The sequence below is a fragment of the Pogoniulus pusillus genome, chromosome 6 (genome assembly GCF_015220805.1).
Source record: "Pogoniulus pusillus isolate bPogPus1 chromosome 6, bPogPus1.pri, whole genome shotgun sequence".
Taxonomy (NCBI): domain Eukaryota; kingdom Metazoa; phylum Chordata; class Aves; order Piciformes; family Lybiidae; genus Pogoniulus; species Pogoniulus pusillus.
Genome location: NC_087269.1, coordinates 8,306,361 through 8,450,539, shown reverse-complemented (window position 1 = coordinate 8,450,539; position 144,179 = coordinate 8,306,361). Strand labels below are relative to the sequence as shown.

Below are 144,179 nucleotides of genomic sequence, written 5' to 3'. Positions count from 1 at the left end.
GATGTCTGACAGATTTGATCATTGGATGATTCAGCTGTGAGTAAACCTCTGTCTCCTCCCTATTGTAACTCTCAATTGCCTTCACTTCTCTCTGCCTTCCTGTGTTGCTCATTTGGATGGAGGTTAGGCGACCTGGCATCCTTTATTCATGAAAGAAGCCCAGTAATACATGTATGTTTGTTCTGTGTTCATGGGGTTAATTTACTTTCCACAAAATGTGTGGAGAAGCAGCCCTGAAGATAGTAATCCTCCATTTTTCTTCCCAGCAACAGACTGTGTCACCCATGCTGCAAAATCCTTGTGCTGCATGCTTGCCTTCTGCCTTGCCTTGGAACAGTAGGGAGTGTTCCAGATGCTGGTACAGTCCTTGGCCTTGCTGAGACCATCCTAACAGCGCCAGCTCAGCGGTACACTTCACAAATTCCTTTACCTCCTCCTAGCTATAAATTTGGTTGGGAAAATCAAATTTATGTCTGGGGATCCATAGAGAACCACATATGAGTGGCTCCCGTCCTCTTCTTCTGCCTACCCAGCTGTAACTCACAGGCAGAGGACTTCCAGGCTTCGGTACCAAATAAAAAGGTTGTTTAAAAAACAGTTATCTATCCTTCTTAAGAGTGGGAACTGTGTCCTGTTTAACTGTGAAACTTAACACCATCAGAAAATGCTTGTTTATCCTACTTGAGCTATTATGCAACTTCTCCAAGAGAAACACCATTTGCCACTGGGGAATAATAAGTCTCATTTATAGAGCAGCCCATGCATGAAGTCCTCTGGGCAACTAACAAAATATAGGCTGGCTTAAAAAAGAAAAGAAAAAGAAGGAGGAAAAAAAGGGTCTGAAAAAACCATCTCCATATAGTCCAATAAATGCCAAAAGGGGTGAAATAATTATTTAATGTTTTTAGACCAAACTTGGGCAGTGGCAAATGAGAGTCAAAGGGATTTTTACCAGATGTTTTCTGGAGTTACATTGCTATCTCCTCTGAACAGCTGGTAGCTGTGTGGGATGCTCAGAAAAAGAAGAGAGAATACAGATGAAGAGGTGAGTGTATCTTCACCCTCTGCTCCCCATATCACCCCTTCTGTTTCTGTGCAGCTTTCATCTAAAACTACCTGAAGGGAGGTTATAGCCAGTGGGGGTTGGTCTCTTCTCCCAGGCAACCAGCAATAGAACAAGGGGACACAGTCTCAAGTTGTGCCAGGGGAAGTATAGGCTGGATGTTAGGAGGAAGTTCTTCCCAGAGAGAGTGATTGGCATTGGAATGGGCTGCCCAGGGAGGTGGTGGAGGCACCGTCCCTGGAGGTGTTCAAGAAAAGCCTGGATGAGGCACTTAGTGCCATGGTCTAGTTGACTGGCTAGGGCTGGGTGCTAGGCTGGACTGGGTGATCTTGGAGGTCTCTTCCAACCTGGTTGATTCTATGATTCTATGATTCTAAAACTACTGAAAAAAGCTAATATAGAGGTAGCTGTACTGAACACCAAGTGACAATGCATTTTATACTCAAATGTGGTGAATTAGGACAAAAAGCCTTCTGTTTAAAATATTTCTTGGTCAAGTCTGAAGGTCCCAAACCAAGGGAGGAAATTTTGGGTTGTCCTTTCAGCCCACATCAGTGGCCAGTCTTCCTCCTCTGGGGAGGCTGAAGCCACGAAGGGAACTGAGGGCAGCTGTGTCCCCCTTGAAGATGTGTTGATCCCCTGTGTCAAGGGCAGAATGTTAATCAGACACAGCACTAGGGAGAAGAAGGACTACAATATCCAGCCCCTTTTTCCACCTGACTGCCATATGTGTGAAGCCCAGAGAGGAGACTGAGGGCCAGACCCATGACTGGTCTCCATGCCAAGGCTTTCGCTCCCCTTTGCTTTTTAAGGCTAATAAGGGCAAACTCAGGATGCTATTGAAAACCAGATGATAATTCATGCAGGTCCAATATATCTCTCAGTATTTTCCTTCCAAGTACATTTCCAGTATGTTGCAGCTTTTATTTTAATTATTGCATTCCAAATGACTGGCTTTTCAGTCAGCAAGACTGAAAGATCTTGAAAGACCCCAGAAGTAATTTATGAGCAATTATCTGATTTTCATTTTTTAGCAGTCTGTACTGTTCTGATTTCTGTCACCTTGGAATATTCTTTGCCACAGTCTAGATAATTTAACTAATAGGAGGGACACCCGTTTTAAAAGGGGGCTTTCTAATGACAGGCCCTGCTGAGCCTGCTGACACTGGTGCAGATAGTTGGAATTATTATGGTGCTTCTCAGCATTTTCATTAATCTCTTCTGCATTCTCTGGGGTTTCTGAGCTGAAACTTGCCAGGCAAGGTCTTAGCAAAGTAACATTTTTTTCTTCTCTTTCCTGCAGGTCTTTTTCCCTATTGTGAGAGTCTGTTAAATAAAGTAAAAGTAGTTCACAAAATTACAAATGGAAATGGTGCCAGCAGGCTTAAGGTGTATATAGGGAGTGCAATGAACATCTGCTGGAGCTGCAAATTCCCTCTTTCCTATACTCTCTACTGGAAATTCTGGGCCCAGCAGAGAAAGACAGGGTAATTTTTGGAGGCTGAGCCACTCTTGTCTCAGGGTGCTGGGCTTGCTGAGGATTGCTCTACTGGCTGAAGCAGAAGGTAATATCCAACAGCAGGTCACTGCAAAGTGGACCCATAGCTGCGTGCCCGTGTGTGGCCTTTAACATGGTCTAACAACAACCACCCTTGCTCCTGGGGTCCCCAGAGGCAGAGGAAACTGATGGAGTGGCATCATGTGGGAAGAGAGGAATGGAATAGAATGCATTCAAAGGGCCATGTGAAGGCTCATCAGCTGTAGTTCCTCCACCTGGCAGGACATGATGTAGAGCACACTTCTTCCCTCTGTGCTTTTCCTGGCATGGCTGAAGTGTCCTGCAATATGTGTAGGAGAGCAGGACACAACAGACAATGGGATATGGGTTTACATAGACAAGTGACCATTCCACCAACCTCCTTCAACAACATTGAGAAGTCTTTTACTATGAGGGTGATGGAGCACTGGGACAGGTTGCCCAGGAAGGTGACGGAGGCCCCATCCCTGGAGATATTCAAGGTCAGGCATAATGAGACTCTGAGAAACCTCATCTAGTTGGGGATGTCCATGCTTACTGCAGGTGGCGTGGACTAGATGATCTCTGGAGGTCCTTTCCAACCCAGTGCATTCAATGATAATTCTATGAAGTGAAGGAAGTTGTTTAACTCAACTGTATTTGACCAGCCCTGAGAGCACAAACTGTTTATGCAAGAGCTAATGCAACCAAAATTCTTACACTCCTGAAGCATAAGGTCTCTGAAGAGTTCCCTTGTAGATGCACAGCCACACAGAGGCAACAGGACACAAATATCTTCTATCGCTGCATCACCAGCTGAAGAAAGGGCGCCCACAGCTCTTGCAAGCCAAATTAGCCACAGAAACAGAGACATCCTGGCAAAATGAGCATTTCTGAATTCTGGGCAGTAGCAGAAATCATCTGTTTTCATCTTACTTCAGTCTAATTTGCCTGTTGAGACTGCTGGCACTTCAGACGACAAGCAAATCCCACTATTTGCCAGTATCAGCTGCAGGACCAGCTGCAGGAGGCCTCATTTTTGTGTGGAGTGCTTGGGTGCTACCACAATCTGAATCACAAATGTCATTTTTGTGTTTATCTTCTCTTCCCTTTGATCTCTGCCACACTCTGATTTCTGATTGATTCAGCTAGCTTGGAAACAAATACTTATTGCAGCTATGCTCTTCCACCAAATGCAGCTGGATACTTTTAATCAGAACAACTTCATTTTGCTTTACTTTGTTTTTTAAAGCACATATCTGGAAGCTAAAAAGAAGGAAATCAAAACAATTTAGAAAGGCAAAGGATATGGCCATGTGTCCCAGTCCTCTGCCTACAGTATGAAGAGCTAAGCACAGACATGATTGCTGCTCTTGGCAAACATCAGTCTTTAGACATTCAAACATTCAGCACACAGAGAAAGAAAAGGCATGGCAGCTACCAGTTACCTGGAAGGTTTTGTTTTATATCCTCTCTCCCTGTTCATCTTGAAGGTGTTTACAGGAGATGGCTTAGAGGATTCACGTGGGGGGAAGAGGAACTCACCCCTCCTTTGGGAATCCAACTTCTCTATCCAACTGGGAAGTCACAGGTACAGCACGCCAGTGGGTAAGAGAAACGCTTGCCTTGCCCCCACCCTGAAACATCAGAACTCAAACCTAGGTCAAGCCTTTTCATTTGTGGCTCACAATTTATTGAAGCCTGTGTTTCCACTGATGCACATCAACGTGATGAACATTTTTCATGTATTATTAATACATTTCTTTGTACCATGTTCCAAAAAAAAAAAAAAAAAAGAAAGAAAGAAAGAAAGAAAGAAAATTTGATTTATTCCACACCTTAAACCCAATGTGACAAACTAGTGAGAAGGCAGCAGGCTGCCTCTTTCTTTCTTTCTCCAAGATTTGAAAACTGAACTTAAAAGTCTAGAATTATACTCAGATGCATTCCACTCTTGTAATATTAACATTTTTTTTTATTACCTGAACTATTTTCCCTGTCTCCCTTGACTCCCACAGCAGGGACTCTCATATTATTTCCTGCAGTGTTCCACCCCCACTTTCAGAGACCTGGATTTGAGGAGCTGCCCTACCGTTTATCAAAGCTTTTCCCTTGGTCATCAGAGAGAGTCTTGTCTGGTTTGGGCTCTATGAAATTGTCTGCTTCTACTTTTTTCCTTGCTTTTTCTTCCTCTTCTTTGTATCGAGTTATCTGTTCACAGCTGAGTAATCTCAGTAGAACTGCGGGGATGGAGATCTTCTTGCCTCACGTCAAAGGTACAGAACCTTTTTCAGCTGAGCCAGGGATTGGCAATACAGACAGTTATTTATAAGTGCACACACAAAGCAGGTGTGAGGTGTCCTCTGTGGCAATTCCTGTGCAATATTGTATTGATCATATATACCTCTGACCTCTTTTTTCTGCCCTCTAACCGTACAGTTCACCTCCACCAAGACTAACTGCTTCCAGCTTTCTTTGCTGCTCAGTGCCTCTTAAGCACCAACCAACTTTCTGGGAAAAACAAAACATAACAAAACCAGAAAAAGAAAAGAAAAGAAAAGAAAAGAAAAGAAAAGAAAAGAAAAGAAAAGAAAAGAAAAGAAAAGAAAAGAAAAGAAAAGAAAAGAAAAGAAAAGAAAAGAAAAGAAAAGAAAAGAAAAGAAAAGAAAAGAAAAGAAAAGAAAAGAAAAGAAAAGAAAAGGAAAGAAAAGAAAAGAAAAGAAAAGAAAAGAAAAGAAAAGGAAAGGAAAGGAAAGGAAAGAACCACCAAAAAATAATAAAATCAAAACTCAAGACCAAACAGAAAGGGAAAAGTCTTTCTTTCTTTTCTTCAAGATGTATCAGAAAGGGAAAAGTCTTTGTTTCTTCTCCTCAAGATGTATGATTTTCTCCCACTCCAGAACTGTAGAATATGCAACACCCGTTCTTAGCTGAGATCACATGTTTTAAGCTCAGTAGATTGTAAAATGATGTAGATCATCACTGTATTTAACCCACAGAGATTTGGGAATCATCTGTTTGAGAAAAGAGGAAAAAAAATATATTTTTTAAGGTAGAGGTAGCTTGTGAGATATTAGACTTTAAATTGTCAGTGTTGTTGTGCAGAGAGAAATCACAAATCGTTTCCCACTGAAACCACTGATGCCAGATTTGCAGACAAACCCTGTCATCAGCAGATATTTTAAGTTCACAGTAGTGATATAGGTGATCCAACTGCAGAAGGGTGGGAGACTCTGAGCAAAATTTTTTTGTTGTTGGACTTACTCAGGGGTTAAATTCTTTATGTGTTTTCAACTGTTCTGTTCATGCCTTTTTTTTCCCCCTCACAGTGTAAAGTCTCCATCCTGCTTGCATTTTGCTTCTTAAGCTCTTTAAAAATCATTCCTCCCCAGAACCCTTTTCGTAGTGCAGTGAGTTCACATATGCAGTAATTGTCAAGTTGCCAGTTGTGCCTAATCTCTGTCCATTTGCATGATGGTCCTCCAAGCAGGAGCCTCTCGGAATAAAAATGAGTCTCCCTTTCCTAAGAGTTTGGAAATCATCTAACCCAAATCAACATCCATGACAAAGATGCTGACACCAGTGTTGCAGATGGCTATTATTTATTTATGTTCTCATGACTGGGTAATGGAGTTCTCTCACCTGACATTAATAGAAATACCTTCTTGCAGCAACATTATATATATCACTACAGATGATGGGGGCAGTTTAAACTTCACCAATCCATTCCATGAATATTTACTTGAACAGAAATTTAAATCTACCTTCTCTACATTTGGTTTTCAGTTATCTGGGAGGAAAAAAAGGAACAACCCTAAATTTTCTTCTGCTGAGTTTCTATGCTGCAGCTCTTTCTGCGAGTGTGCACTTGCAGGGGAGGTAATCATGTTCTGTGGCTACTCTAGCTGACAACTGTAATCATGAAAACCTTGATGATTGCATGAGACCCTGAGCTCTGCACAGAAAGCAAATTTTAAATGCTAAACTGAATGTAGGGAAACAGAATCTCAAACCTATCTAGTGTGAGATGTCCCTGCCCATGGCAGGGGGTTGGAGCTAGAAGATCCTTAAGGTCCCTTCCAGCCTTAACAATTCTATGATTGTAGACATAATCTGGTAGTCAGGCAGTGAAAAAGAAAGTCACAGGAACTCCATACAGCAAGATTTATCAGCCTGGCTTCATCCATCTTTACCAGCTGGTTGTAGGGGGCTGCTTAGCTAATAGTCGTAGAACACAAAATCTGTGAGCTATTAATGCACATTTTGTAAACAGAAAAACTAGGCAAATCTATAGAATAAATTACACATTCCCCCACCACCCTCCTTTGCCTGCCAGCATAGCTATGCCCATACTGTGATGAAAAAAGGGTTTTCAAGGATTTGTGATGTTAACTGTTGAGTCTGTATTTATGAGTTTCCATGATGGTCCTGCAATAATAAGATTACTAACATCTTTTTTACTTAGTGTAAGGCAATCAATGCATGAAACTCGCCCTTCTGTACGAGCAGCTGGTTCATTAGCAGGGACTGTGGTGAACGTTAAGGAATATGCACTTGTTTTTAGCAGGCACTCAACATTCTCTGCAAATCCAGTTTGGAAAAGAGGCAAAGAATTTGTAAACTTCTCATTTACAAAGAATCCTTCACAGAATGGCACCGTTCAAGCATTTTATACTGTTTCTTTCTACTCCTGAACCCTAAGGTGACAGTGAACAAACATGAATGGCACAATTCTTTCTAGTGGGGACTACTCTGTGTAGTAAAATACCATGTCTGTTGGGTCTAATTGTCTTCCTAATGCCTTAAAGCTCACAGGGGGGATTTAGGTTCAAAATTCTACCCTGTACCTGCTGCTGTGAGGGATTTTTTTTTTTTTGTTGGATTCGTGTGCAAATATCTGAGGGGTGGGTGTCAAGTGGCTGGGACCAATCTCTTTTCGATGGTCAGCAGCAGTAAGATAAGGAGCAACAGCTACAAACATGAACATAGAAGGTTTCACCTCAACATGAGAAGAAACTTCTTTACAGTGAGGGTGACAGCACAAGAACAGGCTGCCCAGAGAGGTTGTGGAGTCTCCTCCTCTGGAGACTTTCCAAACCCACCTGGATGCATTCCTGTGTGAACTACTCTAGGGGTTCCTGCCTTGGCAGAGGGTTTGGACTCGATAATCTCTGTGGGTCCCTTCCAACCTCTAAAGTTCTGTGGTTCTTTGACTATTCTTTCTAGACCAGAGACCATAGCCTTGGACCATCTCTAGTAGCTCACAGAATCTTAGAGGTTGGAAGGGACCTCCAGATTAAACAGCCCCAGGTCTCTGAGCCTCTCTTCCTTGGAGGCATCAGCAGGCAGATATACTGAAGTGGTGCACACAGTATTTCCCCATTAATATGAAAGGTTTATCAGTGGCCTTTGTAAGTTCGCTGTCTATTGAGAAAGCTCAAACTGAGGATCTGACCTGAATTTGGAATTGGGTGGTCCCTTCAGTTAAGAGCTCATTTTTTCCTGATAAGAATCCATTTATTAGATGAACCAAAAAATCCCATAAGCAGACAGTTTTAGGATTTCAAAGGGCCCTCATACAGGTTCTAGGAAACAACTTGCAAAACATGCAGGAATTTATACAGAGATGTTTAATAAATCAAAGAGACACTTACAACAATGAACATCACTCAGTTTAGGTGATTAGTTCTTTACAGTCATTAGGATTGGAGACCAGAGTGTGTGGACTAGTCTCTTTTTATAGATGATTGATGGAATGAGAGAGATCAGAAACAATATTGTAGACAACAGATGAACAGAGAATATTAAAAAAGCAATGGGGGGAGGATTGAAGCCCTGCTGAAAGATTAAAGAATAGAAAGAAGTACAAATGAGCAAATCAATTATTGTGTGAAGATTTCTAGGATGTTGTTTAATTCATATTGGCCTGTTCTATATTTAGTTTCCTCACACAGTTTCTTCTTCCCTTTTTTTTTTTTTTTTATTGATGTTTCTTTTAGTTCCCTCTCTGGAATCTGATTCTAAGATGCATCATTGAATGATTCTTTGAGGGGAAATGTTACAAAATGAGATCCAATCTAGCAAACATTTTCTGACATGAGCCGTCTTGCCTTAACTAAGTAAAATCCAATGGTGCTGTTTCTGAGGATGAAAATCTCACAGAAGGAAAAGTTTTGCAAGTGTGGGCTGTGGAGTGGGTACATCTCCTCGGGGAGGGAAGGACAAAGAAAGGAAAAGGCAACTGACAACCACAGAATCATAGAATGTTAGGTCTTGGAAGGGACCTTGAAAGATCATCCAGTCCAACACTCCTGAAGAGCAGGATCACCTAGAGCAGGTCACACAGCAACCCATCCAGGCCTTCAAGACACACTTTCTCCTCCCTGCCCCAGGAATTTATTTTAACACCAAGCATATGGGAAGGGTAGTTAGAAGGAGGGTCCTAAAAATGTGCAGACTGAAGGGGCTTCATGGGCAGTGCTTGCCTGCAAGAGCCCTTGCTAGACATAACATCAGGAGTTGGTCAGCTCTCCCATGGGATCTCAGCTTCAGAGGCCAGGTCAGCTGGATTTTCCAGCTTGTGCTCCTGCCTGAAGGCTCCTCTCCCACAGCATCCTGTGCACGTTGTGAAAGTTCCCTCCTACATGGGAATCATTCCCTTTAAAGTTTTGGTTCCAAATCAGTTAGGTGAACAGAGACATCACTAAAATAGGCAAGGACAATATGTAAGAGATTCCCTCTTGGACCTGCTGCGTCCACTTAGCCATTTGATGGACTTGATTATCTCAGACTCAATAATTCTGTGATTCTGTGATTTCTTGGGCCAGGCAAATGTGTGGGGCGTAGCAAGAATAGGAGCCCAGAGATGCAGGTACTGTGTGCTGAAGGCTGTCTAGGAATGGGTGCCAGAGTGGACAAACCTTTGTGCTTAGGGGAAGTACCATGGGAAAGGGAAAAGAGGACACAAATACACTTTTTAAAAGCAGTGCAACTCTAAGCACAGCTCAACCACAGACATGGGGGTTTTGCCGGTTTCAGGTTGTCATCACAGAGCTGAGCACCGGCAGTTCAGGAACGAGTTCCACTTTGGAGAACATTTGAATAAGATTTAACAATAAATGATTCAGTTTGGCAATGCTGAGGGATGGTTCTAACGTTGCTGTGATTACTTTTAATGTAAACACTGACACAGCTTGCCACCTACACCAGCACCTCAATGGTCAAAATTTACAGTGGAAGTTAGGTGCCTATGATGCATACTGTGTCAAATGTGATTCTTTGCACACAAAAGAGCAAATTCTTCTCAGAAAATCCCTTTGAACAGCAGCCAAAAGGATTCACCAATATCCTTATTGTGAAGCATTTCACAGAAATATGGTGAATCCTACTCTTCTCTCTTTTCTGAGAGACTATGATGCATCACAGGAAGGTTCACAGTATCACAGTATCATACTATCATCAGGGTTGGAAGAGACCTCACAGATCATCAAGTCCAACCCTTTACCACAGAGCTCAAGGCTAGACCATGGCACCAAGTGCCACGTCCAACCTTGCCTTGAACAGCCCCAGGGACGGCGACTCCACCACCTCCCCGGGCAGCCCATTCCAGTGCCCAATGACTCTCTCAGTGAAGAACTTTCTCCTCACCTCCAGCCTAAATCTCCCCTGGCGCAGCCTGAGGCTGTGTCCTTTCGTTCTGGTGCTGGCCACCTGAGAGAAGAGAGCAACCTCCTCCTGGCCACAACCACCCCTCAGGTAGTTGTAGACAGCAATAAGGTCACCCCTGAGCCTCCTCTTCTCCAGGCTAAACAATCCCAGCTCCCTCAGCCTCTCCTCGTAGGGCTGTGCTCAAGGCCTCTCCCCAGCCTCGTCGCCCTTCTCTGGACACGCTCAAGCATCTCAATGTCCCTCCTAAACTGGGGGGCCCAGAACTGAACACAATACTCAAGGTGTGGTCTAACCGGTGCAGAGTACAGGGGCAGAATGACCTCCCTGCTCCTGCTGACCACACCATTCCTGATGCAGGCCAGGATGCCACTGGCTCTCTTGGCCACCTGGGCACACTGCTGGCTCATGTTCAGGCGGGTATCAATCAGCACCCCCAGATCCCTCTCTGTCTGGCTGCTCTCCAGCCACTCCGATCCTAGCCTGTATCTCTCCATGGGGTTGTTGTAGCCAAAGTGCAGCACCCGGCACTTGGAGGTTGCCAAACAAGAGATCCATGTTACTACCAAGAGTTAGAGGAGGAGGGAATTGACTACTGCTGCCATAAAATGTTGTGATGGTAGGCTCATGCCAAAGTTTTCCAGCGTTAAAAATATTCAGGTTTTGATTTAGGACTCCAAAGCAGGAAAACCACATTGACTTTCCATTGAGCTGATGCAGTTGTTGGCTGATAATGAGGGAAACCTCCCTGGACAGAATCTACATTTCCCTTTATGAACTCTGGACTCTGAATTTATTGATTTTTTCTTTCTTTATGGTGCTGGATCTGCCCATTCCAAGCATGGGTCTTCAGAGCTTATGCTGGTGGTGTGGACATCTCCGGGCCTTAAGCACCTTGATTCCATCCCTTTGCCTGGGTCTGGCTCCAGGTATCTGCCATCGGTGTAACTGCAAAACCTGTAAGGTGACTTGTTGGGCTGCAATGGGAAGAATAGAAATTGGAGAGTGGAAAAGGGAACAAAGGATTTGGGAGCAGCCTCATCAAAAAAAAGGCTGGTTAAAGTGGACCAAATCGAATCAGGTAAATAGCTCTGAGCGCCATGAACAAAGAGGAGAAATGGTGGTTAGGGTTTTCAAAGGAAGGTAAGGAGGAATTCAGTGGGAGAGGAACACAAAACCCCTTAGGATCAGCTCACAAGTCTGGTGACTAATTTACAAGCCCTTAGCCCTGCGGTTACCAACCCCCATCTCCCATTCAGCATTGCTGCTCAAGAGACAGCTTTCTTATCCCAGACAGTCACATAAAACCCATAATCAATTTTGCTTGTGGTTGCCACTGCTACTTGAAGGAAACTGCAAACAGTGTCGTGCTGCTTCTGTTATAAGTTTCAGAGTCTTAAATTATAAAACCCCAAAAACTTGTTTGACTTCAACTATGTGAAAAATGAGTTTGAATACTGGATCAGTGTCCATAGAAAACTTGGTTTTCAGAAAGGAAATCCAGGGTATAAAAGGTATAGATCTAAGATGATGAATCAAAAAAGAGGAATTGTAACCTGGGGAAGCTTGGCTTCATATGAAATCAGTGCTTTTATGCTCAACCATATTGGCCCTGCTCATCAGGCTAGGCCAGCCAAGTTAAACACCAAGCCAAGATAAACAGGACATAAGTACTGAAGCCATTACACATTTCATCACCTCCACATCTGAGACCCAAGGAGGTGAGAGGGGCTGCAAATGTATGCTGGTTTAATTGTGCATCTTCTTAGCTGGCCATTCAGATGGCTGATTCTGTCAGTGTCTAGGACTGAACATTAGTAAATTAACTAAAATCTTTTATGTACTCTAGTCAGAGTGCTGCATAAGGAAAAGTAAACACCCAAAGATAGTGAAATAGTTGCATAATTCTTAAGCAAGAATTGCTGCTTCTGTTGGAACTGTACTCACAGAATATGTTCATCATTGCACCTGAAGTTGCCTTTGTTATTTCAGTCGTTAAGACATTTAATTGAACAACATACTAAAGCATTCTGCCAAAGAATTCCCAGACATTTAGTCTATGTATTACTGTGCTACTTCTGGATTCCTCTCCTGGGAACAGATGATATCTCATTGTCCCACTGAGCCATTTGTGACTGTTGTTTAAAGTAAGAACCGCTTGGTGAAGGAGAGAGGGGGAAAAATCATCCCAAAATTACACTAATGCATTTTAAAGGCACATCATCTTTTAAAATGCAAGTGTTTTCTACTTCATCCTGACCTCTACATGCAAAATAGCAAGGGGATCAGGCTTCATTATGGCTTTCCTTCTTCAAAAGGAAAAACGTCATTGCCATAATAATGCTCATTACATTTAGCTTGTTCGGGGATTGTAAGACTAAACTAATAATGAAAGTGGTGTAGTTTACAGTGCTATTTGAAAGCCAAAAAGACAGGGATGCTGGCTACAATGGTACCAAGGTCTGTGAGAACTTCTACAGTTGGGCAGTGCTCCTGACTGCAGAAGCAACATCCTGGGGTTGCTTCAGGACTAAAACCATGCCAGCTTTGCAACCTTGGGTGTCTGCATGTCTGTGCCTTTCTCAGAGAACAGAGAGGAGATGGAGTCTCCCTGAAAGCCTATTCACCTCTGTCTGACCTAATTTTTTCTCCTCTCAAACCCATGCAGCTTTTGAGTTGGTGGGCTAAGGACAGCCTCAGACTGGGCCATGGAGCACAGCCCAGAGCAGCTCCATAGCTCCATGGTCTGTGCTACTGTACTACAAGAGCCAGCTTTCAGCAGAGTAGCAGAGGCTCCTACTTTTAGTTGACTTGCCAGCTGCTATTTGAGATGTTTTAGAAGTGCCCGGCTCTTACCAGCTCAAGGCAGGTCCTCATGTCTCCCTGCAAGCTGCTGCTTTGTCCCTTGCTGAGCAGAGTCATCCCTCTGTGCTGCTGCTTCTCACCCCCCAGTGAAGAAAATTCTCATGGAGGTAGCGGCAGGACCTATTGTCAGGCTTCTTCAGGTCCAGCAGCAGCATCTGTTCTTTGCTTTTACAGATTCTTTCTTTTCTGTACTTTTACTGCTGCTGTCAGGTTAAAAGTCAAGTGCTGCACCTTTCAGAAATCCTCAAAGCAGCAAGATGGCACTGCCAGCTGTCCCTTGGCTCTAACTAATCTCTAACTCCCTCATCTAAGACTATATTACAAGGACATGGCTTGTATGTGTTCCTTCAGACTGATGTTCTCTGATCTGCACTTTACTAGGAGCAGGACCAACAGAGCATGTGGAGGAGGCATTTTGCAACCAGAGCAGAGAGACTGTTTCTTTGCAGTGTAAAAAATCTTTGTTTTAGGTTGGTTGGACAGAATTTAGCCCTTGGGATTTATAGCCTAGGCAGGTTAAATGAGAGATGTGCACATTAACTGTAGACTTTGAGGTAGGCCATCTCATCTTTCATAAAATTATGTTACCCTGTGGTCAGATTTTGTTTGTTTTTAATGCACTGTAAGTTTACTACAGGGGCTTTGATGCATGTTTTTTGGCTTGAAAGCAAAACTGTCTTCCCTTGTCCACCACACTGCAATTTTAATGCTTTTAACAGGCAGCTCCAAGACACAAAAACGGGCTCTGAAATCTGCAGAGCCAACAAGAATATCTGCAGCTGTCATAGGAAAGAATTAAAAGAACACCTAAAGAGCCATAAGGGGACAGAAAATCTTTTGCCCAGGGTGCATGCAAGTCATTGACTGAGGACAGGAACAGAGCTCCACCACAGCAGGTTGTTCTTCTAGGACTCAGAAGTGTTTATGCACCTTTAGAGGAAGAGTCTGGAATGAAATCAGCATCAGAGAGAGGTTGCTGATCTTGGTGTGCACCAATGGAGCAGGATTGCCTCCCACAGTAACTAGCTGAGCCTTTTCTTGCACTAACTTTGAGCTTGCATAAAGCCTTTGAAGAGTCACTTCTGGCAGGGATGAGGGAACAGCCCTTTTGCTTGTCCAACAGAACTTTCTGCTGCCTGCACTTACTGTGGTTTTTGTTTGTTTGCTTGTCTTTAAATTTTTACCCTGCTTTTGATCTGAGCCCAAGAATTGAAACCATCACTGGGAATGTGCTGCTAGAGAGAATTAAGAGACAAAATGCAACCGCAACACTTTAAATGTTGATTTAAGTGGTGTCTAGACTTCATGCTGGCTTTCTGCACCAGCATGGATTTCACAAAGGGAATACCCCTCCTCCCCTTCCCAGTTTTTATATTAAAAGTCAATTCCCTATACTCTCACTCAACTCAGGTCCTTCTGTATAAAGGCAACTAATAGGGCTTCTACTTTCTTTTTTTCATTTGTTGTTTGATAAAAGCTTATATTTAATGGCTGTGGAGGGAACACTAAAAAGGGAGGACAAATATCTGTAAGGATTTTGAGTTATCAGATTAATCAAAGAAACCCACAAAATGGTATCAGTGAAAAAGACCAAAGTCAAAGCATCAACCTTTGCATGTTCCATGGCACTGATGTTGATCAAGACAGATGTCCTGACCCTCAGAGAGTTTGGTTTATGCTTGTGTGGGCATAGTGCTGATGGCCAGTAGGGGCAAGCACTTCTACAACTGCTATTTTTATTAAGGGTGCATAGTAGATGCTGTTATTTTTCTATTGCCTCAGGATTTTGCCTCTCTCACAGCTGTGGTGATTTGTTTCTTCTGTAACTAGATCCACAGTTAGTGTATAGAATAATCTATAATAATCCACACACTCCAGACACATGTAGGTAGATCCAGCACAGAATATTGACTCGCACTGGAGAATGGAGAAGAGTTCTCAGCCAGTAAGGGCTTGAAATACTTTTGAAGGATCAGAATTCAAGTGTTGCATAGAGTAGCATGAGAATGCTGAAGGAAAAGGGGGGTGGGGGTGTTTCAATGCGCCCTTTTAAGGTAAAAAAAAAAAGGGGAGAGAAAGGGAAAGGGAGAGGGAAAGAAAAAGAAAAAGTGAGAGGGAAGAGAAAAAAAATAAAAGGAAAAGAAAAAGGAAAAGGAAAAGGAAGAGAAAAAGGAAAGGAAAAGGAAAAGGAAAAGGAAAAGGAAAAGGAAAAGGAAAAGGAAAAGGAAAAGTTTCATCTGTTTATTTTGGCCACAAAAACTACTCCAGTGTTATGAAGTACAATACTTAGTAGTTATTAAAAAAACACCCATCGAGACTATAAACTTTTAGGTTATTATTTTCCAATTTTTCTATAGTAAATATCATGGTCAGGGCAGGGCACCTCTTGTGCCTAGAGCTGCTCATTAATACAGGGGAAAGTACTAGCCAGAAGAGTTTGTTACCTAATGAGGCAACACATAGTGAAAGAAGAGAAGCTGCTACCAACATTCTTTAGGTAGGAATTCTGAGAGCAAATGATTTGTTCAAGGCAGTATAGACAGCTGTGCAGGAAACTCTCAGTCTACTAGGTTCTAGTACTTGAAGCAGTTGTTTACATCTGTTTATTGTAAGTTTAAAAGGATTTTATAGTTATTATCTGTATTTTCTCCATATTTATTGTTTGAAAACACCTAGGCTGTCACAGAGAAGTGCTTCATGTCTGATGGTCAAGCAGTCGAGACCAAGATAATTTGGGAATGTAGGGAATAAGTTCATTCCCCCCCCCAAAAAAGAACATCTGCACCCAAATCCACCTTTGAAGCCTTTTACAGTGCTCAGCAACACACTTTATGAACTTCCACACCCTGAGAGGGCTGGCCATATCCTGACAGACAAGGAAGTTTTCAGTTGGACTAAGAGAAGGCTGATGGGAGACTTCACTGCCGTGTATAACTACCTGAAGAGACATTGTGGAAAATATGGTGCTGGTCTCTTCTCACAGGCAATTAGAGACAGAACAAGGGGGAATGGCCTCAAGCTGAGGCTGGGGAGGTTTAGATTGGACGTTAGGAAAAAGCTTTTCATGGAGAGAGTGGTCAGGGACTGGAATGAGCTGCCCAGGGAGGTGGTGGAGTCACCAACCCTGGATGTGTTTAAGGGTTATTTGGATGTGGTGCTTAGGGGTATGGTTTAAGGCTAATCTTGTAGAGTAGGGTTCTAGCTTGGACTTGGTTATCCTGAGGGCCTTTTCCAACCTGGAGGTTTCTGTGATTCTGTGAAAGCAAGATGGTATGTGTGGGCTTACAGCTTTTAAGAATCAAAAGTATTCCAAATTTTCTTCTCAGTTTCTTAAAGCTCCCTATTGACAAGGCATTTCTGCATGTAAGAAAGAAGATGGAGCAGTTTTACAATTCAGCCCACCTTCTAAAATCAACAGAAATTGCTGGCAGGTTTCCCTTTCCATAGCATCCGATGTGAAGATCCCTTTGTCACAGGTGTTGAGGCAGAATGAAATAGTTCCATAGACCATTCTCACCAGCCAAAATTTTCCTGGGAACAAAGAGAGACCTTGTTGCTTGCGTCCTATTTTATAGATTTATGTAGGGCAAAAGGCTATGAACATCGTGCTGGCCCTCTGCACATAGAGAGATTTTACTCAGCAGCTTGAGATGGTCACTAAAGTGTTAATTAGCACCCTAGGTAACAGAATGTGATGACTTTGTGCCATGTAACACTTTTTACATATCATGAGTTGTGCACAAGGGCACAGCTAAATAAAATGCATAGAAAATAGCATCACGCAAATGTGATCTACATTTTTTTTCCTGATCAAAGAGGCTGAAAGGAAAAAAATAATTAAAAAGTAAAAGCCTTATGCAATGAGATTTAAAAGAAAACTTTGGAGGCTGACAAGATGCATCTGGCACAACTTCAAAGTCCATCAAAGTGCATATAATCAATGTTTGTCAATAGCAGTTTTGCATCCTTTAATTTATCTTTCATGGATATAAAGCATGATGTTATTAGGATCCAGTCCATACCTTAATTCTGTTTGAGATTTGATGAATCAGGGCTCCATTAAAATTCAGTGCAAATCAGCTTACTCAAGGACACATTACATAAAGTCATGTGTTATCTAACTCCTTTTATCTTGCTGTCTTTCTAACTAGTTAAAGAATCTGGAATCTCTTAAACTTGTACATGTGGCCACCAACACACCATATCTCAAACACGTTTTGCTTGTAGGCACCTGCTTAAATTATGCATGTGTGGCATAATTAGCATGTCTAAATTTCTATCACCCTCTCCTTTCCTTCTTCCTCCTCCAGCTGTAAGATCTCTGGGGGGAAGAAGATGTCTTTTCACTCATTTTCATTACAAGGAGCACAAACAAGATCTGCTCAGTAAAAGTTTGTCAGCATTTCTGCAACATAGGGTTGTTTATTCTCACAATAATATTGTGATTTCCTCTGCTGCTCCTGCTGTTGGCACAAATGCTTCAGCTTCTGGGGACTGGGGATTACTCAAGAATTTCAGGTTTTATTAACAAAAAATATATATTTTCAATTGTGTGGACAAATACTTGAGACCCTTGGTGCTTAAAATATAGAAAATAAACACAGGTTCATTTTTTTAAAACTAGATCTTGTTTTTCAAGTGGAGGAGGGAGAAGTGAGTCTGATTCAAGGTCTTTAAAAATAGACAATAATGATAGAAAAATAATTCTAATGCAGGGAAAATACTTTGTTTCATTGTTAATTTATACTATTCCCATCTTTGAGAGATTGAGAAACCTGGGACTGTTTAGTCTGGAGAAGACTGAGAGGAGACCTCATCAATGTGTACAAATATCTGAGGAGTGGGTGTCAAATGGTTATGGCAAGTCTCTTTTTGGTGGTTAGCAGCAATAAGACAGGGAATAATGGCTAGAGATTGGAACATAGAATGTTTCACTTCATCATGAGGAGAAATTTCTTTACAGTGAGGGTGATGGATCACTGGAACAGGCTGCCCAGAGAGGTTGTGGAGTCTTCTTCTCTGGAGACTTTCAAAACCCACCTGGATGCATTCCTGTGTGAACTACCCTAGGGGATCCCTGCCTTGGCAGTGGGGTTGGACTCGATGATCTCTGGAGGTCCCTTCCAACCTCTAAAGTTCTGTGGTTCTGTGATATTTACTGGGAACATTTGTCATCAGTCAAGGCTGGACAGGATATGCTGATTTGATCTCAGCGATCTGTTGAACATTAAACAATATTTGAAGCACGGTTAATTATTTGCACTGAATTAGCTCACTCTTGAATGGTTGAGACTTGTCTGAAAAAAACAACAACCAAAAACCAACAACAAACATCACAGGCAAGCAGGAAAAAAAAAAAAAAAAAAAAAAAAAAGCTAATTTCGAGAAAAAAACAAGTGTAAGGATGGTTAACAGTGCTTTGACCCTTCGAGTTCTTCCTCTGGCAGTTGTCCTTGGGAACATACATTTGTGCGTGAGTATGGTTTTATCTTTTTCTTGCCACATGCCAGCTCTGCTCCTTGCTGACCCCCTCCTGGGCAGCTGGAGCATTTACCCGATTATCTGCATGTCGGGGCACTGAGGTGCTCAAGTAAAGGCTGCATGTGAGGGTAGAGCCACGGGTTTTTAAGCATATAGCTACAATGACAAGGAACTGCCCGTCTGAGTGCTTTAAGGAGCCACTCCACCCCCTGGGGTATGCGCGGTAGTGAGTGCAGCCACTCTCTCAGCCCTGAGCGGTACTGCAGACCGTTGAGCTTGCAGCACAGACTGCTCATCTTCATGCTGAAGGGACTTAAACAGGTCAGGGGGACGTGCTGATTTGGCAGTTTTGCAAGCTCTTTCATCAAAGGTAAAACTTACCTCTGCCATACGTTTTGGATGGCTGAATTTTCATTGCTGTTAGTGTGGATGGAAAAGCTGATAACAGAATATTCAACACAGTTTAGAGGTGACCAGAGTCCTGCACTAGCAGATCTGGATTTCCTAAAACTACCAATTGTCTCTTTAAAGAAGACAAAAAGAATGACTTGTAACCAAAGCAAATTGAAAAGTTAGTTTAAAAAGCATTTGTGTCTAAAAGCATTTGTGTTGTTTCTCCAAGCACTGTAAATGAAGCAGATTTTTCTCATGATGGAATCTGAGGTTCTTTCAATCCTCTGCTTTGCTAATGATGGTTCCTCTATCTGCAGGCTCCTACTGACTGAAATGCCTTGCAAAAGTTCAGATGTTGATAAGTTTGAATTGAGTCCTTTGGGGGAAATATATCATGAGGGGTTTTAACAGGCTATGGATCTTGTTGATAACCTTGGTTAATTTACAATCAGTGATTTTTGTAGCACAATAGGATATGTATTAACTGGTGTAGGGTATGTATTAACTAGTGTGTCATCAGGGCTATCACTGACAGCAACAGATATGGCACACTTGTACATATGGCAGCTTAGTTGGGGGGGGGAAGCAGTTCTAGGGTGGTTCAAAGCCAGTTTTACAGAGCCCCATCTAATATAAATAAGCTCTTCATAAAATGGTTGTGTTACTTCTCACTGAGTGAAGTATATGTAGGCACAGTTTTAGACAACATGAAGTCTTGCACAGATTTTTCCTACTTCTAAGTGTTAAGACTGATTCATTAGCTTTGGCAATCCTAACCTGACTTTGCTCTAAATATTGCTGTGGAAAACACGGTGCCTCTCTACCCCACACCCCTGAAGAGTCATTAACATTGCTAAAATGTGAAAGCAATTCTGCTGTCACTGAAAAGCAGCACGACAGAATATTCAGCAGGCTAGTTTTTAATAAAACATGGTTTTTCTTCATAATTAATATAACAAGGTTTTCTGGCTTAGCACTTGGCATGGATCCCAGGGACAAAAAAAGAGGGGAATGAGTCGCCATGATGTGACCACTGCATGGCAAACATGTTACAAGAGGACTTTTTTACCTTTAATGATTTGTTCCAAAGGAAAAGCTGCACTGAAATAGCTTGAATGGGAAAAATAAAAGAGTAGACTTTGCACTTCCCTGAAACCATGGAAAACACCCTTAAATTACTACTCCAAACCTTCCCCTACCTTCATCCTTTGCCCTTTCATTCAAATCTGGTTTTAGCAGTTTGCCTAAGTAACACTTTGGTTAATAGTTGTTATTGGTCAAACATAGAAGAAACTAAATGCAGATTTAAGCAGTAGCTCATATTGAGTCAGTAAAGGCAGAACAGGAAAGCATTCGGTCATTTATGGATCCAGTGGGTTTGGAACAGGACCCTAAGGCAAAACTTTGCCTTTGGTTCCTTCATATTACATGAAGAAAAACTGTTTGCACCTGGATAAATTCAAACTCTTTGATGAAGAAGTGTAATGTGTTTAAACTGGAAGAGGAGAGATTTAAACTAGATGTTAGGAAGAAGTTCTTTACAGTGAGGGTGGTGAAACACTGGAACAGGTGGATGCTCCCTCCCTGGAGGTGTTCAAGGCCAGGTTGATGTGACCTTGAGCCACCTGTTCTAGTGGGAGACATCCCTGCCCATGGCCAGGGGTTGGAATTAGATGATCTTTGAGGTGCCTTCCAACCTAAACCATTCTTTGACTCTATTATTCTATTTCCATAAAAGGCATAAAACTACATGACGGGTGCAAGTGAGAACAAAATGTTGTCCTTTACTTTCACATAGATGAAGCAACCATGCCAAATATTGTCTTCAGATCATGGTCTTCTCAAGCTTTATTTTTTCACTTTTAGTTAAGCTTGTGCTTAGCAAGATACTATAATAGAAATGTGCCTGACATGAGGCATTGTGTTGTTGCCTATACCTTACTTAACCAAAGAGCAATCCAAAGACCTCTGCTGCAGTAGGTTGTACAATTCAACTGTGCAACCTTCCTTACTCAGCTTTGCATTGAGGCAACTTTTCTGAAATACATATGGTATGAAGTGTGAAATCATGAAATCATAGAATGGTTTAGGTTGGAAGGGACCTCAAAGATCATCTAGTCGCAACTCACAGCCATAGGCAGGGACACCTCCCACTAGGTCAGGTCAATCAAGACCTCATCAATCCTAGACTTGAACACCTCCCTGGGCAACCTGTGCCAGCATTTCTCCACCCTCACTGTAAAGAACGTCTTCCTAACATTTAATTTAAATCTCCCCTCGTGCAGTATAAACCCATTACCCCTTGTCCTGTCATTACAAGACCTTGTTAATAGTCCCTCCCCAGCACACTTAAAAGTTTTGCTGATTTGGGTTAGAGAAATCTATCAGGACAAGACCGAGGTGGATCTCACAACACTCGTCTGACACAGCTGCCTGTATACCAGGTGGCAGTTCACATTTAATGATGCTCTGAACTGCTTCAGCACATACCCACAGGGAAAAAGATTATTTGTAAATCAACCAATTGTCAGCTCAAATTTTCCCCCTCGTATCAGAGCTCCCTGCAAACTCAGCACCCCAGCAGCAGAAAGGGAGACATACAGAGGTAGAGCAGCAGAGGAAGCTCCTCACTGGGTATTTTGGAACTTACAAAGTGTTGGTGCCTTCTTGGTTGTGATAAAGGGTGTTCTGAAGTCACTAGCCATGCTGAGTTCAATAAACAAGTAGCAGAAAGAGAAGAATTAAAGTATTACATTAAGATCAAACACTTGTAAAGAAAGCTTAGCATTGGTGCCTGTCTCCATGCTGGAGCGTGTCCAGAGAAGGGGCATGAGGATGGTCAGAGGGCTGGAGCACCTCTGCTATGAGGACAGACTGAAAGAGTTGGGGCTGTGCAGGCTGGAGAAGAGGAGGCTCCCAGGTGACCTTCTTGTGGCCTGCCAGGATCTGAAGAGGGCCTACAAAAAAGCTGGGGAGGGACTTTTCAGGATATCAGGGAGTGACAGGACTAAGGGGAATGGAGCAAAGCTGGAGATGGGTAGGTTCAGACTGGACATGAGGAGGAAGTTGTTCATCATGCATGTGGTGAGAGGCTGGGATGGGTTGCCCAAGGAGGTGGTTGAGGCCCCATCCCTGAAGGTGTTTAAGGCCAGGCTGGATGAGGCTGTGGGCAGCCTGCTCTAGGGTAGGGTGTCCCTGCCCATGACAGGGGGCCTGGAACTAGATGATCCTTGTGGTCCCTTCCAACCTTGACTGATTCTATGATTCCTTGCTGCTCTACAGAAGGTAGCAAATCAGTCAGCAGCACAGGTCTTTCTTTGCCTGAAGTGCTTGGAGACCAACATTTCTGCATGTCCCAAAGTCACCTCTAACATCTCTTTCTACACACTGTTGGATCTATTCCTGTAGTAAACTCTCACTCTGCTCCTTTTGCACTCGCTCAGATGCTACACCGCCCACACAAGGTGGGTTCTGCACTTTGGCCACATCAACCCCAAGCAGCACTACAGGCTGGGGACTGAGTGGCTGGAAAGTAGCCAGGAGGAAAGGGACCTGGGGGTACTGGTAGATAGTAGGCTGAAGATGAGCCAGCAGTGTGCTCAGGTGGCCAAGAGAGCCAATGGCATCCTGGCCTGCATCAGGAACAGTGTGGCCAGTAGGACAAGGGAGGTTATTCTTCCCCTGTACTCAGCACTGCTCAGACCACACCTTGAGTACTGTGTCCAGTTCTGGGCCCCTCAATTCAAGAGAGATGTTGAGGTGCTGGAACGTGTCCAGAGAAGGGCAACAAAGCTGGTGAAAGGCCTGGAACACAAACCCTATGAGGAGAGGCTGAGGGAGCTGGGGGTGTTTAGCCTGGAGAAGAGGAGGCTCAGGGCTGACCTCATTGCTGTCTGCAACTACCTGAAGGGACATTGTAGCCAGGTGGGGGTTGGTCTCTTCTGCCAGGCAACCAGCAACAGAACAAGGGGACACAGTCTCAAGTTGTGCTGGGGGAAGTATAGGCTGGGTGTTAGGAGGAAGTTCTTCCCAGAGGGAGTGATTGGCATTGGAATGGGCTGCCCAGGGAGGTGGTGGAGGCACTGTCTCTGGGGGTGTTCTGGAAAAAAATGGATGAGGCACTTAGTGCCATGGTCTGGCTGACTGGCTAGGGCTGGGTGCTAGGTTGGACTGGATGATCTTGGAGGTCTCTTCCAACCTGCTTGATTCTATGATTCTATGATTCTATGATTCTAAGGGCCTTACTGTGTTGCGAACCGATCGCCGCAAAGCGAAGCAGATGCTGTCAAGGGCACCTTGATTTGTGGCCCATCAGGCGTGAGGCCCTTCCGCAGCGCTCCCTCAATTTGCCTGACGCAGCAGGAAAGCAACAAAGCCTTGGGAGTGCCCCCAGCTAATTGTGCGGGAAGCCGGCGGAGAGGGAAGCCTTTCTCGCTGCCCCCCGAAGGCAATCGCTCATGCCCTGAAGCGTGCAGGTTGATATCCCGTGTAACTAAAGGGACAAAACGGCTCTGCATAAGCTTTAAGTCTAGCGCTATAACCTGCCTTCCCAGCACCGGCTGCAAAAGCCTTTGATAGCTCGGCGCGCCTGTGTTAGTGTGACAAGGTTGGCTCTTGCAGCCTTCATGAAACAGGTTTTGTAGCTTCCACTTACTGTGGCATCCACGGCTGACCCCATTTTCCACCTGGGAGCACAAGCACACCTCACTCACCAGTGAGCAACTTGAAAAACAGCCAGCTGCTGCCAGGCCATCTCTCACGGCGCAAAGACTAATTTGGGAACTTTGATCTCTCAGAGAACAGGAGCAGGTAACTCCTGTGTGGAGAACCAAGCTGATTTCAGCAGTACCTCCGGGGGATCTTGTTCTTTCCCTGGATCCCTGAGTTTTTCTTCTCTGGTGCTACCATGGGAAAGGTTCACAACGAAATGATCAGCAAAATAAAGTCTTAACAAGTAAGCTTCTCTGGGCACCCTGGGACAGTATCACAGTATCACAGTATTATTAGGATTGGAAGAGACCTCACAGATCATCAAGTCCAACCCTTTACCACAGAGCTCAAGGCTAGACCATGGCACCAAGTGCCACGTCCAATCCTGCCTTGAACAGCCCCAGGGACGGCGACTCCACCACCTCCCTGGGCAGCCCATTCCAGTGTCCAATGACTCTCTCAGTGAAGAACTTTCTCCTCACCTCAAGCCTAAATCTCCCCTGGTGTAGCCTGAGGCTGTGTCCTCTTGTTCTGGTGCTGGCCGCCTGAGAGAAGAGAGCAACCTCCTCCTGGCCACAACCACCCCTCAGGTAGCTGTAGACAGCAATAAGGTCACCCCTGAGCCTCCTCTTCTCCAGACTAAACAATCCCAGCTCCCTCAGCCTCTCCTCATAGGACAAGTCGGTGAGGAGCACGTCCTTTGCTCTGAGGTGCACGCTGTATGTAGTTCACTGCAGAGGCAAGAGACGTCTTGCTAGAAAAGAGGTGAAGAACTCAGAAGGTTTGGTGGAATCTTTTCAGAGAATGGTTTCCCAGGCTAAAAATATAACATGTGTTGCATGTGTGCTCCAGATGATAATGTGCCTTGCTTTCATTGTACTGCAACCGTGGCCTTGGCTGAGAAATACAATGTCATTGATGGAAAAGCCACTTTCTCTTGAAGTTCAAAGACTGTCACTACCCAAGATGGTTGCAGGCAAAAATCTGGCCGATTGTAAGAGCATCAGAACTGTTGATTCCCTCCTTCTTTGGCGAGGAGCCCAGACAAAGGTTCCCACTGAGAGCTGTCAGCGGGATCAAGGGGTTCGCTACGAAAAGGCAGTAGTTGTGTCTGCCATCATGGCTCCTTCATGTCAGTGGTGGATGGAAGCTGATCAAATATACATCCTCGTTCTCCAGTTCATCCCCTTCCCGCCTCCTTCTGGTCTGCAAAGCTATGACTGCACAGAGGAAATGAAAGGGGGGATATTTCTTTTTTTCTTGTGATGGAGACCACTTCTCAGCAAGCTGCAGGAGAATTGTCACAACTTAGTGCAATTAAATGAATAGGCCAATTCCTACCAATGCAGTTTAGTGTTTGAACTCCTCCAGTGTCCGGTTGAAGAAAATGTGTCTATGTGTACAGGTGATTTTCCTCTCTTCTGCTACTCTCTCACACCAGCTTGTAGTTTTCTCTGGAATTACTTCTGGTTTGCACACAGGTAAATTCATCCAGCGTTGTCACTTCTGTGCTGCCTGCTTCTCCACCTGCTTTTCTCTTTTCATTGGTCATTTTGATTGTATTAAGGGGAAGCAAATGTGCCTGAGACACAACCAGCAGTTCAGCTGCAGAAAGTAAATAACTTCCCTTCAATATACGAACAGATCCTCCTGGGTTGTTCTTTTGTTTGGTGGTTTTGCTGCTGTTGGTTTGGTTTCATTTTGGGGTTTTGTGTTTTTGTTGTTGTTGTTGTTCTTGTTGTTATTTGTTTGGGTTTTTTTTAGCTTGGATTGATTTGGTTTTGTCGTTGGTTGATTTGGTTATTTGCTTGGTTTGGTTTTGGTTTTCCAGAATTAATTACCAGAGATCAATTACATTTTTGTCTAGGAAAGAGATGTAGGATTCTGTCCCGAGACCCACCCAGTTAGTTATGCCCTGAGACCCAGAAAGTTCATGGTTCTGGCATTAATGTTTGAAAACTATTACATTTTGTTAGTTTTTCACTTTCTGGAGGAGCTGAAATGGAAAAAAACAGAGGACCATGGCACAGGGAGTATCGTGATATCCTTGGTGCAAACCCTAATTAGCAAAGTTTTTTATGATCCTTTGGAGGCATCGGTGAAGCACTAATCGTTACAATGATGATGATGATGATGACAACAAAGGACAGGTGAAATAAGGTTATGTTGAATTTCAGCCATTTCCCCACCGTTTTCCCTAGGGGCCCTACAAATGTAATCAGCTCCACATTCAGCAATGCTCCGGTACCCATAAAAACATCTCTCCCGCGTTTGTTTGTTTGTTTGCTTGCTTGTTGTAGGGCTTGTTTTTTATGAGCCTAAAGCAATCAAATTTAAATCTGCTCTCTGCAAATTCCTCCAGCTTTGTCCCCTGTCTCTGTGGACCTGCTACGAACAGGATCTAGCAGTTTTATTCCCTCTTGAGGGAGCACACAAAGTATTGCTGCCGAGCTGCAGCAAGGAGGCTGTTTCATGAAATCAGCCCCACAGTCTAATGTCTTCTTTCCCCCCAACCCCTTCCTTTTGTTTGAATCCTGCTCCCGGTTGGGCTCCGTATTGCACCTCGTTGGAAGGACAAGATCCTCCTCTGCTGGCCATGAGCAAATACGGCACAGCAGGCAAGAGCAGAGATCCTGCCTTTGCTGCCCCTGCCTGCACCCCCTTCCACCTGCAGTCCCCAACCTGTACAGCTGCATTGTGTATCCTGCATCCCCTCATGACTCTGGGGAAAGCAAACTCCAACAGGCCAGAGGGAATGAAGAGAGCTCTCTGCTGCACACCACTGTGGAAAGCCTCATGCAAGCGAGCCAAAGCACTATAATGTGGCCCTGTGCTGGCTAGCACAGCTGAAAACACTTCAAAATCACTGTGGTTTGGTGAGTGGTTCGATGGACCTCAGGAGGGAGGGGAAAAAACTCTTCATGCTGAGAGTCAGCTCTGCTAAAGGTTTTGTCTCCTGTGACTCTGCTGCTGCAGCTTATGACAGGTACAAAAAGGGGGAAAAACAAGACAGGAGAGTCATGCCGTAAAGATTGGGTTTAAGTCATGGTGCCAGGTGCTCCAGGAGCACATTTGTACTGTTGCAGCAGAGAGAGGCTTTCATCCAAAAGCAGGAATGAAAATTTGGGATTCAGCCACCCTAGAGAACAAACCACTGCCTGCTCTGAAGGATGTCCTTGGAAACCTGCACATTCCTAGGACACCAACTTATGTCAAGAAGGAGTTTAGGTTATCTCCCTTTTGCTCTGCATAAGGAGGAGTGCTTGGCATGAGAGGGGTAGGCAGGTAATCTTGATAAGAAAATTGTATAGCAAAGTGCTAGTTCTTTCTTCTTATTTTCTTGGTATGAGCCATCTCATGGGCAGTGTAATATTATCATCTCTGCTGTATATCTGAGCGAAATGAAGGCACAGAAAAGAATGATGCAGTAGTATCCTGCACCTCACCCAGCCTGTGCTGAAACCCTCCGGATCCCCTTGTGGTGCCGAGGGCTGTCTCAAATGCTGGGCAACCACATTGAAGTCAAACCATTCTGTTCCCGAACTCTTTCAAACCCCATCCAGCAAGCAGCACAACAGGGCACTGCAGAGATCTGGGGAAGGAGGTCAAATGTTTCTTGCTTCATCCTGCTCCTGTTGCTGCTTCCTTGTTCTTTGTTTCATCTGTTCCTCCAAAAGAAAGGAGCACACTTGCAGGGTTTGTTTTGGTCTGTGTTTATGGATGAATGCTACCACTAATTGTAAATGAAGCAATTAGACCTCTCTTTACAGAGTCTCCACTGGGGTCTGGCAGAGGATCTGACAAATCCTGTACCTGCTCTCAAGGAATACATACAGCAAGGGCAGAGCTTTTACAACCATCTCATTTACCATCATCTCCTCACTCGTTCAGGTGGGGCAATTGTGTGTATGTTCTTCCAGCTGCAAAGGATTTAGTTTTGTATGTGTGTGGCTCGTTTAAGTGCACCTGGAAAGGGGCTCAGCTGAGTGGTTCAGGGAACATCATTCATTAAAGTCAGTGGGAAGGGAGGAGATGGAGTGTCTGCTCTCTCTGGCTTAAGCACAAGAGGAACACAAACATGCATGAAGCAAAAAGTCACTTATATATTCCAGTTAATACTAGCAAATGTGAGTTCTGAACATTTTTTGGTCCTGTTTCCTATTAATTTCTTCTGATTCATTTGTTCTTAGTCATAGTTAGTGTTTGCTGAGAATGACTTCCTGCCATATACAGTTTCTGTGGATAATGCATAACTAAACAGGAGCTGTATTTACAGCTAACTGTGTCTGTGCACATAAGAATTGTCTCTGAGGGTGTGTGTACTTATGCTGTCTTTACTACACGTATTAAACTCACAGAATCATTAAATGCCAGGTTGGAAGGCACCCCAAGGATCATCTGGTCCAACCTTGGAATTATCTTTTCTTCTGACAAACCATGTGAGGGGTGAAGAATAGCAGCTCCAAATCTCCTTCTTTACACTCACTACCAGCATGTGTGCTCTCATCACAGGCAGGTAATCCTGGCCACAGCTGGGGTTTAGAGCAAGAGGGAAAGCGAGCTGAAATCACCACTCAGAGGTGTGGAATCAGTGTGCCTCCTTTTACACAAGCCTTTCTTACACTCTTTAAAGACTGAGAGCTGTTTGCCGCCTTCTCCTGTTCCCTTTTGTCAGTTGCCTTGATCAGGAGCCAGTCAGGAAAGGCTGGAGCCTCACATCAGAGGTCAGACACATGGCATTTCCTCATGGAAGTGCCAGAGACGTTCTTTTCCATCCAAAGGTTGTTGACAACCTTCCATCTCTAAGCTCCAGGTAGGACTAGCTGCACCAGACAAGCTCTCAGGCTGTGCCACGCTGCCCAACTTCTGCTCTGCCTTGGTTATCTGGCTTGGACATGGCCTCTGTTGGTACCTCAGAGAAATGAGCCAACCAGATAGTGAGTGGTCATTTGGTAAGCGAAAAGAATTGAGCTGATGCAGAACAGGTTCTTCCCAAAGCACACAAGGCCAGTGGCTTGGTCTGGATGCTCAGAAAAGCCAGAGCTCCCACACAGGTCACTGGGAGCAGAGGGAGGTTAAAGATCTTTTGAAAGAGCTCTTAAATCCCAACCCAGTTATCTCCCAGGTGGGTAATGAACTTAACTGGATGTCCAGTCCTGGGAGCAAAGAGAAACTTCATGCCCTGGATTGAGTTGTCTGCTGGCTTTTCTTTTTTTCCAGAAACTGACTCTGGCATTTTTTTCTCTTATGCAGGCTTCCAGTTTCTTCTCTCTAGCTGACCTTCTGCAAGGTAAGTGGTTTCAGTTTCTTCACTGTAACTTCTCCATACAAATCCAAGAGCCTGGTGACCCAGTCTAGCAAAAGCTTTTACTACTGCTCAGTGCTGAATTTTGTCAGTTTCATGCACAGCTTTGCTGAGCTTAAAATAAGGCCTATAGTGAAACACTGGAATGGAGTGCCCAGGGAGGCTGTGGATGCTCCCTCCCTGGAGGTGTTCAAGGCTATGTTTGATGAGGCCTTGAGTGACCTGTTCCAGTGGGAGGTGTCCCTGCCTGTGGTGAGGGGTTGGAACTAGATGGTCTTTGAGGTCTCTTCCAACCTAAACCATTCTATGATCAAGTAGAAAATCTGTTTGACTTTGGACAAGTCATATGGTGAACACTTCCAGATCTCAACATGTGGTCTCTCTCAGTGCAGGAGACAATGTTCCCAGCCAGCAGTGTGGGTGGCACACTGGAGCTAAAACCAGAGTTAGAGCAGCAGTAACAACTTGCAGCTGATCACGGGGTACTCCTAGATCACACCTGCAACTCACAGTTTGCTTCCAAAACAGGGATTTTTATGCCACTCTGTGGCTTCATGTGCTCAACACAGCTTTGGGGGGGGACTCATGGGTGATACAGTGGGCCATGGGCTGGAGGAAAGAGGTCATGGTGCTGGGCTTCAAACCTCATGGAAGGATAAGCAAAGAGTCTAACAGCACAAAAAGTGAAGATCAGTTAAAGGAAGGCTAACTTTCTCTTGCAGCACACAGCTAACTGGGGACTGCATCTTTGCTAGGTTTCATCCAAAGTGCAAGAAGGCTCAAAAAATGTTTTACTAGCTTGTGGAAGAAAGAAATCATTAAAGGCTGTGTAGCATTAAGATGTTGATAAGGGAAAGGCTGTGATGAATGTTGTGTGAGGATGTGCAGACTGCAGTGAGGATTTTTACATCCTTACACAGCCTCCTTGGTCCACGTAGAAGATTATGGTTTTATTGATAAGTTTAGTATTCTCATAGGTAAGCTCAGCTCTTCCTTTTCTTGATTTCAGTGAATTTTAGATCTGAGTCCATAATTTGTAGCTAATAAAGTATTACATTATTTTCACACATTCCCCTCCAAACAAGAGTGTGGCTTTTACTATGAACTCTTTATGTGGCCACATACCTCTTCATTCCAGTGGCATTTTGGCTTCCAGGTTAAACCTGCAAGACCAGCAGCCTTGTATATCTTCCAACACAGTTTCTTTCCCTGTATCACTGTTGCTCTTCTGACAAGATGCACACAGAAAATAGATTTCCAAATCATTTGTGCATCTGAGCTCAGTATTTGCCTTCTGCAAGTATTTGGCCAGACTTAGGGCTTTAAGCTTTACACACAAGCCTTGTGCAAACTGTTTGCTTTGTGTGTTGATGATGGAGTGAGTATCCCTTTCACATTGTCTTGATTCATGCCCTCCCTTATGCTCTGTGATTCTTGCCTCTGTCCTCCCACCATCCCTGCACTTCTTGGCCTCCCACAAGTTCTCTTCAGCTGTCATTGCTCACCTTCACCCAGTGCCCATCCCTCCAAGGAAAAGGTGCTGCAGAAGTGCTTTTAAATAAGGGCCACAGAGCTGCTTGAAAGGCTTGCTGGCTTTGTTGTTAGCTGGTTTCACTTCTTTTGCCATTCCTCTCTGAAGCTGCTGATACTCCCAGGCACAGCCCGTGTAGAAGGGAAGAAATACCATGAAGTCTCGTCCCTGCCAAGGTAAATGGGGGACAGCTCGTTATTTAAAATACAGTCAGGATTTCAGCCTCATCAAAATAACACTACACTGTTCTCAGAGCTGGAGACAAAAAGCATTTAGAAAGGTGGTAGGAATACTCATCCTGCTTAAATGAGGCCAGATTTCAGTCAGTCCCCAGAGGTTCAGAGAGCTTGAATAAATGCTAGGTACTTTCTGGCGCTCTTGATGTGCGTTGGCAATCGTCTTTAACTTTGCACATCACTCATCCTGACAACTGCAGTCCAACAAAGTTACCTGGCAATTCAGGTCACTCGATGGCATCCTAATGCATCACTTTCCCTACTCAGAACATTAGTCACGACTTGATCCAGTGAAGGTTTTGAAAACAGTGTGACTGCCAGCATTGGGATATCTGTTCTCTCCGTAACAGAGAGCTCGTGTAAGCTAATGAACAAGGGGATATTGATCAGAAATCCATCGCTTGATTGACAGCTCCTGTCAATGTGAAAAACTGCAGATGAAAGCTTGAGAAGTTTAAAAGATCACCCAGACCTCAAAGCTGAGTTGGAGCTTTAAAAGTCAATCTCTGCCTATCAATTACAGGGGGATTTTTTTTTTTCTTCTACTACACAGAGGAAAGTTATTCTTTGAAAATTTGCATGCAGGATGTCTAATTTAATTTCATCTAATAGACACATTTCAGTGACAAATGTCAGATCACTGCCTTTTTTAAAAGCATGTTAAGGTTTTCCAACACTTACAAAGAAGGAGCACTCTCATTTAGTAACATTTTTAAATCGATGTATCAGATTTTGTGAGTTAATTATGTGCTCAGATTAAAAAAAAAACAAACCCAAAACAAAGTTGTTTTTGCCTTACTAAACCTATGGCTTGTTATGAATAATTAAAAAAATGGAGTGGAAAGCACTTCTTAAATAAGAGATGCGAAAGCCAAATAGTTATTTAGTGTTGAAGCTGTGATCATAGAATCGTAGAATCATCTGGGTTGGAAGAGACCTCCAAGATCGTCCAGTCCAACCTAGCACCCAGCCCTAGCCACTCAACTAGACCATGGCACTAAGTGCCTCATCCAGGCTTTACTTGAACACCTCCAGGGACGATGACTCCACCACCTCCCTGGGCAGCCCATTCCAATGGGAAATCACTCTCTCTGTGAAGAACTTCTTCCTAACATCCAGCCTGTGCTTCCCCCAGCACAACTTGAGACTGTGTCCCTTTGTTCTATTGCTGATTGCCTGGGAGAAGAGACCAACTCCCACCTGGCTACAATCTCCCTTCAGGTAGTTGTAGATAACTAAGATGCCTTTCAGCTTGATATACCCATACCAGGATTTTCCGCTCTTTGTTTTTTAATGTTTTGTGTTGCTGGAGAGGACATGGAGTAGCTGGGAGATGGAAAGCCTCACATATGTGACCCATAGAAGCTCTCTCTGCTTCAGAGTTTCATACAGTGTAATGGAGATGCAGAAAGCAGGGATGCTGTAATTTCTTAGATCACCTACAGTCTCATGTCATATTGTCTGGTCTCCTGACAACCCAGCTCAGCTTCTCAACTCCCACTGTTCACAGGGAAGGGCCAAGGGTACCCAAACCCTTTCTGCATGCAGCCTTAACTCCATGGCCCTGGTCATAAAATTGCATGCAATTATAATAGCCAATCTATGAGGGGTTGCTCAGTGCTGCCCACTTGACCTCAGCCCTGGCCACCAGAAAGTGTCCTCCTTAAGGGCTTTCAGGGTGCCAATCTGGACTCTTATGCACTTTAACCTGTCTCAAAAGTGCCCGGGGGTTGTCTGCCCTCTCAATGCAAATGGGAGTTTGCCTTTCTCTACTTTGCATACCCATCAGAAACAGATATCCCCCAAAACTTGAATTGCATCTTGGCCAACTTGGGTTATCACAGAGCTGCACTTGAAATAGTCCAGAATGGGTCAACAAAAATTTTCATAATGCAGTTAATAAATAATAGAATAGAATCATAGAATTGTCAGGGCTGGAAGGGACCTCAAGGATCATCTAGTAACAACCCCCCTGCCATGGGCAGGGATGCTATCCACTTGATTGGGTTGCCCAAGGCCACATCCAGCTTGGCCTTAAAACCCTCCAGGGATGGGGCTTCCAACACCTGCCTGGGCAACCTGTTCCACTGTCTCACCACCCTCATGGTGAAGAGTGGGAGAATTCTCCCTCTAGCAGGACATGAGAACCCGTGCTGGGAGGTGTCCTTGAGCCCGCTTCTGGCTCAGGAGGCTAAGCTGTAAACAGTGAGCAACCCACACACACCTGCAGGGAGCTGAGCCGGCCAGCCCCCTGGGGTGGACACCGCAGGTTGTTTTGATACAGTGCAACCTATCTGTACCTTACACCTAACTCTGAGCCAATCTGTGCTGTCCACTTGTGCCAGCCCCAAACTAATCGTGCATGCCTCTTCTAAAGGAGTATATAAGCAATTGCACTGGCTTAATAACAGGTACTGCATTGCTAGCAGCTGAGTCGACTTGTCAGTACCCCCCTCTCACCTCCACCAGCTTCCCGCAGACCGCAGTGAAGAACTTCTTCCTAATGTCTGATCTAAATTCATTCCCCCTAGTCCTATCACTACTCAACATCCTAAAAAGTCCCTCCTCAGCTTTCATGTAGGCCACCTTCAGACACTGAAAGGCCACAATAAGGTCTTCTCAGAACCTTCTCCTCTCCAAATTGAACAGCCGTGACTCTCTCAGCCTGTCTCCATAGCAGGGGAGCTTCAGCCCCCTGATCACCCTTGTGGCCCTTCTCTGGACCCCCTCCAGCACATCTATATCTTAATGTTTAATTAATTACTTTAAAATTCTATTAATGTGACAAAATGCAGAGACAGCATCCATATTTCTGTGATTTCCTGACACCATACTTACACTGAGAAGTTGGTTTCAAAGTCAGGGCAGGTGCTTCTACAACAGCTTAGCTTTTATTCTCATGCGGGGCACTTGTTGACTCCAGAGTCCTCACCAGCCTCTGTAAAGAGCACTGGACATGTTTGCAGTCTGCTTTTGGAAGTCATCACTCCCCTGTTCATCCCTTATGTCTTTTAACAGGTATATCTTTTCCATACAAAGAGATACCCAATCCCTCAGAACACCTCTTGAAAGCATCTGTGGAACAAAAGCCAACATTCCCCACTAAGGTTTTGAAACTAAACAGGGGAAACAAAATCAGGCTCCTGGAGACAACTCCCTCATTCTCAAGCCCGTTTGTGCAAATCTCCTCTCTGACAAAGTGAGCTTTGCAGGCTGCATTCCAGGCAAAACCTTCTTTTTTTTTTTTTGTTGTTGTGTGTGGGATTTTTTTTCTTCCTTAACTACATCACATTAAATTTAATTTTGCTCACTGTAGACAATGTCCTTATCTTCCAGTGAGATCCTTCTGTTCCTCAGCAAAGCACATACTCCTGCAACACTTGCACACTGTCGAGACTCAGCTCCTGTGGAAATAATGAGCTGAGGAAAAGGAGTCTTGACTTGACAGACCAATAAATGAGGTGAAACTTACATTTTTTTATTCCCTTTTTTTTTTCCTTTTTTCCCTTTTTTTTTTTAATGTGAGAAATGAGAGTTGGCATGTAGGAGAAAAAAAAAAGAAGAAAAAAAAAAGACAGGTCTATTTTAATATGAAATATAAAACACTCATTGTACAAAAGCAGAATTTCTTTCTTTTTTTTTTTTCCAGAAGCAAAAAAAAAAAAAGAATAAAGATGAAGGCTGCAAGCAAAAGAATGAGGAGAGAAAACTAAGATAATGCAGTCGATAATCAGTTCAAGGCAGAGCATTATCCATGGGGCCATCGGTCCAGCCTTAGGGGAGAGCTTTTTTAAACGTCTCTGTATATAGCTTAGCTTTGCTCATTACCATAACTTGTCTTTGAAACACTGGACTGGTTGCCACTGGCAGCAGCCATACTTGTGTGAGAAGCTGCAGCCCACTTTCATCAACCAACCACCCCAAAAGGTGGGCTGGCAAAACTGCGGCTCCTGCCAGGCTCCTGAGGAGGATGCTGGCTGCTGGCAGGCTGCAGGCTTGGCTGAGGAAAGGGTGGACTTTTTGGCATGTGCCTGATGCAGCAGGCCTTCACTCCTCAAAAGGGATTTTATGGCTGAGGAGCCATACAGGTGTGCAGGTGCCTTGGGATCTTGCTCCCATCCGGTTTCCCTTGAAATGGGTTTCTGTGCTCCTACATGCAGCAGTCACCCACATGCCAGTGATGGTCTTGCTGTGGTGATGCTAGCGACCAAAGCAGTCTGACAAAGAAAACTCCTTGTAGGAATCTAAACCTCTTTTTCCTCCTGTGCTGCATCTCTCCTGGCTGTGGTGCCTTGCAGGGATCTCATGTCTGTGACTGCAGAGCAACTGCTTGTGTTCCCCTTGCAGCATCCTGGCTGCCACTGCAAAAGCTTGCTGAACATCCAGAGATCAAACACGCTCCAAGAGTGACAGGGAGGGCAGAATCCCAGTAGTCTGTGGTGTTCTGGGCACTGGGGGAGCTCTTCCCATACCAAGGAATGGCTGAACAGCACCTTTGGTCTTCAAGATGGTGCAAGTTCTGGACCTCCTGACATCTCAAACAAGCAGAAGGAGAAAAGGATTCTCCACCCCAGGGAATAACTTCTTTCCTACATTCTCTTCTTCTAGCAGTTTTAGTTCCTCTGTTCTAACACTCTCTTCTCATCCCTCCCTGCAGATGAGACTGATGACTACGAGTACTATGATGAGTACACACAACCAGCACAGGACCCCTTCCTCCAACAGTACTCCACAGAGGACCCTGACTGGTTTGAGAATTATTTTGGCCACAGCGATACTGGAAAAGGTAGCTCTGAGGGTTGGGTAGGGAGGCGAGGAAGCAGTAAAATGCCAACCCTGTCCCTGCAGCATGAGCATGGCAGGCCCCGGCTGCCAGCCTACTCTCGAAATGCCTGCATCAAAGGGATGAGTTAGGAGGATTGTTTGCAGCGTTCTCCTTTGTATTTCTCTTGTAAGGAGCCTGTGTTTTATCTCTGAGTTTCACAGGATGGATTCTGATCATGCAGAACATTTCTGATTGCTACTACAAAAAAAAGCACAGGCTTATTTGTCTATAGACACTGTAAGATATAATTGCTGTTTTCATGGGATATATGTTCCCTATTTGTGCTGGGAACCAAATGTAGAGCAGTTTCCCTTCTTGTTTTTTCCCTTTTTTTTCTCAGTTGCACTTTTTTTTTTTCCCCTTTTTCTGTTTTGCCAAACTTCAGAAGAACAGGAAAGGATCCTCAAGACTGCTCAGGCAACACAAAAGGAGAAACAGGGAACTTGCCTGTAACATTCCCTGGGTTATCTCCTCATACAAAAAATCACAGCATCATAGAATGGTCTGGGTTGGAAGAGACCTCTGAAGGTCATCCAGTCCGACCCCACCTGCAGTCAGCAGGGACATCCTCAACCAGATGAGGCTGCCCAGAGCCCTGTCCAGCCTCACACTGACTATGTCTAGGGATGTGGCCCCAACCACCTCCCTGAGCAACCTACTCCAGTGTTCTGCCACCCTCATGGAAAAGAACCTCTTCCTAACATCCAATCTAAATCTGTTCTTCTCTGGTTTGAAGCTATTACCCCTTGTCCCATCCTCACAGGCCTTTGTAAACAGCCTCTCTCCATTCTTCTTGTAGGCCCCCTTCAGATACTGGCAGGCTGCTATTAGGTCTCCCAAGATCCTCCTCTTCTCCAGGCTGAACAACCCCAGCTCCCTCAGCCTGTCTTCATAGCAGAGGTGCTCCAACCCCCTGATGATTTTCATGACCCTCTTCTGGACTTGCTCCATCATGTCCATGTCCTTCCTGTATTGAGGGCTCTAGAGCTGGGCACATTAATCCAGGTGAGGTCTCACCAGGGCAGGATAAAGTGGCAGAGCTGAGATGTTTCTCGTGGCAGCCTGGAGTGAGAGGTTTAGCATGGTATGGTATAAGGAGCAGCTGTCAAGTGATTCTTAGCAGGTGCCTGCTCACCATGGGCTATTTGACAGGCTTTTCCAGGGGTGATTTAGAGCACTGCTGTGACCAGAGCAGTGCCAAATCCAGACTTTCCACCCTAACTACATAAAATCAGATGCCCAGGGCCAGCTCTGGCTCTTAAGGCACTGCACAGAGATAAATCTGTCCCCAAGCAAAGGAAGGTGTCTCGTTACTGCTCCACCACAGGCATGGCATGAGAGCTAAGGAGCTCCAGACCCAAAGCTGTGAGCTGTTACCACTTGCAATAAGCTCTGCAGTGATTCAGAACTGTTCCCACAGCTGCTGAGCTGATGCATAAGTGTGGTGCATGGGATTCTGTGTCCAGGAGCAGCCTTCTCCTGATGGAAAATGCAAGAAACAGAATAAAGCAGAAGATGAAGGTAGAAAAGGTGAAAGTAAACTAAAAGATCTCCATCCTTACCCCAGCAGACCCATGCTCCTCCAACCCCTGCAAGAACAACGGTAGGTGTGAGGTGAGAGGAAGCAGCTTCATCTGTCTCTGCCCTGAGCTGTATGCTGGGACTACATGCGAGCAAGGTAATCTCTCTTCTGCTGATTTGCACTCCCTGCTGTGCCAGCTGATGCTGCTGTTGCAGCTTTGTCAGTGGAAGCAAACACAGGACTTCATCAATCCACTGTTTGCCCAGCTGAGTTTTTTGCCAGCCCACTGCAGCCACGTTCATAGGTCTCCCACTAAGCTCCTCATGCAGAACAAGACCAGCCTAAAGCAGTATCTGCTAAAACAGACTTCAGATGTGCAGGAAATACTTCTCAATCCCCTGGCAGGTGGGCAGTAGAGAGCTGCTTACCAGTCCTGCTGTGAAGAAGAGAAATCCCAAGCTCACACCAGCCAAATGAAAGCCTCTGTGGGGCATTAAGGCAAAGCATGGCTTCCCATGATCCCTGTGAGGGCACAGCTCTTGTGCATGAGCAAATGCTGAGGTACCTCATGTCTTCTGTTTGCCACAGTGAAAGACACGTGTCAGAAGGAGAGGTGCCATGGGGGAGACTGCTTGATTACATTAACCCCACCATATTTTCAGTGCAGCTGCAATCACCCCTATAAGAAACCCAACTGCAAACAAGGTAAGTACTCAGCAGAGTGCTGAGTGAATTGTGATGGGGACAACACAGCAAGGTTGCCTTACTGTGGTTGACCAGTGGTAGGAAATCACCTGCAGCTCTTTGCAGAGCATTGACCTACTGTAATCATCCGGACGGAGCCTGCTACAGCTCCCATCCATGGGGCTGGTCAGTGATGAACCGTGCTTGATTTAACAGGGTGGTAGTTCAGCCACTCATAAAACCCATGGCACTGAGCATTTGTCAAGACTTTGTAAGAACTCGGGGCCAACAGGCTAAGTGGGAGCTCTTCCCAGTTTCCACGGGGGACAAGGCTGAGTGACAAGGCTGTTGTGTGTTTCCCACCTTGCTAGCATCCTCACCCTGCAGGCCGAACCCTTGCAAAAATGGAGGTGTCTGCGTACGCCACAGAGTCAGATCCAAGTTCACCTGCCAGTGCCCTGAAGCGTTCAAAGGGAGATTCTGCGAGATTGGTATGTCACAGCTCGGGGGGAGAGGGCACAGGCAAAGCCTCTGGACAGCACATTGACCTGGTATGACAGCAGCTCTGGCCCCCTTCGGTCTAATCTCGCTGATATCATGTCTTGGCCAGGCCACCAATGAAGAGATTCTGCTTTGGCACTAAGATATCTCTTAGCTGCTAGGTCTTTATCGTGAAAAGATGTTTCAAGCATTTGCAGTTAATCAGACTTCAAGCTGGACAGATTTGGGATGTGGCTCTTATTTGTGGCTATGTAATAGCATAAGGATATCATTAGGATAAGGGGTATCATTCTGAGCCTCCCTAAAATGAACACAGGGGAAGGAAGGAAAGGAAGAGGCCAAGAGCAACACAGAAGTCATGTTCATATCAGTGTTGTCTTCCTACAGGACCGGACGATTGTTACAAAGAGCCCTCCTCTGGGTACAGAGGAAGAGTGAACCAAGCAGCAAATGGCAAGACCTGCCTGCATTGGAATTCCCATACTCTCTTGGGCCAGCCTATCAATGCCTTTATGGAGGATGCTGAGTCCTATGGCATTGGTGAACACAATTTCTGCAGGTAATATTTTGAAGCAACAGCGGTAGAGGTCTTTAACAAAGAGAGCACCAGGGGTGAACTGCTCATAAATTTGGCAAGGTGGTAGTGTTAAGATCTCAGATCTTTCTGGAGACTGTCTGACCATAGAATACTGAGATGTTAGCGATGCATTCCTTGTCACTGCTTCCAAAAGCAGCCCTCATTTCCCTGAATCACTTCCTCATTTTGATTAGGATTCAGATAGGTGTGGGGATAGAAAAACGGCAGAATCCCCACTCTCTTATATCAAGCATCTTCTTTGTCAAATCCTATTGAAAGGGTATCTTTGGAAGTTTGATTCCCATATGGGAACATGAGACTGCACTTTTAAGCATCCACAGCTCTGATTTTGTGGAAATTTTCCCATTCCTGCTGGCTAATGCTCTCAGCTGTTCCCTCAGGAATCCTGATGAGGATGAAAAACCCTGGTGCTACATCAGAAAAAATCATGAAGTGAGATGGGACTTCTGTGATATTTCACCCTGCTCAGGAACAGGTAAAGAATCAGAAGTGAGCTGGTTGGCAGCATAGAGGTCATCCAGAGCAGCAGGACACTCCCTGTTACTTCACAGAATCACAGAATGTCAGGGGATGGAAGAGACCTTGAAAGGTCATCCAGTCCAACCCCCCTGCCAGAGCAGGGTTACCTATATCAAATCACAAGGGAACACATCCAAGTGGGCATTGAGCATCTCCAGAGAGGGAGACTCCACAACCCTCCTGGGCAGCCTGTTCCAGTGTTCCTTCACACTCACAGGGGAAAAATTCCTCCTCATGTTTACATGAAACTTCCTATGCCTCAGCTTGTCCTGAGGCTGTTTGTCACTGTCCTATCATTGGGCATCACTGAGCAGAGCCTGGCTCCATCCTTCTGGCATTCACCCATTACATATTTATAAACATTCATGAGGCCACCCCTCAGTCTCCTCATCTCCAAGCTAAAGAGCCCCAGCTCTTTCTTCACTTCTCCAATCTGATGTTATCTCTGCATTACACATCTGCAGTCTCTTCCCATGCATCTGAGGAGAGCCAATGGCCAACAGACAGCCTAACAGACCCACATGAACCAAATGAAGCATTCCAAACATGTGGACAACCAGAAGTTCAAAGCACATTCAAGAGAATCTATGGTGGAGCTAAGACTAAAGCTGGCAAACACCCTTGGTTGGCATCTGTGCAGACAAAGACCTCAAGAACAAGTGAACACTTCTGCGGTGGAGTGCTGATTGAAGCCTGCTGGGTTCTTACTGCTGGGCACTGCATCGAGTAGGTGCATGTCCTGTGTCTAGAATAGATAAACACATAAAAATCAGGATGCTTGTTAAAAACAGTTTGGAAGCCAAAGTATCTGCAGTCCAAATGGTTGGTGGCAAGCCAGCTGTAAGGAAAACAGTAATGTGATTAAATGAATACGTACAGGGAAGAATATACATGGCTGAAAACTATACCTGCTGGAGTAACAAATTAAATATATGCCCTACTCACCTAAAATGAGCTAAAATAGTTGTGTGAGAGGGAAAAATAGAAGGAAAGCAACAAGGTTTTGCAGTGTCCCAAATATCAGAGGATACTGGGATATCATAAGCAACATCAGACGTCGCATTGTAATTAAGATCTCCAGAACAGCCAAAATTTGGATCTTGCTTGCAATTATGCCAGGTGGCTTAGGTTGTGGCATTTCCTTCTATGCCTTTGTTCAATGGGATGGAAAGCACTGTTCTTGGAAACTAGCAGATTACACTCTGGAGGTCATTCCAGCACAGAGGATTTTAAGTATGCCCAGACAATGTCCTCTGTGGCTCATCAGCACAGCCTCAGTAGCAGACTGGGTGCACACTGCTGCTCTCAAAGAAAACCTCGTTCATGAGCTTTAAAGCACTTTCATGACTGCAGCAAGTTAAGAGCACAAAGTATTGTCTAAATCCACACCTGTCTGACTAAACCCTCCTATAATGATCCTAGGAAATCTGGCCATGCTTTACAGCAAGAAGTGATATCTTAGCTCCTAGATGCTGAAGGTGCAAGTTTTCTCCACCAGTAATAGACAGTGCCTGCATGTAATTTACATATATCTTTTGCAGACAACCAGCAGAACATCTCCAAGTGGCCCTTGGAAAGCAAGACCTCAAGAGGAGAGAGCGTCAAGAGCAAATATTTGATGTGGAGAAGATCATTGTACATAGCAAGTACAGAGAGAGGAACGGTGTCCCACACAACGATATTGGTAAAGCCCTTTAACTGCATATTCATGTAGCTCATCTCCAACCTCAGTGGTCTGAAGCACCTCTCTCTCCAATTAAAATCAATGTAAAATTCCTGTTGAGACTATGTTCTGGAAATAACAGGGCTAAATTGTGGGTTAGACTCATTTGAGTCTTTGGGGTGTGAATTGTGATGGGCAGGCAGAAATCACTGTTTGGGAGAAGCCAAACAACAGGGATGGATCTGGCCTGTAATGGAAACAGCCCATCAGGTGCCAGCAGCTTTGCACAGAGCTGTGTTACAGACTAGTAATGATGGTGAGGGATTAAAATTAGCTGCCAATGCTATTTATTGCTGTTTATCTTCTCTCCAGCACTGCTGAAATTGAAGCCAGTCAATGGTCACTGTGCAGTGGAATCAAAATACGTGAAAACAGCGTGTCTGCCCAACTTCTACTTTCCCATTGGGACCGACTGCTTCATCTCTGGATGGGGCATGACAGAGACAGGTATCTGTGGGATAGCTGGATTGTGGTGGAGACTTTGATGATGACGTAGAGTAATCCTGTCACTAGCAACTGCCAGACACAAATATGGACCTAGGCCCTCAGTGAAACCAAGACATGAAACTCAAAACTAGGGGTGGCTAAACCCTGCCATGGGAATTGCTCATTAGCAGAGCTCCCCAACTGCTAGACCAACCAAACCTTTCAGAGCTATGACAAAAAAATCCCTGACATTTTTTTTTTGCTTGCCATCATGTCACAGTTTCATCTGAAGACAGCAATAGAAGCAAGAAGGTATCAAGAGAGCAGCTATTGTGTAGTTCGTGTGTTTCAAGACAGGCCCAAGAAAGATGGGAACTTTCACTTGGTTTTCCAGCCCATTGGGTCAGATAAAGCTTTTCAGAAGCAGCATCTGGATCTTCAGATGCACTGAAAAACATAAAATCAGGAACAATAAAAAAAAATTCAAAGCTTTTCAAGTTCAACCAGCTCTACCCAAAACCTTTCCTGCCCACAGTAAATCCTAAGGGGAGAAATTACTATGCTTAAAAAAAAAGATAATGGCAATTTTGTGAAAAATGCATTTTCTCATGTTCTGATTGATGTGTTGCTCTAAAAGCAGCAGAAGGGAAATGTGTCACCGAGGCTGCAGTAGGTGTCCTAGTGCTTTGTGACTGATACAGCCTGATACGATATGTAGGACCAAATTCTTCCCTCTGATGTAACTCTCATTGAAGTCCACAAGAGACAAGTGTGCTCATTTGATCAGAATGCACCAACAGAATTTAATGGACATCTTTTTTTTTTTTTAAACAACAACAAAAAAAGTTCCAAATAAAAAGTCTCTCTTCAAAAGGGTAGAGGGTATTTGATTTTTCTTCCCCCAACAAAGAATATCACCTACCTGGTAGGTGTTCAAACTGGATGGCTCCTTCTCTGAGCTGAACTATTATTAGCATTTCAGGAAATCACTGCAGAAATGGAATATTTCCTGAAACTCAAGCAGAACCAAACTTATAAACCACCTTTAATGATCTACAGATGTAGTGCTTTGAAACTCTGGCTGTGGCCTTTAGATGTCAAGTTATGTCTTTAGATTCTCTGTAATTAATCATTGCCCTTAAATATTGCATGATCCTCAGTTTTCATCTGTTTCATTAGCTTGAGTATTAAAACATCTAATGGCACCAGTCTGAGAAGTGCTGAGCAGCTCAGAGTCCCGGTGGGACCTGAGTGAGCTGCAGACAGCCAGCACCTTTGAAAAGCAGCATTACGTGAGCAAAGCTGGTCAGAGGCAAGCTCTGAATACCTGACTCTGCTTTTTATTCAGTCACCAACTTGCTGTCCTGAGCGAAGCTCCAGTGCTACCCTTCATTGTTTCAGACACTTGTTTCCTTCCCAGCCTAGCACAATCCATCTCCCCTGCCTAGAGAATAAATCTTACAAGGGGTAAGTGAGGGAATTAGGGGTGGTTAGTTTGAGGAAGAGGAGGCTGAGGGAAGACCTTGTTTCTGTCTACAATGAAGGGACATTGTGGAGAGGCTGCTGCTGGTCTCTTCTCACAAGTAATTGGAGACAGAACAAAGGGGAATGGTCTCAAGCTGAGGCTGGGTAGGTTTAGATTGGACATTAGGAAGAAGTTTTTCATGGAGAGAGTAGTCAGACACTCGAATGAGCTGCCTAGGGAGGTGGTGGAGTCACCAACCCTGGATGTGTTTAAGGGTTGTTTAGATGTGGTGCTTAGGGAGATGGTTTAAGACGAATCTTGTAGAGTAAGGTTATAGGTTAGATTTTGTGTTTCTGATGGCCTTTTCACAACCTGGATATCTCTGTGATTCTGCACGTCCCCTCTCCCATCCAACTGGCAAGGAAGCTTGTGTTTGGAACAAAGACAAGATGTAACAGGCTTGGGAGGATGGTGACTCTTGTTTTTGGTGCACATCCCACAGGTGAAGCATCCCGCCAGATGCTAGAGGCCAACGTGAAGCTGATTTCGCAGAGGAAATGCAACGCGCACAAGGCCTATGATCAGCTACTGGATGAAGGCATGTTTTGTGCAGGAAATCTTCAGAGGCCCAGGGCTGATTCCTGTCAGGTCTGTTGCTTTTCTGTATTCGAACACCATTTTGTGCAAACTGCCAGGCTGTGTAGAGTAATAGCTTTGGCAGATTTCAGCACATGTATCTTTTTCCCATCGGTGTATTTCAACAGCCGTGGTCTTTCTTCAGTGCAGTTTGAGATGTATATCCCTAGAGCTGGCATCACTGTCAGACACAGGTAGATCTATGGAAGCTAGAGACTAGCCAGAGAAGTTTGGATTCTGGGGCAGTTTGTCATAATAACCTGAAAACTTGCCTCTTCTCTCTCAATTTTATTATGGCTTCTGCCATGATCACAAATTCCAACCTGGTTTTCGCTTCCAGTGCTGAGACTCACAAAGCAAGTCAGACTGAGATTTCTTTCCCTTGTAGCTAGTGCAAATGTGAGGCAAATTTCTATTCATACCACCGTATGATGGGAAAAAGTTGAAATGCTGCTTCCTAAGGTGGAAATTACCACAGTAAACACACTTTGCAGTAGACATCATCAGTAAAGTAAAATAGAGACCAACCAGCTGAGAATAAAGTCATTTTTGTTGTGTTGTGTGAGAGATCAAGTGTTTCCCTCTTTACCAAGGATCACAACCTCATCTTTCTGAGCTTTTTGAACATCTGGTATTTCATGCCTGGGAAATTTAATGTGGCCTTGTCAAATACATGTCATAGACCTGAACATACTAAAGCTTACATTCAAAAAGTCTGGTACTATTTTATTCAATTCAAGCATCTAATGGTACATTTCATAGGTAAAAACCCATCATGACAGCTTCAAAGTGCTATGATGGGAGAAGAGCATATTTTGGTTAACATTCTGCTTCAGTGCTTGGCCATGTGTGCTTTTTCTCATCAGGGAGACTCTGGAGGCCCACTAACTTGTGTGGAAAATGGCTCCTACTACGTCTATGGCATCGTGAGCTGGGGTGATGGGTGTGGGCTGAAAAACAAGCCAGGGGTTTATACCCATGTGACAACATTTCTCAGCTGGATTAAATCCAAAATTCGGTCTCAGTCAAGGTCACTTCATTAGGAGACAGCTTTGGAATGACAAATGGTAAGTTTGAGATAATTGGTTGTTTTGTCATTTCCCCAAATGCCTTCTCTTTGACCAAAAATGTTACTGGTGTTTTCTCACGGCCTGCATGGGACAACCTTCAGCACCATCTTGAACTGTAGCCTTGGAGCATTTGCTAGAATGGCAGTGACAGTAAAGCAACTCTAGTTCTTCCCCCAGTCAATCAGAACCACAGTTCACAGCGTTTCCAGTTCTGCTTTTCAAGCCTTGAAATCACTACAGGCTCAGTTGCTGCCATCCAACCCCTCTGCCCTTCACTCCCCTGTCTAAGGTGTGTTTTTTCCTGCCCCCATCAGGCCCTGAAACCTGAAAGCTATTGCTGTGTGCTGCTAAAGCAAATACCTTTTTTACACACAGAAAATTCATCCTGTGTCCATGTCTGTAAGACTGCAGCCATTGGAATTATCTGAAAAGGGAGGATCAGGCAGGAGGATTATTTTAAAAGCACTTCTGTAGGGTAAATAACCACAAATTCCATCAGTGATGCATTCCAGGTTGAAAAAGGAAGCAAGGCAAAAGAACTCCACGCAACATTAGAACCATCCACTTTCCTACTGATCAGAGGATAATTACTTATCATGCTCAAGGCCTACAATGTGCTTAACTTCAGTATCAGTGAGATCTATCAGGTGTTAAGTCCAATTTTAAAATAGGAGTCTAAAGCTATTGGATAATTCTAGGAGTTTGATATATTTTGCAAGTCAGATTATGTGATTTTTTTTTTTTCTCCATAATTCTGCACAGAAATTTGAAAAACCAGAGGACTGGTATTAAATCAGGATAGAAAGAACAGGCATGTTTGTGAAGAGCCAGTTCCTTAAAACACCAATGTCCCTCTCATCTGAATTCCAGGGTTTACCACCTTCTCTAAGCAGCTACCTAATCTGTCAATAGTTACACCTACTGCAATCATTAATTCTGATTTTTTTTGTTTTTTTGCTTTGGAAGATTTGAAAAAGACTGAAGAACTGATTGTGATCTGAACACCTCCTCTTAATCAAGAACAAATTCTCTAAGGTCCAACCAAAAGGCATATCCTTGGTTCGTCAGCGATAACTTTGCTCCCACTGGCCTCTGTCTCGTTCATCTGCTACACCATACTTTTGTACTCCTTTAGGTAAACGGTGCCAATAATCCAAGTACACAAAAACCTCCCCAAAGAGTACAAGCATGAAATAGGATTAATCTGATTTATTCATCACAAATTGTTTTATAGCCTACCAATTGGCTTCATTCAACTGTGGTACAAAGCTGAGCCTGCCTGGTGTTAATTTCATTCACAGCTTTGAAGGAATAATCAGGTTCTGTGAGCAATCACGAAGTATCCACACAAAAATAAAGTTAGTAGTTACACCTTGCAATGTTTGTGTTGCTTTTTAAAACAAAAAAAAGCTCTTAGATGCCATCTACTGTGTTTCCCAGAAAACTGGAAAAGCTACTGGATTTGAAGTAGAAGGAGAAAAACCTAATTGTGTCAGGCCAAGGTTCTGTTCACTTCTGATCCAGCTGCATTTTCCTTCTCTTGACTTGCAGAATTTCCGAAGCATCAGGGTTGACTGTGACCTGCTGAGATCCTTCTGTCTCCAATCGGTCCTGAAAAACCAAACCCAAGTAAATTGTGTGAAAATAAAGAGCAAAGCTGCAAACACCTGAGTTCCAGGTGGGTTGCACACCTGTAGATTTCCATGGCACTCTGAGATCATTATCACACTCTAGGGCTTGAGAAGCTATTGCCCTGCAGCCCCACTGCCTGCATTACTTTGTTTTCCAAGTAATGTAAATCATGGATATGTCCTGTTTCTCATGGGCTGGATTAATGTTTGACTCATTGCCAAAGTTAAATCTCACATGACACAAATATTTGAAATGCAGAGTTCCTCTTTTATTACAGTTCCATGCTTCCTAGAACCATAAGGAGTTCTGCTTTCTCACGCTGGGACACTGCAAACTGGAGTCATCCCTGTGGTGGTAGGGAGAAGCAAAACCTACAAGATTCCAGTTTCTAATTTCTTGCAGCTTGAGCTGGACAGAGATGGAGGATGCATCCCTTGCAAAACTCCTCACACAGTACATGTTATGCTGTTGGGAGCCTATACTGAGCCTGTGAGGACAGCTGACAGTGGAGATTAGATGGCAATAGGACAGCACATGGTGTACTGCTGAAACTAGGAAAAGAGAAGGGGAGTTACACAGGGAGTCACTTGCATCTCTACTGCTTTCCCTGGAGGTACCAGGACACTTGAAGGTCTGACAACATCCACAAGGGAAACACATCCTACAGTGTAAACAAATCCTGTCCTCTGGCACTCCCTAGTCCCTGCAGGAATTCCTCCATCATGGCAGTGCTCTTGACTTCTCTTGAGACATTCCTTCAAATTAAGGTGTATACAAAGCCACAAAGTTTTGTGAGGGAAATGTATACGTTCTGTTCAAATCATGGGGAGAGCTGTAGACTCCAGGGACCATTCCAAACCATTAAACAGGCACGCAGCCCAGACAGCCAACTGTGTCCTGGGCTGCGGCAAGAGCAGCATGGCTAGCAGGGCAAGGGAGATGACTCTCCCTCTTTGCTCTGCTCTTCTGAGACACCACCTGGAGTACTGCATACAGTTCTGGGGCCCTCCACACAAGGACATCAAACTGTTGGAGTGAGTCCAGAGCAGGCCATGAAGGTAATCAGACGGCTGGAGCAGCTCTGCTATCAGGACAGGCTGTGAGAGTTTGGGCTCTTCAGCCAGGAGAAGAGAAGACTTCTAGGAGAACTTGTAATAGCCTTCCAATATCTGAAGGGGACCTACAGAAAGGCTGAGGAGGGACTATACAAGGTCTTGTAATGACAGGATGAGGAGTAATGGGTTTAAACTGGCAGAGGGGAGATTTAAACTAGATGTTAGGAAAAAATTCTTTACAGTGAGGGTGGTGAGACACTGGCACAGGTTACTCAGGGAGGTTGTGGATGCTCCCTCCCTGGAGGTGTGCAAGGCCAGGTTGGATGAGGCCTTGAGCAGCCTGTTCTAGGGGGAGGTGTCCTACGGCAGGGGGTTGGAAGTGGGCGATCTTTGAGGTCCCTTCCAACCTGAACCATTCTATGATTCTATGTGTGCCTGCCTGCCTTCTGCTGGGGTTTATTAGAAGAGTGTACTCGACTTACAAGTGCAGGTCCATACTGAGCAGAAGCACTCTGCAACGCCATCTCCCGGAGGTATGCCAGCTCAGCAGCTCTTCTTGCCATTTCAACTTTGTGAGAACCTGGGGGAGTCCAGCCAATGCCTCTGAGCCAGTTCAAGTCAGACTTGTATTTTACCTGAGAGAATGAAACATACACCAGCATGTATTATTTCATCAGGCTCTAATCAAACTGCACGCCCTGAGTATTCAAGAGAGAGCATATAAAGAGCAACATTAATGAATAAACAAATTATTAATTGTCAACAAACAGACTGCAGTTCTTTCAAGAATGTGATTCTCTTGATAGGTAAGGTCTGCAAAGAACATTGCCAGTGACAGCTCCCAGCACTTGGAAGGGCAGGGTCACTCAGCTCTACTTACATCACTCTGAAGCTTGTAGGCCTGCTTTGCGTGCTTCACATCCAATTGCTCAGGGTCACAAGTGTATTGGTGCAAAGGCTGCCTGTAGTTAACATTGCTTGCAAGCTGCTGGCTTCTCTTAGCATGGAGGAATCCTGGCTGGTTGGGATGACTTTGAAAGTGTGCCCTGGTTTGGGCATAATCACTCCTATATTGGTTGTCACTCTGGAGTTTCCCCACTCTGAGCACATGCCTGATTTTGGGATCATCGTTTGCACTGAGTAATCCAATCTGCTGGCCTCTGTCTCTCAGGAAGGCTTCTCTGTATTTGTACTGCAGGAAGTACAGGAGAAAATCTTATTTTCACATTCAGATTACCTTCCAATTCTGTTACAAAATAACCTACCCTCCCCTAGCTACCAATCATGCTTCCTGTGGTGGACAAAACACAAGGGTTTGCTTGATATCAAACAACATTTCATAATCTAAAAAGACACTTTAGAAAAATGCCCTTAGAGCTAATTTTTAAAGGAGCAGAAAGACTTAGGGAGCCCCATATCTGCATTTCTACAAAGCAATTAGAGGTCCTCTTATTGTTGCACTCTCAGGCACACTTGAGCTCAAGCAATGAAGCTATCTTTAGCTTTCTTGGCAACTGCAGTCTTCTGTGGTGAAAGGTGACCCATTTTATTCTAGAAGCTGCTTTAACTATTCATAGCCTACTATCTATTTTATTTAACTACACCATAATATGCCTCTTTCCCAAGAATAACTATTTGAGCTGAAACTGAGTAGACTGGTACTGAACAATATTATTGTTGGAAATATTAATATTTAACCAACATTTGGTTTCACTGGGTCACCAATTCTCCAGACCAGAACAAGCTCCACTTGCATCCAAATTCACCCATTTGTACAGGGTAGGAAATGGCATGGGAAGAGGGTTAGGAAGTCTTTGAAGCAGAGCAATTCTTACATCACTAGCAATCTCTCTTGAAGCCTTTGCTGTCTGGAACGGGATGGCATCAATCCTAAAATCATAGCCAGATGCCCTTGTCTGCTCCCAAGATGTTTTGTACAATTTCTGTGTTGAAAAGAAAATAATAAAACAGTCATTTCCCCCTGCAGTTTCTTAAACACAGTCCCACAACTGCAATAATAAATGTTTTATCCTACTGGGCTTGTTTGTATCAAGAGTCATCAGTACCATCTCTAAGGTTTTGATCCAGTTCTATAGCCCTTCAACTTCTTTTCTATTCACCATAATGATAAAATGCCTCATCTGAAAAGTGCCACCAGGGTTTCCTTTTGTACTTGAATGTGGTTGGTTTTGATGTGATTTAATTTCTATTAGAAACTGCAATGCATCAGTCACATCAATATTGCATTGATATTGCCCTTATTCTCTTTTGATGCATCCACTTGCAGTGTCTTGGGTTTTGTGGCATCATAATTTCAATACCAGTTATTTCAAGCTTTTCATATGATCCCTGTCTCTATCCCCAGCCACATGTGGCTTCATTAACTTGTGTGGAAGAACAGCCGGTTCTAACATATTTAATGTGGCTTTGAGGATGTGAAGTACATTTACATCCTGAAGTGAAATTGCTCTAGATTTTGGGTTTCTTCCATTAGCAGCTTCCTTAAAATAGCTTCCAGTCTGCAGGTCCTGCTATGCAGCCATGGTATCTTAGCTGACACTTTTGGCTGTTCCTTTCTAACTGTATTCATTTGCTGTCTGCAAGGCTTTGATTCATCCTTTCTGAGGTTTGTGATCATACGAAAACAAGCACAGAGTCCACTTCACATCTGTAAAGATATCCTTCTGTTTCCCTAGTGAAGTTAGTGCTGGGTGGCACTACATTTGAAGGTACACTGACATGCCAGGAATCTTGGAAGACAGCCTGGCATTGCTGTATACCCTGCTAGCAGGTCTAGGTCTGACCTGGTTCTGTGTCCAATCACACCCTTGCCATTTTACCTCCTCTGTTGCTCCACAAAATATAAATCCCAGTTGTTTCTTTCAACTACAGAGCATCTATCACCCAATAAGGCACTCAAAGCTTCTCCCAAACTGAAGTCACCCTGACCCTACAGTTAAAGGTAACAGCTGTTTAATCAGGGAAGAGCCTCTGTTTTGTGTAAACAAAATTCCTTTAAACCAATTCTACTTACTGAATCATTTGCATTCAGGTTGATTACAACCGTGCCTAGGGAATCAGTTCAACACAGTGCTCCAGATTCACAAAAGCAGATTATGTAGTCAAGAAAAAACGAATCTCCCTCCTCCCTCATGCAAATAGAAGTAAAATGACTGATGTTTGTAACTAGTCCTACCTATGCTGAAGGACTGAAATCGTATTCTGGAAGCAGAACCAATTCTCAAAAGAAAAATTAACAGCTTTCCCTGATCTCTGCACCCAAAAACTAGCAACTTGTTGGCTGACCACAGAATCACAGAATTTTAGGAGTTGGATCATCAGCATCTGGGTTTGGGGATTTTTTTTAAATTTTGATCATGCTCAGAGACCCTGGCTTCTACATACACATGAAAGATTTTCATTCCCAGCCAAGTTTACAAAGTCAGTTTCCCAGAGTAAAAGGCATCCTTACATCACTGATGTGAACGGCATTCTGGCGGGCACGGATGAAATCCAGATGATCAGGAGGAAGGGTGTACCTGTGCCTGGCTTCAGGGTCTCCAGCCTTGTACAGCCTCTGTGGAGAAAAGTCATTGAATGCAACTGACACTGAAAGCAATGCTGAGATCAACTCTTTCATGTATTATCACAGGACCACAGGATGTTAGGGGTTGGAAGGGACCTCTGGAGATTGAGTCCAACATCCCTGCCAGAGCAGGACCATACAAGCTAGCTCAGGTCACAGAGGAACACATCCAGACAGGTCTTGAAAGTCTCCAGAGAAGGAAACTCCACAACTTCTCTGGGCAGCCTGTCCCAGTGCTCTGTGACCCTTACAATAAAGAAGTTCTTCCTCATGTTGAGGTGGAACTTTGTGTACTGTAGTTTCCATCCATTACCTCTTGTCCTACCATAGCCTAGCAGAGGCTGTTCCTGTTCCTTCCTTCTCAACCCCCAGCCCTCAGATATTTATACACATTTATTAGATCTCTTCTCAATCTTCTCTTCTCCAGATTAACCAGCCCCAGGTCTCAGCCTTTCCTCATAAGTGAGTACTCCAGTCCCTTAATCACCCTACCAGCCCTCTGTTGGAATTTCTCAAGTAGATCCCAGTCTCTCTTGAACTGGAGAGCCCAGAACTGGATGCAATATTCCAGGTGGGGCCTCAATTCCTGTCTGGAATATTGCAGTTGAGGAATTTTTGACCTCAAAGTGGGATAAAACCTTACTATAGGTGAAGGATACTTTGTTCCCACTGCTGAAACTGAGCTTTTACACTAAAAAGAGGTAGTCACAGCAGTTCAACGGTTGAAGCTATTTATAGAAGAGCAGTGGGTGTCGTGGCATTTTGTGAGGACCTCTGCCAACTCCATGGGCAGTGCATGTGCAATATAGTACAACAAAAAGTTAAGATCACTGATGGCAAAATGCAACCTACCTCATTGCACTGGATGTAGCTGGTTTTAGCATGAATCAGATCAGGAGAATCAACCACGGCAGTGAACTTTAAACTCCCTGGCTTCTGACGGTACTTTGCCTGAGAGGTGAAGGAGGAAATGAAAACAAACAAAAGTAAATACTGAAATATTTCTGTTAACGATATATCACAAGCCCAATGGAGCAGAACATAAATGTCACCTCCCTAAAGCCACAGTATTTAAAACATAGTTCTCTACTTTACTCTCGATTGCTCTTTCAGCTGAAGAAGGGAGATGCTGTTGTGTCATTACTGTGGTGCCCACACACCAAATTGCTTTTTTTTTTGGGGGGGGGGGGGAAAGGAAAGTCTGTGTGCAAAAAGGACTTCCCACTGAAAATTCACATGCAAAAAGCTTTCAAACACTACACTTTTGACAGTTGATAATTTTTCTCCATTAATGCGTGGCACCGAGGAGGCAAATGCCCCTTCAGGGTGGTTGTCAATGCTGTATCTTTCCATATTGCTTCCATAACCGCCTGCTTAGAATTTCATAATGGAGTTTACTGCATTTATTTACTGCTACATGTTTTGTTTATGCTCTGGTGTTTCATTCGGAATAGAAAATATTCAGCAGGTGTCACACAGTGGACTTGCATCTCCTGTACTGCTTCTTGGTAACTTACACCTTGTATAAACAGGCTCCCACATCAAAAGGAAATGATGAGCTACATTCGTAAGTGTCATGTAACGAGGAGCCTTGATGGTAAACAATTCCTACAGACGTGCTACCCCATGAAAGATTTATTAGTTACCTCACTGATGAGCTCTCCAGCCTTCTTTACACTTTCTATCTGCGGAGATCTCAGAGCCATCCAACCAACTCCTTTCATGAAGTTCAGGTCTGATTTATAGCGATGCTGTTAAAAATGAAAATCGTTAGCTATCAGTTTTGTATCCACAGCTATTAAGTTAGGGTTTTTTTTTTTTTTCTTAAAAAAGATTCCCTGATTCATATTAACATTTTGAGGTTTTTCATTTGCCATGCACATATCACATCATAAAGCCAAACTGTTTGCATTTGTTCATTCCACCAGGAATTAAATAATGTATCATATGCAAGTTACAAGAGGAGGCCCCATGAGTGAATTAGTATGACTCAAAGCAGTAAGTAATAACCTGTTTGTACTGGACCTAAAAGAACCCCTTTTGAAATAATTTTCTGAGGTGAGTTCAAGTCAGGAATACTAATTATTTTATCTGGTGCATGCTTCCTCATTAACCCCATTTCCAGGCGAACATACTACTCTTTCTTTACTCATATTAAAGGCTTACTCTACCTCCTAATCCAGTAAAGAAAACAAGGCAGACCCAATAAAAAGTGAAAGCCAGTAAAGTACCCACAATCCCAAAATTTCTGACTACTTCTTCAAAATATGAGTGGCTCACTGTGTGACTTCAATCCAATTAACTATTGTCTCAGTTGCTTTCCCCCACACAATAATGCAAAAAGCCATAGCAGACAGAGAGCTCCATCATGTTGTACATATCTACCAGATAGTGAAGGTATCAGACAAACCTTAATTCCTAACCTATGGGTCTAAAGGCAAAGAGCCAAATGATGAGGTTCTTACTCTTCTCCTGTGCCTCTGTAGGCAAGCTCTGAAGCATAGGCTGTTAGACTCTCAGGACTAAGTTCCTGGGAATGCCACTTGCCTGTCATGGGAGCCACCATTATGCCTCAGTAAACAGCAAAAGGTCCTGCCTTCCTGGATCTAACTATCTGTATTCTTATCTGCTGGCCATTACAGAAGGCAGGAACAGGAGCTGGAAAGGCAAAGTGCATCTACCAGCAGCTTCTATACCACCCCAAGAATATCCCCAAAAGGTTCTGTCAGTGAAGTTCTGTCTCATCAGTTTGTCTCACAATAAAATCCTGAGCTCAGTACATGACCAGCTCAATCAAGACCTATAAAGAGTTGGGATCACGTTATGAAAAAAGCATTTTCACTTCCCTGCTGACTGATTCAGTCCCTCTTCTCTCAAAACAAAATAGTACCTGAACAGAGCTTCCTGCTACAAAGCAGCTAATGACACTCAGGCCCTGAACCACTAAAATACAGCTACCTGTGTTCCTGCAGCTTTATGCACATACTTAGCACACACATCTGTTTCAAATCACAAACAGACAATGGCTTGTCCCCCCATGAACAAAGATACATATAAGGCAAAGTAAGCATGGATGTGGCCCATGCTGAGATTCCATCATCTCTGTCATCAAAGCTTGTCTGAATTTACATTTGCATGAGCAACTTCTGCAAACACACTTGGGGAACTAGTTATTGGTAATAAGCATTACTCTTTGCAAAACAACCTTCTAACATATCCCAAATAGGCCTCTTTAGTTTTTAACCTCCCAGCCAAAGAATTCTGCTTGTGGAGCAGTGGCTGCCACACCACTGATTGGCGACGATCCACACAGTTGGAAGATGATTGTATATCTTTAGAATGAGTGACATGGACCACAGAGATTTTCCATCCTCTGACTAACATCTGTTCCATAGGTGAGGAGCAATCAGATATCTTGCTGCTAAACAAGCATAAAGTTCCAAACAGCCTTTCTAAAAGCACTGGTCCATGTCAACACCCAGTTTGTGCCAGCCACTCAAAGCTTTGTTATCACCAAAAACAATTTGCTATTAACAGAAGAGAAGTCTTTACCTCGCTCTGTAGCATGTGGGCTCTTTTGGCCCACTTCATCTTCATGTCTTCTGGGAGTGCTGTAAATGCGTGGAGTATCTTCCTATAATCTTGATCACTTGCTAAGGCCTGGGCTTTCCTCGCATGGACAAGGTTTACCATGTCCATGGGCAGATGGTACTGAGACCATACTTCCTGGGATCCTTTCTTATACTCCTGTTCGCTCTGCAATTTGGCAGCATGCAAGCAATGCAGTAATCTGGCATCATCCAGAACACTTCTGGCACCAATGTGCTTTCCTCTCTCCATCACAAAGTTGTGTTTATATTGGTACTAAAAATAAAAGAGGGTAAAAGTGACAAAGTGCCAAACTTTGGCTCCTCTAGCTAACTAGTTATGATAAATCGCTGACACATCTATGCTGTCTGTCACAACAGCCAAGGTATGCAGCACTTGAAGGAAGTTGTTTTGAGTCTCTCAAGTTTAAAAACCACAGTAGTGACAATGTTAAAGCTAAGTATATCTCAAAATGACCTCTGAACATGCCCAAAGCATTGATTGCATTTAACCTTAGATTATGTACTTCTATTATCTCAGGATTTTGTTTCCATCACTAGGAATGAGAACATAGGAGAAACAAAGGCAAGAGAGAAGAAAAAAAAAATAGAAATCTCTACAAAAGATATTTCATCCTGCACTCTGTAGCCTTCACATTTGCAAATGCCACCCAGCTATTTGAAAGAGTAAATTCAGTTTTCCTGGATCAATAACTACGTTGAGAAGCCTAAGATGGTGGTCTGAGCAGAAGAATAAGCACCAGCAACCTCTCGTTCTCATTTTAGCTTGGGATTATGACTCTTCCTATGATCTTGCATTTATAGTGATGATGATGATGATAATGATTATTTATACAGCATCAACAGGGTGCTTGGAACTTTAAAGGGAAGGCCTGGGCCCTGAAGAGTTCATAATGTAGTTGAAATGGGATAATAACACTTATCTACCACACAAGAGAGTTGCGGGGATTAAATTACAGTAGCTAATGTTTATAAAGTGCTTCCAAGATGAAGGGACAAATTTAGATCTGTTGTAAGTGGATGTAATTCTATTATGGGCTTGTGCCCTTTAGAGCAGATCTGAAGATGCAAGCAAAAGCACTCTGCAAAATACAGTTATAAATTACAGCTAGAAATAGTTGGCTTCATAAAACAAATGGGCGGCAAATATATCCATATTTTATCACATTAGAGATAAAATATAGGAATAAATACCACACAAAATGAAGACATTCACAGCTTAATTTTCACACTTAATTTTCAGTTCTTCCTAGAATTTATTAAAATTCTTCTGAGGAAGGGATGGATTTATGCTGCCTGAGAAACAGACACCACCACGGCAGAGTCTTTTGCAAAGAAGAGTCCAAATAAAAGGCTATTTTGAAGGGTAAGATTTGTTTCCTCTGTTTCAGGAATTAAGAGGAGTCATACTTCCAGGAGCATCCACTGCTTTTCAGTTCCTAACAAGACAGGTAGCTCCTGATTTTCAGAGATTCAAAGAACATTCAGCTTCTTCCGACTTGATTTCAATTTGGGAGCGCTAGGCACTTCCAAAAATTCAGCTCAAAGCAGGGTGGACAGAATCAGAGGGCACTTTATAATATAAAGGAGCTGAATTCCTCTGACTTCTCTGTCTGCAAATAGTTTAATTCCCCAGCTATTTCCCAGTGGAAGATGTTTAACCGAGCTTGGTTCCCGATTAGCAGTGATTCTTCCTCTCTTTTTTTTTTCTAATTCACACAAAGAACCTCATTCATAAGTAATATATTCTGTCTCACACTTGTCTCACATGGCTATGGAGTGGCTTTAATTCAGTAAAATCTGCTTTAGACGTTGTTTTACATGAAGTTAACAGAAATTAGGCAAGAAGGAAGGTTGAATCATTCAACTCACATCGCTGGCAATTTCTCTGGAGGCCCTGGCAGTCTGGAACGGGAGTGCTTCCGTTGTCAGCTTGTAGCCTTGAGCACGTAGATTATGCCAAGACTCTCTGTATTTTGCCTAAAGTAGGAAAGGCACATGTAGATTGCTGTTTCACTTCTAAATGCACAAAGGAACAAACAAAGGAACCCTCTTTCATTTGTTATTCTCTGTTACAGCCTCATTCTTCATAATCAAAGGGGTTTCTTTTGAAATTATCTGTGGGAAATCCCACAAACTCAGACAAAACCTGTCTCCTCCTGCGTGTAGATTTAATATACTCACAACCCTATATGTGCAAATGGGGGTAAGTACCATTATAATCAAATCAGGGGAAGCATAAATAGAATAGACCTAAAAAAGTCCTCTAGTCATCCACTTGTAATGACAGGACGAGAAGTAATGGGTTTAAAGCAGCAGAGAGGAGAATTAAATTGGATGTTAGAAGAAGTTCTTTACAGTGAGAGTGGTGAAACACTGGAACAGGTTACCCAGGGAGGTCGTGGCTGCTCCCTCCCTAGAGGTGCACAAGGCCAGGTTGGATGAGGCCTTGAGCCATTTGTTCTAGTGGGAGGTGTCCCTGCCTATGGCTGGGGGTTGGAAGTAGATGATCTTTGAGGTCACTTCCAACCTCAACCATTCTATGATTCTATGATTTCCCTTATCACAGCACAGTTTATCATTCATCCCAGAGAAGTATATGAATTACAGAACAAATTCTTACATCACTGAGGTTGGCTGCATTTATTCGTGCCCGTGTAAACTCAGGCAGACCCAGTGTTGGTGTATAGTGGTGCTGACTGTCCTCTCCTGCTGCTCTGTACAAGCGCTAGGGAAAGAGATCAGAATGACAACTGCAATTAATTTTCTCTAGTATTTCAATAACATACAAGCAGGACTTGAGTTGTTTATGATTATGACAACTATAGGCAGCCAGTACCAAAACCAGCTCATAATATACCATTGCAATTGCATGTGGATGGTTGTTTGTTGGGGTTTTTAGGTTTGGGGTTTTTTTGAGATACAAAGCTTTATATTACTTTTTATACATATATCACAATGTCAATTCACTACATTGCAATGGGTTCAAGCTTGAGAAGAGCAGATTTAGATTGCATGTTAGGAACAAGTTCTTTATTATGAGAGTAATGGAGCTCTGGAACAGCTTGCTCAGGGAGGTGGTTGTGGCCCCTTCCCTGGAGACATTCAAGGGGAGGCTTGACAGGGCCCTGGGTGACCTGGGCTAGTGGGGATGCCCCCGCTGACTGCAGGGGGGTTGGACCAGATGAGCTCTAGAGGTCCCTTCTGGCCCAGACTATTCTACGATTCTACCTTCTTAGCTTTGTGATATTATGTTCCTAGCAGGCCAAAAGCAGATAAGAACAGAATGACAGAGTTTGGATTGAAGCCTGAGGAAGGCAGATTTAGACTGGATATTAGGAAAAAAATCTTTACAGAAAGGGTGGGGAGACACTGGAACAGGTTGCCCAGGGAGGTAGTGGGTATCCACTCCCTGGAGGTGTCCAAGGCCAGGTTGGATGAGGTCTTAAGCAACCTGGGCTACTGGGAGGTGTCCTTGCCCATGGCAGGGGCTTGGAACTAGGTGATCTTTAATGTCCCTTCCTACCTAAATCATTCTTTGAATTTATGACCACTAAGGGTGTCACGAACTGTGTGTTAAATAAAAGGGCAGACATCACTGGTGAGCTGGCCATATTTTCAGGCTTGGATTTTTCCTCATGTTATTTCAGATGGTTTTGATAATTTGCCTGAAGGTTTTGTTGTGTGTTGGGTTTTTTTTTCCCAAAAATTTGAAAAGTGAATTCTTTTTTAGAACCCCTCCAAAGTGGATTATACCATGCAAATGAGCTCCCTCAAGAACACCCCACAGACCCGATCAGGCTGTTTCATGTAAAAAGCTTAATAACAGGACTCTATTGTATGGGTAATATTTAAGCTTTATAAAAGAGGTTGAATTGAAAATGGTATTAAATGTTAAGAAGGAACAAAATGTGATCAGTGAAAAAGCACAAATCAGCGAGGCTCGCTTTCTTTTTGATGCATTTTGCTTTCAGAAGAGGGCTGTCTCTCTCCCACTCCTCCAGCCCTAGCTCTCTGCATTTTGAAAAGCATATTTTTCTGATTCACGTTAGGAGAGCCTACCTCATTAGCAAGCATATTGCTGAATTTTGCATGAAGGAGGCCAGGAGAGTCTGTCACCGATGTGTACTTGAAGGAATGTGGCTGCTGACGGTATTTACTCTGAGTTCACACACAAAGAAAAATGAACAGAATAACTACATTTAGTTATTTAGTCTTGCTGGATTTAAAATAAAGGGGACTTTTTCCAAAATCAGTGGTCTAGTGTTGTTTCTTGGGCTTAAAACTCTGCTTTGCAAAGTCTGTTCATCATTAGACTAATTCGCCCTTTGCTACTCTGAATTTGGTGCATTCAAATCTCACAGGGGAAATGAAAAGTAAATAAGGAGTAAGGTGTAAAAGAAAAAGTGCTGCTGTGGTGAATGCAGTAATGAGATTATTTCACTCTTTGCTGTCATTAACCCTAGCTAGTGGAACTAGAGCAAAGGCAATTTGATCAGTGAGCAGGTGCTGCACAAGCTGGCTGAACTTCTTTGAGACAAAAATGAAGTTCCAGCTGCCCTGTGGGCCAATGTCAGAATTGTGGATGAAATAACTGCAAGATCACTGTAAGCAGGTATCAGTTCACTAGAATACTACTGGGATGAGTACTCTTATCCTTATTACTTTCACATCTATGTGAATACGGGCAATAGATCTAAGATTTGAAACTAGGAGAAACTGTAAGAAGACAACAGAGGAAACAGTCTAATGTTAGAGAAACAGTACAAGGTACTCGTTAGAGACAGGCATGGCCTTATTTTTAACTGAAAAAGCTCACTCTAATTTTAAACCAACAACCATAACAACCTTCTGGATCTGAAACACAGGAGAAAAGATTTGAGAAAGCAGTTAGCAAAGTCTGCAAAAACCTTGAACTGCATCAGGTTCACCCATCTGCAGTTAGGACACGAACGGGATGATCAAACACAAGGGGAGGGAGCCTAGCATTATCCAGTGAGTCACTTTGCCAGCCCAGTTTAATAGAAAGACATCTGGCAAACTCTTGTTTGTAGCAGAGAAATCAAACCCCTCTTTTGTTACCTCGCTGATGAGTTCAGAAGCTTTCTTCTTTCCTTCAATCTCTAGGGCCCCTGCAGTAATACATGCAACTCCTCGCATGAAGTTCATGTCAGACCGGTATAAATTCTAAGGAAAACCAAGCAGAAGTAATTACAAGTTTGCATTTGAGATGCCCTATATTTATTCATCCAAACCCACACCATAACAGCTGTCAGATAAATCTAACACAATTAGTACCTACCACAGAGATTTCCTACTCACGTCCACATGCATGCAGCCCTGACCGATCTACAGTACAGCTGCCAAGATGCTGAATGATACTCAGACTATAACTTCTCTTTGTAACCCTGAAAAAGACTTTTCCTGGATACACAAATTTTCTTCATATAGAATGCACTAATCACATCCAGATGTTATTTAGTTATACAGAAAACAAAGCCAGTTTAGAAGGGTATGAAAATATTTATAAATAAAAGCTGGTAACTTTCTAAGTGGAACTGCAGGCAAAATTGCCTTGAATTTTAACAGCTCTGCGTGGTCATAACTAATATGATGATCATAACTAATAGGGAACACTAAGGAAAAATAGCACTAAACCACTGTACAGGCTTTGTTGAAGCATTTTCCAGATCACCCAAACCAGTACTGACTCCATTGTAACTATAACATTTTCAAAGGTTAACAACAGTTTACTAGCAGACACATTATGACAAATTTAATCTGATGATGAGTACGGGGAGGCAGATCATCTCATTTTCTGCTTCAAATAAGATATAGTGACCAAACACAATTTTGCCTACTTGATGGATATGTGGAAACTGCTGCTGCTTTCTGAGGGAAGAATTAGCTTTAGTTAATGAGGCTTTTTGGGCCAGCCAGCCACTTTGAATGGAAATGGACAATGCCTTCCTTTTGTTCAGCCACCAAGGAGAACAGAGCCGGCTCCCTTTCCATATAGGTCTGTCCAGTGCCACTCTCTAAACACAAAGGCATTGTGGTGCTGCATGCAAGAAATATCCTTTGTGGCTCAGAAGGTAATAGAAGATGACATCAAAAGTATGGTCCTCACCTCTTGTCAACTATCAGCATCAGCTGGCAAGAAAGAAATGTTGCACTCTAAGTAGTGTTGCTGCCAATCAGCATTTTGCTCTCTAATCAAAGAGTAGCATAGATGGAAACCTGCCTCAGAACCTTGTTTCATGCATTCTCACTCCAGTTAGGGCAGCACAATTGGCAGCTGATGTTTACACTTGTTTGAACACAGTTTGCCACTTTTAAGGCTGTTGGTTGAAAGCTTTAAAGTGATACACAGCAGCACTCTGGGGTCAGGTGTTTTTAAGATATTGCCACTCCTGAGGTCTCCAGAGGCAATGTAATCTACTAGAACCCCTTTGCTTAAGTCTGTGCCTACAAACACAGCCTACCCTTATATTTATAAGGCAACATCCAGTTAATTTTAGCCAAGATTACAGAAGGAGACAAAGTCATCCTTAGAATTTCAGCATCTATGCCTTAGGCCAGAGTTTCTTACAAGTTAGGTTTTAACAATAGGCATCTTCTGAAAGCACACATGAATTTCACACAGATACAAAGCAACTCAAACACCAGTTGGTAAAGAGCTTGCAAGGTTAGCAAGGTCTTAAAAAGAGTATTCCAGCAACAGTGCAATCATCCTCACTTGCAAACACTTCTCTGCAAAGACAACTATATTTTATTCCTTGGTATAAAGTGATCACACACATTGTACAGCTGCTTAAAAAGATAATTGTCTCATTCCTGAATGTAACCAAGGAGGAGCAGTCATTGTTTACCCCTCAGCTGCTGCTCAAATACATGCTGTTAGCTGTCAAGATTTGGAACAGAACTATCTTACATCAGAGCCAAGAGAGAAATATGGTTGAGATGTTTTACAGTTACCTCACTCTGCAGCTTGTATGCATTCTTGGCACATTGCAATCTCACATCATCAGTCAGAGTAGTGTACTGGTGTAGCAGCTGTCTGTATTCTTGCTCACTGACCAAGGCCTGGGCTTTCCTGGCATGTACCAAATGTATCATATCCAGGGGCAGGTGGAAGTGAGTCTTTGAATCCTCAAAACCTTGCTTATATTTCACCTATCAAATTAAAAACAGATTACAAAGGTATCAGTGCATGGTAATTAGAATTCAGGTTGGGGTCTGAAGGGACAATCTCTACATTTCTTATGCCTTCCAGTACATATGATTGGTTTTAAAGATAAGTTTCATCACTTACTTAACTATGTCATGAATGATTAATGTAGCACCTCTGCTACAGAGACAGGCTGAGGGCGCTGGGGTCGTTCAGCCTGTAAAAGAGGAGGCTCCAGGGAGACCTAATAGCAGCCTGCCAGTACCTGAAGGGGGCTTACAAGAAGGATGGAGAGAGACTGTTTGCAAAGGCCTGCAGTGAGAGGACAAGCGACAATAGCTTCAAATTAGAGAAGAGCAGATTTAGATTGGATATTAGGGAAGAGTTCTTTACCATGAGGATAGTGGAATACTGAAACAGGTTGCCCAGGGAGGTGGTTGAGGCCCAACCCTGGAGATAGTCAAGGTGAGGCTGGACAGGGCTCTGGGCAGCCTGATGTAGTTGAGGATGCTCCTGCTGACTGTAGAGGGGGTTGGACTAGATGACCTTTGGAGGTCTCTTCCAGTCTGGACTATTCTATGAATACCTATAATTAGAATATCACAGTATCACAGTATCACCAAGGTTGGAAGAGACCTCACAGATCATCAAGTCCAACCCTCCACCACAGTGCCCAAGGCTAGACCATGGCACCAAGTGCCACATCCAACCTTGCCTTGAACTGCCCCAGGGACGACGACTCCACCACCTCCCCAGGCAGCCCATTCCAGTGCCCAGCAACAGCCTATTCTTCTTCATCAAAACATCATATTCACTTAAGATGACCTATTTTTTTGCTAAAACCAGAAAAACTAAATCTAGAGAATTACCAAATTAAATCTTAATTCATTGCATTTCTAGAAAGCACAACAAAAAAGGCAAAGCTACTGCCTGAGGATAAAATGCAAACAACCACATTTATATCAGAATCAGTACAAACTCTTAATAAAAATATTTGTTATCTCCATTACTTTGACCAGTTTAATCTCATAGTTTTAAACATCAGTTTTAGTTGTGAAGTTTTTTGTTTCAATCCTTATTTCCATTGAGGACAAGAAAAACACAGAAATCTTCAAAGATTTTTTTTTTCACATGACATTTCCCAATCAGATTATGCAAATGTGAGATGTTCAAGCTGTTCATCCAGATAATGAACATCCAGAGTTACTGATGATCATCAAACTGACTTAAGAGCATCCTGACAGATGGATGAATTCTTCAGGCACTTATTGTTACCTATATGTCTGAGTGTACCATTACAGAAGACAGAATGCCAGCACTCACTGAAATCCATTAACACTATCCCATCTATATCCACAATCAGACTCACTGTGGATAATTTTTCAGAAGATAAATAGCTCTTATATTTTTTTTTATGTCCTTAAAAGTCAGGCAAATAGCTCACTGCTTTCTGGACCAAGCCACAGTGTTCAAAATGCACTGAACAGTTACAATTCTTGTTGATAATGAAAAGAATTATGAGATTCTTAGCATATCCCAAGTGGGAACCATTTCTCAGCCAAAAAAATCTTCAAATTCCATGAACTCATTCATCCTTTAGTTTCCCAGGGAAACAGTACATTTGAAATAATCACCAAATGATTTTGTATCTCTACCAAATTTTATTTACCTCTGTAAAAAGACCACTACTAATTTTCAGTTAAATCTGCTTCTGAGTGATACTTTTACACAGTAAGTTACTCCACAGAAGGCAACAGTGCTATGCAGCTGGGGCTTGTGCAAGAACAAGAGGACACAGCCTCAGGCTGCGCCAGGGGAAATTTAGGCTCGAGGTGAGGAGAAAGTTCTTCACTGAGAGAGTCATTGGACACTGGAATGGGCTGCCCGGGGAGGTGGTGGAGTCGCCGTCCCTGGGGCACTTTAAGGCAAGGTTGGACGTGGCACTTGGTGCCATGGTCTAGCCTTGAGCTCTGTGGTAAAGGGTTGGACTCGATGATCTGTGAGGTCTCTTCCAACCCTGATGATACTATGATACTATGATAAGAGTGCAGAGTCTCCTCTTGTTGTCAAATTAATGAAAAAGAATGTTAAGAGTATCATGATTACATTGAAATATCTGGAAAGTGGGAGGACAGGTTTGAAACAATAAGCTGTTCCATGGCCAGTTCACAGCTAAGTCTACCTTGCATGGAGAACTACTGCCTGCTAGGAAACCAATTCCAAAATGCTCATGTCTTCTTGCTGGTACTCACATCACTCTGCAGAGATGCTGCATGGACTGAGTGAGCAATATGCATATCACCATCCAGGCCGTGTGAGCCAATCATCTGACCTTTCATTTTCTGAAATGCTTCCTTGTACTTGTGCTGCAGAGGAAGTAAGAATGGAAAAGTGAACAGGAGCAAAGCATTAGTTAGACAGTTGAAACACGAATGAAAGGTTTTCATATCACAGAAAGAGATCTATGGACAATAAGTCCTAGCTATGCTCAATACCATAATGAATGAACTGAATGAACCTTCAGTAGATCACATAATGTCAGGGATTGGAAAGGACATCAACAGCTCATCCAGTCCAACCTCCCTGCAGAGCAGGATTATCTATACCAGATCACACAGGAACACATCCAGGCAGGTTTTGAGTATCTCCAGAGAGGGAGACTCCACCACCCCCCTGGGCAGCCTATTCCAGTGTTCTGTCACCCTCACAAGGAAAAACAATCCTCTTCATGTCTCCATGAAACTTCCTATGCCTCAACTTCCACCCATTGCCTCTTGTCCTGTCATCAGACATCACCGAGCAGAGCCTGGCTCCATTTTCCTGGCACTCACCCTTTACATATTTATAAACATTGATGAGGTCACCTCTCAGTCTCCTCAGATGTTAGGAAGATCTCACCTATACAAACATTTTGATATTTTATCCCAGTTAGGCAAAGTAAATTTTAAAATACACCAGTGAACACTTGCAAATAGCTTGGGTTGTAACTTTCTCTTACACAAGTGATGGAAGATAAGAACCTGGTGCAGGTGCTGAGAGGCAGCCTTTGGGAAGCCTCTCCTCTCTCAACAGCCATAGCAAAGGTTTGCCTACACTTGAATTTAATCTGTATATCTCTACAGCCTTTAGAGGACATCCAAGACAAACCCTGAAGGGTAGGACTTTCTGAATAAACTCTCTCTTCCAATGCATGTCCTAGCTAGGGCTGACAGCTGACAGCTCCTGACCAATCCCTGATTGTCCAGTCACTACAGCAAGTAAGTTATTCAGCTTCCTACTGGATGCTTGATTTTGAAAACCTTCCTTTGCATAGTTCTCAGCATACTTCATTGTGCCTGCACCTCCAAAAGCACAACTAACTAGACCGAGGCCAGGTGTTTCCCAGATGTAGAGCTGGTTGGACATGCTGTTTCCATCAAGAGTCACTTGTCAGAGCAGAAACTGTCTGGAGTGGCTAGCAAACTGGATAATATCAGCAGTTAAGTTCACGTACATCACTTATGATTCCACCCAAAGCCTTTGCTGCCCGGAAAGGAATGGCATCCAGTTTGAGCTGATAGCCACCATCCTTCATCTTGCTCCAGGCCTCCTTATAGCGAGTCTAGGAAATATGGAAGACAAATAAAGCAGAGTTGCTCTTCAAAGGGTCGACACTAAAGTATTATTGTTATCCTGGCAATGGTACCAGGTGAGTTTCATTCTGTTCTAACACAGAGGGCAAACACAAATGAAACCAACACACAATAGGAATAATCAGAATCACAGAACCTTAGAGGTTGGAAGTGACCTTCAGAGATCACTGAGTCCAATCTTCCTGCCAAGGCAGGATACTCTAACGTAGTTCACACAGGAATGCATCCAGGTGGGTTTTGAAAGTCTCCAGAGAAGGAGACTCCACATCCTCTCTGGGCAGCCTGTTCCAGGGCTCTGTCACCCTCACTGTAGAGAAGTTTCTCCTCATTTTGAGGTGAAATCTGTGTTGCAGTTTGTGGCTGTTGCTCCTTGTCTTATTGCTGCTAACCACTGAAAAGAGATTGGCCCCATTCACTTGACACTCACCCTTAGATATTTGTACACTTTGATCAGATTCCCTCTCAGTCTTCTCTTCTCCAAACTAAACATTCCCAGGGCTCTCAATCTGTCTCCATAGGAGACATGTTCAGGTCCCCCAGTCATCCTCATGGACTCCATCCATTCACTGGACTCTCTCCAGCAGGTCCTTGTTCCTCCTGAACTCAGGACCTTAAAAATTTGACACAGTATTCCATGTGCAGTCTCAATAAGGCTGAGCAGAGGGAGAGAAGAACCTCCCTCACATGACAAATGTCCATGATAAAAATGCTTTTTGTTGTTGCTGTTCATTTCTGACCTTTCTAACCTATGACAAATTTTATAAGAAGTTTAATTTACTTCAGAAATATTTAGACTGTAGAATGATCATATACTGGGGAAAGAAAGCAGCTTAGTATAATTTCCTGTGTAGGACAAATGGCAAAGCACCATCAACTTTAAAACTTTCTTTTAAACTACTAAAGGTCAGACTTTTACCTCACTGATATTCATAGCATTTAATTTGGCCTGAAGGATTTCAGGAAGATCTGTCGTGGGTGTATACTGATGCTTTACACTCTCTCCGTGCTCCTTGTACAGCCTCTGCAAAGAGAGATGAATATCAGCAGCAAGCACTCACCATACACTCAACTCACTAGTTCAGACAAAAACCTTAACAAATAGATCTATGCAAAGACTGCAGAAATGTGGCAGCAATATTAATAAATACAGGCAATTGCATCAGCCCAAAACCACTCAAAAGGTTGTGAAAGTCTGATACACCTATCAGCCAGAGTATGCTAGTGAGGAATTCCTTGAAGTTTTGAGTCTATAGATCAATGTATATGAAAGTTCAGACCCTTGAATATTAATTTGATAAGACTTCCAACACAGGTGAACAGGGAGACAGAGTCAAAACAGGATTTATTAAGGATGTACAGCCACAAGTGGCCCAGCAACACTTTGAAATTTGACAGAAATCTGCAGAGTTTAAGTTCCCCAAACACAACTCTGCAAAGATTTTCAATTTTAGCAGATAAATATGATGGCCATTAGCTGTGCAATTACTCAAAGCTCATTCTAGAGCTAGTTGCAAAATAGGGTGGTCCATCACTTCAGAAGGTGACTTATCCCATTGGGCTGCTCATGCAAATGCTTGGAAGCAAGTAGGCCCACTTGTATTTTGGCTCCCTGAAAGGAATATTAATGAGAGCTCCACGTGTGAAGAAGTGGAGCAGCAGACTGATTTTGACTGTGGCTCAGGGAAACATAATGACTTATATTTATCCTGTCTGAGATGTAAGCCTTTTGGATCTTATTAATTAAACCAAAGGCACAGACACTCTAAGTATTACAATAGCATGTGTTCTTACACAAAGCCTTTCATCTTCTTCTTCACTTTAAAAATATCTGTTTTCACAATACAACATCCTCTCATGTTTGAAACTTGTCTTTTTTGAGTGACTTTTGCTTATTATTCACTTCTGCATTATCCCAGTTAAGTCTACAATATTTTTAAATCGCTCTTCTATTAAAAATAAACATGTTTAAACACCAAACAGCCTCAATTCTTCCCTTTAAGCTTTCCCCTCCTGGATTTCTCTCTCAGCAGGATGACAGCTTGAAATAAATATTTTTTTTTTTCCTTCCTTGTCATCTTGCCTTACATTTTGTTTCCAAAGAATATTAAGAAACTGAAATTTGAAAGGTGTTTTTGAAAAAGGGAAAGAACCTCAAATGGGTTCTTCCTGAATGATTTCTCAAAAGTCTCCAGAGGTCAAAGGTCAGCCTTACTCCTAAATTTGACTTCTGGAAAAAAGAAATATTTGATGGACAGAAAGCCCTTTCTGCAGGAAACTCCCATTCACTGCAGTGACATCTCTCTGACTTCCCATGCCAAGCCAGAAGCATGCTCTTTGTGAGGTGCACCACACCAGAACACAGAAGTTTCATGGTTCCCAAGGATAAGCTCAGAGAAAGAAAGAGAGAGAAAACCAGTGCTTCAATCAGGGTGTTCAAAGAGGATACCACTCTTATAATCATAATGTATATACATTATAACTTACATCCACAGCCTGGTTATAACTAATTCTAGCCTGGATCATCTCAGGAGTGTCTTTAATACTGGTAAACTTCAAAGCATATGGATGCTGACGGTACTTCTTCTGTTGAGCAGAAAAAGATCAAAGCTGTGAATTTTGTGCTGCTCTTTCATGCTATTTGAAAGAGAAAAATCATAGGTTGCTGGAGATTAGAGTGAATTTGTGAACATAATTATTATTCCTCTTTCCTTATCTTTATGTCCTAGGTACTTTCAGATTAATATTTGTTTCGATTTAACAATAACCTTTTGCCGATTAATATTAAAGCATTGCTCCTGAAATATAAGGAAAACATTTCCAAATCAGATCCTGTCTACCTAAATATTCCAGAACTCAGAATTTTCAAGTCTTTTTCAGATTGCTTCAAATTTATTTTCATTTGTAGCTTCTTTAAGCAAGAAAAGATACCTAACTGTAGCGTGTTAAGATTGGCAACCATGCAGCTTACTGTTTCAGGGTTTGTAGGTCTGCTCCTAACACCCACAGCAATTCTGTGCAGTCATTAACACTGTGCTTAATTGTTATGGTATATCTTCTAGATAATAGCATGAATTGCTGTCTACAACTACCTGAAAGGAGGTTGTGGAGAGGCTGCTGCTGGGCTCTTCTCACAGGTAAATAGTGATAGAACAAGAGAGAATGGCCTCAAGCTGTGACTGGGTGGGTTTAGACGGGACAGTAGGAAACATTTTTTTCCTGGCAAGAATGGTCAGGCATTAGAATGGGCTGCCCAGGGAAGTACTTGAATCACCAGCTGTGGATGTGTTTAAAGGTTGTTTGGATGAGAAATCCTACTAAGTCTAACTGGAGGAAAAAAAAAAAAAAAAGTGGTTCATGCTTTATCCTGATCAGCTTTAGAGACAAATAAGAGTTGACCAAAACACCTCTACATAAAGCCCCCAGAAATTATGTTCTGGAAATTGCTTTTTATCAGCCTACCAAGGGTTAGCCACTGTATGCATGTAAAAAGGGAGAAGGCTCGCAGCCACCTAAAATTATTTAGTACTCACAGAAGCACAGAAACATCCAGGTTGGAAAAGACCTTCAGGATCATCAAGTCCAACCTATAACCCTGCTCTACAAGATTCACCTTAAACCATTTCCTAAGAGCCACATCCAAACAACCCTTAAACACACCCAGAATTGGTGACTCTACTACCTTCCTGGGCAGCTCATTCCTGTGCCTGACCATTCTCTCCATGAAAGATGTCCAATATAAACCTACCTAGTCTCAGCTGTGTAAAAAAAAAGGTTGGGAGGAAAAACCAGCAGATCCTTTGCAGTTTTCACTGCTAGAACATCAAAAAGCTATACCTGTACGGATTCACAGCTACAGTTCCAGCTGGCATTGCTGTGCCAGCTTTTATGAAGTTATGTTGCTATACACTAGCTGAGGACCTAGTTTATATCCAAACAAATCATCCTTCTTCACTATAGATTATTCAACAGGAAAAAAACAACTTTGGCAATCAGGCAGATGTGAAAGAATGATCCTGTTTTTCTGAGCCACTGCATTAGTGGTTGTGCTATTATTCTCATTGAGTGAATGGGCAGGTGAGTCCTACACCAGCAACTACCATCAAACATCACAGGACTCAGTCCCCTACTGCAGCCAATTTGGCTTGTAGGACTCTCTCTGAAATAACAGAATACTAGGAACCTTTTAACCATTTCCACCAGAACTTCCTTTGAAGGCTTCATGGAACTGGCATGATGGATTCTAGATTTCACCTTTTTCCTGTAAATTAGGTTGGTTATAAGGAGAAATAAGAATTTAAATTGCTTGGGCTGATAGCTACAGACAGAGACATCTATATGAATTTCAACAGCTAATGTGAATACATATGAAGAAGGAGCAAGAAGGAATGTGCATCTCTTGAAAAAAAATGGTTCTTGGCCCAATGATTGCATCTTTTCATCATCTCTCCTGTTCTGCTTCATTAAAAAGGTAGGCTAGTGGGTAGCAATTGAGCACTGTTTGATTGCCATTATTATTCATAATATCATTTGTCACCTACTTTGTTTTTGCAAAGGCTATATGGACTCCTACTGGTGTGTGTTTGGTATCTGGTTTCCCTCTAATTACCAGCCCTATCCTTGGTTTTGAGGCCTTTCATGTGGTAAGCCTTTTTCTTTCCCCTTTGAGTGGAAATTATTTTAATTTTATACAGACATTTTGCACGCATTATGCAGCAAGTTCTGTTACATGCTGTCATGAAATCTCACCTCGCTAATGAGTTCTCCTGCCTTCTTAGCCTGCTCCACATTTAATGACCCAGTGGCTATCCATCCAGCTCCTTTCATCCAGTTCAAATCTGCTCTGTATTGGTTCTGACAAAGACAAAGGAAAAAAAGGTCCTATTGTTGGTGTTCGCACACTTAAAATGCCATAAAAGGATTCAGATGTCTCAGGAACAACAACTGAGTCAAACTAGTGCCTGCTTTTCTTATACTCACTACTGCACAGTTGCAAAGAAAGCAAAAAAAAACCCTATTACAGAATGAAACAGAAGCAGCAGAACTCATCAGCACTCACACTATATGCTTTGCAAGGTAAATCTTAGAAGTGGTCTACACCTTACTGCCATTTCTAATTTCTACTCTAAAAACTTCAGTTTTTCTGTCCACAGTGAACTCTTTAAAAGAGTATTAATGACTGGCAATGGTAATAAAAAAAAAGATACTTAGCATCTCCCAGCCCCTATATTGTTGTTATACTGGAGAGAAAGTATTTTGTTCCATTTTACTTACTTTCCTCACAAAATCTGCTGAATTCAAAAGACATTAGTGCTATACAAGCACTGGAGCTTTATTTCTCCAAGAAGCCAGGAGGCTTTCAGCAGCAATACCTCAAAAAGACCTGTACACTTATCTATCTCAGACTCCTTGGAAAGCTCCAACTTAAACCCTCAGAATAGAATGTCTAACTTATAGTAACCATTTACAGTATCAAACAATTCATCTGATGGTTATGGCTGGGGACATGGCCTCCAAGTGGAATTTTATCATTGATTTTATCACCCTAAATTCTTTAACCTCCTTGCACATTAGGTTAAAAAAGTACATCACATATAAATCCCAGATCTCTGTTAATATTTAAAGTAAGCTTTGAGAAAGCTACACTAGTAAACAGGATTATAACTCTCCTCAGAAACACTGCACAAAAGATACCTGTTGAGCAAATGAGTGGTTAACTATTTTAACATTTACTGTTTGGTGGTTTAAAAAATAAAAAAGGTGCATAAATATGTCATAGCATTACACACACAATCACAGAATGTCAGAGGTTGGAAGGGACCTCCAGGGATAGCCGAGCCCAACCCCTCTGCCAAGGCAGGATCCCCTAGGGTAGTTCACACAGCAATGCATCCAGGAGGGTTTGGAAAGTTTCCAGAGAAGGAGACTCCACAGTCTCTCTGGGCAGCCTGTTCCAAGGCTCTGTCACTCTCACTATAAAGAAGTTTCCTTTCATGTTGAGGTGAAACCTTCTATATTCACGTTTGTATCCATCGTTCCTTGTCTTCTTACTGTGCACCAATGAAAACAGACAGGCCCCATTCACTTGACACCCACCCCTCAGATGTTTATAGACATTGATCAGATCAGAAGCATAAACATCTGAAGAAACTCAACCCTATGGGTTGAATGAAAGGGTATTGAGAGACATTAAGCTCTGAACTTACATCACTTTGCAATCCATAGGCCCGCTTGGCCCATGCCACTTTCATGTCAGTAGGCAGGACAGTGTAGTGATGGAGAGCTGTCTTGTACCCTATATCTGTGGCCAGATTCTGAGCCTTTTTGGCATGGACGAGGTTAATCATATCCATAGAGACCTGGAACTGATTCTTTGTGTCCTCAAATGACTTCCTATACTCCAGATCACTCTGCAGCTTTGACATTTGAAGGGAATGAGCTATCTGTGAATCTTCCTCCACAGCTTTTACTCCAATCAGCTTACCCTTCATCTTCTCATAACCTTCCTTATATTTAATCTGTGAAGAAAAAGAAAAGAAAAACAGACCATGTGCAAATGATCTGAGCTTCCAAACAGACAGTTTTGTTAGCAGCAAAGCAATGGTCTGTGGCTTGCTTTGTCCTTGATACCAGCAAGTAAGAAGTCTGTTTGCAAAAGAGACTGGAATGCCTCAGAAATTATTCAACAAACCCTTCCTCAATAATAATAATAAAAGTTGTAACAAATTATTCTCTTTTTTCTGTTGTTCTCTCAAGGAAAAACATTCTTTAAGCATTGAGGTCAGAAGGTTCTTTTCATGGAATTTTCTGGCCAGCATAAATATATTAAGCTACGATATTTCATAGGAGATTTTTACTTCATTCTGAGTTCTAAAATTCACCCTCCAGTCAAAAAGAGAACAGGAAAACACAGGCAGCACATGGGGGAAAACTCTGAATTGCTCAGAGCAAACCTGACTAATTACAGAATGCCAATCACTCAGACAACTCCTCCATTGCTGCTTAGCATGAATCAAGTGAGGGTGGCTTAGGGCACTGAGGCATATGTGACACATCCCCAGCACTCTGGTAGTAACCTGGACTGTCAGCTGTCCTAAGAATAAAGAAGGCTGATAGAGTCCATACTCACATCACTTGCCAGATCCCTCTTTGCCTTAGCTGTCAAGAATGACAAAGCATCCAGACGAAGCTCAAATCCTTTTTCCTTCTGCTTCTCCCAGCTACTCTTGTAGAGTTTCTGAAGAGATAATAACACAGTCTCTTTATTGCTATCAATATATGCTACTTGTTATAGAGTCACAGGAAAAAGTGTCAAGTAACATCAGACCTGCCTGCTTCCCATGCCCAGCAACCACATGACTAAGGATCAGATCCTGAAGTCTTCACTTACAGTACCTGTGGATACTGTGACCCAAGTATCATAGAATTATAGAACTGTCAGGGCTGGAAAGGACCTCAAGGATCATCTAGTCCCAACCTCCCTGCCATGGGCAGGGACACCTCACACTATATCAGGTTGCTCAGAGCCACATCCATCCTGGCCTCAAAGACCTCTAGGGACAGGGCTTCCACCACCTCTCTGGGCAACCTGTTCCAGTGTCTCATCACCCTCATGGTGAAGAACTTCTTCCTAACATCCAGTCTGAATCTACCCACTTCTAGTTTTGCTTCATTCCCCCCAGCCCTATCACTACCCAACATCCTAAAAAGTCCCTCATCAGCTTTCCTGTAGGTTTGCTTTAGACACTGGAAGGCGACAGCAAAGTCTCTTCAGAGGCTTCTCCTCTCCAGACTGAATGACCCCAGCTCTCTCAGTCTGTCTCCATAGGAGAGGAGCTCCAGTCCTCTGATCATCCTCTGGACATATTCCAGCATGTCCAGATCTTTCCTGTAATAGTGACTCCAGGACTGGATTTAGTACTGTAGGTGGGGTCTCACCAGAGTGGACTAGAAGGGAAGAACCACTTCCCTCAACCTGCTGGCTGCACTTCTCTTGATGCAGCCCAGGATACAGCTGGCTTTCTGGGCTACAAGTGCGCACTGCTGGCTCATGTTCAGCTTCTCACCGGTTCCAGGGAAGGTGTCAATGTGCCCCACATTTGTAAGTATGTGGAAAACACACGGTTTCTAACTCTAAAAATGTGAATCTTCAGAACATCCAATGTGACTAGCATTTGATTAAAAGCAAGTAATTAAATGTAGATATTAATTTTTAACAACTAAAACATTTAGACCTTTTCAGAGAGAGAAGATAACTTTTACCTACAGAATAAACATTTCAACAGCAACTGTAACTACTGACAGGAGTGAGAGGACCCAAACCTCTATCTTCCACATTACCTCACTGATATTGGCAGCATTTGCTTTGGCCAGTAGGAAGACAGGATCATCTTTGCTGATGGTGTACTGATGAAGAAACTGCTCTTTTCCTGACCTGTAGGCAACCTGTTCACAAAAAGCAAAGCATGGTTAACAAGCAGTAGTCCACATTTAATGTTCAAGGAATACTGGTTAAAACATCCCAAGTATTCAAGGATTATTTAGGGTTAATTATTGGTGAGTTAGACTTTAGCAGCAGAACTTTTTTTTTCCAAATATGTATTTAACAGCTGACTCAGACTCAAATTACTCAGCTAAATTTCAGGAAGTAAAACAAGATATTTTTAATTCCCTTTCCTAAAGTAAGCTCTCAACTGGCTGTAAAGCTGACATCACTTCATACTCTGTAAAAATGTATGCTAGAATATATTTAATCCAAAACTAAACTGCACCTATTTTTAGGTGAAATGAAGATCTTTAATATGACACAGGAATAGTGCATTTTGAACATGAAATTAAGAACACTAAGCAACTGAATCTGCAGAGAAAAATTTGTGACCTAAGTGTAATTGTTGACATAGTACTTCAGTGAGGACTAAGATTCCAATTTTAGACAAAAATAGCAAGGATCTTTTATGACCCAAGTAGCAAACATCTTTATTTTATAACCCAGGGCAACATCAACAGAGAAATGAACCGCTCTGTTTCACATAAAACTGTTGGAGGAGCTGCAGAAAAGCTATGAAAAGATGCTCTAATTCACAAAGTGTTACATTTCTTAACAAAAAAAAGTCCCTACTATAAAGGTCTAAATTCATGGTTACTATTTTGACTTCAACACACATGCAGAAAGGCAGCATTGTCCAGTACGCAGGAGACAAGTAATGGAAGTCAGGAGACCAACATTCTCCTCTGATTCAGTTTGGTGTCATCTTTGAGATACACAACACTCCCTAGTAAGTGCCAGGTTTTAACTGACAAAGAGAAGCAAAAAAGGAAACATGGCAGCTGCCTGGAAAAGATCAATCAAGAAGCAATAACACTTAATTCACATCACAACTGAGAAGTGACAGTATCTTGATTTCACAGCACAATATGCTAAAAGTCATTTTACAAAAAGCTTGACAAGTCACTACTGCTCTCAAATTAATTAGTCAACAATTTTAACAACAGGTTTCCCTTCTTTTGGAAACTTAAAAGTAAGCTGCTGTCAGCTAAGTCCTCCCAAGGAGTTCTAAAGTGCCGTCTCAGCCCTGAAGTGATCAGGCAGTTGGACTAGATGACCACTGCAGGGCCCTTCCAATTGAAATTGTCCTATTCTACTCTATCCTAACTCCACTTCTATTCTATCCTAAATCCACTTCTATTCTATCCTATTCTATTCTCTCTTATTCTATCCACCAGATTCACCCAGATCCAAGGAAGAATAGAGAGCATTCCAAAGCAATCTAGTTTGGGAAAATAAGACTAGTTTAGCATTTCACTAAATCATAGAATCTTAGAATGAAAAAGTGAAGTACTTCAGTAAGGTAAGTAAAGTTAAAATGACAGCAATAGCTGTCATTCTGTCTTTCTGTGAAGTACATGTGGTCTACAACTGCTGATACAGCTTTAAGTAGTCTGACAGGGCCCTTAGTGAAATGGAACACAGAACCTGGGATGGATGTGTATCAGTCCCTATTTACATTGCTTTAAAGCACTGCCTAAGGATCAACTGGGAATGCTGTGTTTTCACTCCAGCTTCCTTCCTTGCTTTTCTTACTTCATGGATAACCAGTTTTTGTGCAGATGACAATAACATCTCAGGAACACTCAGGTATCCTTTCACTAATATACTGCAGCCATGCTTGAATCCAGACAGCAACAACCACAAGTTTGTTGCAAAAAGTGTTGTCTAGAGTCATCCTCCCCCAATTCTGGCCTTTGCCTTGTCTATTTCCATTCCCTTTGGGATTTGTTTTGTTGTTGTTACGTTAGTTCAGAGAATTCAGTGAGAGAACTAATCAAAAAAACCCAACAAAACTCTTAGAAATAAGTCTAAAGAAATGTAATATATTTCATTACTCCGTTCCTTTTCACCACTACCCCAGTGTACATGTCTTAGAAAAGACCACATTATGAGACAAATTTCAGTCAAAGACTCACCTCACTTTGCAGTTCCTGGCTTTTCTTAGCATGCTTGATCTGAGAACTGTCAGCCACACTGGTGAACTTCAGAGCATCAGCCTTCTGCCTGTATTTTTTCTACATCAAATTAAAGCAAGTTAGGTAAAAGTTGCTACAACATTTACCCTTCTCTCAAAAATGTAGTGTTTTCAAAAAGTACATGACTGATAGAGCCAGAAGTCCCTTCTAAATTCCAAAGACAGTCAACAACCAAACAAGCTTCCAAGCACTAGTCAGTGTTAGTGTTTTTGTGGTAAGGAGGGCAGCACAAGAGTGCCAAATACATTGCTGCTGACCCTGCAAACATGGATACTCTTTCATATACTAGCTACATATCTGACAAGATCTAAGTGGCACACCAAAAAATGAGTGTCCTTCACAAACCAGGTCTGAGAGCTCATAAGCTGCACAATCAATGCCACTGTCTCATTTGCTTACATGGTACTTTTCAAGGATATGCACAAGTGTGCTGGTTTGAGGCTAAGTGGAATATTTTAATGAGAGAAATAAGATAATTGTCTTTGAAAAGAAAATAATAGTGATGTCTATATCATTCATTTGTTCTGCTGAGAGATATAAAACAAGAAACATGAACAAAGTCAGACAGTGTGTCTCTGGGTGTTGCTGCTGCATTAACTATCTCTGCCTGCATAACCTCAAGTAATGATTCTGCTTCTAACTCCTTATCTGGCAATCTCACCCTGCATGTAAGACTTCTGATATAAGGGTGGGGGTGAAAGGAAAGAGATGATTTGGGTTGAAAGCCCTTCTGGGCAGTTGTGTTGATCAGGAGGGGGTTTACATTTCTGTATTACTTTTAACTTCTATATAATTGTATATAGTTGTAAATATCTGTATATATGGGGTATATATGCTTGCATATATGTGCCATGCTGTAAATATAGCTTCATTCCTTAACTTCCAGCCAGCTGAGTTAGTCTGGTGAATGTGGGTGCAGGGGCAGGAAACTCCCAAACTACCATAAGTCATTCAAATCACCAAACATAACTACATAACGTACTGAGATGTTTCTAACTATCAGTGAAGTTAGAACAGACAGTTTCAGTGTCTTGGAAGTAATTTAAATTCAACATCTTCCCCACCATCTCCTAGTTCTTTTGAAAGCAGAGTTCAGCAAAGACACTGCAGTCAAGCCTTCTTGGGAGCAACAGCTGTGAGACTTCCACAAGTCTCGAGTCTTGCATGAGGGAAAAATCACCATGTTCTGTTCGTACTCTGGTATCAGTACTTGTATTAAATCTATTTCAATGGACAAGCTTGCATAGAGACTAACATTTCTAGTTTGGTAAATAAGACTAATCTTACTTTTTATTTCAACTTATTTTTTCTCTTAAATCTGAAACTCATGTAAGTGAATGGAAAACTTCCTCTGACTTCGTCAGAATTTAGATCAAGCCTGCTCTGAATCAATGTTTCTGCCTCAGCCCTTTGTATCACTCATTTGAAAGCAAGCTGAGCATCTCTTTCTAGATTTGAGGCAGTACAAGGAAATGCAGCATTCTAGTTCAAGACCACAGTATGACAGGCGGAGACCAAGCAAACATTTCTTGTATACTTTAGTCAAATGCTTATTCTAACAGCTGAACCGCAAAGTGGGCCATTCTACCTAGGAAGGGTGTAAATGCATTCTCTCATTATCTGGCATTTCAGAAGAGAAATCCTTCTGCTTGAACTGATGGGTGAACAGAACAGTTCATGCTGTGTTTCTGCTAGGGTAACACAAAACAGAAGTTAAAAAAGCATGCAGCACTTCAAAGAGGTGCTCATCGCTTTATTTTAGGAACTTGGAAGGGAGGGAAGCAGATTAAAACCAGCATGTTTGTCATCTTGCATGGAACACTACTTTACAGTGACATTCTGCAAAGAAATGACAACATGCCAGGCTCTATATGGCAATAGAGATCTCTAAAATAATATCCACAAGTCTCCAGTTTAAGTGACTGTCAGACATCTCTTGGCCTTACCCAGCACTGGAACGAAAAGACAGATCATTATGGATTAAATATTTGTGGAAGTGATTATTACTACTGCACACCACAGCAGCTGATGTCAGTCTGTCCCTAGCAAGACACTAGATCTGAGAGCAGATGCTTTTCTTTTGTTTCTAGGATGTACTTTTTCCCCTTTCAGGAGTAGTGAGAGAATGTCAGAGACCCAAGGTAATAGTGTGATCTCCAGTAACTAAGTGGCTTCTGTTTCGTCTTCCAGCACTAAGTGGGATTTTATACTTCTTGTCAAACTTCCTCTAATTTATTCTTCTGTCCGTCCTCTAGTCTTCCTAGCACTAGTGAGACAGCTCACCCATATCCAAGCAGCTAAGGAAGTGTACTTCCATAAGGTTAATGGCAGTGCAGAATCATGAATTAATCAAGTGAAAGCAATAAAATCCAGCACAAGCTGAAGCTGCCAGTAAAGATACAGCCTTTATTTGCAAAGAGCAAGGAAATTTCCAAACATAATTTTAAAACACTTTTTAAACTCTAAACACTTAATGTATCATGTTACATAGGAAATTCTAATTCCTTCCAATGCTGCTTTGCAAAATGGGCAGGTGAATGAAAAGAGATGAAAGCACAGTAATGGGGGTTTCTGCCTTGGAAGAAGTGGCACAATAAATGTATAATGGGAAAAATATATTTTTAACCTCTAACCCAGGATATCCTAAACTGTAGGAAACCAAAACGATGCCCAACAGTTCTTTAGGGCATCCTTACATATTCCATACAATGCAGTGAAATAAATGTGCATAAACCTTTAAATAAACAACAGAAAGAAGCCTGAGCACTTACCTCACTGACCAAATCTCCTGCCTTTTTGGCTTGCTGTATATTAAGACTTCCTTCTGTGATACATCCAGCTCCTTTCATCCACATCAGATCTGCCCTGTATCGAAGCTACAGAGGGAAATAGCATTTCTTGGGATGGGAAACAAAGGTGAAATGTTTGCATGTGAACTTAGAACCATAGAATGGTCTGGGGTTGGAAGGGACCTCAGAAGGTCATCTAGTCCAACCTCCCATGCAGTCAGCAAGGGCATCCTCAACTAGACCAGGTTGCCCTTCTCAGGTTCAAGGATGTTGCAAATACATTTTAAAAAGTCATAATGGAAGTCAAACAGCATGTATATGAAATGAGAATTAATGCCAGATTGAAAAAGTCTATAAACACCCATAGTGCTTGTAATAGTTAAGCTGAGTATACAACATCTTACATCACTCTGGAGACCATAGGCCTTCTTTGCCCATCTGGTCTTCATATCTTCTGGAACCACTGTGTACTCATGAAGTCTCTTCCTATAATCAAAGTCACTAGCAAGTGCCTGGGCCCTCTTAGCATGTCTCAGGTTTATCATATCCATAGGCAGATGGAAATGGGTCTTATTCTCCTCAAAATCTTTTTTGTAGGCAATCTAAAAACAAAAAGAACAAAAAGAAATTGTCTGTATTAGTGCATTGCAAAGCTGAAGCTATCTTAAATATCCACTTTTGTTTAGGTCCTTACTCAGATTAGGGGAAAAAAACATGTAGAAATCATGACCCAGAAAGCAGATAGCATAATGAATTTTGCAGGCTCTAGAGAATCTTCTCTATTACAGTACATCTTAATTTTAAACATACTTTTACCTGCTGCTTGAATGTTTTACACAGAAATGTTTATATTGGTGATTTAATAGGATGTTATATCCCTGCCCCAAAATTAGGACATCATAACCCACAATTCCTTCCGAGAACAAAAATACTGTGCAATCATACAATAATTGAATGCTAGGTGTAGGAAGGAATCTTCAGAGATTATTGAGGCCAACCCCCCTGCAAAGCAGGACCACCAAGGGTAGGTCACACAGGAACAAATCCAGGTGCATTTTGAAGATCTCCAGACAAAGGAGACTCCACAACCTCTCTGGACAGCCTGCTCCAGTGCTCTGTCCCCCTCACAGTAAAAATTCTTTTCCTCTTGTTGAAATGGAATTTCCTGTGATTGAGTTTACACCCATTGCCCCTCATCCTATAACTGAGTATCACTGAGAAGAGACTAGCTCCATTTTCAGATATTTGTAGATGTTAAAGAGGTCCCCTCTCAGCCTTCTCAAGACTAAACAGCCCCAGGTCTTTCAGTCTTTCCTTGTAAGAGAGAAGCTCCAGTCCCTTAATTATCCTTATAGCTCTCCACTGAACTCTCTTTGGTAGTTCCCTGTGCTTCTTGAACTGGGGAGCACAGAACTGTACCCAATACTCCAAATATGCTCTAACTAGGGCTGAGTAGAGGGGAAGAAGAAGCTCCCTCGACCTTTTGGACACACTTTGCTTAAGGCACCCAACTGTGCTATTGACCTTCTTGGCCATAAGGGCACACTGCTGTGCTATGGATAACTTCTTATCAACCCAAGATGTTCTCCAAGGTGTTCTGTGGAGCTACGTTCCAGCAGGTCAACCCCCAACCATTGCAGATTAACAGATGGAGAAAGAAAATCGATTTTTGTTACCTGCTTCCAAGAATTTCATATAGTGAAAGTAGTAAGTGTTTGATTGCATAGATTTCTGAAAATGTCAAAGTAACAAAATAACCACCATGTGAGCAAGAGAAATAAATATTTTACCTCGCTACTCATCTTGGCTACCTTCAGAGAGTGCAAAAGTCTTGAATCTTTGGTTCCAATTGCTTTTCCTTTTGTTTTTTCATATTCTTCTTTGTATTTAATCTGTGAAAAAAATAGTTTAAGTCAAAGCACATTTCCATTTACTCAAGAGATAAGCAATACATTTTTTCACTGATCAAAATTTACAACGGCTTAATCTGATCCTCACTTTATCACTTCATAATTCCTGGATTTTTCTCTTAGACATTCCCAAAGGTGCAAGGTTGGTCTCATTTATGTTGTCTTTAACCTCATTCTTTAAGGCTAACTCCTCTGAGATGGATACACTTATAAACTTAAAATCTGATTAGCTAAATTACCTCGTTCTTAAAGCAAAAGATGAGAAATCAATGATCTAACAATGAAGCCAGGGATTCAGGATTTGATTTTCTTAATGAGATGGATTTTCAGAATCAGCTGCAGGAAAAATATCTTCACAGGTTAAGAACAAGTTGTTTTAAAAAGAGTTTATTTTTACATGTTTTAGATATGTGTGTTTATGTTAAAGGAGCAGACTAAAGAAATATGCATTACCTTTGCAATGCTATCTTGAGGATATAAACAATGAAAAATACTGAATTTTACTACAGAGTTATCCTGCATATTTTTCTTCCCTCTGTATGCTTGTAATAAATAAAATAATTTTCAGAGAGTGCAATTTCATAGCAGAGTCTGCTAAAGTTTCCAGCTGTTCATCAGTCTTTAAGAAAGATGGACAGCCAAATGCAGGACTTAAAAATCCAGATGAAGTGAGCTGGACTTTATTTCCCTGCGCTATATCAACTTATATAAATAATAATTCCTGTGTAATTAAATACAACATACATCACTGGCAAGATCCCTTGAAGCTTTGGCAGCAAGTAAAGGCAGAGAATCAAGTTTCATCTCAAAGCCCCGTCCTTTACTCTTCTCCCAGCCTTCTTTGTACTTAATCTGAGAAGGGAAAGACAGCAGCATGTCACTGAGACATAAACACACAAGATCTCCACACAAATATAAAGATGACTAAGAGCAAACCATAGCTCTCTGTGTGTGTATATGTATATATATATATTCAATCCACAAACTGGAAACTTTACATCACAATTCATTATCATTTTAAGATAATCAATTGGCCAATACTAAGTCAATAATTTTATTCTTGGAGTTTACAGACACTTGAAATGCCAGAATGTGTGCCAGCACCTCTCATTTTTAAACAGGCATGGAGGTGAAAAAGGGTTTTCAAAAGTTACATCTATATATGCAAAAAGCACAGATCAACAGGAATTTATTGGTGCTCCTTTGAAAAGCTGGTGCTCAAAATCATACATCACTGCTCATTTCAGGGTTTTTCTTCCTCATCAACTCCCCAAAAAACAGAGCTGGTCCTCTGCACCAAATGCCCATTTGTAGCTGCAGTTCTTTGTGTGAGATGCTTCAGAACATCTTTTAGTTTGGCAGCATTTAGAAGAGCTCCAGCTCATGTGCTCTGAGACTATCCCACAATGTGAAACAACCCTTATGATCAGGAGATATGCATGAAAAGCACAGTCATGAGTTACACAAACGAAATGCATGAGTATCACATGCATAACTTCTGGAAGTTGAACTACTAGTGGTTTTAAGCTCTTTTTCAAGATTCCACTTGAAAATCCATGACAGCAGGAACAAGTATGCTCTCATGCACACTACTATTCATGCACTTAATCAATTATCCAGGAAGCCCTGATTTATGAGTTTGGCTTTTCCTATGATTTTATTTTACCAGTATCTAACAACTGTGTATATATCCCAACACATTATAGGGACAAAGAGTGCTGCTACACAACACTCCAACACAACTCTGGTAAAACTGAGGGGAAGGACATGAATATACCATTGCAGTAATGGCAAATCACAACCATGGAAAACTATGAAACTGCTTCAGAAATAACAGCAAACCAGTGACAAGTCTGGAGTTTCTTTTTAGTTTTTCATTTGACTTGTGGGGCTTTTTTTCCCTCCAAAATTGTCTACCACAATGGAGGCCTGAAATATACTTTAAATAGAAGTTAAACTTCAAAGTTAAACTTCCTACAAGTGCTTTATTTCAACATTAGTCACTACATATTGACATGAATGGCAGCAACAGTGGACTTTACCTAAGCTCGAACTATTTCTGATACAGGCCAGGATGACATTGTCCTTCTTGCCCCCCTGGGTACACTGCTGGCTCCTGTTCAGCTGCCTGTCTATCAGTACCCTCAAGTCTCTTTCTGCCTGGCTGCTCTTCAGACACTCTGTCCCCAGCCTGTATCATTGCATGGGGTTGCTGTGACCAAAGTGCAGAATCCAGCACTTGGACTTGTTAGATCTCATCTCATTGAAAAAGTTTGGGGAAAAAAACTCCACCAGTTTCACTGTACTTGAGATTGTTGCCCTGTCTATTCTAGTTACCATATTTCATGCCATTTAGTAAAGGCCAAGGATAATGCTTCCAGAAGCAGTGTCATCATCTTTACATTCATTTCTGTTTGTTAGTAACATCACAAATATCAGTACATGCCCAGTGATTGGCTTACCTCACTGTACAGCTCTGCATTGGCTTTTGCCTTGATGAACTGTGGCACGTCCTGGGGTAGAGTGTAATTTGTCTTTGTCTTCTCGTACTGGGCTCGGTAGTTCAACTGCCACATATTGAAAAAGCCAACAACAAACTCAGTTATTTTTAACTCACTGCAAATGTGGCTGCTACACTGATCGACTGCTGTCAAATTTCAGGCTATTTGTGCCAGCTGTCACAGACAAATGCATAGGCATGGCTGACAAAAATATGAGGGTAATAAGGCAATTATAACATTTAGGTACTAGGAAGTAGAATAATTATTCTATAAGTAGAACAATTACTGATTATCTATAAGTAAAGAATACATTATTTGAAACCAAGCATTAAAAATACACAGAAGATAAATCCCTAACAATGCACAATAATATGAAGCTTTTAAATGGATGAAAATATTAATAGATTCATAGAATGGGTTGGGTTAGAAGGGACCTTAAAGATCATCTAGTTCCAACTCCCCTGCCATGGGCAGGGACACCTCCCACTAGCCTAGGTTGCTCAAAGCCTCATCCAAGTTGACCTTGGACACCTTCAGAGAGGGAGCACCCATGACCTCCCTGGGCAACCTGTTCCAATGTCTCACCACTCTTTCTGTAAAGAATTTCTTTCTAATATCTGGTCTAAATCTGCTGCCTCAAGCCTCAATCCCAACTCTTTCATTCTATTACTACAAGAGTTTGTAGTCCCTTCCTGGTTGTTCTGCAGGTCCCATTCAGAGGTACTGGTATGCTTGCCACACTTTAAAAAGCAACTTAATGCAATTTGTATTCTTGTTTTGGTTGTAAGTCTGCTGATGAACTATCAAGAATAAAAAGAGTTAAGTGCTACAAATGCTATGAAATTAAGTAATCTCATAATACTAATAAGTACTAATAATACTAATAAGCATAATACTAATAAACAAATATACTAATAAACACTAATAACACTAATAAACAAATATATCATCATACTAATAAACACTAATAATACTAATACGCAAATATATCATCATACTAATAAACAAACTACTAAAAGATGACAGAACTTACATCACTGAGCTGCTGAGCATTTATTTTGGCTTGAGCAATTTGTGGAGTGCTGGTGACAGAGCTGTACTTCAGCTTGTCTATGCTTTGCCTGTAGTTTACCTGATTTAAGATAAAATAGAAATAAATGAATAAAAGAAGAACCATTCAGATTGAAAAATGAGAGATTGAGTGGAGAGAGCTGCTAGGGTCTCTTGGATGAGATCTGAGTTAATGCTCTTGGAACTTCATAGTCTGAGGTAACAGGTTTTATTGCACTTTGAAAATTAACTTCACTTACAATCCCTCCCCTTCAAACTCAAAAATTCTTAAAAAGCTGAAGCTTTATCTGATCCTCCAAAGCATTCCTATAAAACTGATATTCTTAACCATCACTTAGGCTATCTTTATAAAGGAACATTTTAACTATCTATCAAGACACTTGTGCAATGTAAGGCTGTGCAGAGATGAACTCTCTCATAAGATAGTATTGAGTTTCAATATAATCATCAAGCAGAGAAATTCCCTGTGTGGTAAGAGTCCTATGTGGATTATGAGAGAAGAAAAATAGGTGCACATGGTATAGAAAAGTAACTTTAATGCCAGCCATTGATAAGACTGGAGCCCACTAAATTTCTAACACATTAACATAGCAATAATAAACTGTTAAATAAATGCATTAAATCCCAACATTATACAAAATAAGAAACTCAGAGAAGCTTCCTCCCAAACCTGGGAGGACCCAGTGCTACACTGTAGGGCACAAGTATTATTCTTGGTAGCCTTAATTAATATTCACTGTAGTTAATCATCACAGAAGGTTAGGGGCTGGAAGGGACCTCAAAAGAGAGAGCAAGATCACCTATACCAGATCAAATATTGCAAATCATGCTGTTTCAAACTAGTTCCTTAAGAACTCTTTTTTCCAGTAAAGCAAAATATATTTCTAGAGACTCTGGATTATTGAAACTACTTTAATGTGAACCTTCTTATCTCAGGTATCATGTCACAAACTTGAAACTTCTGCCATAATGACAAAAGCTTAGGAAAAAGCCCTGAATTATCTCATGGGTGTAAAGTGATCAAGGTAGTTAAAACAGTTAATTTTGCTTCTTTACAGAGAGAGAATTTCAATTCCATAGAAAGGGATCATTTCTGTGTATCTATTGCGACTTGTATCCTTAAAGACTTCAAAGTAAGCAGGCAAAGTAAGTTATCAGTGAGCAGATGAGTCCTGAGACCGCTTCAGACTACTAGATGATGATCATGACTAGTACAACTGAGTCTCTATGGCAAACTGATTTTCATGTTCCAGACCTAGATGCTATGAATTGTAGAGCCACTGATAGCACTGAAATGTTTACAGTGGTTAGAACTAATTTGTAAACTTGGACATGAATTCATGCTTGCTTTGAACTCTTTAAGAATTGAACTCTTTAAGAATGCAGCTCTCTCACACATGAAACCTGAACTCTACTTTTTAAAGGAAACACTGATCTTTATTAAAAAAAAAAAAAAGATTTTCCAAAGACAAAACTGAAATTACTACTAAGAGGTGATAGCGCATTCTAAAGTTGAAGTACACCAAGCACTTCCCCAAAAACATCAGGTTTCTTAATTCTACCACTTCATACTACTGTTTTTTTTCCTGGAAGTTATCAGGCCCAGACACATCTCATATAATGTTATGAGTCTCTCTGGTTTACTGAAATTTCAGTGAAAAGACATCTTAGGTGGTCAGAAACACCCCGAGGAAGTCCTGCCCTCCTCCTGCTGATTTTATAAGTAATGCCTGGTGACTGCGCTCCTACGGCACAGGTTAAGTTCCCAAGGAGTGGTGAGGTTACTTAAGCATTTAATGCTTGTGCAAGGTAGAAGTATGGTATCTTCTGCAGTATGACGTCCTCCATTTAGCTGCAGTGCACATATAAGCACAGCAGTACACAAATTTCTTCATACTGTTCCATCAGTAACTCAGCTTCAAGCGCAGAGGGCATCTCTTTCCCACAGACCTCAGGCATAAGGAAGGTTATGTGACCAGTTAGGTCCCCTTCAGAGGGGAACACCTAGCTTCAGGGAATTCACAAAAGATGAGAAGCCTATTTAAATCTCACTGTTCTTTCAGCTGCTGCTGAAGCTGCCCAGGCTGGTGATATGTTTTGCAGAACAGACTGGGGATAGGGCATAGCTCACTCATTTGACATCACCGTGTAGCGTGCTGAACTGAAGCCAACGACAGGAGGTGGCAGCACTTTCCGCTATCTTGAGTCCTCTTGACTACCCACACTTCTTTCCTTTAACTTCGCTGTCAGTAGCTGTGTGCCTTCATGACTAAATCATCGTTTGACACATACGGTCTATCACAGTCTCTCCTACAGGGAGATGATGAGCCATGCAAGTCATAGGGGGGAAAAAATCAAAATATAAAATTACTTACATCTTTCAAAGGAACCAACTTTCTTGTTGTCTGATATGAAGGAGTGAGAGTAGCTGGGTAATTGTAGTCAACACCATCATGTTTGTAATCAGATTTATAGGCTATCTGAAACACAGAGAGGAGAGAACAAAAAAAAATCAGTCTTTTTTTTAAAGCTGTCATTTGTTTGAATAATTATCAGTCAGGAGGAAAGGAGAAACAATAATATTAATATTAAATGCAGGAAACAAAGTAAGTTCAGTGTCATGAGTGACAGAGAAAATGAAATTATTTGCATAGTTTAGCCACTAATTGATTCTTTTTCAGCTCCTCAATTAATCCAATGCCAACAGTGGGAGCACTAACTTAACTTCCACCTATGACACATCTCTTTTATCTTTCTGCTTAGTTCTCAAGCTTCTTACAGATTTGTAAATAACGCACTTGAAGGAAAGGTATGTAATGAAATAGCTTCTTCACCAACCCAGTAAATTAAATTGGAATCCAGAAATCTTCATTAAAGATTGTTTTTTCAGCAAAGGTCTGACCTTAGGGTGGTGGCAAGAAACCTTCAGCATTTTATTGATATCAAAGAAAACTGAGGAAGCTCAGTATGTTGCCAGGTCATTGAATTTGCTTATTTTAACTTATTCTACACAGTGAGCTATAAATCAGTACAAAAGGGCTTCCAGAATTTCTCCTCTTCTCAACACATCTATCCTTCAGATCCTCACTACAATATGATCTAAAGTCTTGTATCAGCTTAACTCTGGAAAAACTCAAAAGACAAGAAAGCAACAACTTTACAAATGTGATTAGAAAAGACTTACATTGCTTGCCAAGCTGCCAACTTTCATGGCATGCAGCATTCGCTTGTCCATGCCAATACCTACATAATGACCTTTCATCTGGTTCTGGTAGGTCTCCTTGTATTTAACCTGTAAAAAAAGATTGGCATAAATACTCTAGAGAAAATATATTTACTTCTTAAATAAGTTTCCTTATATTGCAACAATGAGATAATTTCTTACAGCTGTGGCCAACTACCACTGCACCATTACAGCAACTTGTGAGTCCACAACCTCAGTACTTTAAAACACATCAAACTGAAACACTGTGTGAGCTTTCTGCTTTACAAGATGTCATTCACATACTCTTCACATCACCTGGATGCCGCATAAAGCAGGTATCTCTGAATTCTCTTGCTGCATATGATTTCATCAGTAACAAATATTAGACCAAAGCTGCAGAGTAACATTATGTGCATATTAACAAATGAACACATAATCATCTGCCAAAACTGGACTGTTTTGGTGCAGAGTTCACCAAGGCCAGAACAGGGAATTCAACAATAAGATGAGCTAACCACACTACCAGCTCATCTGCATGGCAAAACTTTTATTCCTTCTGACAGCAAGCAGTATAAAGCAAAATTATACTTCAGCATCATGAGATACAAACACTATAATTGTTTATACTGATTACTTTCACACAGCAAACATGTTCTTTTCTGATTATAACTCTGGTGCAGTATCTTCTGCCTTCCTTTCCAGTGAAGAAATAGACATACACAGTGACATAAGTAATAATTACAATAGATGACAGTGACAACCAACAGCTCCTTTTCCAGATTATCAGTCCATTGTAAGTAACCTCTCCTCCCTATATCATAACAGTTCTTTTCATAATACTGTATAAAATGAGTCCCTCTTATCCACCAGCACATACTAGGATAGTTTCTGTACAGACATGGGTTAAAATCATAATATCAGTTATAACTTAATTCCCAGGCCACAGCTCTCTGAAGGACACACAAATCACTTGCAATTCCAGCAGCAACCAGGTTAAGCAATCCACACAGGACGTACCAAAAATTTACATCGCTGCTGAATTTTGAGATCTTGCTCACATTCCTGAACTGTGGAGTGTTATAATCATCTGCCAAAACTGGACTGTTTTAGTGCAGAGTTCACCAAGGCCAGGATAGAGAAGTTAACAATAAGATGAGCTAACCACTCTACCAGCTTATCTGCATGACAAAAGTTTTACTCCTCCTGATAGCAAGCAGTGTAAAGCAAATTTATACTTCAGTACCACAAGATACAAACACTATATTGATATTTATATATGAAAAACTTACATCACTGGTGAATTTTGAGATCTTGCTCACATTCCTGAACTGTGGAGTATCACAGTAGTTCATGCTGTAGCCTCTGTTGTTGCCAAGATCCTTCTTATACTCCACCTTAGTGACAAAAACGTACATGGGAATAATAGGGAAAAGATCTTAACCTTCTCTGTCAAATTCCTTTGCACACAGGCTTACTGGTCAGAGATTTTGATACATAGCTTTCATCAGAGGGAATATGATGAAAATTAATGTGAGGATGACTGTCATATACCCAATTTTCATTTTATAGGCAAAAGAAATGTAACCAATTTCATCCATTTGGACCTCAGTGAAGTGTGCAAGACTGTGCCGTGAGGAAAACTATTAACAAAAAGAAGGATCTACAAAGGAATTTTAAGATGTCTGTGCAGCAGATGAAAGCACAGAAAGTGATGGCTGTTTTTCAGTAGGAAGGACTGAACAGGGTAAAGTTTAGCAGCAGAATTCTTCAGAGTAACTTTAAATACAGAACTAGTTTAGTATTATCTTTATGTACCTTTGCTCTGAAGAAGAAATGTTGAAGGTGATATTAAAAGAAGCAATAAAAATGGGACTAAAATCAGCAATGTACAGATTAATACATTCAAAGGGTAGTCATAAAAAATTCATCTCATCTCCTAGAAAGTCTGAGGAAGTTTTGTTCACATGTAGGCTGACCACAGAAATATGGTGAGATGCCAAAGTAGCACAGCCATAAAAACACCAAATGCAGCCCAAAACAGGAGGAAGAGGAAACTTTTGATCAGACACTGGGAATTGCATGATCTATGTACCAGGTTCCAACAAGACCTCAAGAACTTATGTACTCTTAAAGTCATTCCTGTAACAGCTGCAGTGAAAGACTGTGAGAGAGAAGAATTTGGCTTGCTTAGTCCAGGAAACCAAAGGCAGAGAGAAGAATCACAGGATCGCAGGATGTTAGGGGTTGGAGGGGACCCAAGGAGATCATCCAGTCCAACCTCCCTGCCAGAGCAGGACAATACTATCTAACACAGATCACAGAGGAACACATCCAGACAGACAGACATCCAGAAAATGGTATCCATTTGTAAACTTCTCAGAAATGTAATCATGCAGGGTGAAAAACAACTTTCTTAAACTAAAGGGCAACGTTGGCACAAAACACAATAGTAATAAAGTGGACAGGAATAAATGTAGGCTAGAAATTAGAAAAGGATTATATGATACTGTGCCAAAACTACAGGAGCCAGGAATCAGTGGCCCAGGAGGCCCCTTCCAGTCCTACTTCCAGGGGTTTTTCATTATTGAAGGTTTTATACTTCAACATCTCAAGAGTATAAGTTTCTTAAACGCCATGGGGAAGCTCTAGAAACTCACACTTATTAATAGCTTTATAGCTGATATGACACTATAAATAAATTAATAATTCAGAATCTACTGAGAATTCCCTTGCCAAGCAGATGAAGATTGAATTATCAGTAGCTCACAGTCCTTCATATAATGGAAGAAAACAGAAACCTGCATTAACAGAACATTCACATTTTGGCTCTGGCAGTGTCATATTTTAATTATCAGTAGAAATCTCTTTGAACACTCAAAGGTACACACTCAAGACATCCTAAAGCATTTATGATTATAACTTTGAGGTATATTAAGAGCACAATTCAGGTCTTTCTTTTTTCAGATTTCTGTTCCTAATGTGGCTAGAATTAGAATTCTTCTGGGGTTAATTTGCCATACTTCCACACAGATCACTGGAAGTGACAAATAACAGAACCTGAAGATCTCTTCTTGAACCTTTCTCTCCAGTTACTGTGCTACACACAGATCGTTTTTACATACAAGGCAATGAGAACAATAAATGTGATATTTGTAGTGCTTACCTATCAGACACAAGTGTTTCTAAGAGATGCTCTCAAACTTGTTATCAGATCGATTAAACCCCTTACCTCACTGACAAGCTTGTTAGCACTTTGGGCTTGTTTAAGGACTAAGTTGTCTTCAGCTGTTAGAGAGTGAAAGTGAGCTGCACCTTTCATCTTGGAAAGATCTTTCTTGTATTTTATCTGAAAAGAAGTAAGGAAAATTATAAAACAGATGTCTAGCTTTTCACTATTTCTATCTAGACTGGCATCATGAGTCAGGATTTCTCCTGTCCTTGCTTTGATAAACAAACAGAACTTACTAAATTGAAGTACTGCAAGTTGTTACCTCCTGAAATAAACCACATATAAAATCACAGCCCTAACAATCCCTGTCAAGCCAATTCACTAGACAGTATTTTTTTAAATCATTTTTTACACAGACTGAATAGTGCTGGTTGCTGTTCATAGCTTGAACAGATAACTAGCAGTCTCTTGGCTAGTGGCTGCTTGGAGTTTGGGTGCTCTTCTATTATTGAAGTTAACTCTCACCAATTTAATTTTATAGTTCTAGTCAGAAAACTACAGATAATCACCAAATGCTCTGCAAACTTTTGCTTTTGTAGAATCTAGCTTTTTAAAAAAGCTGTATTTTATTTTTTTGCACTTAACATTGTTTTTAATGGAATTCTATTTCTCTACCAAATCAAGATCAAAATAAGTGAGCTGTTAATCTAATTTAGACATCAGGTTATTGACTTAAATTGGTCTTGGATGGGAGAAAAGAGACCATATTTATATTGGCTTTTTGCCAAACTCTATCCAAAAAAACCCTGTTGGGACTATATTTCTGTATTTCTTTCTGTAAGAGATTCTCTCTCTTCAATTACTGTTTCAAAAATCAGACTCATATCATGCAAAATTATAAACTGTTTTAAATCTGTTGAAGTGTAAAGTGTTATTTTAATTTTTATTTCATTTTTATTTTCCAAGCCTGCACAATTTCTTAGGATTCAATGATACAATTCAGCTTGTTAAGTTCTCCAGTGTGCCATGAACAAACCCCTTTCTCCTTACTCCAGGTATTACAACTTAGTAAGGAGACTACTGACCATTAACATTTTGTAAACCCATGAAACTGTCTCCTTCATCTAGAGAGGTTAAATATTTCATCTTTGAGCAAGAGATCACTGAGTTTGTCATCAAAATAGGGATTTCAGAATTTCTGTATTCTTTCAGTCGTAAGTTCAGGTAACAGAATATGATTGATCCTTTCACACTATTTTACATCTTGAGTCCAATTCAGGTTAGCTCAAACTAGTACAAACTGGGAGACTCCACCATCTCTTAGCTCCCCAGAAGACTGATTGAGCCCATACGGCCACACAGCCCTATGGGGGACAAGTATCCACACTACAATGGTTGTCACTCACAGGAACCCTTCACCGCAGCCACAGGGTAGTGACCCACTTTTTGTCACTGCTAGAAATGGTCACTTCAGACAGGACTGAGACTCTTTAAACCACAGGCTGCAGGCAAGAACCACACATCACCACCTTTTCTCCCCATTCTTTAGCTTGTCACCCCAAACTAAGAATCCTCAGCCTAGAAATAAGATCAGTCTTGTGAAGTGACAGTGTCATACTTTATGGTTTCTTTTCTTCCATGACTTGCTTTGTGCTAGAGGCATGATACATCAAAATATCAAAACCAGTTCAGCTCATTCATCCTCCATTTATTCGCTACTGGGAATACCACAGCAGTCCACAGGATGATTAAGGCAGTTGAAGGTTTCATTAATAATACAGGTGCAGATTTGCCAGGAGGGTTAACCTAACAGTAGGGATCCCCATTAGTTGCTACATCCATCTCCTCCCTTGTGCAAGCTGGAGATGTATCTCCTTCTATTAATGGATATTATTAATCCCCTGAGCCACCCAGTTCCCAACAATGCAGTGAAATGTCGTTGTTGTTTACTTCTCAAGTGTAATTTTAGCATTCTCCTCCCAGGCACTGCTTTGACAAACTGCTGCTTTTAATTGTTTATGAATCATATTGATTCAGGTTTCATACTTACATCACTTGCCAATTCATTTGCTTTCTTGGCATTTTGATAAGCTGGAGTGATCATAGCAGGAAAGCTGCCTTTCCCTCTGTGCTCTTCATACTCATACATATAATCCTGGAAAAAAAATCAGAGTGTTTACTCATATAAGTAGGTGTGGCTAGGTGTGAATTCACAAAGCCCCATATTCCTTGTTAGTAGGGAAGTTCATCACTTTTTTCTTTTTTTAATGAAAAAGACAATAAAATTAACAATTACATGAATAAAATTAACAATTGCATGAATAAAATCACTCCTTAAAGTAACTGCTACTATAAATGACTTGTATTACATTGCAAGAGAAATGTAGGTAGCAACTGGCTGTGGTCAAGAGAGCATTGCAACAGGAATGATGTGAGGTGGCATCTGCTAGCCTCTCTCTGTCATCTGTGTTTCCCTGGAAAACTCTAAAATACCTAATTGTTAAGACAGGCAGGAGACTTGCTTAAACTTTCCAAGATTAGCTTAGAGTTAACCTTCTTCTGTGGTCTCTTGACTTCTCTATGGCTGTTTCTCACCTCATAACTGACCAAAAAAGACTATTTCTGTAGCGATGTGATACATTTTGAAGAGACATTCATAAATAAAACAGAAATACCTAGATATTAAAGTGGCAAACTCTTTAGGGAACAAAATTACATGCTTGATTTTCTTTTATAAAAATGAAAATTATGGCAGAATTAATCCAGAATCACAGAAACATCCAGCTTGGAAAAGCCCCTCAGGATCACCAAGTCCAGCCTATAACACTACTCTACAAGCTTCACCTTGAACCATATCCCTAAGGACCACATCCAAGCAACCATTAAACACATCCAGGGTGGGTGACTCCACCAACAGCCTGGGCAGCTCATTCCACTCCCTGACCACTCTCTCCATGAAAAACTACTTCTTAATATCCAATCAAAACCTAGCTAGTCTCAGCTTGAGGCCATTCCTCCTTGTTCTGTCTCCAATTATTTGTGAGGAGACACCAGCAGCAGCCTCTCCACAATGTCCCCTCATGTAGTTGTAGACAGCAATGAGGTCTCCCCTCGGCCTCCTAAATCTATCTATCTATATAAGTTTATGTGTAAATGCTTACAATTTTAAAAGCCTTCTGATACTGTAATTACAAAATATCCAAGCTTTTTTTTTTTTTTAATGGTAATCCACAATGACCAGCCAAAAGCTCTCTGTGGCAAGATCTGGAGAAATAGAACATGAAGATACAATACAACATCTCTTCTTCATAATATTCAGTAATTTTTTTGTAGCAAAGAGATAGTTTAAGTGAAAAAAAAGAACATGAGGCATGTCAGGAATGTCATGGAGAGTACAGACATAAAGGACTCAAATATATGGCATGTCTGGCATGACTCCTCAATGCAAAACAATCTATTATAGGTAATTTTGTGCACCATCAGTATCACATCATAACACAGGCCATACCTTATGTTTGTGAACAATATGATGTAGTTATAGTTATTGCATCTAAACTATTCCATAAACAGGCAGAGAAAGCGAAAAATATCCTGGACTAACAGCTGAGTTATCTTTTAAATGCTATTCATGAGTTGGAATTCTTCAGATGAACTTTTTCTTCTGACTTTGTCCAATACATTTTGCTATGAGTTCTAATATTGCCAAACAGCATTTTCAAAGTTCCAGGTAATTAGTTTTAGCTACTTCTAAGGTTTTAAAACATGAACAAAACAGGTATTCAGCACACAGGGATTTTACACTAGGATTCCTTAAACTGTCTTTTATATATATATATATATATATATATTTATATATATACATGTATGTGTGTGTATGTATGACGTACTCTCATGATCCTGACAGAAACCTATCCCCTTTACCCATGTTAAGTTACACTTCTCTCAGAAAGATCCATTCATGTGTCTCTATTTTATTTGAGCAAAAATATCAGGATCCCATCTATGAAGATTAAAACTCAAATGAGATTTATAAGTCTGACCAAACTTTCAAAGATATCTTCAAAGAAAAAAAACACCAACTTAAATGAATTCTAAAGACAGCAGCATTGCAACACTTGAAAATGTAATTAGCACTTTTTCAAATTAATTTTATTTGCTTATTCTTACTAAAACTTGTAGTAGTTCAAAAGACAGAAAGAAATTGAATGCTACATATTCTAAATTCATATTCTTCAAATCTGGTTTGATTTTCATGCATTAGAAGATGCAGATTTGAACAGAAGGAATGCTGAATTTCCAAATGGTTTTGGACAATACAGTTCCTCCTCTTTCATTTCACCAAAGCATGGAGTGTCTCACAACAAGCCAGGATGAAAAAACTAAGACTAATTCTACATTTTTGTTTATACAAAACCATTATTAAGTCCTTTTCAAATTCCTTTCAGCTGTATTCAGTTCCATTTAGCTGTGTTATTTCCCTAAATTAATGAGATTAGAACTTTAGATGCATTTTTGGAAACTACAAAAATAACTACATTCCCTTAAAAATGAAACAAAATCAAAGGGGATGCCACAGACCAAACCAGAGTTAAAGCCTATTTGGTTCCACAACTGCAAAGCTATAACTTATCAAACTTGCAATTCTGCTGTCACAGAAGAGCTGAAATCCAAGAGATCACACATGATCCTTAGAGTCACTTCATAGAATCTTAGAATGGGCTGGATTGGAAGGGACCTCCAAAGATCATCTAGTCCAACCCCCTTTGCAGTCGGCAGGGATATCCTCAACTAGATCAGGCTGCCCAGAGCCCTGTCAAGCCTCACCTTGAATAACTCCAGGGATGGGGCCTCAACCATCTTCCTAGGTAATCTGTTCCAGCGTTCTACTACCCTCACGGTGAAGAAATTGGTCCTAACATTTAATCTAAATTAGTCTTCTCTAGTCTGAAGCCATTGCCCCTCATCCTATCACTACAAGTCTTTGCACTTGAACATATTTAGAGCTGCAAAACTTCTATGATTTCTGAAAGTAACTAAGGCTTACCTTTTGAAATGACCTTACCCATAAGGTTCAAGCAGTGACAGTACGTGCATCTTGTAGTCTCATCATGGATGTGCTAATGTCAAATACATTACAGCTTCAGACCATGGTCCTGTTGCACACCATGCTTTGTTTTGAGACCTCCCTTTCTCAAGTAGGACAGCAAAGTGAAAATGGGTCTTATTGCCTTTGCTAAAGTCTTTAGCTATCAGGCATACCAATGACTAGCATCATCATGGGTATCTCTCAGATGCTGCATACCTGGCCATCTTGATCTACATTTTCTCTTGCAAAAGTAACATCTGTTCCAGCTGTGTGGCTGGCTTTTCCCTTGATCTCTTTTTCATATCTTTGATGATACTTTACCTAACAGGGAAAAAAAAAGAAGAGAAGGAAAAAAATCATCTGGATTAATTTAATCTGGTACACAGATGCTGCCTAATAAATAATAATCAATGACAAGCACACATGTTGACAATGAAAGATTGCCAAAATTTCCATTGCCACCAATCTACAGAAGTCAAATATGCCACTTGAACATATAAAACCATAAATAGTGGTGCAGTTTTTAGTAAGGCACTGGGATGCCAGGACCATAAGTTTAGTGTGTTCAGTACCACCTGCTTGTCAGTGATGCTGAAGCAGGTTAAGAAAAAAACAGAAGCAATCATAATGTAAATTCATAGTTACCACAGAGCACATTTTTTACCACAGAGTCATCTGAACACCGTTAATAAATGGGGTTGTTTCTGAGATGCTGATTGCCCTAATGATCAAGGAAACTTTAGGCCATTAACCTTCAAGTTTACACCAAGATTTGCACTACCTTTGCTGAACTCAAAATAATGCCCCTTTAACCATTTGCTGATACAAATGAAGGGTTTTCCTTACACCATAAGCAAACAAAAACATTTACATGTTTTAGAATCAATTAGTTTCGTTTTCAAAGTTACAGATCTCTTCTTGTTTTCCTCAATGAATCTTAACATTTTAAATTCACTTCCACTGTAGCAATTCCATTTTGAGTGGCAAGTCCCAGCTCTTCCATGACACTTCTATTATAAGGCAAAACTGATGTCCCTTTAAAATGCCTTTTAAAGAATACAGGAGTGTTGTGGGTTTGTTATGTTTGAAGAGGTAGAGGAAGTGAATAAAAGCAGTACACTTAGGCATTTAAAAATAATTCAATAGTAAGGAGAGTAGAATGACTGGAATAGAAATCCATGTTCTGTAAGTCTACAGACTAATCTTCCACTTGTCCATAAAATTAAACTTTGTCCCTGCAGGTGAAAATGGCTTCAAAATTTGTGTAGAAAGTGCATTGCTATCTGACTCCACAATGCTCATGGAAATTGTGTCACTAAACATTTTAATCCAAAATTCATGTGGCAGTTTCATCTCAGAAAGAGACACTGGTTTGGAGACTTACATCACTGGCTAATTCATTCGCTCTCTTGGCTATTTGATAAGCTGGAGTGATCATAGCAGGAAAGCTGCCTTTGCCTTTCCGTTCTTCAAAGTCTTCTGTGTATTTTAACTGTAAAAAACCAAGACAGTTCAGGGGCAATTAAATAAAATGTATCTTGATTGCACACGTCATCAGCTCTTAAAAGTTGCAACATTAGGCATTGGATGGCTGTTGTATGCCAGAAGGAAGATGAACCACAAAGTCTGAATTGTTACAGTGTAGTCTTAACTACAACATCACTTGCCTTCTGCAGGACTTCGGTGTCTCTTTCAGGGTATAGGATGGATCATAGTTGTTTAAAGAAAACACTAGAGGGGTCTGCAAAATGCCTGCTCTATTTATATGGGTCAAACAGCTTCCTTCTTTTACTCTGCATGGCACACAGTTGTTGGTTATAGAATAAGCTAGTTCTCTGCCTCCAGTTCTAACAGCCAGTCAGACCCTAAAATGGCCTTTAAATTCTGCCTTTAAAATACTAGCTTCTTACTCTTCTCTATGTTCATAGTTTCAAGTGATTTATAAATGTCCAAGGAGCCACTTGTGGAAACAAAATCAGGTAAATATAGTTTGTTTCACTCACATCACTTGAAAGCTGTCCTCCAGCCTTTGCATGTAATATATCTGGAGTGTCTACAACAGAGGTGAACTTGGAAACTCTTTCTTCATGACCCCGCTTATACTCTACCTGAGGGGGGGAAAAACAAATTAAATACATTTTACAAACAAATAGCAGCAAATATGCATTTTCTATTAGAAGGATTCAATAGAAAATGAACAGAAGCCATGACACTGCCCATTGTCAAGCTATCAGTACACATAGGGTCTGATTTCCTTAAAGTGGATTCCTGAAGCAGACAGAAATGGGCCCAGACAATCAAAAATTCAGATCATACTAGATTTATATGAGCCACACATTTGATTAAATTATTATGAGAATAGTCATTAATGGACCAAATGAGAACATACTGCAGGGACAATGCAGTGTTTGCAGAAAACAATGCAATGCTTAAAAATAATTTCACCAGGATTTATATTTACTTGATTTTTTGCAGCTGAGTTGTTGTTTGTATAAATAAGCAATTTCCTATGCATAGAGTTAAATCAGCTTGTATATTAATTCAATTCAATGTTACAGGTATTTAAGCAATAAAGAGAAAAGCATCAGCTGTAAGTAAACAGATGAATAAAGCCATAAAGTAAATATAAAGGTAATGAATTAAATAAATATTTCAGAGTAACAAAAATATTTTTGAGATTGTGATAAATTACACTGAAAGTTGCTACATCTTTCAGGAAATATCTGTATGGCCATTGCTATACGACGTCTTCCCCAGCCTGTTCCCTGAACCACATTAGAATTTTCTCACTTTGTGAAAACAATGAATATTCATCACAGAATCTAAAGTGAACACCCTAAACCTAGGATGCTCCAAATTCAAAAGTCTATCACATAATGAAAAAAACTTGTGACTTACATTGCTGCTCAGCTGAGTGGCTCTCTTAGCAACCTGATAACCTGGAGTGATCATAGCAGGAAAGCTGCCTTTGCCTCTCCGTGGTTCATATTCTTCTGTATATTGAAACTAGAAAATGAACATCTTTTGTTTCATTGCTGCTGTAGTGTAATGTGATTCCTCTTTCATTGCCTGCTTCCTAAAGCTTTGGATCACTTTATTTAAAGGTAAACAAATTAGAAGAACTTACACCTTGTAAGTTTGTTAGGTAGAAACACTTCCCACATCCAACAGAAACATTCCCCACTCATATCAACTGTTCACTGTTAATTTGCTATGTTGCCTGAGTCACTAGCCCATTGTATCATTCAGAAGTGATTTTCATCAGTCACAGAAATGCAGCCAACAAAAGATCTACTCTGTGGAAAATAGACATGTCTCCCATCATGAGTTCTGCTCTACTGAGGGAAACAGCACTGACTGCTAGAGCAGGTCACCTCCGATACCATTGGTTGAAGTCCTTCTCAACTATGTAACTGTATAAATGTATGGTTTCCAGTATGGGCAATAGTACTTTTTGTGTCTTACATGGTTAAATATGTTTTGACAGAAGCAAATATGCCAGTCCATCCTTTGATAATGTCTTACACTGTCTTTGATGCATTGATAAGTCTTCAGAATACGATAGACAATGAAAATAAAGCTGTTCCAAACATCAGGCCACTTACATCACTCAATGTCTTCTGTGCCTGTGTTATCTTGACCATCTCAGGATCTGGGATGGTTCCTGAGTACCATGACTTTCCTTCCTCATAGGCAGCATAGTAAGCATTCTACAAAGCAAAAATAAACAACTACCATCACCCTTGCTTTAATACATAAGCAGCTGATGCCACAGAATTAAAAAAAAAAAAATTAAAAAATGAAACATGCAAAATGCTGTGGAAGTGAAATTTATTCTCTGCAGATATAGACCACAGCCTAATTCCAAACATCTTCAGAATGTCAAGGTAGAACGTGTATAACAAGAACTGCCATCAAGATGGCAGGATCTAGGATCCTAGACTGAGATTCACATATCTTCCCCTATGAATCAGATCACTTGTGAAGCTCCAATGCCAGTATGGCTGTAGATGCAGCTGTTCAAACCTTCTTGCTTCCTCATCTTCTGATTCATGCACCCTAAGCAATAACTGAGCTATGCTGCCTTGAAAAGTTTAGCCAAATGAGAAGCAATGGATTTTTTTTTTTTTTAACCACTGAAATGCTGCCAGTAAAACTCTAATAATCAGGATCACCAAGACCAATCCTTGGTCTCCTGTAGGCTAAGGGCTTGGAAACTTGAGAGTATTTCTTACCTGTGTAGCCAGCTGCTGGGCTTTATAGGCAGCTTCAATTTGTCTGGACCTTGCATCCCACTGAAAGACTGATTTTAGTTGTTCACTCTGTTCTCGATATTTTATCTTTCAATAAAAACAAAACAAATAAACCAACTTGAAGTTAGTAGTTTGCACAAATTAACATACCTGCCTCTTAGGAGATGAGGAAGGGAGACAAACAATGTGAACAGTTTCTAGTGTGTCTTACGGAAAGAGGTGAGCTCTCTCCATAACCACAGCGATACATAATCTGTGAGGACTGCAGCAACAAAAGCAGATAAATGGAAGACGAGACAAAAAGAGTGCAATTCCCTCTACAGCAAACCCATTTCAGTGCCTGCTAGTTTTGACTGCACCTTAAATCTGTCTAAAAGAAGGCTACTTTCAAAAACATCTCTGGTGACCACCCCTTTTTGTCTCTCAGACACTGACACCATCAGACAGGAGGTCATGGGGCAAACTAGTATCTAGGCTTTTGCTGCGTAAGCTTTTGGTTCCCTCTTCTGCCTCACTGCAAAAATCACCAGTGCAAGAGACAAGGAACAATGAGACTGCACAGAACAAATTTTCTCAGTGGCAGCATCAACACAACTCCGTTTTGAGATGATTTATTCTACTTATAATGCTTATCTATGGCTGTATGATAGATTTCCAGCTGCTACAGGATGGCCTAGTTTTCAGTGACAACTAATAATTTCACCCCGAAGACATGTTTATATATAATATGAATGAAGAAACCAAGGGAATATGGGAAGCACATCTGATCCACCAAATTTCCACAGCCCACAAGAAAATAACAATCACCTTCTGAGAGCCCACAAAATTGTCCATCTTCTTGTCCTTCTCCCTTCTAGATCACCACTTACATTTTGTCTAAGTACAAAAAAGGCTACACAGCTTGTAGCTTTATGCCATGCAGTCTGTGTAAGGACTTCTTCCATGCCACCCATTCTTGACAAGTGAGTTAGCATGGAAGATTGCACTTATCCTTAAGGTCAAAACTCTAATCCACAACCACCTTCTATCTAAGATTTGGAGCTGCATATCTTTAAAGACACAGCATATTACACTTGATATCTGGCATGAAGTTCTCCGATAATAATTTGGTCTTTAGACAACAATTTTGGGAAAATAACTTATGAGGACTGAAATCCATAAGAAATTGAAGCAGAACATATCAATACAGCATTAGATGAAAGAACTAAAACCTGGTGGGCAACAATATACTCTCCTATTTCTCTGCGCAGTGTCCACAAAAGTATTATGTCCATGTAAATGTAAATTACTGCTATATTTAGTTCCAGCTCATCATTTTCCTACTGCTACTTTTATCACTACAGCTTACAGAAATCCAACTGAAATCATAGCTCTCTTATACAAATCACTCTATAGACACACAAAAAAATAACAGTCCCTATTATGAAGAGTGCAAAATCTAACCTGACAGGACAGAAAAATCACTGAAAATGTGCACCATTATTCCATTTTATAAATTAAGTACAGAACTGCAAAGAGATGAATTATTTGTCTGCTCACATAGAAATTCTGGGTAGAGGGAGTTCAATTTTTCTGTCTGTAATTTGAATCAGTATCGCAACATAAGATTCCTGTGAGAACCTTATGTTAGGACTGAAGAAACTTAGTACATTTTCAACATTAGAAATAGTTTAACCTAAAAAGCTTCTCACAAACTACAGCAGCAACTGAAACCTTTTCCTTAAATAGCATTATTTTATACATTTACTGATGAAAACTTCTCCTGCACTCAAAATCTCTACAGAAGTATTCCTTTTACTTAAGTGTAGTAGAATCAGCATCTTTACTACCCTTAGCAATTTTCTCTCTGGAACAGAATCTCATTGTGTGATTGAAAAGGACAGAAGGTGTTTTATGTGTAAAAAACAAGGGAGAGTGATCTTTGAGCTATAATTTGCCTGGTGTGTATATTCATATGCACTGGAAGTAACAGAGTCTCATATCACTGCTTAAACCCAGAAATAGAACCTACAGTAATCCCAAACCCATTCCTGACCAGTTATGTCACACATAGTTTAAAGTAAGTGTGATAATCACTGCAGAAATAGTTACTGCCCATGATGCTGCAAAAAGTGATGCATAAGAATGAGAATGGTGCAAGAATGAGAAAGATGCAGTATCTGATAAAGGGAGTTAATGTATATTAACTCTGTTTAGCTAACACAGAACACTAGAATGAAATTTGCATGTTACAGTCTAAGATAGATGCACAACTTTCTTCTTTCATTTCACTGATGGCTAATCACAACAAACCACATTGATTTGCCTACTAAATATAGTCCTGGAACAAATAGCACTGTTTTAGAGTATGAAAAGATATTACAGTCAAGAAAATCGTATTACACATAGAAGTGAGCTAGCTATCAATTATAGGCTGCTCCTGTATTTCTCATTTCATGAAATTCTTAGACATGCAAGTTTGAAACAGATGTATGTGGGAGGGAAACAATGCAAGACAGCAAAGAATGGGATTTGAAAAGAAAGAAGACTCTGAGCACCCCTAGAGGTTTACCAGGGCACAGCAGCCTGTCCGAGGACAAAAGCACTTCGAAGGGCATGGAATGCTACCTCATCCTCAATACCTTATCAAAAGACCCAAAGCTTCCTAGATTTCGTGTTTCCTCATCTCAAGCTTGCCAGAAATACTCGACAAAGCATTTATGAGAATTTTGCCTTCATCTCACTGAAACAGATTTTTTTGTTGTCGTTTCATGCCTTTTAGTATCGGTTTCAGAAGAGATGAAACAAGTAAACCTCCCTGATTTCGTTAAACTAGCAAATTTACACAGCTCTGGGCAGTTTACACAAACAATGCTTCCACGCAGATTATCAGATATGGCAGGGGAGAAACTGACATTCACTTTTCTTTCTGTAAGCAGAAACAAATTCAGATTTACCTTTTCTTTTTCATGAACAAACTTATTTTAAATATTGTGATTCGAACCCAGGCTGAGAACTTACTGCTCTAAAAGACCACAGGAGGCAAAGTAAAAAGACATATTTCTACTTCTAAAACAAGAAACAAATAGGATATCAAAATGTGAAATATACATTTGACCCTCAAGCTTCTTACCTCACTTACCACTTCTGACAGTTTTTTTGCATTCATGTTTACTGGTGTCTCCAAGATGCTTGTGAATGCATTATTTTTTGGATTATGTCTAGAAAGGGAAAGTGTAATGAGATATTAGAAATGTATCCAAAAGCCAGAATGTAGGAAATGTACCAGAAAAGTTCTCTTTGAGCACTCAAAACCACAATGCCAGCCCCCACCACTCTGCACATAACATTTTTTCCCCCCACTCAAACACAGATCTCAGATTATATTCAAGGCATTATTGTATGGAGTAGGTGCCTAGAGCAAAATTAATTTTAATGATCATCATAGCAATGCTGTGCTTCTAATAACAAAAGAGAATAATAGAATAAAAAACAACTGTCATCTTTCCTTTTTCTGCTGACAAATTTGACAGGAATTGATCATTATAAAATAAAAACTTCCTAGAACAAACCAACTCCAAAATCTGCATTTTATACATTTTTTTATGATGACTATTTCCACCTTGTTAACCCTTAATCACTGCTTTGGAAAACACTAAAATTTACAGTTGGGTTTATTTTTTTTTTCCTCATGATATTGAAGAGGAACTTAACTTGGCATGGACAAAAGAGGAAGCTTTATATACAATAACAAGAGTTGCCCATCATTTCTAATGCATGTAAATCCAAAGATGTGAAGGAAGACAGTAACAAATCATAATTTCACATCACGTGTGAGGCCAGGCTGTGTCTAAATGGTGATCTCCTATTAGAATAAAATGACTTTGCTTTACCAAAAGGAGAAAAGGAAACACACTTACGCTTGACAGTAAGGCTTTTTCTCATGGCTAACAAAGTTGTTTACTGTTAACATCATCTTGCATACTTCACAGTGAAAACAGGCTTTATGCCACGTCTGGAAATACCATAAAACAGAAACCAAACAGATATGATTTGCATTTCACTATTATTCTGTTGAGTTTTACATTCCAGTATTGATCCTTAAAATTAATTTCATGACTATGAAGAATTATTCTTAAATTATAGGCCTGTTATTAACTCATTTCAGTTCTGAATCCGGTTGCGAGTAAAGAATTTTTTGGAACCAAGAGGTTTGCACTCTGTTAAATGTGCACACTGTACATTTATTATAGTCCAAAATAGTAAAGAAAGAGAACTGACCTGATCTATACAGTTAATCTTCTCAGCAGGGTAAACCCCATAGCCACATCTAGCACACGGCTGCACATTCATCTTGAAATCCACAGAGGGAAAAAAATAGAGGTTTATATAAAAGGTTCAAAGAGTATGAAAGTGACTTTTTGGCCTGTGCAAAGCACACTCTAGACACTCCAGTCAGGGCCTTTTGCCGTGGTCAATGGCTCCCATTAAAGCTCTGAATTGAAGTCTGTTGCTCCTCTTGCTGACCTTCTGTTTCAAAGTCAGCTGCAGGCTGGCTTTTAAAGCAGCCAGTTAGTAAGAGCGGTTATTTTGGCAACTGTGTCAGTACGTAAGAGAGGGTAGCGATATCTTTCTCTAAATAGAAGAATGAACTCACAGAAACAAATCATGTCCATGTGAACATTAGAGTCTGATCATTTAGTATTTCAGTTTTGCTCTAAAGACAGTTATCAGAAGCCCAAGACAAAGTGAAAGGTACATACGGCAGCAATTTATCAGTCTTCCCTCACCCTGACATACAAGTGACCTCATGGAGGGCTACTCTGTGTTGAGGAACAGCCTCCTATTACAAGGAGGTACCACCAGAGATGATTTCGGAGCTTCCTTCCACTTTGTGGGATCTAAAAGAGGTACATTGCCACGTCTCAGCCAGGTACTTGTTTTTTACCCTTGGCATCACCTCAGTTTCACCTTATATGTTACAGGCAGCAGCGCAGAGCACGCTCATCTCTCAAGCCTTCTCTATTTCATCACCCTAAAACTCCAGCTCCAGGTAGAGGAGGATGCACAGCAAAATGAGAAGAGCCTCTTAATCTGAAGTACTCTAAAGATGACAGCAACAAATCCAAACATGTATCTCCAAAAGGAAAAAAATTAGAAAGGAGTCATTTATTTTTAAAGAGAATGAACAAAGCAGCTATTTTACAGTGCTCACAAAGAGTAGGTTAGCACAGATCAGAATACAGAAATTCCTCAGCCAAATACAGGCAATAACAGAATTATTATACTGATAGTAGAATTCAAGCAAGCTACTAGGGTTGTGCAGACTGCTCTGAGTAAAAGGAGCTATTAAATTCTACTGGCTACAAACGGTCAGGGTTTGAAATTTACATCTCACCCAATCATAATATGTCCAGTTTTAAGGCTTCATAATCCTGGGACACAGCTGAGGATTATCTCAATCCAAGCAAAAGTCTACTTAGTCATCCATGCATCCACACCTCTTCCCATGTCTGCTGCAGTTGGGGGATATTGCTAAGCATTCTCCTTTTCATAAATTACAAACAATCCAATCAAAATAATTTCTGTTTAAATCTTTTGAGTATGCTTAGGGAGCCTCCTACTCATCTTTCTGTGGAGTTACACAGTTCTGCTTAACTTATTATTACTACTTTTTCTGAATGCTGACAATGTACTGGCACAATGTACTGTCAGCAACTGGTGTGCTGAAAATAGAGTCTCTAATCTGACCCAGCAGTGGGTATGGCACAAAGTCCACTCAAGGCCTTTCAAAGTAAGTAATTAATATTGGTATATAAACAGACATCTTTTCATTAAATAAAAAATGTCTACAGAACATCATTTCTTGTATTGAAATACCTTCTGAGTTACCTCATGTTATGTTGACCAAAGTACATCACAATATTTACCCTGCTCACACCTGTGAACCAAAATAGTTTGGAAGTCTTCCAGTTCCCTTCTCACTTCCTCTTGTCCCAGACTGCCATTCTGTTTATGTAAGTGACCTACATTAGGGTCAGAGTGCTCAGGTTGTCCCCTCCTTATTTAGCACTGGGCACACTACCAGCTGCTGTCTCTTTGTGTTCATTTATTGCAAGAGTCACCACATTGTTTATCTTCTAAATAGTTCTAGTTGTCTTCATGCTATCTGAACCCATACTAGAGGCCTTGTCTCACACTATGTCATGAAAAAAAAAAGATGTGTGGTCTTCTCCTGCTCCAGCATACACAATACATTGCTTAAGGGGCTCCTGAAATGTATTTTGAGAGGTGCTGAATGCAGGACACCCATAAAGCACACAAAAATATAAAGACTTGGCAACTCAGAACAAGCAATTCATTCAGGTGTAACCTGAACACCTATGATCTGGACTTGACTCCAGTCTGGAGCACCAGAGTATACAACCCATATTCACAGTGCACCCACAGGGCACATTAAAGGTCTCCAAGAAGAATGAAACTGTATGTTCCTTCCAAGAGACCTGTCAAGACAGTCTTTTATTTCACAGCTAAAATTTGTTTCAAGATACACAAAGCCTGTTTGCTTCTTTTCAGAGTAACACATATTACCAGCCTGGCTGGAAGCCAGCAAACACATTTTCCAAGTTCTCCTGCTTCACCCAAGCTACAGTACGCTCAAGAAGAGAAGCAGAGTAAGCCACAATGCACAGCTACAGCCTTTCCCAGACAAGATACTTCCCTTACATCCATTGTGCACCACTTCTGCTGGAGTCTATTGAAGATTTCCCCATTTCTGAGCACCTCAAAACCGTCCCGTTGCATGGTCTGTTCTTCACCACCCTGGATTAAAACTGAGCTGCTAACAGAAAAGAGAGTTTATTGAAAAACAAGCATTGTACGGCCTCATTACAAAGCGCACCCTGCATTTTGATCATGCAAGGAATTAAATCTCAAACCATCGCAAGTTTGTTATCTTGACAAATCTTAGCAAGACATTTTCTCTTCAGTTAAAAGCTCATTGTGGCTTTCTTCCTCCTTTAGTAAAGCCCCATAAAGGGTTTTTGATATCAATGGAAATCTTAAAAGGCTTTACTTAACAGTAGAACCTTAATCAATGCGGTTTAAAACTACTGCGGCTACGTATAAAGTACAAGGAGAGAGTACCTTGAAAGTGCAAATTAGTAGGAAGAAACATTGTTACCTCTCCAGTCTCCTTCCATTCATTGAACTAAACCGCATAGAAAACTTGGAGCGTGTCCGCATCCTGAATTTGAATCTAAAAAGCACACATTAGTTACAGAAAGTAACCTCTTAATAGGCATTCAAAGTCAGGGCCACCTTCCCCGTCTCTCATGAATAGCGGCGGTGCTCTCCCAGCCCCGCGAATAGCGGGAAGCCAGACACTGCAAATGATGGAATCTTGTCTTCCCTCTGAGTGCACGAAAGAAAGAGAAAGGTGCTGTTTCGCTACACAAACCGGGGACGTTACCCACTGCCAAAAGCTGCCCGTAAAAGTTCAAACACTGGACCAGCCTCATCACAACCTTCTTTGAACCATGTGGTTAATTAGTTACCTGGGCTCAGCGCCTTTTATCTCGTACAGCCTCTCCATGATAGCCAAATTCAGCATCTTGCAAATCCAGCTTGCAAAAATACTGAAAGAAAGCTGGAAAAGATCTGCCAACACCAGGATGCTCCGAGAAAAACCTCTAAGGGCAGAGTACCTTTTTACATGTTTGCTGTTTGGAAACCAACCAACAACTGTTAACATTTCATGACTAAAAGGATTTGTGCTTACACTTTGTTGCCAGGTTCAGGAAAATTCGAGAGTGTGAAGATTTTGCAAATGCTTCTAACAGAGAAAGTGAGAGGAAGTAGGGAGAAAAAGAGGAAAGAACCAACCGGCCAGTAAGGCATCACTGTTAGAGGCAGAGAAAGAACTGGTCAGGATGTGCTACAATTTAAACTGAAAGCTTGAAGGAACGTGTGCAAAGAATCCCACAGCATAGCCCATGGTGCATGCAAAGAGACCAGTGTCCAAATATGCCCATTTATCACAGACCATAACCCAAAAACCACTCAAGTTTAAAACTTGCAGCATGCACACTACAGCCCATGTGCATACAGCAACAGCAGTGTCCAAATATGCCCATTTTTCATGGATCATAACCCAAAAAAACACTCAAACTTAGAACTCGTAGAACATGGCATGTGCAGAAGATCATCTCTGCCTCGACACAACATCGAAACACAAACACCAAGCTGACTGAGACAAATTATTCTACCTCTACCAAATTTCATAAAGTTGTGGTGTGCCAAAACCTACTGCACAACTCCTACATTTTGTGCAGCATATCCAAACCATCCACCACTTTTTGCAAAACAGATCAAAAAAGGTAACTACTATCATTTAGGAGAGATTACTTAGTGAGTAGCTCAAATTCTCCATCCTGAAAGGATCCCCAACACCTGCCTCCCAGGTCTCAGCAAAGCCCCATATTTGTTTTCACAGATGCTGTGAAGGCAGACTTATTATTCCAAACAGGTGCTGTTTAGTAGCCTCAAGCCTTCTGGTTTGTACCTGCCATCTACCTTGCAATTTCCCAAAGGCATGCTCCATTGTCATCCTACAGCTGCTTGTGTGGTAGCTAAGCACTTACTTTCTACAATGCAAATATCTGGTCACAGGCTTCATTATTAATGTTTTTGGGGAGCAGGTTGTGTCCCTGGGGACAAGAAAAGAAATGCAGATGCTATAGGTATCATTGCTGGCTCTTCCCCTCGCCCACTAATGCACACAGCCAGATGTGCAATACTATACATGAGATTATTTTTCCTTTCCGACCCTTCCCCAGATGGTAATCACTCCATGCCCTGAAGCAAGATACTTTTTTCCTACTTCTATCTACCTTTTTAATTTCTCCCTTACTTGTTAGTGAAAACAAGCAATATTCTCTGAAAAATCTAAGACCTTATACTGCATTAAAATTAGTTAGGCTAACATGTAGGAAAGGTATTGCAGTACACTAAGGAATCAACCTTTCTCTTTGAGAATGCCAGTAACCAACATGAAAAGAAATTAGAAATAGGGTTTTCATCAACAGTTTGAGTCAGAAATTCCCCATATGTGATTCTATTAGCAAACTCTTGAAGACTGGCAAGCATTATCAGATACAACACTACTTTTTAAATAGCAATGCAATGACTTGGGGGGGGGGGGGGGGGAGGGGGGGGACGGGAGTATTTCTAGGTCTGAAAAACATTTCTAGGTCTAATAAACATTTTTAGCTCTGTTGGTGCTATATATTGGTTGGTTTAGCTATTGCTGTTGGTTTAGCTATTGCTCTATATGGCAATAGATAAACGTTTTCATCAAGGTATAGAAGATCACAGCCAGCAAATAGTGGTTGGATTTCTGAAGTAACCCACTTACACATTGTCAGGAGAGGATTTGGATGCTCTAAAGCTCAGGTACCACTGTCATTGCTAGTGGCAGCACAGTCTCCCTCACCTCCTCTCCACATATTTGCTTGAAGATCTTATACATTTCTACTGTCTCTGTTGTCCATAATGATCCATCATGGATTTGGAAGTGGTACTATCTTGTTGAAAAGAAGCAGCTCACAGATGGCATGAAAGGAACCATGGGACTCTATTAGTTTGATATTCAGAAGAAAACTTTGGTTAAGTATCCAACCAGGAGCTGCAGGGAGAATTCCATGAAGCAAAGACCTGCCCCAGCAGAAGCATGCAGGCGCACGGCAAGAGCCGCCGCACTGTTCAGACACTCCTCAGTCACATCGAAGCAGTGACCTGTCGTGCAGCAAAAGGCTGTTTGTTACCATGCCTGTGTTTTGTGCCAATTATGAGGCAGTTACACTGGAAAATGTCGCTTTGATGTAAATCTCTTCAGGTAGTGAATGTTAAACACCGTGCACTGCTGGGTAGGTGTATGATTTCGCAGGATTGGAGCGCACAACCAGGAGTAATTAGCAAGACTGTGCCAATCTTCAGTCCCTGGACTGGACTGCTGGGCCTGAGTCACGGCTACCCAGTGGGATGTTGTAATTAGCAGAGATGCAACACAGTGAATAATTGGAAAGATAGAAATGCCACTGAAGTTTATGTAAGGGAGAAAAATTCCTTAGATCTAGACAATCTCGTGTCACCATGAAACTTAAGGCTCTTCTTTCACAGGGGTGTGACCCAGCACAGCTATTAAAAAGCGGTAATTTCCCTTTTGCTCTGATGAAGCCGTCACTACCGTGGAAGCGACCAGGGCCCAGAGGCAGTGTCAGGAGAGCGGGCGAGGGAGCGGGGCGGGAGCAGCCCTCGCTTATTCCCACCCCACACCCGCCCCATCCTGAGTCCGGGCGGAAGGCGGGAGAGGCCCGGGCCGGTGAGGCTCGCTCCTCCTCACAGCCAGTGGGGCACCGTCCCGCGGGTTCGGTTTCGCTTTCTTTTCTGCTTCACCGGAGGCCAGCGCTAAGGCAAGCTTCGGTTCCTTCTTAGCCGCTTGCCCCCCACCTCGCGTCGCGCTGGCCACCCTCCTTGCTCCCTTAAGGGCGTCCGCTCCGCTTCTCCGCACCCCAGGCCCTTCCCGCCACCTACTCGCCTCCCTTCAGCTGGCTGCCCTCTTCTCCCTGCCCCGCGCCTTTTCCTCTCTTCTCCTCTCTGTCTCCAACCCGTCCGGCAGCCTCGGGCCTCTTCCCCGCTGTTCTCATCTGACGCCTGCGGCAGAGAGATGGAAGGAAGTGGCTCTCCTTCGGCACCGGGGAGCCCTCGGACCCTTCAGGTGGCTGCGCTGGCGGCACAGCCGTTTCCCGGGAGAAGGCAGAAGCGCTGGCAGTGGGGTTTGCCATTGGTCGCGTTGGCGATGTTAGCCTCTTTCACTTGAGGCTGAGCGGTCCTTATGGACCGCTGCTCCCACGCTCTTCCTCGGCCCGACTGCGGCCTGGGCACTCTCTGAGTCTTGTATCCGAATCTAGACCCAGCTTATGAGGAGCTGCAGTTCCGCTCGAGTCGCTCAGAAGTTGCGGTCTGTGTGGTGAGCCCTGGCTGGGGAAGCGCTGGTGGATGTGTAGCTGGTAGGGCCTTCCCGGCGGCTTCGGAACTATTTCAGGGCGACCAAGGTGGTTTTCAAGCTACGTGTAAACATGTGCTCTTAAGTGTAAATGTATTCTAAATGTAAGTTTGATCTGCCTAAATACGGGGAAAGGGCAGGAGTTACATCTGCTTTTCCGCGTGAAAACCTCGGGTAGGACCAGGTGGCTCAGTGTATCCCACCACATGTGTAGCTCCTGTGTTACCTTCTCCACTGCTCTTCTCGGCCTGCATTCTGCTGGTGCAAGTCGCTGTGCAATCAGAGAAATTGCTTCCTGTGTTTGTTTTGTGGCTTAATGATTTAAATAACCATCCTGAGTGGCAACTCACAGCATGGAAGAGAAGGAAATACCATTTTTCCATCATGAAAAAGTTAGTAGATCAGCTCAGCCTCGTTGCCTAGAAGTGCCTAGTGTCACCTTTGAGACAAGCGAAGATACTCTAAGCTTACATTGAAATAACAGTAATACAATATTGACTGAAATACAGAAGTTTGTTTAAGATCCATATTTACGTAGTGAAAATCCTTTTTAGTTTCTAAGAACCTCTTCCTAACTGGGGTTGTGGATTGCATAACAGCTGTACATGTTAATCGTGAGAAGAATACAAAATACATACTGAATGTTCATACAGACAATAAAAACCCAAGATCCCATCCATGGGAGATAATACACTTTTATTATGCACATTTGACTGTATATGCAAATGAAAGCAGGAGCTCTCTGAGTACCTTAGTACTGGATGGAATTGCAGCTACAAATATTTTGATGTTAGTTGTCCTGACTTTGCTTTCTAAGAAATGTGAAATATCTGAAAACTATTAATGAGATCTTTAACTCTAAAATGATTTTTACTTTTTTTGTTCTTCCCTGCATTTTTGAGAGTGATACTAGCCAAGTCAGTTTTGGTAGCTGTCACAAGGTAATGCAGATGGTTGAGAAAGTGTAATGGTCTCTTAATTCAGGGCCAGAAATCCATACCCACTCTCAATTGAAGTACTATACAGTAAATTGACTACCTTCTATGTATCTGATTTAGCAGTTTGGTTTATAGAAGTATTTCTGATATTTAATGTACACTTATTGTGGGACACTCACATTCTTCTACTTTTATTTGTAGATGTTGGAAGACGAGCATGTTGGTAGCTCTGCTCAAGAGGGGGGTGATGAAGATCATGGTGATGTAGTTGATGCAAAGCCAGACAGACGTAGCAGGCTCTCAATTTTTGGAAAGTAAGTTACTACTTTTATTCCTGTTACAGTTGTACCTGCTGTCATACTACCCTGCTAATGGGATTCTGGTGTTCAGTTTGCCATGTCCACGATATCATAGAAGGTCTTGAAACTCATGTTGTGTAGCTTTAACGTATCTGGTCTGTACCTTAGAGTATCTCTATAGTGTCTGCCTATAGAGAGGCCTACAGTATCTCCCATAAGCTTTGTTTGGTAGTCAGGAGACCACTAAATTCATTTAGCATCTTAAACATTGCCCTTTGATGGAAATGGGAATTAAATATGCCATTAATTATCTATTTTACTGCATTCAGCTCAGCTAATCTCCTGCGTCATTGGAATCCCCTGCTGACTATTTAGTTAGTTAAAAGCTTGGATGTACCATCTAGGTTGTAGCACAAAGAAACCTCACTGAGGCTGGAGCTGTAGCCCATTACAGAATAAATTAAAAGCCTTTCATTTTAGTCTCAGTAAAACATAATCTTACTTTCATCAAATGTATAGGAAGCAAGATCTGCGTACTGCTTGTCTGTTGTCCTGAAAACACTAAATGCAATTGAAAATGCAGGAAGTGAAAAATGATCATTTGTCAGATGTACAATTTGAAATACAATTTAGAAATACTATTTAATGTCAACACGTGGCTACTTCACTAGGGATATTTTATTAGAGATGTTTACTACAAAGACTGTTGTATTTACTACAGTTGTATTCACAGAGAGGCTTTGCTTTTTTTCAACTATGGGACATTCCTGGGAAGTGCTACCATGATTCTGTGTTTCAAGTGAACAATATAATTCTCAGAAAATACATGAAGAATATAATTTTATTTTTGCTGCTTATTTTATGAATCTAACAGAGGTAATGAATCTGTGAGAGAAGTGAAGATGTGCCTTAGTCTTAGAAGACTTTTCAGGCGCTCTTAAATGAATCAGTTGGTGTCTAACTTTATCATCCCTCAAATATGATTTATGATGTGTATGTGTAATATTAATTTTAACAGAATCATGTCATGCAAAATAGATAATTAGTGTCTAAATCTTGCCAAACACTTCAAAAGTTTATTTTAAACAAACTTCATAAAATGTGTTTAATGTCTGAATTGATCTTCTTTATAAGAAGTGATATGCTAATCCTGTTATTAAATTATGCAACTGGAAATTAATCGTTCCTGAAGGAAAGGCAATAATCAGCATTTCTATCACTTTTTTTTTTTTCTGGAAGAATATTTTCAAATAGTTTGGCTATGCATCAAATTGAGGCATTCATCTTTTAGGAGCTCCTTGAAGATACAATTTGAAACATTTTTCTTTAGAAGTAAATTGGCAATTGAGAAGATTCAGCTTAGCATTTTCAGGAAAAAAAACAAGAAAACTTTCTGTTTTTGAAGAAGATGATGATTGCCTAAAAAAAAAATTGGACTGGTTGACAGCAAAGGTCTTAAAAATCCAAATGCAGTGATAAGGTCTTAGAGAAACTAATAATCTTTGGCTTGAAGGAAGATGGGAGAAGTTTGTGAGAGGATAAGCAAGATGAGATATGATCTAAATTCAAGACTCTAATGAAGGAGGAGAATGTGGATAAGGAATGACCATTTCTTGTGCCTCATAGGAAATCTAGGGGAAATCCAATTAAATGTTCATGCAGTAAATTTAAAGCAACAAGTAAGATGTGATTCTTGCACAGTGCATAATGCAATTGTAGAACTTAAAGTCACAAGATAAGTAGATGTTATGATTTTAGCTATCTTCAGAAGAGATTAGGTCTATTCATGGAAGAAAGGTCCCGTGGGGATACTTATGTTAATTTTTTTTGGTGCAAGATGTTCCTAAGTCAGCACTGTTTCTTTTAATGTTTTCCTATGCAGCACTTTCAATGAAATTCTCCACTGTATTTTATTTGTTGCTGCTTAAAATAGATAAACTCAATAGGAAAACATTGTACTGTTAAGTAAACACATTAAAGAGAACAAAACGGTGATAAACTGAGTTCAAAGACACGCAGAAAGGCCATCTGTCTCCAGTAGCTTCACAAGTTCAGGTCAACATTCTGTGGCTGCAACTGGAGATTTATCTAGCAAGAACAGTAAGTAGAAATAAGTGAAAAACTTACTCAGTACAACATAATACTTTTGTTTTTCTCCTGAGAAGTCTGTGAGCTTGTTTCACCTTGGAGGTCATATGGCTCACAGCAAGTCAAGGACTTGGCAGGATCTTCTGGCTGCAGCACAGTTTAGGGAAGTTATTTTCTACATATCTACTGTTCCTTGAAAAAGTTGTAGTGTTTGTTAATGTTGGTGGGGCAAACGGTTTGCAGGGCAAAAAGAATTGCAAGGACCAAGTTTTGAATTAGTATCTGGCGATGGTGTTTGGTTTAGAGCTTTGTAGCCACTAGATGGCAGGAGGGTATCAATTTTGTGTGCTGCAAGCGTGGACTAAAATTAGAGCTGCACTTGAGCAAAACCTTTCAAGAGAGCGAAAATCGCAGGTGAGCCTGTGCAGAACAACATTTTAAAGCATGATTAAACAAAGGTTGCAGTGAGGATTTCAAATGTGTATTTTAATTCTTTATGTGATAGAAAGAAAACAGATTTCCCCCCCAATAGAATTTTTTTTTCTGGTCTGTGTGTGCTTCTTTTGAGGCTTTAAAAATTGTCTCACTTCTCCGCAGGGTGACTTAATATCTTCGTTTGGTATCTTTTAATGGGGCGTTCTGTTAGGGAGAATGATTGTAGCAAACCAGTTTTAGCATCCAGGAATTGTAACATGAAATGAAAAAAAATCTCTGCTTCTACTCTATTGCATAAATGTAGGGTTTCTCTTTTCTTTTACTCCTAATTATCCCTGTTTGGTTTGGGTTTTTTGTTGTTGGTTGTTTTTTTTTTTTTTTAATAAAAAGCTACATCTGAAAATTTCCAGGGCTTGGCAGATTTGTGCTTGTACTGTCAATAATCATGAGTATTTGTATCTTCAATGTGGAAGCATTAAGAGGGTGTTTGTTAGTAGTATCTAGGTACCAGTTTTATTCTAATTTAATTGTATAGGATCATTTTTCTCCTCGTTATTTTTACCTACTCCATTTTCCAGTTTTGTTTTATAGTCAATGTGTCCCTTCTTATTTGGAAACAGAAAACACAATTTAAATGCCTAAGAATTCATACAAATACCTAGTTAAAATTGTGACTGTGTATTCTTAGTGCAAAACCATAAAATGTACTGAAAGAATATCCCACTGAGGAATTTGAGAGACTTCTACAGTATACTTACATACAGTCACAGGAATGCTTCAGCTGTTTAATGCTGCAAACCCCAAATATCTGCAAGATACTTATGCTGCGTCAGGCCGCTGTAAAATTTGAGACTTTTAATTTTAGTTAATTTGGAAGTTTGCTGAAAACATCAATGCAAATATTTTGTTCTGTATTTGATATTTATGATAGTTACATGGTTATGGTATCTACCAGATTCGTAAACAGGCATTTAAATCAGAAAGGTTCACAGATACATAGGTTTTCTTTTGATGCTATGTTGTGACGGTTTGGGTGTTTCCCCACCCCTCCACACTTTATAAATCACCCAGACTAGACTCAGTCGGCTCTGGAAATATGAATGAAGCTATTTATTTACAGCTAGCACAATATACAAACAGATATTTACAGTATATACAGTTATAGACAGAAATATACAAGGTAAAAGGTAATACAGAAACACAGCAGCCCTCCCAGAAACCTGAGTCCCCAGGAGGGACTCTCAACCACCCCTTCACCTTCCCCCTGCCCCTCTCAACCTTATCCCAGTCCTAAGGAGGAATAGAGATTTGGCCAAGAGGTTAAGAAGCAAAGTGGGTTAGGCCAAATGGAAGGTGAGGTTAGGGAGTAAGATGTTGCTCTGCCAGCAGCCCAAGCGAGAGTGAGAGAAAATAGTGAGAGTGTTAGCTAATGTTTTCATTTCTTGTTCAGCAAGACTATGAGCGAAGTAGACATCACCATTGTTTTCCTTTCACAGCCTGTAATCTAGTTCTTCTCACCAAAACATTCTACCCTGCTTTCAAACTAGCATATATGTAAACTCCATAGAAAATGGAGAGGGACAGATGTTACCAAAGCTTTCTGTTTTAATTTCGTGACCTTTGTCTCAGCATAGTCATCTCATTTTTGAGATTAAGCTTTAGAGGAACCTCAGCTTTGGAGCTGTAGTAGACGTGGAAAGTTGTCTTTGTTTCAGCTTTGCTTTTCTGTTGTTCTTTTGTGGAGCTATTTTTCATCCACTTTTGATTACCAGGAGCTTACTTTTATTTGTTTTGTATGAAGCTACTTTGCAAGTAGAACTTTGTAAAGGATAGTTTCAGAGTTGTGCAAACACACATTTTTTTGAGCCGTCTGAAAACACTGGGCCTGGTGGGTTGAGCCTGGCTGGATGCCCTGGTCTCACCAAAGCTGCTCTATCACTCCTCCTCAACTGGACAAGTGAGAGAAAATAGGATTAAAGGTTTGTGGGTTGAGAGAAGGACAGTGCGAGATCACTTGCTAATTGCTGTTTCAGGCAAAATAGACTTGACTCTAGGAAATTAGTTTATTTTTTAGAGCTTAATCAGAGTAGGGTAGTGAGAAATAAACCTCCCAAATCTTAAGACATCTTCTTCCAACCTCTCCCTTCCTCCTGAGCTTAATTAACTTTACTTCCAGTTTTCTCTACCTCCTCCTTGTAAGTGGCACAGGGGATCAAGAAGCAGAAGTTTTTGTCAGTTCATCATATATTTCTGCAGCTTCTCAGACTTCTCACACTCATCCCCTGCTCCAGCATGGAGTTTCTCCTACAGGAAATAGTCCCATATGAAACTCTCCAACGTGAGTACTTCCCATGAGCTACAGTTCTTTATGAACTGCTGCAGTGTGGGACCCTTCTATGGGTTGTAGTCCTTCAGGATCAGACTGTTCCAGCACGAGTCACCCATGAGGTCACAAGTCCTGCTAGCAAATGTGCTGCAGCATAGGCTCCTCTCCCCACCAGTGCTACCACCATCACTGATCAGCTCAGCCTTGACTAGTGGTGGATCCACCAACTTGAATCCAGCTAGTATTGGCTTTATCTGACTTAGGGGAAGCTTCTAGGAACTTCTCACAGAAGCCATCTGTGTAGCTCCTCTGTTACTAAAACCTGACCATACAAGGCCATACCCTGACCTTTTACATTGTCTGTTTTGTAGAAGTACAGCTGCTAGCACTGTATACTTACGAAGAAATTGAATTGCTTCCACTGCATGAATGTCAGCTCTTCTGCCTCAGAATGAATGTATTCAAATCCAGATGATGCCTTGAGTGATACCTCATCTGTTCTTTGTATCTTTTAGTTTTAATATTAAAAATGCAGTTCTATAACAGATTTTTCAGTGTCAGAATGTTACCTATTTAAAAAATAAATATTGCTAAGAAAAGTGTCTCCTTTGTACTTAGAACAAAAGTAGCAAGATAATTCAAGTAACAGCTAATAAATCATCTGGTTATGCTCTGGGCTGAACTGAACACTTGTTTCAGCCTCATATTTCCTTTATGTGTTTCTTGCTCTAGTTGAGGGTGCCCCTGCTTACTGCAGAGGGGTTTGGACTACATTACCTTTGGGGGTGTCTTCCAGTTCAGACCATTTTGTGATTCTATGATTTATGTCTCTGAGCAAATCACTGTGTGCCTTAGACTATGCTGTAAGTAGAGGATGATCTTTCCTTTTACTATCCCAACTCCAAAATCTTGCACAACATAACAAACTTAGTTTGAAGTTCGTAGATTCTGCTTTGCACAAGCTAAGTATCAATGTATTATTCTGCCCCAAGACAGTAAACATAACATTTGAGAAGCAATAGGTTCTGACATCTGTGGTCTGTGGAAGTTAATTCCTGCAAAGAGAGTAAGGAGTTTTTAACACAGAGCAACAGGAATCTTTTGTTGTTATGGCTCTCTTCTAAGCCACAGGTTGTTTTTTAGATATTTTTGTTACATTTCAAAATCAGCTTCTGCAGAGCACTGAAGTATAACAGTTACTGAAAATTGTGGTCAGTGCTTGTACTTTCCCTTAAAGGCTTACTGGATGTGCACATGGGAAATGCCCAAGTGTGTTGAAACAGTGTTCAGACTAAAGTGTAGGAACTCATTCACAGTCAACATTTGTTTCCTGTTACCTTAGAGACTTTATCTTGTGAAGCAGAGCAAACACTAGGTTGTCTATGAACTGTATCTGGAGCGATCACAACAGTCAAGAATACTAATTCCTTTTTAGTGTACTAATTTATTGCCTTCATTCAGGCTGTCATCATGCAAAATTTGGAGGAAAGCCGTTATGTAGTGTCATTTTTTAAGCTTTCAAAGGAGTCAGAACCAATTTCAGTCCAATTTATAATAAACCAAAACAATTTAGGAGTAAATATATAGGAAATAGTTCTATGAATTAAAATACAAAGAGGTTTTGTAAACTGAATGTTAATTTGCATTATTTTCTTAGCAATATTCACTGTGTAAGTACTGTAGTAGTGATGGATCAGGTTTTGAGAGAAGGAAGAAAGTTGTGTTACAGAGTGAAATCTGCTATCCTACCTCCATCTCAAGGTCTACTGTATTTCCCTACACTCTTACACAGGAACAGTGATAGAATCAGAGTGATGTGATTGTGTTTTTCACTTGTCAGCAAAGGTAGATCAGGCCTGCATGACCTCAGCTTGCAGGGTGAGAGCTATGAGGGTTTGAATAGCCCCATAGAAAAGTCCAGCGTGACCCACTGCTGACACATGCAAATCTTTGGGCCTGAACGCACAGAGCATCCTGTTTCACTCTCCAATGTAACCCTGAGCATGGTGGGCTCCTAGCATTAGCAAAGAAGATTAGACTTGCTCTTGAGGACAAGCTGAAGCTGTTTTCAGATGCAGTGTGGAGTACCATTTGATGATGAGCCAAGGTACTGTGGAATGTTATTTATCTCCTTCCTTCTGTGCCACCTGTTTGGAAATCTCATGGATGAATACCCCAAAAGAGTTTTGTTTCAGTGCTTATATCAACCTGATTGTAACTCTGCTGGCACTTGCAATTGCTAATTTTGGCCAAAGTAGTCTGTGAGAAATAGAATTTGGGCGAAGTTGCTTTATTTTGAGTCATTTTCCAGGCAGTCTATATAGCTATATTTATATATATAAATGTTGATTTCTATATCTGTAGAATATATAAATATACCTTATTATTGCTTTTAGTACCTGTGAATAGATAAGCGATACATTGGCAGTTGTCCATTTGCATTATACTACCCAGTATATGATCATGAAAGATTTCAGTTTCCAAAACACCCACAGAAAGTATGTACATGAAGGTTTTCTAGAACTGAGCAGAAAGCTTTTCAGCTAGCAGTACTCTTTATTTGTCAAACTTTACCTTTCAAATGTTATTTGAATACTATGTTGCATACAATATTGTGAGGCCTACATAGCAGATACCAGGCACCTCATTAGGAAGCTGAATTACAAATTGATGGTCAAGTGTTTAGAGTTTGCTCAGTTTTGATCTTCTGCTGGAGGTGTTATATCACAATATTGTCATTTAGGTTGGAAAGACTGCTTCCTTTTTTTTTTTTTCCTAACTGTTGCAAATTGTGGGCATTATTAGACATATCAAATAACCCTGTGTTGAATTTTTTTCTTCACAGAGTGTACCAAGCTAAGCCTCAGTCTACTTTGTCTGCTTTCTTTGTATGTAATAATGAAATTGCATCCATGGTTTTGGTTTGAATTACGTTAGGGTCATCGCTATCACACAGTTAAAAGAAGAAGGCATGTTTAGAGGTACTGTCAGAACTTCAGAGATACATATAATACACAAAGTATGCCAGAAGTGGTAGTCTGAGGCTTGCTTTGTCAAACTGCTCAACTGTTTTCATTGCACACTGAGTTCCCAGTTCTCCTGGACTGGGTTTTACAAGTTCTTCTTTCACTATCACATAGTTAAAAGGAGAGGAATACATGTTTAGATGTACTATCAGAACTCCAGAGGTACATATAATACACAAAGTATGCCAGAAGTGGTAGTCTGAGGCTTGCTTTGTCAAACTGCTTAACTGTTTTCATTTCACACTGAGTTCCCTGTTGTCCTGGACTCAGTTTTCCAAGTTCTTAGAGAAGATTCTTCTGGCTGCAGAAGAATCTGAAACTAAAATGAGACAAAAAAGCAACAACACTAGCTCAGGGTCTTAAAAATGTCATATAATAAGGAATTTAAAATGCATGTAATCTCTCTAAAGTAGAAAGATAATTTAATTGTACTACAGGAATATGGAGTGTACTATACAATTACATATATATATGTACTATTCAAATATATAGGTGATGGAAGATCAGAAGGTAGGAGGCACTTTTTTTCCAATGAATCCATGAAAGATCTTTTAAAAAGAAGTTGTTATAAATGTGAAAGATACTCAGCAGATTGACAGACCTGCAGCTTCTGTTCAAAACTGCTGACAAAGGGCTTCTGGCTTGCTTTACAAGTAAAGGATCAAGTGAAAAATGTGTTCACATTCAGGTGAGTCAGTTACTGCAGTTAGGCTGTTGGCAGCTCGCTAGTTGATTTTGTTAATTTCTCAGGCTCTTGCAATTGAGAAGCTTTATGATAGTTGAGGTCCTAACATGATTCAGGCTGTAGATTGTGGGATCATACAAATAGCCATTGCTGTGGGTCAGATGAGTAGCAGCAATGCAATAAGCTGTGATATCTTAACTGTTAAGCCTGAAGTCCTAGAGATCTTTAGAGTTATAATGGATGGAGCAGGTCCAGAGGAGGGCCACGAAAAAACTCTGCTATGAAGACAGGCTGAGGGAGCTGGGGTTGTTCAGCCTGGAGAAGAGGAGGCTCTAAGGGAACCTAATAGTACCTGAAGGGGACTTACAAGAAGGCTAGAGAGAGACTGTTTACAAGGGCCTGGAATGATGGGATGAGGGGCAGTGGCTTCAAACTAGAGAAGAGCAGATTTAGATTGGATATTAGGAGCAGGTTCTTTTACCATGAGGGTGGTGGAACATTGGAACAGGTTGCCCAGGGAGGTGGCTGAGGCCCCAGGTGAGGCTGGACAGGGCTCTGGGCAACCTAATCAAGTTGAGGATGTGTCTGCTGACTGCAGAGGGGATTGGACTAGATGACCTTTGGAGGTCCCTTCCAACCCAGACTATTCTATGAATGTACTCTGGAGAAATGCTCTATTCTGTGGCCTACACCCTGTCATTTTTCTGTTCCTGAGCTGAGATCCACTGTAAACCTCCACAGTGGACAGTGGATTGTTCCCATTATTTTTTTTTCCAGGAACCACATGGCAGTAAGCTACGTCCCACCCTCTGGATATAAACACTGAAACAGTGAATTCCAAATTCATTCTCTAGTTACAGTACACTATCATCACGCTGAAAGGAAGCCATGAGATCTGTCAAAACTAAGACCAAGAGATAGGGAATTACTTTAACAAAGCTACTCTGTAGCAGAAGCAGGATTCACACTGGGTGGTCCACCCAAAGCACAACTAAGTGGCTCTTAGTGGATCACAGAATATATGCCCTCCAGATGAGCAATTCTTTGTGTTTCACAGAATAACAGCACGTTTCAGGGCTGGAAGAGACCTGCAGAGGTCTAAAGCAGGATCACCTAGAGCAGGCCACACAGGAACACATCCAAGTGGGTTTTGAAAGTCTCCAGAGAAGGAGACTACAACCTTTCTGGGCAGACTGTTCCAGTGCTTAGTCACCCTCACTGTAAAGTGTCTTAACTGAGCAAATCATAGCTAGTGTATGATACTCCTGTGGCTTGTGTTCTGTTGCTGTAGGTGATACAGCATACTACAGGAAACTTGGGGAAATGCCAGGGTTTCTTAGAATGAAATACTTCCTTAAAAAGCATTTTGTTTGTGAATTTTCTGCAAAATCTCTAACAGTACTGCTACACAGGTCATAGTAAGAAAAAACATTACCTTTCTTAATACAATACTGAGTTTGATGAATGAACTCGGTCTGGTCTTGAGCAAAGAATTTGTTAATGATAGTTGAGGCTCCTCCCAACTCTATTATTATCTTTATAGACTCAAGGAAATAATCCTGTTGTTTACAAACTCAGTTCTTTTAAGACTGCTATGGCAATATTTTCCTTTCAAGCTTAGCATGTTTAGATGCTTTTGAGGGAAGTTTATTTTTTCAGTTTTGTGGGACCATTTTTCTTCCATATGATGACCATCTGTTGTGTTTTAAAAGTGCTGATTTTAATAGTAGATTAAAAAAAAATCCTTTGACATCATATTTTAAAACAGCCTTCTAAGGACTGGTTGTTTTGTTTGTATTAGTCTGTCAAAGAAAGCAATTATTGCAAATAACTTTTTGTAGGGATATGGGAAGTCTGCAGTATTTACTTGAACTTTATAATTAGTATTGCCCATTTTTTTTTATCAGGAGATTTGTGCTTCAGATATTAAGCTGTTGTGTGGTTGTTTTTTTCAACATCATTTAGAAGCCTGAGTAACCTTGGGGGGGAGCAGTGGTTTTTGTTTGTTTGTTTAAAATTACTTATAACATCTTTCAAAGGAGTCCTTGTTAAGGTGTTTTCTGTCTGAAAAGAATGGGATGAAAATTGTACCTGCCATTGGGGTATATTCATGAGAGAAGGGTTGTGAGCCTGTATCATGTGACAGTTGGGTTGGAAATGTAATTGGAGTCTCCCAAATGCCAATGTTTTCTGTAGTGGCTCTTGTTAGTGTTCCTCACAGGCTTCACTTAGTATTCTAGCATGCTGCCTTCTTAGTCTGTGACCCAGGATCACACTATCAAATGCAGTGCAATGCAATATTAGCATTTAGCCCTTAGGGTTAATGTTTAGTCCTTAGCTCATATAATTTATGCTTTCTGATTTTTATCAGTAAAGGAATACTCATTTTTATATAAGACAGGTCAAGCAGTGAGATGTTTTTCTTGTCCAGAAATGTTGCTGCTTTGCCAGCCTGGTACAATATTAATGGTAAAAGGCAACAGGATAATCTATTATTTGCATTTTGCTCTAAATCTCCATGACACTTTACCAAAACAGATCTGACAAAGAACAAAGAGACTGCTTTGAAGAACTTAAGATCTAAAAAGCTCTAGTCAGGTTTAACAAGTGCCTCCTGCTTGTTATTACCAATAGATTTTAAGACAAAAAAAAATTGAAGAGGGGAGATTGTACAGTAATTAAAAGTGTACTAAGTATGGTAAAATTAGACTTTATAAAAGTATTTGAGCTGGATAAAAGCATTATAGATGTCAGTTTGGAGAGAAGGTCATGTGCAAGTAAGACTTATTAATGCATGATCCTCAGAAAGCATCAGCTATACAAATAGACCACTAGTTACTGAGACTAAGGTAGAAGCACAGAACAAAGCATTTAACCTTGATTTATTTTATTTATGGGTTTTTGTGTTCACTTATTTTGGAAGTATAACTCTAAACTGGTCTCCAGCATACTCAGTTTTACTACACATAGCTTGGTCATGCTTTGTGAAGTCAAATAGAAACCTTTTTTTGCATGTTCATTGTTTGCTGTGTATTCTTTTGAATACCTATTTGAAAAAAACAATCATCATAGAATCATAGAATCAATCATAGAATCAACCAGGTTGGAAGAGACCTCCAAGATCATCGAGTCCAACCTATCACCCAGCCCCAGCCAGTCAACTAGACCATGGCACTGAGTGCCTCATCCAGTCTTTTCTTGAAGACCCCCAGGGACGGTGCCTCCACCACCTCCCTGGGCAGCCCATTCCAATGGGAAATCACTCTCTCTGTGAAAAACTTCTTCCTAACATCCAGCCTATACCTACCCTGGCACAACTTGAGACTGTGTCCCCTTGTTCTATTGCTGGTTACCTGGGAGAAGAGGCCAACCCCCACCTGGCTACAATGTCCCTTCAGGTAGTTGTAGACAGTAATAAGATCACCCCTGAGCCTCCTCTTCTCCAGGCTAAACAGGCCCAGTTCCCTCAACCTCTCCTCATAGGATTTGTGTTCCAGGCCCCTCACCAGCTTTGTTGCCCTTCTCTGGACATGTTCCAGCACCTCAACATCTTTCTTGAATTGAGGGGCCCAGAACTGGACACAGTACTCAAGGTGTGGCCTGACCAGTGCTGAGTACAGGGGAAGAATAACCTCCCTTGTCCTACTGGCCACACTGTTCCTGATGCAGGCCAGGATGCCATTGGCTCTCTTGGCCACCTGGGCACACTGCTGGCTCATCTTCAGCTTACTATCTATCAGTACCCCCAGGTCCCTTTCCTCCTGGCTGCTCTCCAGCCACTCAGTCCCCAGCCTATAGCGCTGCTTGGGGTTATTGTGGCCGAAGTGCAGAACCCTGCACTTGGCCTTGTTAAATCTCATCCCATTGGCCTCTGCCCACCCATCCAGCCTGTCCAGGTCCCTCTGCAGGGCTCTCCTACCTTCCAACAGATCAACACCTGCTCCTAGCTTGGTGTCATCTGCAAACTTACTGATGCTGGACTCAATGCCCTCGTCCAGATCATCAATAAAGATATTGAACAGGACTGGGCCCAGCACTGATCCTTGGGGAACACCACTTGTGACTGGCTGCCAACTGGACGTGGCACCATTCACCACCACTCTCTGAGCTCTGCCATCCAGCCAGTTCTTGATCCAGCACAGAGTGAATCTGTCCAAACCATGAGCTGCCAGCTTGGCTAGGAGCTTCTTGTGGCAGACAGTGTCAAAGGCTTTGCTGAAGTCCAAGTAGACTACATCCACAGCCTTCCCCACATTCACCAGGCGGGTAACCTGATCATAAAAGGAGATCAGGTTGGTGAGGCAGGACCTGCCCTTCCTAAACCCATGCTGGCTGGGCCTGATCCCTTGGCTATCCTGTAGGTGCTTTGTGATGGCACCCAAGATGACCTGTTCCATCACCTTGCCTGGCACTGAGGTCAGGCTCACAGGTCTGTAGTTTTCTGGCTCCTCCTTACGACCCTTCTTGTGTATGGGAATCACATTGGCCAGCTTCCAGTCTTCAGGGACCTCTCCAGTGAGCCAGGACTGCTGATAAATGATGGAGAGTGGCTTGGCCAGCTCAGCTGCCAGCTCTCTCAGCACCCTAGGGTGGATCCCATCCGGTCCCATGGACTTGTGAGGATCCAAGTGACTTAGCAGATCCCTTACTGCTTCCTCATGGATTAGAGGGGGACTGTACTGGTCCTTGACTCCATCCACCACTTCAGGAGTCCAGCTGTCCTGGAGACAACCTGTCCCACTAGTGAAGATAGAGGCAAAGAAGGTGTTAAGCACCTCTGCCTTTTCCTCATCCTTTGTCACTCTATTCCCCTCTCTATCTAACAAGGACTGGAGGTTGTCCTTGGCCCTTCTCTTGCCATTCATATATTTAAAGAAACACTTTTTATTTTCCTTGGCAGCCGTGGCCAGCCTGAGCTCCAAGTGGGCTTTTGCCTCTCTAATTTTTCCTCTACAAGACCTAGCAATCTCCTTGAACTTCTCCTGGGACACCTCCCCTCTTTTCCAAAGGTGATACACTCTCTTTTTAATCTTTAATTCCTTCAGCAGCTCCCTGCCCATCCAGCCTGGCTGCCTCCCTCGTCGGCTCATCTTCCGGCTCAGTGGCACTGCCTGCTCCTGTGCCTTCAGGAGTTCTTTCTTGAAGCAGGTCCAACCTTCCTGGACCCCTTTGTTTCTAAGGGCTATTTCCCAAGGAACTTTCTGAATTAGTTCCTTAAATAGGCTGAAGTCTGCCCTTCGGAAGTCCAGTGTGGAGGTTCTGTTGATGCCCCTCCTGGTTTCTCCACGTACTGAAAACTCTATAATTTCATGGTCACTGGACCCCAGGCAGCCTCCAACCACCACATCCCCTACCAGCCCCTCTCTATTTGTGAGCAGCAGGTCAAGCAGGGCTGCCCCCCTGGTAGGCTCACGTAACAGCTGGGATAGGAAGTTGTCTTCCACACATTGCAGAAACCTTCTAGACTGCTTCTTCTCTGCAGTGTTTAAGTCCCAGCAGATGTCTGGTAGGTTAAAGTCGCCCACCAGAACAAGGGCAGGTGATCTTGAGGCAGCCTCCAGTTGCTTAAAGAGTAATAAATCAACCTCTTCTTCCTGGTTGGGTGGTCTGTAACAGACTCCAACCAGGATATCAGCCTTGTTGGCCTTCGCCTTAAGTCTCACCCATAATGACTCAACTTGATCATCTTTGATTTCTACCTCCACGACATCCAGAGCATCCCTAATGTACAGAGCCACTCCCCCGCCCTTTCTCCCTTGCCTGTCTCTCCTGAAGAGTCTGTAGCCATTGATTACAGCACACCAATCATGTGAGCTATCCCACCACGTTTCAGTGATGGCGACAATATCATAGTTTCCCTCCAGCACCAGAGCTTCCAGCTCCTCTTGTTTGTTACCCATACTGCGTGCATTAGTGTACATGCACTTCAGCTGGGCTGCTGCTTTTACTCCTAGCTCTAGCCTACCTTCCTCAATTCCCTTTGATTTATCTCTGGTGCTGTCATGTTTAACCCCCTCCCCCTTCCATTCTAGTTTAAAGCCCTCTCAACAAGCCCAGCCAGCTTATGTGCCAGGGTCCTTCTCCCCTTCTGTGATAGTTGTGTCCCATCTGCTGATTGCAGACCTGTGGCAAGATGAAGTTCCCCAATATCAAAGAATCCAAAGTTATGTTGGATGCACCAACCTCTGAGCCACTTGTTCATTAAATATGCTTTCCTATTCTTCTCTGTATTCCAGCCAACCAACCAAACAAAACCACAAACCAAGAAACACAAAACAATCAATAATAAAAAAACCAAACCCAAGCAAACAAAACCAGAACAAACTCCCCAAACCACAAATGAACCCCCAAAAACTCAATGCAGGATCTTTCCCAGGAAAGCAAACGTAGCCTTTGTGATGAGTATTTGTAAATATTTATACTGTGCTTACAGTAATGGAAGGAGTGGGAGGATTTTAGACAGAGAGCAGCATAAAGCCACAAACTCAGTGAAATTAAATCAGCAATATAAGCTGTGTAAATTTCTTTAGTAGTCTTGAAACTATTGTATTGTCCTGTACACTGACTACACAATACTCTCACTCAATGAAGACTTTATTCAATGGAGCCTTTAAAGAGGCCCTCCAATGTAGAAGTGATGAGAAATGTCTTGTTTGTAACAGTTTAAAGATACCTTCATCTCACAACATTAATTGTTTGAAAATGCTGGTGGGTGTTGACGGATTATCTGAGATTTGTACTATGGGCTTGGTCCCTGTGGCACTGCTACAGTCATTCAAAAATAATGCAGGATTGCACCTGTGTTAAAGAATCATAGTAGGGTAAAAACTATCACAATGTTCTGTGCTATTTCTTACTAAGTAAAGCCCAAATCTAGTGAACTTCATGGAGCAAGGGTAAGATGGAGTTCCCTTCTCTCCTATATGTGTATTTCTCTGATTACATTTATTTTTAATTGTTTTTTTTCCACCTACCTCTGAATGTCAGCTTCCTTAGTCTGAACAGTATCATAATTGTAGAATTTTTGTATCTTCTTACATTTTTCTCTGCAGGAACAAAACCCCCTAACTTTCCTGGGAGCTGTTTTCAAAGCCCAGGTGTCAATCTAACACCATTTTCAGAATTCATTTTGCTTAACATGTTAATCTCTTCTTAGAAAAGCAAACAAAAGAAAAACCCAAGAAATTTCTCCTGTCCTATTAATGAGAACTGATCATGAACCTTGTCTTTATTCATCTGATCCTTTGCCTGTAGGGCTGACTGGTCTTTTCCAGGAAGAGCTATTTCTTCTGTGTTTTTATTATCCCATAGGGCCAGCAGCTCATGTTTTCAGAAGAGCCCTGTTGTCTGTCAGTTACTGTCATCCACTTTTTCATCACTGATTATGCTGAGATTTAGTAAATGGACTGGTGTAACAGTTTCTACCCTAGCAATTGCACTTTTTCTTCTTAATATGTCCCTTTCAGCCACTCTTCTCTTGAGAACTTTGCCCACATTATGCTGGCTGTCAATGTAGTTACAGCAGTCCAACTTCCTTAGAGCAGGTTTGTTTACAATCACTGGCCTTTACATCCTGCATGAAGGTAGGCAGTATCAGAGTACAGAGCTGCCATCAATTCTGTAATGTGATGGGAAGTGAAGATCCTCCTCACAGAAATATCTCACCCTACTTTGAAGTTAAGCAGCTGGTTCTCACTGCAACACATTACTTTGGAAGGCTGGCAGATGTGAGCCCAAGACCTGTCCTGTAGCAGGTGACAGAGATGGTGAGAGACTGCAGCACTCAAGGAAGCCATTCTTCTTCACAAGGATTCTCATAATGTTGGTATGCCCTACTAATATAAAGTAGTAAACAAACTGCTGGGAGATGCTAGTAGAAAGGAAGCCAAAGGAAAAGGAATTTCAACTGCTAAGAGACTTTGCTGAAAGCCGTGTCATTATTAAAAATAATCTTTGGGTGCAGTTGAATGTTAACAGTAATGTTTGTATCCTTAGATCTTGATATTTGTAAGTACTGAAATCATAATTTACCCTAAGTGTAGCAGAAAAGTTTGTTGTGATAAGTCCTGTAGACACTCACATTTATTACTGGTGCAAGTGGTGGACTTCCAATGACTTTTAACAGAATTTTAACCACTCATGGTGATAAGAAATGTGGTCCTTACCATTTAAAGGTTCAATAACATAATGATAAATAGTATGAATAACTTTATTATCAACTTATCACTTCTCAAATGTAATGATTTTTACAGGGTTGATACCAGTTGAGCCTAGACTTCATGAAATCACATTCCCAGACATACTATTGCCAAGCCTAAGATTTAGAGACACAGTAAGGGTGAAACTGCAAGCTATTGCCATAGTGGAATTTCAGTTTTGCTGAGTTCTTGACCAAAGGGAGAGAATATGAAATACATGAGAGCACTAATAGTAAGAATATTTCTGTCTAAAGGAAAAGATCAGTGGCTTCTAGTGGAGTGAGCAGTTAAAGCACAGATATATTTAACAGCTGAAGAAAGAATGAACAGTCATAAAATTCATGTTTCTCATTAGTATTAGCAAGTTTGAATCCCAAAAGAGGGGAGTAAGAGACACTCGATGTCAGAGAAGCAGAACAAAATAAAACTAAGGGCAGATAGTTCAAATGGTTCATACCAACACATAACTATGCTGTGGAAGCTCTTTCAGAAAATACAGTGATTGGAAATCTTAGTAAAACCAAGAGAGTAAATATTTACATTAATATGTGTCTAGTTCAAAGCTTTGGAAATAAAATTTAGCTGGAAAGCTTTGGGCTTTCAGTTGTAAACAAGCCTGTCACTGACAGCATTTCCCTTAAGGGATGATTGACTATGTGTTTATTACTGTATTAGTCACAGAATTGCCATGCTTGGAAGGGACCTCAAAGATCACCCAGTTCCAACCCTCTCCACCACAGGCAAGGACACCTTGTACTCGATCAGGTTGCTCAGAGCCACATCCAGCCTGGCCTTAAAAACTTCCAAGTATGGGGCTTCCACCACCTCCCTGGGCAACCTGTTCCAGTGTCTCACCACCCTCATGGTGAAGAACTCCTTCCTAACATCCAATCTGAGTCTACCCACTTCTCGTTTTGCTCCACTCTCCCTAGTCCTATCACCCTGACACCCTAAAAAGTCCCTCATCAGCTTTCTTGTAGGCCCCCTTCAGATGCTGAAGTCCACAATGAGGTTTCCTCAGAGCCTTATTTTCTGTGGACTAAATAACCCCAACTCTCTCATCCTGTCTCCATAGGAGAGGAGGTCCAGCCCTCTGATCATCCTCGTGGCCCTTCTCTGGACACGCTTCAGCACTAGTCATTATTACAAGGTCTGATATTACTTACTGAAACTGTTGGACTTTACACTGTCAGCTTAGTCCAGTCAGGCAATTCCCATATTGTGCTAGATTGGCATAGAAAACATGAATCTTCAGAAAATTCTTCCCTGGACTGCAGGCTCAGGATGTGTGCACTTTGCTTCCTTATTTGCTTAGTTTGGACAGATACCAAGAGATTTCTGAAACGTTTTGGTGTCTGCCAGTAAAGAAATAGTAGGTGCAACCCTGCAAAGAATGCTGTTGTTGCTTAGTGTCTCGTTAGTCCGTTCAGCTTGGAAGGAACAAAGCCATACTATCCTCTGCAAGGGAATGAGGAAATGCTGCAGTGCTGCCAAGCTGGCAAGACTTGTCTCTGACATCTGACAGTGAGTGGCATAGAGCTTCTGACATTTTTCTGGGAATAGCAGCAGCAGTAACTACATCCCTTAAACACTGGAGTGTTTCTGCGTGAGCGGGTGCAAACTATTGAACTCGGAAGTGAAGTGGTTTCAGAGTAGTTGTGTGGGTAGGTGCTTTTGCCACTTAACCCTAGCTGTTACTTTTAGTGAGGTTTTTTTTGTGGGCTAGCATGGCTGTGTGGTTTCTGGGTTAGAATCAGATCACTGCCAGCGTTTTAGGAGAGCAGACAGTGCAAACATGATACTGCACTGCTCATGTGGATCTGTCCCGAGTGTTCACAACTGTTCATGGGTTGAACATAAATAGAAATTCGTGTGCAGTGCCCTTGAAAATATGCTGGTGTGTGTAACAGCCACTGTTAGTCATACAGCTTTTTCAGAAAGGGAGTGAAGCCAGATAGATCTGTAGAAATTTGAGTCCAGTGTGGACTGAAGAAATTAACCTCTTTCATCAAATGGAGTGGTTATTTGTTGTTTTGAAATATCTTTTTCTCTCCCTGCTAGAGAGCTGTCTAATGATCTAGGACCAGGGGGAGGTTTAGACTAAAATAAGAATCTAAGATCTCTTTGAAAGTCAAATGTAGCATTAACATCATACAGCTGTGGATAATTCTTTAAAATGGTTAAAATCTTTTCTTGAGGCAAAGCACATTTAATTATTCCTCCCAGAGCTCTCATGAAGCAGTATGCAAAAAGAATACCAATATTTGCAATTTGCCAGAAAAAAAAATCCCACCTCTATTTCCAGAGCATCAGACAAAATCTTCAAGTCAATACAATTGACTTAAGGTTTGTAGCCTTTAAAAGAGGATAATGTATTGGAATGGTCACATGTAAAAAGAGTACAGAGAAAAGCCTGCCAGATGCAGCTATTTAATTTGTCCCTTTATAACAGAAAATGAATAGCAGTAGCATGTAAACATGGTAAATCACCTAGAGGAGGTCTGTTATAGTTGCCACTTAGTCTTGTCCTTTACTAATTAAAAAAAAAAAAGGGATATTTAAGAGCTAAAAGACAACAATGGTTAAGTCAGGAAGGTAAGAAAGTAGGTTAGCTAAACATGTCATCATTTTACAGCACTCTCATGTCTAGAGGCTGTTATTGGAGCAAATAGCTTAGTTGGCCTTCAGAAAGGTGCCAGAATGAGAGTAGTGAAAGTATTTTACAGTGGCTTGCGCTGTGAAAGTAGGCTATGTTCATCTCAGACATCAACAATAAATACTATTGGAACCAGGATGCTGGATTAAATAAGTAAAAGAGGTGCTGATAACTTCTTTGTCCTTCCCTGAGCATTGTTTCTAACTGGATTTTATTCAATGTTTATATTCTAAGCTTGAATCAGACTCTTTGTAGGCTCTCACTGTCTTCTGTTCTCCTGGAGGATGTTTTACCAACGTGTGAAGCCACCAAAAAGTCCACCTCTAAAACAAACACAATAGAGCTCCTCATGCTTGTATTTTAGGTGTAATGCTAGCTGTAATTGATCTGTTCTTAATCCTTCATTTAGAATAAAATTATGAGTAATGGCTGTGCTATCCCTTTCATTTCTTCCTAATCTTAAGACTCCAGCACGTAGCAGGAAGGTCAGTGCATAGTCGTATTAACAAAGAACATTTATAGCTTGTTTTGGCTTGGGTTTTGGTTGCTTTTTGTTTGTTTGTTTGTCTTGTTTTTTTTTTTATAAGGTTTATGCATTGATGGTTACACTAAAATGTGCTTACTTTTTTTTGGTGTAGACTCAGGCTGCTGTTTGGCAGCTTGAATTAGCATGTAACTTGTTCACATCCATTAGCTTTATGAGTACAAAGCACCTACTGCTCAGTCTTAATCTTCAGAGAATTCAGGGGTGATGATGGTTCAATAAACAAATCCTCCCACACCATTGGGTAAACTGCATATCTTCTTGTGCTTGTAGTAGTTTTTAAGGGAGATCACAGAATCACAGAATGTTAGAGGGTGGAAGGGACGTCCAGAGATCAAATCTAACCCCCCCTGCCAAAAGCAGGGTCCCCTAGGGTAGTCCAAGTAGGAGTACACCCAGGCAGGTTTTGAAAGTCTCCAGAGAAGGAGACTCCTCAATTTCTCTGGACAGCCTATTCCAGTGCTCTGTCACCCTGACTGTAAAGAAGTTTCTCCTCATGCTGAAGTGAAACCTTCTGTGGTCAAGTTTGCATTCACTGATCTGTCTGGTTTTCCAGGAATTATTTATAGTACTATAAGCCATGTCCAGAACCATAGTTAAAAGTTACTGCCAGCCTGGCTTCGCATTTAGGCTGTTTGTTTTATCTGTGAGTCAGGATCTGTGTGTACAGCTGTTGGCTGCTGTTCACTTTAGAGTCATTTCACCATCATCTGAATCCAGTCCCATACAATAATCATCTGATGGAAATCACAAGATCTTCATGCCCTGATTTGAAAAATGAAGAAAAGAAACAAACACTAGAGAAGGAAAAAAATGTTGGGTAGGGCTGCCTGGCTGGTTTGAGTTAAGATAAATAGACAGGATGCATGTGACTGGTCACTAACAACAATTTCATTTGGTTCACTTAGAAAGAAGAAGAATGGAGAAGAAGAACAGCCAAAGTCCTCTATCAGTAATCAGTACCGAATTGTTACACCTACATTCCAGTATAATATGGACTACAAGAACGTTGGCAAATGTATTATTATAAACAACAAAAATTTTGAAGATAAAACAGGTAATGTTAATGCTTATTGCAGAACATTTTATACTTAGGCTTGTAAAAAGTATTTTAGTTTTTAGGATGTGGAATTTTAATGCTTTTTTTTTTTGCAGGGGGGAAATAGTTGTTTCCACATTTTATTCCCCTTAAGACTTAGAGTGCCTCTTTGCAGCTTCTTTGTAGTGCCTGTTTCAAAGAGCATGTCACTTTGCTTTGCTGACTTCAAACTAAACCTTTGTCCCAGTGTTTAAGAATGTGTTGTTCAAATGTGAACTTCAGCATCTGCAGCCTATGTTATAAATTCTCTGTCCCTGAGCTACAGCTACAAGATACAAAAGCTGAGATCTGCGGTTGCACTCTGTTAACATTCCTGCATTTAACATTTCAGATAATATACAGTTTTAAAGCAGATACTTGTGTTATAGTTAATTTTGTGAAGATATTTTGCCTGTACACTAGGCAGATACATTCAATGAAGTGTTTCCTCCAAAGAACATCTGTTTCTTTTATGTGGGCATCAGAGAGAATCTATCCAGCAGTTTTGCCTTGGGCTGCTTTATGCATATGTTACATACTGCATAACCAAAGGAAGGTAGAATCACCCATAGAGGTTCTCTGCTGCAAGATGCTGGAGTTATGCCAACATTTATACATAGAATCAGTCAGAGTAGGAAGGGACCACAAGGATCATCTAGTTCCACCCTCCCTGCCATGGGCCATGGGCAGGGACATCTCACACTAGATCAGGCTGTCTAGAGCCTCATCAAGCCTGGTCCTAAGCACCTTCAGGGATGGGGCTTCAACCACCTCCCTGGACAACCTGTTCAGGGTCTCATCACCCTCATGGTGAAGAAACTCTTCCTAACATCCAGTCTGAATCTACCCATTTCTAGCTTTATTCCATTCCCCCTAGTCTTATCACTACCTGACATCCTAAAAAGTCCCTCCCCAGCTTTCTTGTAGGCCCCCTTAAGATACTGAAAGGTCGCAATAAGGTCACCTTGGAGCCTTCTCTGCAGACTGAGCTGCCCCAACTCCCTCAATCTCCTCAGAGGAGAGGTGCTCCAGCCCTCTGATCATCCTCATGGCCCTTCTCTGGACACATTCCAGAACATTCATATCCCTCTTGTAATAGAGGCTCCAGAACTGGATGCAGTACTCCAAGTGGTCTCTCACCAGTGCAGAGTAGAGGGGAAGGATCATTTCCCTGAACCTGCTGGCCACAGTTCTCTTGATGCAGCCCAGGATCTGGTTCACTTTCTGGGCTGCAAGAGCACACTGATGGGTCATATTGAGCTTCCCATCCACCAGCACCCCCAAGTCCCTCTCCTCAGGGCTGCTCATGTTAATATTGAACTGATATGATTTTTGCATCTGATGTAAAAACATTGCATTATTTGCAATGTTGACAGTGGTGTTAGTGGATTGTTTTTAAAATCATTTCACCAAGACGCTGTTTAGGTCTATAATCAACCTAAAAGAATTTACCTTTGAACTCATTAATTATATTGAGTTGTGTCATCTGCAGTCAACCTTGTTCTTTGTTTCCTGGCAGGAATGGGTACACGCAATGGCACTGACAAGGATGCTGGGGACTTAGCTAAGAGTTTCAGAAATTTAGGCTTTGATGTTCACACGTACAATGACCGAAGCCGTGGTGATATGGAAAAATTACTGAAGCAAGGTAAACATCTAAATTCACAGAGTGATTCAGAGTGAAGAGAAATCTGAAAGTCACCAGATATAACTTCTGTTCAAAGCACGACAAATCAGAACAGATTGCTTAGGCCCCACTACTACAATTTTCTATATAGAAGGATTTAGTTTCTGAATGGATTAGGGTTAATCTCCTGCCTCTAACATCAGTTTAGAAATACACGGTTTTGTTGTCATATTAAGTGAAGCACCTGTCCTGTGTGTTATGTGAAGAACTTTGTCATGTTAGGTAGAGTCCAGTCTGTTGACTCCAGTCAAGTGAAGGATGCATTCATGTATTCAAGGTACTTATCACATGACTAAAATGGGTTGTCATCTTTATCCACTCCTCCTTATGCCCCCCAGTAGAGAAGCAGTGTATATCTAGTCTGACAAAAATATGCTTGCTAAATGTAATTTGCATTTAAAATGTTGCTTCCTTTTGGCTAAGAAGTACTTGATTTGTAGCTGCTGAGGAGAATCACAGCGATGCTGCTTGTTTTGCCTGCATCCTTCTAAGCCATGGGGAAGAAGGCCTCATCTATGGCACAGATGGACCCATGGCTATCAAGAGCTTGACTGCGCTGTTCAGAGGAGACAAGTGTAAAAGCCTTATAGGAAAGCCAAAACTATTTTTCATTCAGGTAATAGCCCTAAGGTAAATATCCTATCCTACTGCCACAGAGGTTAAAACATGCTCAGTTTCTTTCCTGCTCTAGAAGAGCCCCATAGGTTACCTTACTAAATTTTGCTAGAGGTTATATGACAAAAAATGTGTTGAGGGCAGTTGGCTGTGGTGACTTGTTTGTTTTTAAAGGACAGCTTGCATACAAGATTCACAAATGGAAAGAATTCGTTGCCATTTGTCATGCAGGTTTTATCATGTGAGTTTTCTTTACATGATTTCTCTTTGTGTTTGGTAATATATGAACTTCAAAAATGAGCCCCACTTTGTGCAGGCAGAGCTGAGGAAAGGATGTGGTTATTAAGAGAAATAATGTAGTCCAGGTCTCTTTCAATAAAGGCTGTCTCTACAAATTGCTGCATTTGACTAAATACTTTCTTTCCTCCCTCAGTAGTCTAAAAATTTATACTGTATTATTGCATTAATACATAAGTGATTGTATATTATGTGAGCTTTTAAAGACAGCTGTTTCAGAGAGTACTGACTGACACACCATGGGTCTGAATACATATTTTTTTCACAGTAATATGTACATGTGGGAGTTGCAGCAAATGCAGTTTTCCCTGGGCTGTTTCATCACTTAATCCTCAACCTCAAAGTGGAAACCATCTTTATTTTAGATTCTTCATACTACTAAAGTGCTATTTCTTTCAGTTATAACTTTGGAATGGGTACTCCATTGCCTTTAAAATTATTTTAATAAAGGCAACCAAGTTGTATTATATAAACCCACCAAACTGCTAGATTTTTTGCAAGAGCTCTCAGTCAAAGCTACTGATCAAGACCTGAAACTTACCAGCCTGGACTGTGGTTCTGGTGTTTCCTTTAGATAAACCACATGATTAAGAGGAAATGAAAAATAAAAGTGAGACGTGGAAAACCATTAAAAACGTAATGTACTTGAAATGGGTGGTCAATAGGCTGTCCAAATTTTAAAGTCTTCATCTGTGGAGATGTTCCAAACCCATCTGGACACAATCCTGGACGTCTGCTGTAGCTGTCCTTGCTTGAGAAGGGGGGATATGACTGGATGATCTTAGGATGTGATTTTGTTTTCCTGTGAAAGGCAGTGCTAAAGCAGTGCTCGTCAGGAACCAAAGACAACGTGCAAAGGAAATGTCCAGAATTCATACTGCACAAGACATTACATAGTAATGGAGTGATGAGGATGGTGCTAGACTAGTAATTAATGATGCTGACTTGACACTTTGACAATCCACTGAGATCCACAGTCTGCATCACCATTACCTCCTTTTCCTGTCTGGGCTGCGTATTTTAAAATGGGTAGGCTGTTAACTTTGTCTCTGAACAATTAGATACCTCCTGGTAACTATTACTGAGCAGTTGGATGTACCCTAGAATTGCATTTCTGCTTCTAATACATATAAAGTACTGCTTGAAACTTGGTCCATTAAAAATGGTAATGAACACTTACTTTGATAACACCTTGTTTCTCCTTATTGGACAAGTTCTCTTTGCCTTCACCACTTTCAGGCATGCAGAGGCTCTGAATTTGATGAAGGTATACAAACCGACTCTGGACCTGCCAATGACACTCTGGAAACAGATGCCAATCCAAGATACAAGATCCCAGTAGAAGCAGATTTTCTGTTTGCATATTCCACAGTGCCAGGTAAAGAAAAGGGGCTCAGGGTGGGGATAGAAACCTAAAACCTTGTCACTCATATTGACTTGATTGTAGGCTGCCCCTTATTGATGATGCATAGCGCACTGACAGACACAACACTAAGGTCCAGTCAGTGTGTGTTGTATCCACCCCGTTTACATCAGCTGTAGTGTATGTTACAGGAGAGAGCCCAGATTTGGCAAGTGAGAAGGCTGTACTGTTTTCTGGGAATCCTGCCCTTCTGTGTCCCAGTTCAGCTGAATTTGAAGGCAGGGGAGGAACAATTACAACACAAAATTCTTAGCGAGAAAAACCACACAATCTTGCTATTTACAGTTTCCCAAATGAAAAGTAGAGAAAGATATTTCAGTAGTGTTAAGGTTTGGAGGATTAATACTCTAATCAAGTAGGCTATGTGATATAAGTTATATTTTTCTGTGTGTACATTGTTAATCTTTGCCCAAAATCTTTCACACAAGTGAGAACTTATCTCTCTGCCATTCTATTCTTCATCCCAGGATAACAAGAAAAAAGAAAAATAACTCCCATGTACTTCCTTATCTGTCTTTCCTGTAAGGTTATTACTCCTGGAGGAATCCTGGAAGAGGCTCCTGGTTTGTGCAATCTTTGTGCTCTGTGCTAAATGAGCATGGAAAACAACTTGAGATCATGCAGATCCTCACGCGGGTCAACTATGTGGTTGCCACAAATTTTGAATCCCAGTCAGATGATCCACGCTTCAGTGAGAAGAAGCAGATTCCCTGTGTGGTCTCTATGCTCACTAAGGAACTTTACTTCTGAAAGCATGTTTTCATGAAAGATCAGGATATGGTTTTGGGTGGAGATTTGATTATAAATTTGGAGTTACACATTCTTAAGAACAGAAATGTAATAACATTTTATATTTTATAAGCTGGGGTATCTGGTGGAGGGACAATATGCAAGATTTTAAAGAAGATATAAATGCTGTAGGCTAATCTGACAGCTGATATTAATTACTGTATCTTGATTTTCCCCTTAGTGTGGTTGTCATGATTTAGAGCTACTGAAGAGTCCCATAAATGTTTCTTCTGGAAAACAAATTGTAAATGAAGAAAACAAACCCAAACCGATTCAGGAGACTCCATCTTTCTTTCACTGCTAGGTCATGGAACCAGATCTTTCTCATAAACTTCCACAGACCATCATGTTGTGGCTAAGTCCAGTGATGAAGCAGTTTGTAGCTATACAAAAGAGTGTTTCCTAGTCTAATATATCCATTTCCTTTTTGTGAACGTTATTAATGAAGACAAATGATTGTGCTTAATCTGGAAGTCATTTCGCTTAGTTACCACTTTCAGATGAGATGGATCAATACACAACCAATATTTGATATATGATTTACCACAGTGGTACAGAAATGTTAACAAACAGCAAAATCAAAATCTTTGTGAAAGGTTGGCAAACTGTAATTGGGTGATGCTTTACTAAAGCTCCAGCATAAAGATTTTTTGTTTTCCTTGCAGGTGACACTTAACTGATAGAATGGCCTGGAACAGTGGTAGTACAGAAATAAAGATGTCTGCCTGTTGATTCAAAAGGTCTGAACCCACAGAAAGTTAATGCCAAAGCCTTGTAATATTATCTGAAAACCTAATGTGGAAATGCTGAGTTTTTGTGTTCCACTGGCAAATGTGTGTTTAGATACCACTACTATTTTTGAGGAATTTTGCCAGGACTTACCTGAGTGAGACCCCAGAAGTGCCTTTTTGGTTACTGTACAGTCTTGATTTTTATGTTTTGGAGTTACATCAATGCTGTTTATATTCCTACTTTTTATATTCTCTTTCAAGTTGGTAGCTAGCTTAAAGAAAAGGTGAAGTTTAACAGTTTGGTTAAACTGATAAATGATTACCTGTTCACTCTCTTCCCAGTTAATGTACTCCTATACTCTTTTGAAATCTTCCCAGAAAATAAGTGTGTGCTTATTATAGCCAAGTTGCCAAACTGTTAAGCTTATTTTCTTTACAAACACTGTGACATAGCAAGATACATATTTTTTTTTTTCAGAAGTTAAATTTACAGTTGTTTGAATTAAATAAATGATTGTTTTATGGATGCCTTGAGCATGAAATCAATAAAGACCTTCTTTTTTTTTTTAAATTTGCTATCAGTATTTGCATGCTTCTCACTCGATGTGAAGTGAAATCCAACCAAAATACATCCCAAAACCTTTCTTGGCCAAGAATGCAGATCATCCTCAGCATCATTTCAAGATGAAGTTTATGGTGTTAGTGGAAAAGTAGTTCAGGAAAGTCAGCTGGCATTGGGGTGACTTGGGTTAGATAGATCTCTTAAGATGAAAAAAATATTGAGGATCTTTTAATGGAAATATCCTGACCTACCACAGCTGAATCTTGGCCTGTTTCTAAAATGTCTTCATGCAGTACAGTGGTCTAGCAACTCCTATGAAAATGTTCTGCCCATTCTTCCAAATATCTCTACGTTAAACTACTTTCTGGCATTAGAGGTTTTACCTCAAGAAATCCAGTCAGCATTTCAGTGTTAAATAGTTTGCTGGAAGCCTTTCCATGTCTTTATAGGTCGTTGGAGTTTTGTTTGCTTAAAGTTTAGCCTGCTTTTACATTTCTGTTGGCAATGTTCCTCTGTCTCCAAAACTGTCCTTTTATTTGGCTAGATTGTAGCTCTGAAGCCAGAGAGCCTTGGGAAGAATAAAGGAACAAGTAGGGGGTCTGAAACAGGTTATTGAAGTTTTTAAAGTAATGCCAGGGAATGTAACAGCTTAACAGGTAAGGAGCAGATTTCTTCATGTGTAATGCTGTTTTTTGTTGTTGTTCTTCAAATTTCTTTGTATAGCAAATCTCTCTTAGCTCATAAACATTGGGTAAATGTAAAAAGGACTAGAAATACTCCTTGGTCCAGCCTACAAGAGACTGCTGGGAAAGAAGAACAGGAGTTAATATTAATGGGTTTTCTTTACCTGCAGGAAAAACTATTTGCCCTATTGATCATAACGTCTAAAGAAAAAAAAATTAGTGTACAGGGCAGGTCTTTAGGAAATTTTATTAAACATCATGACAGATACTGAGGACAGCTTGGGAATTTCCAACTAATGGGTGAAATGGTGGCTGGCTGCCTAAGAAATAAGACAAAGTGGTCTTGTTAATTGAAGCACTTTAGTGTTCTAATGTGTAGAGGCACTCTCTGCCTTTACAAGAGGTTTCCTGGTAGACCAAAGGTTTCCTGGAAAAAAGATAACATGGTGCAAAGGAGCACGGGAATTCTGGCAATGAGAGGAAGAAGTTAAGACTGAATCTTATACAGCCTTCAGGCTAGTTCAAGTATTTGAAATATACAAAGATCAGCATAAAATTCCTGAAGTCACAGCCATGGTGGGAAGCAATTGGGAAAGGTAACTTACCCTGGAAGTGAAAGAAAGAGAGAAGGCATTCCCTCGTGTCAGGAGCAGCGTCCCTGCTGGGTGGAGCATTACTTAAGATCACATTCAAAAGACATTAACATTTAAGAAGAAAACTGCCCCCTGACAGACACCACTTCTGACTGGTGATGTTTGCTTGCCAAGGGCTGTGCCAGCCCAAGAGCCTGAGGGAACCTATTGAAAATAAGGAAGCCTGACACTCATTTGAGCAAGGTAGCCAAATAATGACTTCCAAGGTGCAGGGAGGGCACTTCATCTTATTCTCTGTTCAGATTTGTAATTACATTCTTTCTAAAAGCAGTTCCATTGCCATCTGCAGGATTAGGTTTAGGATGTAAAATCATCACTGATGATCCACTAGATCAAAAGAGTTCACCTATAAACAAGTGAGAGACTGACTCTAGAGTGAAAGTGCATTGCCATTACATAGGTAGCACAAAAAAAACATTGTTTGGTTTACTAAATGCTGTTCTTTAAAGCAGAACTTTTATGGTACTTTATGGTCTTACTGGTCTTAATGTTACTTTATCTTCCAATCATGAGTGGATATTACATTTTAGATACAGCTTAGGGTGGCTAAAGGAACTGTTTAGAAGGCTGAACCAGCAAAATCAGGCTGTCTCCAGGCTGGCAATTTTTTTTTGCTGCATGGGAGACATATATGGATGCCTCAAATGTGCATGTTTTGCTTTTGCTTGTATGTGAATATTAATCTGGATTTCCCCTTTCAGAGCAGTATTTAATTTGCTTCCCATGACAGAAAGAGGAATTTCCTTGTGGGTCATATTTCAGGGTGTTTGTGTTTAGACACGGACTATAAGAAGGCAGTCACAATGCAGGGCAAGGACACGCTGTGTTTTGCTGCAGAAGGCAATACAGGCAATCTGGAATTACTTAAAAGGTCTGTTCCTCTAAAACCTCCTACACCATAAAGACATTCTGCTGGTAAGTATTAACACAGCTTCTTTTCCTTATCTTGGTATTCTCTTTTTGAAGTTTTCTAACAGCCTACATCTTAATCATGTGAAGCATTTTGTTTGCACTGAAGTGCCTTGTTGCATTTCAAAAGGTTGAAAGCAATCAAATCTCTTAATGCCAGGCATATAAAAATCCAAGAGGGTATAATCATGAAACTGGCATTGTTTGTTCTGAGTTAGGTATAACCTCTTTAAAATATTGCTTTACATTGAAGACACAATTAAACACAACAATTAAAAGCTTTTGCCCAGCATGCACATGTAATATCACAAACTTCTGTCTTCCCTCCTGTGAATCTTGACTTCTGCTGAAAACTAGAAGATACTTTTGTCCTGTCATAGGCTCTGGAAACCTTGTTTGGAAAGAATTGTGTTGTTTGCCAGTCACACTGACTCTGTCAGACACATTGAAAGAATATTGTATTGCCTTTCATTGCAACCTCGGGCGTGTGCCTTTATTGTTGACACTAACAAATTTGTCTTAGTGTGAAGTTGGTTTTAGTTTTGGAAATTGCTTTTCTGTTCTTTTCTTTGGTAGGCACTAGATGGAAACCCTAGCAGTAAATTTCATAGCAGTCTGTCATGGCATTTGTACAACAAAACTTTCTCTGAAAAAGGCAGAACTGCAAAGGGAAATGACCTCACGAAAATAAGCCCCTGTGCTAGTTTGAAGCTAGCCAGAATGTTTTGGTGAGAAGAACTAGATTACAGGCTGTGAAAGGGAAACAATGGTGATGTCTACTTCACTCATGGGCTTGCTGAGATGTGTAAGAACAAGAGTATAAACATAGATAAGACATTTGGGCAATGCCTGGGCTCTGGGCTCTATTTCTCTCTAACCTCACCTACTGTCTCTCTGATTAATCCACTTGCTTCCTAACCCCCTGTCCGACCCTCCATTCCTCCTTGGGGCACAAGGCAACGTCTGGGGTAAGGTAGAGGGGTGGGAGAAGGTGGAAGGGTGGTTGGGAGCCCCTCCTGGCGACTCAGATTTCTGGGAGGAGTGTTGTGTTTCTGTATTACCTTTTACCTTGTGTATTTCTGTATATAAATGTATATATATACTGTAAATATCTGCTTGTATATTGTGCTAAGCTATAAATAAGCTTCATTCACTTTCCAGCACTGGCTGAGTCTAGTCTGGGTGATTTCCGAAGTTGGGGGGGCGGGTAGCACCCAAACCACCACAGCCCCTAACAATAGAAGCCCATTAACCAAATCCACCTTTTACCTTCTGAATGCTCCATCGCTGTGTTCCTGCACTTACCAAACCCAGCAGCCCTCTGCCTGCCTGCTTTGTTTAACAAAACTCTGGAGAAGCTGGTGGAGATGCACTGAGGCATTCTGCCTCCCTCCCAGACTTTGTTCCCATCTCTGCCACAAGCCTGACTATGGCAGTGAACAGCTTATTTAACTTCTCAGGTTTACAGTGAGATCCTCATTTCCCTGCTAATATTGGAGGAGACATTGCAAAAATCAGTTGACATAGGTAAAAGCAGATGCTCTCTGTTTACCCCTCTGAAAAATCATAATACTAATCCACCTCTTAAAAAGCTGAGAACTTTATTTCAATGCTGTTTATAAATTGCTCTGAGGACATTGTATTAAGAATGCTACAGAGTTGTAAATTATTCTAAGTACCAGAGTATTATTATTAGATTTTCTACAATAGATTTTGAAGTCTCTAGGCCAAACTATGCCTGTTTTATACATTGCTAAGGCAGAACCATACCTGGGAGATTATATTCCTAAGTCGTGTGTTGTTTTGTCTAGTGCAGAGGAAGAGGCAAAATGAAGCTCTGCTGGGAGCAAATAATCTTTTTGGCCTACATAAATTGATCATTTTTATTGTTCACAATGTTATAATCATCATAGCATATACTATGATGACATAATAAAATGTCATTAGATTGTCTATATTAAAGGATAAAATCTAAGAATATACAGCATAATATGTTTTAATGAATTACAGTTATAATAATTATTTACTCTCTAGATTTTTCTCTGCTCATTTTATGCAGTTAAAGCATCACTGTGAAAATAATCACCTGTGAGGTATTCATTGTTCTCCCCAGCCTCCGTGCATGCAGTGAAATGCTGCTCAGCAGCAAGCAAAGTGAAAGAAATTAGCTTCAAAGGGCTTTGCTCTCTTTACTATCTGAGTGGAAGGAGGAGACAGCATGGCTTCTACAAGTCAAAGAAATTCTGCAGGTACAAAGTTTCACTTACTAAGTTTTGGCAGTAGTAAAGTTGAATCAGGTTTCAGTCCATTCTTAGCTGTATACAACATAATTATTTTCACCCTACACCTGCTAAGGATTTTGTGGTAAACAATAGGTGAAAAGCAGGGGAAAACAGCATCCTGAAAAATGGTGAAGCACAGAGTCACAGAAACACTCAGGTTAGAAAAGACCCTCAGGATCATCAAGTCCAAAGGATATGCCTACTTTGCAAGGTTCACCCTAAACCAGATTGCCAAGCACCATATCTGAACCATCTTTAAACACATCCAGGCTTGGTGACTCTACCACCTCCCTGGGCAGCCCATTCCA

The 144,179-nt window shown here is 41.4% G+C and overlaps 3 protein-coding genes and 1 long non-coding RNA gene across 5 annotated transcripts; 2 read left to right on the top strand and 2 right to left on the bottom strand.

Moving 5' to 3' along the window:
* Positions 1 to 27,721: 27,721 nt before the first annotated feature.
* HABP2 (hyaluronan binding protein 2) lies at positions 27,722 to 46,113 on the top strand. Its single transcript, XM_064144361.1, has 14 exons — positions 27,722 to 27,820; positions 28,947 to 28,983; positions 35,423 to 35,551; positions 37,158 to 37,268; positions 37,701 to 37,817; positions 38,168 to 38,287; positions 38,685 to 38,856; positions 39,276 to 39,370; positions 39,879 to 40,140; positions 40,956 to 41,098; positions 41,450 to 41,584; positions 43,531 to 43,676; positions 44,531 to 44,731; positions 45,701 to 46,113. The coding sequence occupies exons 1-13, from the start codon at positions 27,776 to 27,778 to the stop codon at positions 44,705 to 44,707; spliced, it is 1,689 nt and encodes a 562-aa protein (XP_064000431.1). The 5' UTR covers positions 27,722 to 27,775; the 3' UTR covers positions 44,708 to 44,731; positions 45,701 to 46,113.
* Positions 45,929 to 103,878, bottom strand: NRAP (nebulin related anchoring protein). The gene is made up of 42 exons (XM_064144076.1): positions 103,823 to 103,878; positions 103,045 to 103,123; positions 100,135 to 100,185; positions 99,906 to 100,010; positions 99,276 to 99,380; positions 98,569 to 98,676; positions 97,674 to 97,778; positions 97,055 to 97,162; positions 95,887 to 95,991; positions 92,635 to 92,739; positions 90,645 to 90,761; positions 88,705 to 88,809; positions 87,395 to 87,502; positions 86,586 to 86,690; positions 84,173 to 84,271; positions 83,101 to 83,205; positions 81,383 to 81,490; positions 80,519 to 80,620; positions 79,133 to 79,330; positions 78,711 to 78,815; positions 75,880 to 75,978; positions 73,756 to 73,860; positions 72,545 to 72,652; positions 71,622 to 71,933; positions 70,165 to 70,269; positions 67,903 to 68,001; positions 66,335 to 66,439; positions 65,280 to 65,387; positions 64,039 to 64,152; positions 61,594 to 61,791; positions 59,698 to 59,802; positions 58,678 to 58,776; positions 57,239 to 57,343; positions 56,488 to 56,595; positions 54,560 to 54,871; positions 52,654 to 52,758; positions 51,860 to 51,958; positions 50,894 to 50,998; positions 49,257 to 49,364; positions 48,302 to 48,613; positions 47,904 to 48,056; positions 45,929 to 46,345 (listed from the first exon to the last, which is right to left on the bottom strand). Exons 1-42 carry the CDS (start codon positions 103,876 to 103,878, stop codon positions 46,244 to 46,246), a joined length of 5,145 nt encoding a protein of 1,714 aa, XP_064000146.1. The 3' UTR covers positions 45,929 to 46,243.
* Positions 103,879 to 105,069: 1,191 nt separating this feature from the next.
* LOC135175918 (uncharacterized) lies at positions 105,070 to 107,845 on the bottom strand. Of its 2 annotated transcripts, none has more exons than XR_010302498.1 (4): positions 107,683 to 107,845; positions 107,459 to 107,539; positions 107,086 to 107,160; positions 105,070 to 106,743 (listed from the first exon to the last, which is right to left on the bottom strand). It is a non-coding gene; the product is annotated as an uncharacterized LOC135175918 (long non-coding RNA). The 2 variants fall into 2 exon arrangements; XR_010302499.1 differs by having other exon boundaries at positions 105,070 to 106,740.
* Positions 107,846 to 110,136: 2,291 nt separating this feature from the next.
* CASP7 (caspase 7) lies at positions 110,137 to 139,350 on the top strand. The gene is made up of 7 exons (XM_064144359.1): positions 110,137 to 110,679; positions 112,107 to 112,219; positions 133,071 to 133,219; positions 134,760 to 134,888; positions 135,368 to 135,543; positions 137,079 to 137,217; positions 137,789 to 139,350. The coding sequence occupies exons 1-7, from the start codon at positions 110,629 to 110,631 to the stop codon at positions 138,010 to 138,012; spliced, it is 981 nt and encodes a 326-aa protein (XP_064000429.1). The 5' UTR covers positions 110,137 to 110,628; the 3' UTR covers positions 138,013 to 139,350.
* Positions 139,351 to 144,179: the final 4,829 nt, after the last annotated feature.

Excerpts from the sequence above, each read along its gene's own strand:
- HABP2 (XM_064144361.1), top strand. The coding sequence starts at position 27,776 with ATGAAGCAAAAAGTCACTTATATATTCCAGTTAATACTAGCAAAT. Across the intron at positions 37,269-37,700 it reads TGGGACTACATGCGAGCAAG|TGAAAGACACGTGTCAGAAG; the intron begins GTAATCTCTCTT and ends TGTTTGCCACAG. Across the intron at positions 37,818-38,167 it reads GAAACCCAACTGCAAACAAG|CATCCTCACCCTGCAGGCCG; the intron begins GTAAGTACTCAG and ends CCACCTTGCTAG.
- CASP7 (XM_064144359.1), top strand. The coding sequence starts at position 110,629 with ATGGAAGGAAGTGGCTCTCCTTCGGCACCGGGGAGCCCTCGGACCCTT. Across the intron at positions 135,544-137,078 it reads CAAAACTATTTTTCATTCAG|GCATGCAGAGGCTCTGAATT; the intron begins GTAATAGCCCTA and ends CACCACTTTCAG. Across the intron at positions 137,218-137,788 it reads TGCATATTCCACAGTGCCAG|GTTATTACTCCTGGAGGAAT; the intron begins GTAAAGAAAAGG and ends CTTTCCTGTAAG.
- NRAP (XM_064144076.1), bottom strand. The coding sequence starts at position 103,878 with ATGATGTTAACAGTAAACAACTTTGTTAGCCATGAGAAAAAGCCTTAC. Across the intron at positions 64,153-65,279 it reads TGGGTGGAATCATAAGTGAT|CACAAGTACAAGGAAGCATT; the intron begins GTACGTGAACTT and ends CTTCCTCTGCAG. Across the intron at positions 59,803-61,593 it reads CATACAAGCTGCAGAGTGAG|AATTTATACCGGTCTGACAT; the intron begins GTAACTGTAAAA and ends GGTTTTCCTTAG.